The 144,179-nt window shown below is 45.7% G+C and overlaps 1 protein-coding gene across 1 annotated transcript; it reads right to left on the bottom strand.

Annotated features, from left to right (window-relative positions):
* Positions 1-48,127: 48,127 nt before the first annotated feature.
* Positions 48,128-110,808, bottom strand: LOC136573258 (vomeronasal type-2 receptor 26-like). The gene is made up of 5 exons (XM_066574556.1): positions 110,720-110,808; positions 72,325-72,430; positions 66,291-67,304; positions 66,029-66,152; positions 48,128-49,032 (listed from the first exon to the last, which is right to left on the bottom strand). Exons 1-5 carry the CDS (start codon positions 110,806-110,808, stop codon positions 48,128-48,130), a joined length of 2,238 nt encoding a protein of 745 aa, XP_066430653.1.
* Between the last annotated feature and the right edge of the window lie 33,371 nt (positions 110,809-144,179).

The following is a 144,179-nucleotide window of genomic DNA, read 5'->3' as shown; positions in this document are numbered from 1 at the left end:
TGCGGCCAGCTCCCCCCCCCTCCCCTTTTCGTTTTTTCCTCCCCCCGTTTAAAAAATCATAACTCTTTTATATATTTATTGACGTCGCTGCATGAGATCTTGTTTTTCGCGGAATGAGCCGTAATTTTCTGTGCTATTTAAAGTACCATATAATGTACTGAAAAATGTTTACAAAATTCTAAGTGGAGTAAAATGAAAACAAAAATAACATTCCACCATCTTTCAGTGCGTTTTGTTTCTACGGCACACAAACTACCAAAAAAATATAAGATAACTTTATTTTATGGGTCAATACAATTACTACGATACCAAACTTGTATAGTTTTTTCTTTTAGTGTAGTAGTTGTATTTTTTTAAAAAGACATTTAATTTTTATAAATTACTTTCTGTTGCATCTTCTGTGCGCAATAACTTTTTTTTATTTTTCCATTGACGTAGTTGAGCAAGGTCTAACTTTTTGTGGGATGACCTGTAGTTTACGCTAGTACTAATTCGGAATACATACGACTTTTTGATTGCTTTTTATTGCATTTTTTCTGGGAGACAGGGAGACTAAAAAAGTGCATTTCTGGCGTTCTTTTTTTTTTTTGGACTAAATTCACCCTGTGGTGTAAATAATGCACTACTTTGATAGAACAGACTTTTATGGACGCGGCAATACCAAAGATTTTTTTTTAAATTATAGATATGGCAAATGGAGGGTGATTTAAACTTTTATTACTTTTTTTGTGAAAACAAAACATTACAATTTGGTATTGGCATAATTGCACTGGCCTGTAGAATTACTTTAATATATGATTTATACTGCTCAGAGTATGTGAAAAATAAAAATAAAAAACATGCCAGAATTACAGATTTTGTTAATCTTGCTCCTAGAAAAAGTGGAATAAAAAGCGATTAAAATTTTATTTGATCCTAAAAATTAGATAAATGAAGACTAGAGTTCATCCTGCAAAAAACAAGGCCTTCTAGAGCTCTAGTAATTGGAAAAAAATGATTACGGCTCTTGCAATGTGGCGACATAAAAGCAAACCTTTAAGAAAAAAAATGTTTTAAATGTACAGAAATAGCAAAACATAAAAAAACTGTATAAACTTTTATTGTCGGATTCGTGTGTACCTAGAGAATAATGTTGTCACATTATTTATTTTGCACGTTGAACGTCGTAAAAATGAAATCCAGAAAACAAATGGCAGAATTTTATTTTTTTTACTCAATCTCACTACAATTTTTTTTTTAAAAAGTTATGCAATACATTATATATACCCAAAAATGATGCCATCAAAAAATACAACTTGTCTCGCAAAAACAAGCCCTCATAAGGCTGTGTCAGTGGAAAAATGAAAAGGTTAGGGCTCTTGGAACGCGACTGGAAAATTAGTTGAAATTAAATAATTGGCCCATTTAAAAAACCTTCCCTGGTAGGTCTGACAGGGCAGTGAGAAACCCGCCACTGAAGGGGTTAAACCTTCTCTGAGATCAGACCCATCTGGGTGTCAGCCAGAATTTTTTAGTTTATTCTGCTCAAAATGAACAAAAATCAGAAACCCTCAACTTTGTTATGGGCAAACTGATAAACCATAAAGAGAAGTAAAGAGTATAAGTAATATGTGTCTATGGCTCAGAATAGTGACATGAATACATCAGCAGCCTTTACTATGACCTCTAATATGACAATAATTGGAGATGAGCGAGCACCAAAATGCTCAGGTGCTCGTGTCGAACATTTCGTAATGCGCGAGAGCTCGTTTCGAGTAACGAACCACATTAAAATCAATGGGGGACTCGAGCATTTTTGTATGGGACCGATGCTCCGCATAGGTGATGACTTGACAAACACCAGAAAACATCAGAAAGTCATGGAAACACCACAGAAACGGATAGGGAAGGGCATGGGCAGCATGCATGGCTGCATCTGAGGCTCCCAGGTCCCACTTTTAAGCCAAAATGGGGGCAAGAGCCTTGTGGTCACCCCCCTAACAATTTACTTCAGACAAACCCTCATTAGCAAGGTACACGCACTGGCACATCTTAGCTAAGCACCACACTACCTATAACCAAGGACAATCACTGCCTATGGGTGACACCAGTGCCTCTTCTCCTGGATTACATGCTGGCATTGCTGTTCAACTCCCCACACGACCCTGCGTCCACAGCGCACCCAAAATTTTCCCTGCGCAGCGTTCAGCTGGCCTGATGCCACACACTCGCTTGATAGCCATACCACTCTCATGTCTATTTATAAGTGCGTACTGGATGAGAAAGAACCAGAGGCACACACTGCAGAGGGTTGCCAGGGCTAGGCAGCGACCCTCTTTCAAAGAGGGGGCGATAGCTCACAATGCTGTTGAGAATCGATGAGAAATTGACGTACGATCATCATTCCAATCCCGTGCCACCTCCGTCGCAAAATAGTCAGGAGCTGCAAACGTGGGTATAAAGGGGACGCAGGTGCCAGCACTTATACACATCTCCACAATGCAGCAATACTCTGTGTGGGAAGCACATGAGAGGGCCCAGGGTCCAGCTCGGTCCCAGCCTCCCCCTTGTGTGACCTAAGGTGCCGCGAGTTACAAAGCAATGGGAAATCCATGTGTCCCCACACAATTCATTCTGTGTAGATGTCAGGTAGCTCAACACCGCAATGGGAAGTTTTTGAGTTCCTTGGGCTCACCTATGCTGTCGGTGCACACAGATGGTATTACACAGGAAGAAATCAGAGTGTTCAAACATGGCTGAGCTTCACCGCGCCCAGGACTTCAGTCTCGGCCCACATTTCTTCCCTAGTCAGTCAGTGTATTTGTGCCAGACAGGTAAAACACTGCGAAGGGGAGTCTTTGTGCACCCACAGTATAAGCGAGCCCAAGGAACTCAAACATGGTATTACACATGAGGAAATCAGAGTTTCACCCTGCCAAGGGCCTCGTCCTCGGACCACATTTCTGACCTAGTCAGTCAGAGTATTTGTGCCAGACAGGTAAAAAAACGCAATGAAAAGTCTTTGTGCACCCACAGCATAGGTAAGTACCAGGAACCCAAGGAAAGTATTACACATAAAGAAATCAGAGAGCCCAAACAATGCAGTTTAACCCCACCAAGGACCTCAGCCTCGGCTCACACCCTCAGTAATCATGGGCATAATGCGGACTCGGATGCTAGTGCAGCTGTGAGCGTCTCATTAATGCAGTAATGCTGCTTTTGTTGGCCCAAACCACTGTCTCAGATAACTGTGGTAACAAGGGAGAAAATACATGTTGCCCAGCTCTGATCCCCAGACCCCAAGTAGGAGGAGGAGGTGGCATAATAAGGCCGAGAAACCATGGCCGAGGTAGGACCCGCAATACTCTGTGTGGGAAGTACGTGAGCGGGCCCTGGGTCAGGCTCTGTCCCAGCCTCCCCCTTGTGTGACCCAAAGTGCCGTGAGTTAGATAGCTATGGGAAATCCATGTGTCCCCAACACTTCATTCTGTGTGTCAGATAGCTCAACTCCGCAATGGGAAGTCTTTGAGTTCCTTGGGCTCGCCTATGCTGTGGGTGCACAGAGATGGTATTACACAGGAAGATATCAGAGTGCCCAAACATGGCAGAGTTTCACCCCGCCAAGGACCTCGGCCTTGGCCCACATTTCTGCCCTAGTCAGTCAGTGTATTTGTGCCATATAGATAAAACATCGCGATGGGAAGTCTTTGTGCACCGATAGCATAGGCATAGGCAGTAACATTTCTATAGCAAGAGTATAGGCGGACCCCAGTAACATTTCTATAGCAAGAGTACAGGCAGATCTCAGTAACATTTCAGTAGCAAAAGTATAAGCGAACCCCTGTAACACTTCTGTAGCAAGAGTATAGGCGAAACCCCCCCAAACCATTCAGTAAAAACTGTATAGGCAGACCCCAGTAACATTTCTGTAGCAAGAGTATAGGCGGATGCCAGTAACATTTCTGTGGCAAAATTATAGGCGAACCCCTCAAACCATTCAGTAGAAACTGTAGAGGCAGAACCTAGTAACATTTCTGTAGCAAGAGTGTAGTTGGACACCAGTAACATTTCTGTACCAAGAGTATAGGCGGACCCCAGTAATATTTCTGTAGGAAAAGTATAAGCGGACCCCAGTAACATTTCTGTAGCAAAAGTATAGCAAACCCCTGTAACATTTCTGTAGCAAGAGTATAGGCGAACCCCTCAAACCATTCAGTAGCAACTGCATAGGCGGACCCCAGTAACATTTCTGTAGCAAGAGTATAGGCGAACCCCTCAAACCATTCAGTAGCAACTGCATAGGCGGAACCCAGTAACATTTCTGTAGCCGAAGTATAGGCGGACCCCAGTAACATTTCTGCAGCAAGAGTATAGGCAGACCCCAGTAACATTTCTGTAGCAAAAGTATAGGCAGACCCCAGTAACATTTCTGTAGCAAGAGTATAGGCGAACCTCTCAAACTATTCAGTAGCAACTGCATAGGCGGAATCCAGTAAATTTCTGTAGCAAGAGTATAGGCGGACCCCCAGTAACATTTCTGTGGCCAAAGTATAGGCGAACCCCCTCAAACCATTCAGTAGAAACTGTATAGGCGGACTCCAGTAACATTTCTCTAGCAAAAGTATAGGCAAATCCCATTTACATTTCTGTAGCAAGAGTATAGGTGAACCCCACAAACCATTCAGTAGCAACTGCACAGGTGGACCACAGTAACATTTCTGCAGCAAGAGTATAGGCGAACCGCTGTAACATTTCTGTAACGAGAGTATAGGCAAACCCCTGTAACATTTCTGTAACAAGAGTATAGGCGAACCCCTCAAATCATTCAGTAGCAACCACATGGGCGGACTCCAGTAACATTTCTGTAGCAAGAGTATAGGCGAACCCCTCAAACCATTCAGTAGAAACTGTATAGGCAGACCCCAGTAACATTGCTATAGCAAAAGTATAGGTGGACCCCAGTAACATTTCTGTAGCCAAAGTATAGGCGAACCCCTTAAACCATTCAGTAGAAACTGTATAGGCGAATCCCAGTAACATTTCTGTAGCAAGAGTATAGATGAACCTCTCAAACCATTCAGTAGCAACTGCATAGGTAGACCTTTGTAACATTTCTGTAGCAAGAGTATAGGCAGACTCCAGTAACATTTCTGTAGCAAAAGTATAGGCAAACCCCTCAAGCTATTTAGTAGAAACTGTATAGGCAGACCACAGTAACATTTTTGTAGTAAGAGTATAGGCTGACCCCAGTAACATTGGTGTACCATAAGTATAGGCGAACACCTGTAAAAATTGCTTCACCAAGAGTATAGACGAAGCCTGGAAAAATTAGTTTGCTAACTGTATTTGCAATGGCCTGAAAAATTGGTGAACTAAGAGTACAAGTGTACCCGTGAAATTTTGCTGAACGCCGAGGGCAGGTGAAACGGACAAACATTTTTTGATGATACAGCTCGTTATTGGTTAATTTGTAACAGAGCCTGGAGGCAGCCCTCTCTAAAATTTGGTTTAAGTTTAACTTTTAAAACTTCAAAAACTGATAAAACTTTTAAACAGAGCATTTTGGGCTGCATATAAATTGGCAGTTCAGCGTGATGACATGCTGTTTTAGGAGGAGGAGGAATAATAATATTCGAGAGGGATACACAAAGCTAATTCTCCCTTTTTTGGGGGTGATAGAGGATACATTTTTCTCCTGTTGCAGGGAAAAGATTCTTTAGGATCCGCTGTTTTCCACCGGTGGAGAAGGGAAGTCTGGGGAAATCCAGCCTTTGTTCAGCTTTATGAGAGTAAGCATGTCGGCGCTGTCAGTTGACAGACGGGTACGCTTATCCGTGATGATTCCCACAGCATTAGACACCCTCTTTGACAAGACGCTAGCCACAGGCAAGCCAGCACCTCCAGGGCATACAGCGCAAGTTCGTGCCACGTGTCCAGCTTTTACACCCAATAGTTGTATGGAGCAGAGGCATCACGGAGGACAGTGGTACGGTCGGCTATGTACTCCCTCAACATCTTTTTACAGTGCCCCCTCCGACTCAGTCTTGACTGAGGAGTGGCGACACAGTCTTGCTGGGGAGCCATAAAACTGGCAAAGGTCTTGGAGAGTGTTCCCCTGCTTGTGCTTGACATGCTGCCAGATCCCTGCGCCTCCCCTGCTGGTTGGCCCTCTGAACTGTGTCTTCTACCGCTAGCGCTCTCAGATGGGAAGTTTAGCATCACTTTTTCCACCAGGGCCCTGTGGTATTGCATCACTCTCGTACCCCTTTCCTCTTTGGGAATGAGAGGGTAAAGGTTCTCCTTATACTGTGGGTCGAGAAGGGTGTACACCTAGTAATCCGTGTTGACAAGAATGGGTCTAACGCATGGGTCACGGGAAAGGCAGCCTAACATGAAGTCAGCCATGTGTGCCAGAATCCCAGTACGCAACACATCACTGTCCTCACTAGGAGGATGCTCCTCCTCCTCTTCAGCCCATACACGTTGAACAAACGACAGGCAAGCAGCATGGGTACCCTCTGCAGTGTGGCCAGCTGTCTCTTCCCCCTCCTCCTCTTCCTCCTCCTCTTCCTCCTCCTCCAAAACCCGCTGAGATATAGACGTGAGGGTGGTCTGGCTATCAAGCGACATGCTGTCATCCCCCATCTCCTCTTCTAACCGCAAAGCGTCGGCCTTTATGCTAAGCAGTGAACTTCTCAGCAAGCAAAGCAGTGGGATGGGAACGCTAATGATGGCCGCATCGCCGCTCACCATTTGGGTTGACTCCTCAAAGTTTCCGAGGACCTGGCAGATGTCGGCCATCCATGCCCACTAGTCTGTAAAAAACTGCGGAGGCTGACTACCATTCCACCGCCCATGTTGCAGCTGGTATTCCACAATTGCTCTGTGCTGCTCATACCGCCTGGACAGCATATGCAGCGTAGAATTCCAGCGCGTGGGACGTCGAACAGCAGTCGGTGCTCTGTCAGCTGAAACGACAGCGATGATGCAGGGTCCTGCGGGTGGCAGCATCCGTGGTGGACTCGCGGAAATGTGTGCACACGTGGTGCACCTTGCCGAGCAGGTCAGACGAGTGGGAGTAGTTTTTCAGAGACCGCTGAATCACCAGATTAAAGACGTGCGCCAGGCATGGCACGTGCATGAGACTGCCAAGCTGCAGAGCCGCCACCAGGTTACTGCCTTTGTCACACAAGACCATGCCAGGTTCGAGGCTCAGCGGCGAAAGCCAGAAGTCAGTTTGCTCCGTCAGACCCTGTAACAGCTCAGGGGCTGTGTGCCTCTTGTCACTTAAGCTCAGTAGTTTCAGCACAGCCTGCTGATGCTTTCCCACCGCTGTGCTGCCGCGCCGTGCGATACCGATTGCTGCCAACGTGCTTACACTTTGTAATTGAGAGTTGGAGGTAGCGGAGGAGGAGGAGGGGGGGCTTTGGAGGAGGTGGCATAATACGCCGCAGATACCAGCACCGAGGTACGACCTGCTATTCTTGGTGTGGGTAGCACGTGAGCGGTCCCAGGCTCTGACTTGGTCCCAGCCTCCAGCAAGTTCACCCAATGTGCTGTCAAGGAGACATAGTGGCCCTGCCCGCCAATACTTATCCACGTGTCCATCATTAAGTAGGCCTTCCCAGTAACTGCGTTGTTGAGGGCACGGGTAATGTTGTCGGGGACATGCTGGTGTAGCACACCAGGAAAAATAGTGGCGACTGGGGACCGAGAAGGGTGGGACCGCTGCCACATCATGTTTTTTTTTAAAAGCCTCCGTTTTCACAAGCTTGAAAAAGAGTGACTGCGTTAATTTGAAACATTGCTTTTGTATGCAAGGTCGTGGCAATAAAGAATGAATCTGGTGAGAAGAGTTTGCTTCCTTTTAGAATTCTTTGTACCCTTTATGCTGCTCCAATTTCATCTTATATTCCACAAGCTTGTACAGCAGCATCTCCAGGCTCATTAATTTGGCAATGTACACTTTTAAAACTTGTGCATGTGGGGGGGGGGGGGGGTGCGGCGTATTTGCACTTTCGCTCCAACGCTTGTGTTAGCGAAAGTTGAACGCTGCACTGGGAGACATTGCTAGATGCCGTGGAGGACCGTGGAGGACCGTGGAGGCGAGGATGTGGGTGCAGGCCGGGAGACGCTAGTGCCTGTGTCCTGGGAGGGGGATTGGATCTGTGGCATAGGTTGTGGTGCAGGGGAAGAGGCAGTGGTGTGACCTAGAGGTGGTTAATGGCCTTTGTCCCACCTTGTGGGGTGCTTGGCCATCATATGCCTGCGCATGCTGGTGGTGGTGTGGCTGGTAGTGGTGACTCCCCAGCTGATCTTAGAGCAGCACAGGTTGCACACCACTGTTCGTCGGTCGTCCGCACTCTCACTGAAAAACATCCACACCTTTGAACATCTAGCCCTCTGCACGGAGGCTTGCCGCGAGGGAGTGCTGTGGGAAACAGTTGGGGGATCCTTTGTTCTGGCCCTGCCTCTCCCCCTGGCCACCCCACTGCCTCTTACTACCTGTCCTGCTGCTCCCCCCTGTTCCTCCCCGCTCTCCCCTGCCACTCCCCGCCCCCCGCCGGCAGCCGAATCTTTAGAGATGAGCGGGCAGGTACTTGCTCGAGTAGTCTGCCTGATCGAGTATGCTCGCTCAACTAGTATTGTGCGAAGCTTTGCCCAGGGGCAGAAAGCTATATAGCCAGTAAACAGTGCTAACAACAGGGGCAACTTCACCGCACCCAAGGAAAGGGTATTGTGCAACTCTCTGCCCAGGGGCAGAAAGCTATACGGGCAGTGAACAGTGCTAATAACTGGGTCAACTTCACCACATCCAAGTAAAGGGTATTGTGCAACGCTCTGCCCAGGGGCAGAAAGCTATACGGGCAGTGAACAGTGCTAATAACTGTGGCAACTTCAGCACACCCAAGGAAAGGGTATTGTGCAACGCTCTGCCCTGGGGCAGAAAGCTATACAGCCAGTGGATAGTGCTGATAACTGTGGATACTTCACCCAACATATAGAATGGTATCTGTGAAATGCTGTTCTGGAGGGGGCCAGGAAATATTTGCCTACTATTTAGTGATGAGAGTGAGCCCTCTGTCTAAGGCACTGCACACATAGGACGGTATAGCTGCAATGATCTGGAGTGGCCCAGGAAATATTTGCGTACTATTTAGCGATGAGAGTGAGCTGCTCTAGCTGTAATGCTCTGCAGAGGAATAGATGTTAAAAAAAAAAACTGGTGCACTACTGCTCCCAGCCAGCCACAACTGTAATGCACACAATGAGGAGTAGCCCTAAGAAGGACCATTGGGGTTCTTGAAGACAGGATCCTACTCTAACACTTCCCCTATATAAGCAGCTCTTTCCCTCAACTCTGCCTACGACACTGCACACACAGAACAGTATAGGTGTAATGGCCTGCAAAGGCCTAGATGCTTAAAAAAAATGGTGCACTACTGCAGCCAGCCACAACAGTAATGCACACGATGAGAGGTAGCCGTAAGAAGGACTGTTGGGGTTCTTGAAGACAGGATCCTACTCTAACACTTTCCCTGTATAAGCCTCAGCACTTTCCCTAACTTCTGCCAGCATGTGTCTGAGGCGAGCTGCGGGCGGGACCAGTTTAAGTAATCGGCGGTCACCTGATCTCGCCAGCCACTCAGTACTGGGGGGGTGGGGGTGAGATAGGGCTGGCACGTCACAGTAGGAAGTGGTAATGCCTTCCCCGCATGTCTATTGGCTAGAAAATGGCGCTAAACATGCGGGGAAGGAAATGCAATTGACTCGAGTACCGCGTGGTGCTCGTCTTGATTAACGAGCATCTCGAGTACCCTAATGCTCGAACGAGCATCAAACTCGGACAAGTGTGCTCGCTCATCTCCAATAATAATCACAAGAACCAAGTTCCTCCAACTTCAAATATATCATAGATACATCACTCTTTATGGACACTGGAAAACTCCCCTATTTTCATGTATTTTTTCGGAATTTACGAATATTTGGCAGTTCTGCACCCCCATAACCCTTATCATTCGTTACTGGGCATAGCATACATAGAAGCTTGTACTGTATCAGTAGATCGGTGAAGTGACATCTGCAGCCGTCACACTATTCTCACCCCTTTTCTCATGTATAATATGTAGATGAAACTGTGACTTACGCTGTAGAGTATATATTCATGGAATTGTCCACTGGATCTTGTTCATGCTTTGCCGTTGTGGTTAGTGTCAACAAGCCACCAATGATGAGGTCTCCATCCCTGTATTGTTTTATGTTTGGGTCATTAAATACTCTTATCTTGAGATCACAGAATAATTGTGCTACAGGAAGCCATAGAAGAACCAATATAGTAATGAGACTAAACATCTCCTTGTAGGAATGGGATGATGATGATGATGAAGAAGAAGTATATAGTACTATAAGTCATTCATGATAAATGGAAGCAGCAAGAACAGCAGTGACAGAGAGCTGACAGGATCAGTGACATTATGCTGACTGCTATCATCTCCCCTCTTTTTATACAGTATGATGGGATATATTTTACATGGCCCGCTCTCATCACACATCATTCTGGATCCGCTCCCCGATGATTGTGGCCTGAACCAGCTTTACAACAGATAAATGCAGAAGAAGGTGAAGACACAGAAATAACCATTGTCAGCCGTCCTTGTGTTATACAGACCATTTCTTTCTAAGCATATTCCACAGCGCTGTACCAGGATTGTCATCACTCACATTAACCCCTATCACCGGCGATTTCACTGAGGTAGAAGAATCAACTGGATGGCCACTAATGTTTTTGACTGTCAGGATTCTTTTCAACTCTAAAACGTAACGTTTACTCAATTTCAATCTAAAAAGACTTCACACAAAGCCTGACATACCACACACAAACAAAGTTTTTTCACACAAGACTGCTCCTTCCCAGTGTTCCATCAGTAGATATGGAGCATGAGAAAAGGGGACTAAACAACTGACCCCCTAATTATAGCAGAGGGACCCTCTAGTGTCAATACTCCAGGAATATAATTTCTGGATAGATTGACAAGTCAGCTAAATTAAGAGCTGACACAGGTCCTTGATTTTATATCCTATAGTTCCTGTGATCCAACGTCTATAAGTGGGTGGGGTTACAGGTCTATAATTTAGGTAAATCGTCCCAGTGTAGAGTTTAGACCTCTTGAGTATAATTATAGCTCTGAGCCTGTTCTAAATTAATTAAAGTTGGTTCGGGAATCAAGTTTCTCTCAGTTTCTAGTTTTATCGAGTATAAAAGGTTCTTAAAGGTTCAAAGGTTCAACGCGTTTCTACTATGAATAGCTAGTTTCATCAGGAATAGAGATGAGCGAGCACCAAAATGCTCGGGTGCTCGTTACTCAGGACAAAATTATCGCGATGCTCGAGGGTTCGTTTCGAGTAACAAACCCCATTGAAGTCAATGGGCGACCCGAGCATTTTTGTATATTAGCTATGCTCCGCTAAGGTTTTCATTTGTGAAAATCTGGGCAATTCAAGAAAGTGATGGGAACGACACAGCAACGGATAGGGCAGGCGAGGGGCTACATGTTGGGCTGCATCTCAAGTTCCCAGGTCCCACTATTAAGCCACAATAGCGAGTGGGCCCACCCCCTCCCAACAACTTTTACTTCTGAAAAGCCCTCATTAGCAAGACATACCTTAGCTAAGCACCACACTACCTCCAACAAAGCACAATCACTGCCTGCATGACACTCCGCTGCCACTTCTCCTGGGTTACATGCTGCCCAACCCCCCCCCCCCCCCCCGCACGACCCAGTGTCCACAGCGCACACCAAAGTGTCCCTGCACAGCCTTCAGCTGCACTCATGCCACACCACCCTCATGTCTATTTATAAGTGCGTCTGCCATGAGGAGGAACCGCAGGCACACATTGCAGAGGGTTGGCACGGCTAGGCAGCGACACTCTTTAAAAGGGGCGGGGCGATAGCCCACAATGCTGTACAGAAGCAATGAGAAATATAATCAGGAGCTGCACACGTGGGCATAGCAATGGGGAACCTATGTGCCACACACTATTCATTCTGTCAAGGTGTCTGCATGCCCCAATCAGACCTCGTTTTTTTAAAAATAGTCACAGGCAGGTACAACTCCGCAATGGGAATTCCGTGTGCACCCACAGCATGGGTGGCTCCCTGGAGCCCACCGGCTGTACATAAATGTATCCCATTGCAGTGCCCATCACAGCTGAGGTAACATCCGATTAAATGCAGGTGGGCTTCAGCCCACACTGCATGCCCCAGTCAGACTGGGGTTCTTTAGAAGTGGACACATGCAGTTACAACTCCCTGTGGACCGACAGCATGGGTGGGTGCCAGGAAGCCACTGGCGGTACATAAATATATCCCATTGCATTGCCCATCACAGCTGAGGTAATGTCATGTTAAATGCAGGTGGGCTTCGGCCCACACTGCATGCCCCAGTCAGACTGGGGTTCTTTAGAAGTAGTCACATGCAGTTACAACTCCCTGTGGACCCACAGCATGGGTGGCTCCCTGGAACCCACCGGCGGTACATAAATATATCCCATTGCAGTGCCCAGCACAGCTGATGTAACGTGAGCTTTAATGCAGGTGGGCAAAAAATTAATTGGATTACACTGTAGGCGAGGGCCCCAAAAAATTGGTGTACCAACAGTACTAATGTACCTGAGAAAAATTGCCCATGCCCAACCAAGAGGGCAGGTGAAACCCATTAACCGCTTTGGTTAATGTGGCTTAATTTGCAACTAGGCCTGGAGGCAGCCCAGTTAAAATAAAAATTGGTTCAGGTAAAAGTTTCAACGCTTTAGTGAGCATTGAAACGTATAAAAATTGTTTACAAAAATTATATGACCGAGCCTTGTGGGCCTAAGAAAAATTGCCCGTTCGGCGTGATTACGTCAGGTTTCAGGAGGAGGAGCAGGAGGAGGAGGATGAATATTATACACAGATTGATGAAGCTAAAAGGTCCCCGTTTTTGATGGTGAGAGAGAACAATGCTTCCATCCGCGGGTGCAGCCTACGTATTGTTTAGGTATCGCTGCTGTCCGCTGGTGGAGAAGAGAAGTCTGGGGAAATCCAGGCTTTGTTCATCTTGATGAGTGTAAGCCTGTCGGCACTGTTGGTTGACAGGCGGGTACGCTTATCCGTGATGATTCCCCCAGCCGCACTAAACACCCTCTCTGACAAGACGCTAGCCGCAGGACAAGCAAGCACCTCCAGGGCATACAGCGCGAGTTCAGGCCACGTGTCCAGCTTCGACACCCAGTAGTTGTAGGGGGCAGAGGCGTCACGGAGGACGGTTGTGCGATCGGCTACGTACTCCCTCACCATCCTTTTACAGTGCTCCCGCCGACTCAGCCTTGACAGTGGAGCGGTGACACAGTCTTGCTGGGGAGCCAGAAAGCTGGCAAAGGCCTTAGAGAGTGTTCCCCTGCCTGTGCTGTACATGCTGCCTGATCTCTGCGCCTCCCCTGCTACCTGGCCCTCGGAACTGCGCCTTCGGCCACTAGCGCTGTCGGATGGGAATTTTACCATCAGCTTGTCCGCCAGGGTCCTGTGGTATAGCATCACTCTCGAACCCTTTTCCTCTTTGGGTATGAGAGTGGAAAGGTTCTTCTTATACCGTGGGTCGAGCAGTGTGTACACCCAGTAATCCGTAGTGGCCACAATGCGTGTAACGCGAGGGTCACGAGAAAGGCATCCTAACATGAAGTCAGCCATGTGTGCCAGGGTACCTGTACGCAACACATGGCTGTCCGCACTAGGAAGATCACTTTCAGGATCTTCCTCCTCCTCCTCCTCAGGCCATACACGCTGAAAGGATGACAGGCAAGCAGCATGGGTACCCTCAGCATTGGGCCAAGCTGTCTCTTCCCCCTCCTCCTCATCCTCCTCATGCTCCTCCTCCTCCTCCTCCTCAACGCGCTGAGATATAGACAGGAGGGTGCTCTGACTATCCAGCGACATACTGTCTTCCCCCGGCTCTGTTTCTGAGCGCAAAGCGCCTGCCTTTATGCTTTGCAGGGAACTTCTCAAGAGGCATAGCAGAGGAATGGTGACACTAATGATTGCAGCATCGAAACTCACCATCTGGGTAGACTCCTCAAAGTTTCCAAGGACCTGGCAGATGTCTGCCAACCAGGCCCACTCTTCTGTAAAGAATTGAGGAGGCTGACTCCCACTGCGCCACCCATGTTGGAGTTGGTATTCCACTATAGCTCTACGCTGCTCATAGAGCCTGGCCAACATGTGGAGCATAGAGTTCCACCGTGTGGGCATGTCGCACAGCAGTCGGTGCACTGGCAGATTAAACCGATGTTGCAGGGTCCGTAGGGTGGCAGCGTCCGTCTTGGACTTGTGGAAATGTGCGCTGAGCCGGCGCACCTTTCCGAGCAGGTCTGACAAGCGTGGGTAGCTTTTCAGAAAGCGCTGAACCACCAAATTAAAGACCTGGGCCAGGCATGGCACGTGCGTGAGGCTGCCGAGCTGCAGAGCCGCCACCAGGTTACGGCCATTGTCACACATGACCATGCCCGGTTGGAGGCTCAGCGGCGAAAGCGAGCGGTCGGTCTGCTCTGTCAGACCCTGCAGCAGTTCGTGGGCCGTGTGCTTCTTCTCTCCTAAGCTGAGTAGTTTCAGCACGGCCAGCACGATAGTAAAGAAGGTACAGGGGTGGGGGGGGGGCACTCGAGGGGGGGTGGGGTCTGGGAGTATTCTATTATATTTCCGCCAAAGTATCTGGTTTTGTTGGTGTTTTGGGCTGTGTTTCGTATGTTAATATAATAATGTGTGTGTGTTCTCAAAACATTAGTTCTCACGTCCCTTCTTAAAGTGTGGTTGTTTCCTCACGTCTCCTTTTCCCAGGGGGTGGGAGTAGAATATAAGGGGGACTTGTGGATTGTAGGGTCTTATCTCTGTGTATGTAGGTATCTGATGTTGTACTCCGGTTGTGGTCTATCCATGGGGTCCAAACTTCAAGGAATGGGATGTATGACAAGTTTGCCCAGCTGAGGATTTCTTCAAATTGATGAATTTGGTTTAATTTTCCTTTCCATGTCTTTATAGATGGGGTTCTTTTTCCAAGAATCCTCCTCTGGAAGTGGGGGGGCGGTTAGGTCATACTGTGTAGGCAACCAGGAGGGTATCTCAATAGGTTCAATGTCCAGATGTTTCCACACCAAGTCAGGATCTTCGGGTGTTCTAACTGTAATCCTTCTCTCTGACTTGTTTATTGCTAGGCCAAAAGGGAAAAGCCAGGAGTATTGGATATTCTTTGTTCTCAGGACTTCCAAAAGAGGTCTTAGTAACCGTATTTTCGCCAGAGTGGAAGGTGCTATGTCTTGGAAGAGTTGGATTTGAGAGTCGCTATACTTTAACGGTTGGTGTGATCTTGAGGCGATTAGAATTGCGTTAGTGTCAGTGTAAGAGAGTAGACCACAGATTACATCTCTAGGCGGGTCTTCTGTCTTAGGTTTGGGTCTGATCGCTCTATGAATACGTTCTATTTGGATTCGTGAGGCTCTCTCCTCACCCAGCAGATCCGTGAACAATTCGCTTGCGACTTTCTGTAGAGATTCCGCTGCCCAGGATTCAGGGAGGCCTTTGATCCGTATATTGCATCGCCGGCTTCTGTTCTCTTGATCTTCTATTAGAGTGAGAGCACGGTTTAAGTATGAGCGGTGGACTTCTATAACTTGGGAGGTGGTTTTTGCATGTTTAATGATAGCAGAGCACGATCCTTCAAGGTCTTCTACTCTGTGACCGATGTGTTGTAGTTCAGATTTTATGTCGGCTAATTCTGTCATTCTTGGTTGGGTGACCTTAAGAAGTGCTTTCTGAAGGAATGATTTAGAAATTTGGGCTCCCAGATCGCTCTCCTCCTCAATATCGCTCTCTAATTCTGAATCCTGGGGTGCATGTTCTGTTATGTTTTGTGATGATTGTGATTTTGACATGGAGCCTGGTGATTGCGTGCTCTTTTTTTTTAAAGAATTTTTGCATATCCACTTTTTTTTTGCCTTCTCGGTGTGTCTGGTGGGTCACTACTACGCTCTCTGATGCCCTTCACCATTTTGTTCTTCTAACAAATATGGGCAAGGTATGAATATAATGTTCGCTGGGTCTTAGTATGCAAGAGCCCAGGATCTTTATCCTGTTTTGTGCTGTGGGGTGCTCTCCTCCACACGGACTTTCCTCAGTCAGCCATCATTCAATTCGGCTCACCATCTTTGGGTGGGTGGTAGCGCCTATAAAAAATTGTGGTAAGGTCAGACTCTCAGTGTGTGAATCCTAAAAAATTGTTTTAAGCTAGAGCTGGGTAATTCAGTTCTGTAAAAATTAGAGCAGCGCTCTTTTAGTGTCCTCTGCACAGCTGTAGAGCTGACTGAGATGTTAATATATTCAAGTATCCTGATATACTGATAGTATAATTATAGCTGTGCTCTTCCAATCTCTTCCACTTAGTAATAGACTGGACTGATTGTACTTTACGTCAGGTCAGACACTCGGCAAGAGAGTCCTAAAAAATTGTTTTAAGTTAGAGCCTGGTAATCCAGTTCTGGGAGAATTAGGACAGTGCTCTTTTAATGTCCTCAGCACAACCATAGAACTGACTGGGGATATTAGACTGTTCAGGTATCTTGGTCTGGTATACTTTTGGCTGTGCTCTTGAAAACCCTTCCTCTCAGCAATAAGCTGGGCCGATTGGGCTGCACAGCAGGGAGTCCACTTTAATGAGCTTTTTCTCTGACTCTGTTCATCCAGGCAGGCAAACAGTATGGTGGTATGAGGGCATGAAGGTGAGGGCGCCTACCCACTTGCGATTTTTTTTCCTGCCATGTTTTGCGTTTTTTCTCAAGAGCAATTAGTATAGAATGTGTTCTTGTGCATCTGGGGTTTTTTTTCCGTTTCGTGGGGTTTTTTCACATAGGAACTGTCATTTGCATATGTGTCCTTATTTTTCTCTTAATGCACCCATGATTGTCAATGGAGGGCTGCAAAAAACGTGCAGAAAACGCCGCGAAAAACAGAGGGCTCTGCTGATATTTCCGAAAGCAGTATAGACCTCACCTCTGTCAGTCCTCACCGCCGCTCCGATCAATCTCCCACTTCAGAGCAGCTGCACTCAGTACCGGCTCTCCTCTGATTCCTCCTCCGTGCCGCCAAGCTCCCGCGGATTCACCTCTGGCCTCCCTGCGTTGCGGCCGCCGTCCGGGCGCTGTCCGAGGTAAGATCACTCCTATCTCTGGTCTTTAAATGTGTGATTGGGGCTCTTCTGCCCGGCGCCCCTCTCCCCCGCTCGTAAATCTAGTCTGCAGCTTTGCTTTGCCGTTAGGCCCGGGTCTCCAAGTGCGGCCAAATCGGTCTCGGGACCACTCGATCCACTCTTCAGCCTGCAGGTAAGGTGTACCATTTGCTGTACAGGACGTCTGAGGGTTAGAAAATGCCAAAAGATGCACGGAATCCTCTATGGCTCAGGAGTCCAAGTTCAGTGCGTCCGCACACTCTGCAGGCTAGGCCACGCCCCAAAATACCCTGTTTCGAGAGGACGCACCTCACGCTAGACGCCTGCTAGATGACCCTCCCTGCCTCACACAAGGCCAGAGGCAGATGAAATAGTGTTGCCTGTCTTCTTCTGAGCTCCCATGCAGGCTGCCTGCCTAGGGGCTCATGCCCACGGGCATATGCATGAAACGCTGTGGGTCTCCCATGGCATTTTACACATACACAGGCCATACGCTCTGCTGGCAGAGAACCAGCAGAGGTCATGTATGGGCTCAGTATGGCATTGTGGAATCATGGACATGCACAGTGTAAATTTTTTGTTGTAATTTACCACTCTGTTCAGTGCAGGAATGCGTATATAAATGTATCGTATGCAATGTATTGTATGGAGCATTCTCTTCCATATGGATAGGCTGTGTCCACATGCTGGTGTGCATGGAAGAATGAAAATCAATTGAGTTTCATGGCCTCCATTCACCACACATCACCCAGTGAAAAAAATGTACTTTTATCTGAGGACATTTTCTGCTACTTTTCTGTTTATGTGAACTTTACCAGGCAGTGTCCCAGACTGCACCGCATAGCTAGAATCTAGGCTGCCAGGCACTTATGGCTATTGTAGTGCTTCTGTGGGGTACAGCACCACCCCAGAGCATAAGGGCTCAAGCTCAACCCCCCATCCCCAACTGTATCAGTACTTGTACCCATATCTAAACGGCACTGCACACAGCTACAAAATAAATGTACATACAGGATATAGCCCCTTGACATAAGGTTTCCAAACGTGGCTCATTTCCTGGACTACATGACAATTTGTTTGTAGCCCCTTAAGCTGTGTTCATGGCTTTATGTTTGAACCACATTTAAAAATACATATTAAAAACTGCATGGGGCATTCAAAAACTACATACATTCTTAAAGGGGTTCACAGCCTGACCAATCAGAGGCAGCTCTCACTCACACCCATTCATGAATTCATGAATGGCTGTGAGTGAGAGCTGCCCCTGATTGGTCCCTGCGCTGAGCCAATGAGAGGCAGCAGTCACTCACCCATTCATGAATTCATGAATTGGTGTGTGAGTGAGATCTGCCTCAGATTGGTCAGGCTGTGACCAATTAGAGGCAGCTCATTCAGCAGGCGGGGATTTTAAATCCCCGCCTGCTGAATACTACTCACAGCTGTTCAGAGCAGTTCAGGAGGACTGCCCCCGGCCGCGCTGAACTCCGTCTGCCGGGACCAGGTGAGTATATATATTTTTTTTATTTTTACACATTTCTGGATGAATTGCAGGGAAGGGCTTATATATTTAACCCCTTCCCGACAATTCATCCCGCGATCGCCGGCAGCCCATTGCTTTTAATGGAGCCGGCTGTATTGCCGGCTCCATTGAATTCAATGGGCTAACATCGATCTTCTCTGCCACAGCTGTTACAGCTGTGGCAGAGGAGAACGATCTTTATGCTGACAGTGCGGGGGGGAGGGTCTCACTCTTGCCACTATTGTGGCTTAATAGTGGGACCTGGGAACTTGAGATGCAGCCCAACATGTAGCCCCTCACCTTCCCTATCCGTTTCTGTGTCATTCCCATCACTTTCTTGAATTTCCCAGGTTTTCACAAATGAAAACCTTAGCGAGCATCGGCGATATACAAAAATGCTCGAGTCGCCCATTGAGTTCAATGGGGTTCGTTACTCGAAACGAACTCTCGAGCATCACTGAAAGTTCGACTCGAGTAACGAGCACTCGAGCATTTTGGTGTTCGCTCATCTCTAATCAGTAGATAATACATTACAGATCAATTGATTCTATAAACAACAAAGAAAACACTGACAGCTCTGTTGAAAATACCCCGGGAACAACAAAAAGGAAAAAAAGATACCATGCATACAACACTTATGTATTGTGACCAGATAATAGAGGGCAAGCAATCCAATGACGAGGGGGGTCAACTTGTTTATGGTAGGGGGGCAGGAACTCCATGTAGGAAAGTAAACTAGGGTCCCAGAGATTTGTGAATTTCTCTAGGTCCCCTTCTCATCTGACCTTGACCTTCCCAAAGGAACCTATGATGTTCACTTCCTTATACCACTCTATTGTGGAGGGAATTGTGGTGTCTCTCCAGTATCTGAGAATGAAGATTTTAGCTGCATTTGGGAAAAATGGGACAATAGCTTTATATTTAATAGCGATAAGTGAGCATGCTCATCCGAACTTGATGCTCATTTGAGCATTAGCATACTCGAAAGTACTCATTACTCGAGCGAGCACCACGCAGTGTCCAAGAAAATGGCACCCTCTTTTCGCCACATATTTAGCCGATGAACATGCAGCGAAGGCTTTGGCACCTCCTGCTATGACGTGCCAACCCTGTGCATGTCTATAGCAGTGATTGGCTGGCCAGATCAGGTGACCTAGGATCATAAAAACTCAGGTCACTTGATGCTCGCCTCACACAGAGCCTGGATTATCTGAGAGACAGAGCTGCTGTGAATGAGGGAGAGCGGTAGTGTAGGTTAGAAGGAGCATTTAGGCAGGGATCCATCTTAAATATTCAACAGTCCTTTTTAGGACTACAAGTCCACTTTTGTGCATCATCAGTTTGGCTGCCTGGGACCAGTAGTGCGCACAAAGCATTCATAAGCATCCCGGCTGTATACTGCATACTGTTACCGGTTCTATACAGTATACTGCTACTGGTGTAAGCAGACTATATAGAAACTAACAAAACTTCTCTCATTCTTCCTTTTTTTATTTGTTTTTGGCAGAAAAAAAGCATTTGCATAATAGGCCCAAGTGTGTGTCCTATCGATCCACAATATATAACAAGACTGTACAAATTTTACACTGTCTATTTTTGGCTTAAAGCATAAGCAAAATACTCTTAGTCTGTGTCCTCTCGATCCGTACTATATAACAAGCCTGCACACATTTTGCACTGTCTATTTTTGGCTTAAGGCGTACGCAAAATACCCTTAGTGTGTGTCCTGTCGATCCACACAATAAAACAAGACTGTACGCATTTTACACTGTCTATTTTTGGCTTAAAGCGTACGTAAAAACCCCTTAGTCTGTGTCCTCTCGATCTGTACTATATAACAAGACTGTACAAATTTTACACTGTATATTTTTGGTCTTAAAGCGTAGAGCCATTGTTGAATACCAGCTGCAATATGCCCATAGGAGTGGTAGTCAGCCTCCTCACTTCTTCACAGAGGAGTGGGCATGTGTTGCAGCCGTTCTGAGGCCTGCACCTTGCTTGCAGGCCAGACCAGGTTTTGGCTGTGCCCTTGCTTCTCCTGGAGCTGAGGGGTGTGGTAGCTGCAGGAGTAATGTCAGTCAGCACCTGGTGCTGAGTAGCTTGGCTCCTACTTAAACAGTGCCAGCATTACCTCCTGTGCTGGTCAATACTTCAGTTGCCTTTGGACAGCGACGGAGGAACACATCTTGACTGAAGCTCTCCATGCAAGCTAAGTTCTTTTCTGTTTTGTTTGGTTTGCTGTTTCGCCATTCTTTTGTGCTAGGGCTCCCTGATAGGGACTTGTCAGTGGCCCAGGCACGCGTGCGGGCTCGCACTTGTCAGAGCGATCGGTCCGCCTAGTAGGCAGGGGCCCCCTCTCGGGTTAGGGGACTATGGAGAGAGAATTCCCCATAGTTTTATGTTTTTCTTTGCACAGTTGTGCCTTTTGTTTGTGTTTTTGTGGTTGCACGTCCAGAGGACGCAACAGCATGGATGTCTGACATCTGTCAGGTGTTAGGAAACTTTGAAGAGTGAACACAAATGGAGAGCAGTGATGCCGCCATTATCAGCATAGTCATCCCGCTGCTTTGCCTGCTGAGAAAGTCGCTGCTAAGCATAAAGACCGACGCTTTGCAGATAGAACTTGAGATGGGGGATGAAAATATGTCGCTTGATACCCAAACCACCATCAGGTCTGTTTCTCAGCGCGTATTGAAGGAGGAGGAGGAGGGGGAAGAGACTGCTGCCCACACTACAGAGGGTACCCATGCTACTTCCTTCTCATCTGTTCAGCGCGTATGGCTGAAGAGGAGGAGGAGGAGACCTAGGAGTCATCCTCCTAGTGAGGACAGTGATGTTTTGCGTACTGGGACTCTGGTACACATGGCTGACTTCATGTTCGGCTGCCTTTCCTGTGACCCATGCGTTAGACGCATTCTGGCCAACATGGATTACTGGGTGTTCACCCTTCTCGACCCACATTAAAAGGATAACCTTTCCACTCTTGTTCCCGAAGAGGAAAGGAGTAAAAGAGGGATGCAATACCACAAGGCCCTTGTGGAAAAGCTGATACTAAACTTTCCATCGGACAATGCTAGTGGTAGAGGACGTAGTTCAGTGGGCCAACTAGCAGGGGAGACAAGGGGAAGAGGCAGCATGTCCAGCACAGGCAGGGGAACACTTTCCAAGGCCTTTGCCAGTTTTATGGCACCCCAGCCAGACTGTGTCACCACTCCCCAGTCTAGGCTGAGTAGGAGGGAACAGTGTAATAAGATTGTGAGGGAGTACATAGCCAACCATACCAACATTCTCCTCGATCCCTCTTCTCCATACCACTATTGGGTGTCAAAGCTGGAGATGTGGCATGAACTTGTGCTGTACGCCTTGGAAGTGCTGGCCTGCCCTCCCGCTAGCGTGTTATCAGAGAGGGTGTTTACTGCTGGGGGGATTATCACGGATAAGCGTACCCACCTGTAAACTAACAGCACCAACAGGCTTACCCTCATAAAGATGAACAAAGCCTGGATTTGCCCAGACTTCTTTTCTCCACCGGTGGAAAGCAGCCTAACATAAAGTGTTTTTAAGCTGGAGCTGGAGAACCATACACCCTCTATAACCCAAAAAAAGGGTAGAAGTAGCTTGGTCTACTCTTTTCTGATCCTCCTCCACCTCCTCCTCCTCCTAAACCAGCATGTCAGCACGCTAAACAGCCAATTCTTCAGAGGGCCAAAAGGTTAAAATTTTGACTGCCTTCAGGCTCTGTCAAATCAATTTTTTCTGAGGGCCGCCTCCAGGTTCTTGCCCCCAATTTTGAAGAGTTTCACCACTAGAGTTCAGCAAAAGTGCTGGTTCCAGTTTCATAAGCCCACAGAGTCCACAAATGTATCCCAGCGCAGTGTCCAGCTATCTGACACAGACAGAATAAATTATCCTGCTTTAGCCACTTTAATTTCTTCATAGTGCATGCTGTCTTTCCCTGAGGCACTGGTTAAAAAGGCCCTCGGGGAGAGGCAGGGGCTGGGACAGGCGGTAGCTTGCCTGTCGGTGGACCGCCACCTGGATTAAGCAAGTACGAGCTCTATGTTAAAAAAAATATTTCAGGGGTTCACCTGCACTCTGGGTAAACAAATCTTTCAGGGGTACACCTATACTCTTGGTACACAAATCTTTCAGGGGTTCGCCTATAGTCTTGGTAAACAAATGTTTCAGGGCTTCGCCTATACTCTTGGCAAAAAACAATCTTTCAGGTTCTAACCTGCAATTTTGGTAACAAAAAATGTCTTCTTTTTAAAATGGGTTGTTTTCTTCATTAAAATTGTAGAAGTACTGGCCTCTGAGTCCCCCCTATGCTAGTGTTTGTGGCTAATGAAATGCTGCGACGGTGGTGGCATGGGATGGCACTTACAATCATAGATTATTTTGTCTGCGGTTTGTCAACTATGAAGCACAATTTTAAAAGAGTCACACGGCTTACAGAAACGTATCCCAGTAAGGTGTCCATCTTTGGCCACTAATTTCATTACAGTTCATGCTGTCTTTCCCTGGGGCACTGGTTAACAAGCCCCTCAGGGAGAGGCAGGGGCTGGGACAGGCGGTTGGTAGCTGTCGGTGGACCGCCACCTGAGTCCCATTAAGCAAGTACGAGCTGTCGCTCAAAAAATCTTTCAGGTTTTTACCTGCACTCTTGCTAAACAAATCTTTCAAGGGTGCACCTATACTCTTGGTAAACAAATCGGTACACTGTGGACGCAAGCTCATGCCTGCGTCCTGAAGGGATTGGACAGTAATGCCAGCATGTAACACAGGAGAAGAGACAGTGGTGTCACCCGCAGGCAGTGATTGGCCTTCATTCCACCTAGTGTGGTGCTTAGCTAAGATGTGCCAGCACGTGTGCCTTGCCGATTATGGTCTGGCCCAACTAAATTGTTGTGGGAGTGACCAATTTGGCTTAATAGTGTGATCTGGGAGCCCCAGATGCATCCATGCATGCTGCCCCTGCTGTTCCCTATCTATTCTGTGGTGTTTCCATCACTTTCTGATGTTTTAAGGTGAATTATACACCCTCCCCTATGCAGAGCATGGATCACCTTGAAAAATGTTTGACTTGAGAAGGTACAGGTCCATAAAATGGAAGAATCTGTCTCAAAATGGCCGCTAGATACAAAATGGAGCATTATAAGATGTAAATAAGCTTGTGTGTAGTGAAACAATAATTAAAGCAGAAATAACTTTACAGCAGGGTATTCGTTGCAATGTCTAATGATTTGTTTGTTTTCTCTCCTTTCTATTCATCCGAGAACATTTGCCTGGTACAGTCGCTATCAAAAGAGACTCCCCCAATGTCCTGAGCTTTGGGAAAGGAGCAAATCGTGCTGATAAGACGCTGCGATCATCCAAGCACCACAAGGGAGGATGGGATAACGTCCGGGAGGAGTAATCATTTGAAGGACATTTCACATATTTATTCTCACTGCGCTGATTGTTCAACAAAGCACAATTCTAATGTTTTTTCTAACCCAATGAGATTAACCCCCCGTGACTAATGATGTATTCATTTTCTGTATTAGAACTATACTCAGTCAATAAATGCTCAGAGTACGTACGCCTTAAGCAGAGCGAGCTATATACTTGCCGTGGCTCTCTCTCCGTATCTGAGGAGAACTGGAAACCGACTCTTGTGTGGTTCTTGGCCTCCGTGCTGCAGCGGATACGAATTGATTTGGAACCCAAGACTTGAAAGGTTAATGTGACCTAGCGGTCCTTAACAACTGGCGTAGTCGGCAGGATTATTGATTGACGCTGATGATAACCATTGGACTGCGACACAGACCTGGATTGATGATATCAGCCGTGCCAAAGTCAGGGGACTGATCAACCCCATACAGCGCGGTAAGTCACATATATACATATATATGATGTCTACCGTGGTCTGTTTTGGCACGTTTGATTGTAGTCTGTCCTGCGGTCAGTCGTTATTTCAATGTACAATTGTTAAGCTGTCATCAATAAATGTTGTTACCTCAGGTCTTGGGTACTCTTAAGTGACACCGAGGGACAGAATCTGTAATTTGACTATATGCATATATATGTGTTTTCATTGTGGGTCCAGTAGGACTGGCTGTTTAAATGTACAGGGCGTTTTGGCTGTTTAACTGTACATGGCATTTTGTGGGTCCATTAGGACTGGCTGTTTAACGGTGCAGGGCGTTTTGGCTGTTTAACTGTACCGGGCATTTTGGCTGTTTAACGATGCAGGGCGTTTTGGCTGTTTAACTGTATCGGGCATTTTGGCTGTTTAACTGTATCGAACGTAGAAGTCTGTGAACACTACGTCATCGAGGACAGGGCATTTGGCGTGGAAGTCTTTGAACACTACGTCTTGTTGTATTGTACGTAATAACATATTGAAGTTCTTTAAGAAGACTACTGATCAGGGTCTCCTGGATTCTGTCCACTTGGTGTCATGTAGAGGAGAGGAGTATGTGAAGAAGGTTAAGAAGTTATGTGAGATAGTGGGTATGCCGTCTGGTGGCAGGCTACAACCTGGATTGTGGTCAGAAATGTTGATTAAGTGTAGAGGGTCACTGAATGATGCTGGTTTATTGAAAGACGCTGAAATGTGGCATAAGGTTTCTGTACAGTTGAAAGCTGAAGGTTATGAGGAAGTTGAATGGATTGAAGAACATGTAAAGTCTTACAAGTACCGTAAGCCTGTCAGACCGCCTCCATACGAGGGCTCTGATAAGACTGATGATGTTCCACATTGGATGTGCACAAGGTGTGGAATTCAAAACCCAGCATATGTGTTTATCTATGAGTCTAAATGCAGGGAATAGTTCATATTCACAGAGAGCGGACAGCCGTTTTACAAAGGTGGGGGCTGTCGGAGAAGGCTTGGAAAGTGTGTTAGCTGATAATGAAGGGATTGTAGTTAATAGACTCATTGCTCAAGTTTGCAGAGAAAGATGTTTCAGTAAGTAACGTAAAGTTGAAGTAAGAAAGTTGCAGATTCAAGATGGCGATTATTCATATGCTTTGAGTTGAAGACAAAGAAAGGCAGTCCTTCTTTAACATCTGAGGGCACCGCCCCGGCCGTGTCATGGACAATGTTTTTCTCCCTTTTGTCCTGCCCCTAGATGGCCGTGTTGTTATTGGAGCCAATACCAGTCGATATATCTTGATACGTGTCTAGTATGTAGTATTCCTGGACCCTCCCGTCACCATCGCCCAGTCAGGCCACGCCTTCGGTGGCCATTTCAGTGCCAGCCATAGCCCTGCGGCCATTTTAGCTTCTGTTGTAACAATACCTTCAGCTGCCGCTCAGACGTCATCTTAGCTCCGCAGCAGAAATGAGCTGGCCTCTGACCTCCCATCTATGTTTTTACCCAGCATACCAATTCTTTGAACTGCAATGACAAGTGCCTTTTCTGAATTTTGCATAGAAACATTCAAGTCCCCTCATCGCGCCTGCAAACAGCCTCCTCCTGATTATCTGTTCTGCAGTCTGTGTTTAACACCCCCATCCCAAGTAGGTCTGTGCTTAAAATTTCTCATGAATGTAGTTGTTGCTGGAAAAATCTTTTCCACTTTGCAAGGAAAAAAAAAAAAAAAATGGAGGAGAAAGGGAATCCTCTAGTCTGTGTCCCCCTATGACATGAAGCAAGTTCATGCAGAGTCTGCAGACAATTATGTGACAATTTGTATGTCTTAAGGTCCCAACATTGTGTCATTGCTGTACGTGTTGCCCATTCCTCATAAGTCAGATACTGCTGAGAAGAGAGGTCACTATAGGTGCTAGGATCGCAGACGGCAGTAGGAAAGCTTACAGAACGAAGGAGAGGGTCAATATGTGATAATATATATAGATATATAAATATATAGGAGTACATAGAGGGTTAATGCTTGATCTATTAGAAGCCGCAGCTAGTCCGGAGCAGGTCCTCCCCCCTTCCCTTTGTTTTTCTCTTCGCTCTAATCTTTGGCCTTGAGAGTTAGAGCGGAGAACACTGGACAATTAATTAAGTTTGCTTGACTAGAATAGAACCCGTAATGAATCTTACTGTTTTTGCTGTTCTTTGTGTAAATGTCAGTTCTGTGATTGGTTGGGCGTGTGCATAATTGCCAAATGTGTGTTCCTTTTATGGGAAATATTAGTGATGAAGTGGTTGTTGTGGAATCTGTTGTACATCTCTAGTATTACAGACAGTTAAAGTTTGACTGTTTCCAGGGAGAGGTGGTAGTGATTGAATGCATTTGTTTGCAAGATGAGGACAGTTGCATCATACGCGTTACGTCCTGTGTGAACTCTTACTAACATTTGAATGAGAGAGACAGACTTGACCGCATGGATGGATGAGAGTTAATGACCCGTGTTCAGACTATGATAAATGTAAGATGTGTGATGCAGATATTGACTGGGGATACAAGTTTTTCTCCCCCCCTTCTGCATATGCAGACTGTAAATTTTCAATGTGGATAGATGTTTGTAGAATATTCATGTCTCTATTATTGGCACTGATATCTTACAGGCCTTATCTGCATCCATCAATTTCTCACCGGATGGATCGGTACGGGTTGAGACTTCAGGTGCCGGTTCAGAAGAGTTTTGTAAACTAACTGCTCCAACAAACACCCCTCTTTTTCCAGTCCAGAAAAGACGCTGAAGGGTCAGCCAGGCACCTACCGCATGTAGGCGCTGTGTGCTGTCGGCGCTGTGTGATGTAGGTGCTGTGTGCTGATGATCTGGAAGCCTGCCAACAGGCCACAATTTCACTGTTAATTTTTCTTGCAGAAATGACAAACTCCAGTCCTGCAAAATAAAGGTTGTTCTCCTGGGTCATTGTTTAGGCCAAGGAACTGGACATCTGACAGAGGAACAAAAGGCTGCTGTCCAGGCCATACCTGTACCTACATCTGTTGCCAAACCCCGCACCTTTCTGGGCCTTGTTTCATACTGCTGCCCATGAATCCCCTCAGTTTCCTCTCTCATGCAACCACTCTATGATTGTCTTTCAATTATTCTTTTCTCTCTCACCTCTGAAGCAGCTCTCTAGTCTTGGGTATTCCCAACTACTCTTTACCCTTTACTCTTTTCTGTACTGAACTTTCTAGCCATGTGACGGCAGTGTTGACACAAAAGCACGGAGGACAACCACGGCCACTTGGATACTACTCAATGAGGGTGGATCCAGTGGCTCGAGGAGCTCCTTCATGTGTTTGTGCGGTGGCAGCAGTACAGGCAATGGTTAACAAATCTTCGGAGTTGGTATTGAACTAACCCCCCCCCTCCCCCCCCATGACATCCGGAGCGTATACACGCAAGTGCAACCCAAGCACTTATTTCTGGCCCGTCAAATGCAGCTACAATGTGCTCTTGTCATTCTTCTCATTGTTGCTACTACCTTGAACTCGGTTACTCTCCCAATTAAGTACCCTAGTTCAAAGGGGGGGGGGGGGGGGGGGAGAAGATATAGGTGATCTAGGTATTGCAGGTCAGCTATTTTTAAATTTTTAATTTTTTCTTTTTCCTTTTTACAATAAGGTTATAATCTATTCGAAATAGAATACCAGCCTGATTGTCTAGCGGTAATCGGTGCAAGGGGTTTCAGAAGTGCCAATTCAGCTGGCAGAAACTGAACCGCTTGAGGTAATGTTTTAAGGGTCGCGATGCCTCACGCGCTTCCTTATGCTGGAAGGTCCTGAAAGCATATTGAGAATTGCGTGATGGGACCCTTGGGATGTTGTATCAAACTTCACCCGTCCGGTGAGGCTCGTATACACCCCAGGTCTGAAAGTCACCCGACCTTATGTCGGATGGCAGCAGACCAAGCGACACCTCTCCCCGTCCTCACTCTTACGTACGCAGAGGAGCAAGCTCTTAGCCCCCTTGGTCCGTCAGTAGCCCCTGACACATGTCCAGGAAGATGCAATTGCAGACACTGTCTCTTCTTTATGTTAACTGAAAGCCCTTGTTAATAATGCATATTCTGAGTTGTTTTTGCAGATGGTACCAGGGTAATTGATGACTCCACGCTGGATATGCAGTGGTCAAGCAACAAGATGTCCTAAAAGCAGAATGCCTCCGCATGTCCCAGGACAAGAAGCGGTACTGAAGGCCCTCACTGAGGCGTGTGGAGTGGGAGAAGGTAAGACGGCAAACATTTACACTGACTCCCGGTATGCATTTGGCATAGCTCATGACTACGGTCTAACATGGAAGGCCAGACAGCTTGTTAAGAATGGTGCAGTGGTGACAAAGTGGAAAGCTCACACCAATTCCTACACCGGAGAAACAAGAGGCAACGCCATCACAGACCACACAGCAAAGGCAGCGGCCCTCAAGCCGTGGAAGAAAAGAAGAAAAGAAGAATTTGACAATAACTTTGGACTTTGATATAAACCTTGGACTTTGACTACTTTGATATGAACTTGGACTTTGATACAAACTTGGACTTTGATATGCTAAAGACTTTACAGTTACAAGCCAGCAATGAAGAAAAAGACAAATGGACTAAATAGGGGAGCAGCAGAAATGGGACGGTGAATGGCGAACAGTCAACAGAACTTGCCCACCACGGTCCCTGTGCCCCATGATGGCCCAGCGAATGCATGGAAAGACACACCTACCGGGGGTCTAGATGTCCGCCTTGAGGTTGTGTCCTCTGGCCTGCTCCGTCGCCTCCGGTGCCGTCCGACATGGCGTGCCCACAAAGGTCTTTCTGACTTTATTCCTGGTGATGTCGCCTCCTGTGGCTAGAAACGCGCTGACGCCAAAATCTGCGATCTGCACTGAGCCATCTTCACCCAGGGGGATGTTTCCAGCCTTAACATCCCTGTGGATCTGGCCGTTCTTATGCAGGTACTCCAGGCCTTCCAGCACCTCCTTCAGCATGGTGGCGATGCTCGCCTCATCCAACACCCCGTTCAAAGCAGCAATGATGTCAACGCTTGAGCAAGGATGGGTGGCTCCTGGGTTTTCTGTAGCTGCTGTATCATTTGTCCAATTTTGCATGATCTTTGCCGTAAGCAACAGGGCAGAAGTAAATTTGCCACATAACGCTTGCCTAGACCACTCTACCCATTTCAGGGATTGCAAATGGGCTACACTCAGCTCCCACTTGTTGGGAAGCATGAATATGTGTTGTTGTTGATTTCTTTTCAGGTTGGAGACCTACTCTGTTACCAAAGTAAATAAGCAGGTAACCGTACAGAAGCTCATGAATGAGGTAATCCGCAGATATGGGGTACCGGAAGTGATTGAGTCTAACAAAGGTACAAATGTCACAGGTGAAATAATGCAATACATCATGTCTGCTTTGGGTATATTCCAGGCTTTTCACACGCCCTACCGTCCACGGAGTAGTGGGAAAGTAGATCCATGGGCAATGAAGGAAACGGGTAAATCTTGAATTGAGTGTCTTCATTAGTTTTTCTTTTTCTCCGGAGGATACATGCCACAGTAGCCAAGTTTGGGAAATGATTCTCTTGTTAATTTTGTCATAGGTCTCTCCAAGGAATTGTCAATAACGCATTCTGTGGTCTCTGCTTCTCTCTCAGGTCCTACAGACGAGCGTCACAATCTGAAACCAGGTGGCAGGTTTGATCCACATGTGTATATATATATAGATGCAATCGGAGTGCCAAGGGGGGTGCCGGATGGGTTTGAGGCCAGGGATCAAGTTAAGGCCGGATTTGAGTCCCTGTTTGGAATAGTAACCATCAATAAGAATGTTTGTATATATATTACAACCAGCAGGGGTTCGTGAGCTATACAAGAGATGCACTTTAGGGGCTTGCTGATCAGTTGGGCCCCACAGCCACCATGGCTTTCCGGAACCGAGTGGCTCTGGATATGATGCTAGCCGAGAAAGGTGGTGTTTGTAAAATGATTGTTGAAAACTTGCTGTACATATATTCCAGATAATACAGGCCCCACAGGTAAAGTGACTATCGCAATAAAGAAATTGGCCACATTGTCAGAAGAGCTGAAGCGTAATTCTGGGATAACTAACCCCTGGGATGAGTGGTTTGTATGGACCGGACAATGGAAACAATTCTTGGTGCAGATAGGTATAGGGATTCTGGTTACTCTTATCATACTCCTGCTACTTTCTGTCTGTATTGTGCCCTGCATAAAACGCTCCTGTGCTAAGCTTACAGATCAGATGGTACCTGTCGCCCCCGTATACGTAGATATAGAGACCCCAGGCGATGGCTATATGCCTATAATACAACAGAGCGATTTGTCCCCTTATGGATCTGTCTCAGCAGAAGCAGGGGTGACCACTCTAGTCTCCCAGCCATTAGACTAGAGTAGCATGTGTGTTGTAGATCCCTTCTGTGTCTACTAGGTCTTCGTGTTTAGTTAGTTAGGATTAGTTGTCGGGGAAGGGATTAGCCCTTGGACAGCTGACCAACAATGATAGGTAGGGCATAGATCATAAACTAGAGATAGGGAAAGCAAACCTTACCCCGCCCAGTAGAAGTTATAAGGTATTGTTTATTTTGAGACAGTTTCTAGGGGGATTTGAGAAAGTACAGGTTCATAAAAAATAAAGAATCTGTCTCAAAATGGCCGCTAGATACAAAATGGAGCATTATAAGACGTAAATAAGCTTGTGTGTAGTGAAACAATAATTCAAGCAGAAATAGCTTTAGAGCAGGAGATTCGTTGCAATGCGTAATGATGTGTCTCTCTGTTCTTTTTCATGAGAACCAAGTCTGGACACAGCTGTTATCAGGAAAAGTCCTCCCACACCTGCGGAGAAACTTGGACAAGGGAATTGACTGTACTACAGCGAGCTGAATAACAAAGTGAATACAAGGGAGGACCAGGGAGGACCAGGGAGGACGAGATAACGCTGAAAAGAAACAGACGCTTGAGAATATAACAGATATATTCTCACTAAACAATGCATGATTCTAATGTTTTTTCTAACCCAATGAGATTAACCCCTGTGACTAATGACGTATTCATTTTCTGTATTAGAATGATATCAAAGTGAATAAACTTTCAGTGTGTACGCGCCTTAAGCAGAGTGGGCTGTATATACTTGCCGCGGCACATCTCTACATATCTGTGAGAGCTAATTACTATAAATCATAGTTTTTGGCCTCTCTGATGCATCCAGGTATGAACTAATTTGGAACCCAAGACTTGAAAGGTTAATGTGACCGGTCATGTGTAACGGTCCTTAACACTACGCGATGACGTCATCGCGAAGCGCGTCTTCCTATTGGATGGAGACCCGGAGTTAGAGGTACCCTCATGCACGGTAGTGTGATGACGTCATCATGCGTGGCGTCACCCCGGAGGGAGGACCTCCCTGTCTGTGTTGTCAGTACCATCGAGCCACTCATGCGCTCCAGAGCGGACCGCATAGCGTCACCGCGCAGCGCGCCTCCCTATTGGACGGGATACAGATGGTGAGCTGACACCTCAAATTGGAGGTGTCCCGTCATCACTCGAAGCGTACCCCAGGGGGCGACACTAGAGACTTAGTGGTAGGAGGGGGCGTGGTCGAACGTCACTCAGCGACCCGAGAGGCCACACCCCCCATCGGGCTCAGTGCGAGATCATAATACTGTTTTCATCAGGTAAGTGAAGAAAAGAGGATCGAGAGATTGTGCAGTATTTATATTCTTTTTAGTTTTAGAGAATATATTATGTAGCGGCCGCTATAAATTCAATGTTATCAGTGTCAGAAAGGGTCAGATGTAAAGAAAAACTGACCCAAAGATGGTTCTGTCACTGTGCCTTAATTATTGCCCTTCTATACTCAGGTCAGACAAAGTTAACCCCTAATGGTTCTGTCATATCATTTTCACTCCATTCAAGGACATAGTGCCACATGTAAGTCCAGTAATATCAATAATGTTTAGATCATGAATGGAAGATGTGTCAGATAACGATTTTTAGGTGCCAAGTGGTTTCATTATGAATAGATAATACTATAGGATAATACCTCAAGTGGTCTGGTAAGTATATGAACCTTCAAGGGTCATAAAGTGTTCAAGAGGTGGATATCAGATAGAGAATTCTCAGAGTCTATAGAAAACAATTGAAATTTAGTGTTGCATTAAGGCCCTCTGGTTTCACTGTGTTCAGTCTAAAGATCCAGGTAGCCTCCTTTTGTAGAAGCTTTTTATCAATGTTTCCACGTCTCGCGTTAGTCCGTAATATTTCGATTCCTTGGAATTTCAAATCCTTTAGTTCACCATGATGAACGTTTCGGAAGTGATCAGCTAATGGGGTAGATTCCCCACGTCGGATATTGCCAACATGCCCCAGGATACGATGCCGGAATTCTTGAGTAGTCTTTCCGACGTAGTTCCTGGGGCAAGGACAGGAGGCCATGTACACAATGTTGCGTGTTTTGCAGTTGATGAAGCCACGATTGGAATAGGTTTTGTTTGTACTAGTGAATGTATTGCTTTTTAGAATGAATGTGCATGCTGCACAGTCGTGGCAAGGAAAAGTCCCAGATGGTTTACGGCTATTCAATAGTCTCTTTCCAGGAATCTTTGTTTCAGACCCACACTCTTTTGTTTGAAGTCATGATCGTCAGAACAATTTCGCCTAACCCTGAGGAATTGCCCTTTAGGGATATCTCGTTTTAGGGCAACGGGATGGTAGCTGTCCCATTTTAAAAGGCTGTTAGTGGCTGTCGTTTTTCGATGAAGTGTGGAGGATATTGTTCCATCATCTTTTTTAGATATCAATAGGTCAAGGAAAGCTACCGAGTTCTTATTGATTTCCGCTGTCAGTTTCAGGTTGAGATCGTTTGTATTCAGTGTATTAACGAAACTCTTAAAGGATGATTCGGTACCTCTCCAAAGAATCAGAATATCATTGATAAAACGCAGCCATAATGTTATCTTGTCTGACCATTCAGAGTTTGTGTATATGTACTTTTCCTCCCACCAGCCCAGGTAGAGATTGGCATATGATGGGGCACAAGATGTCCCCATCGCCGTCCCCCTGAGCTGGTGGAGGTACTGAGCATCGAACAAAAAGTAGTTATGGGTCAAAATAAATGATAAGAATTCGAGGACGCAGTGATTATGTTGAGCGAAGTGTGATCCCCTTTGTTCCAAGAAAAAGCGGGTAGCTCTGACACCTCCCTCATGTGGGATGGAGCTGTATAGAGACTCGACATCGAGAGTAGTGAGGAGGGTCTCCGAGTCAACCGTAATTCCTTCGATCATTTTGAGGACATCCATGGTATCTTGGACATGTGATCTTAGTGATGTCACGAAGGGTCTTAGAACTTTATCTGTATATATGCTCAGATTCTGTGTAAGGTTGTTGATGCCCGATACTGTTGGCCTCCCACGGAGGGGATTGGTCCCCTTATGTACCTTTGGGAGGACGTAGAATGTGGCCACAGCCGGATGTTTGGGGTTTGTGAACTCCCATTCTCTTTTGATCAATGCATTTTGTTTCAAGAGCAATTTGTAAGAGTTTATTTAGTGCTATCTGAAATTGTACCGTGGGGTCAGAGGTTAGTATTTTATACGTGGCACTGTCTCTTAATAGCTGGTGGCACATGGGTACATAGTTGTCTCGATTCATGATAACGACGTTTCCCCCCTTGTCAGCAGGTTTTATTACTAGCTGATTATTGGTTTTCAGTTTCTGTAATGCAGAACTCTCTGCTTGGGATAAATTGGGGTGTGTTTTCCGAGGTTTAATTGCTTTTGGATCTTCTGTCACTAACCGCTCGAAGATGTCCAATTCGGGGCAAGGACAGGCCGGGGGGGGGGGAGGGGTTTGTATTGGGTGACTTGAGGTCAGTAAATGGTCCAATCCCCACCGGTCTCTCATTTTCATCTTCAAGCTGTTGTAACATATCTAGTCCTGGAAGGTCAGCGACCTCCAGTCCTAGTTCCTTTGCGCGTTCGCGGTTTTTAGTCATGAAGAATTTGCGCCACCTTAATTTACGAGTGAAGAGGGAGATGTCCTTCGCCCCACACGAACGGATCAAATTTGGTCGTGGGGACGAAGGACAGCCCCCTCTCGAAAACTCCTTTCTCTTCCCCAGATAGATGGTAATCAGATAGATTAACGACTTGAACTTTGTCTGTGGATGCTTCCACATTAGTAGTTGTAGAATATAGATCAGATCCTAATTGTGAGTTAAGTTCTTGTTGGGGGCCCATAATGGGGCTTAGTACTCCCTCCTCCCTCGCAGGAAGTATTGCGAGATGGGCTGCTCTAAAAAACCCGTAGATTGTGTGGTTTTCCCGCGACCTCTTGGTTGTTAAATCCCCGGCTGCTGAATACTACAGAGAGCAGTTCAGAGAACTGCCGCCGGCCGCCGCTGAACTCCGTCTGCCGGGACCGGGTGACTATATATATATTTTTTATTTTTACACATTTCTGGATGAATTGCAGGGAAGGGCTTATATATTTAAGCCCTTCCCGAAAATTCATCCCGCGATCGCCCGCAGCGCATTGCTTTCAATGGAGCCGGCTGTATTGCCGGCTCCATTGAATTCAATGGGCTAACATCGTTCTTCTCTGCCACAGCTGTAACAGCTGTGGCAGAGGAGAACGATCTTTATGCTGACAATACGCGCGCGGGGGGGGGGGTGTGTCTCACTCTTGCCACTATTGTGGCTTAATAGTGGGACCTGGAAACTTGAGGTGCAGCCCAACATGTAGCCCCTCGCCTGCCCTATCCGTTTCTGTGTCGTTCCCATCACTTTTGTGAATTTCCCAGATTTTTACAAATGAAAACCTTAGCGAGCATTGGCGATATACAAAAATGCTCGAGTCGCCCATTGACTTTAATGGGGTTCGTTACTCAAAACGAACCCTCGAGCATCGCGGGAAGTTCGACTCGAGTAACGAGCACTCGAGCATTTTGGTGCTCGCTCATCTGCTGCATGTCCTTCATACAAGTGTAAAAAAAGTTATATGCCACTCACATCCTGTGGGGGCTTTTTAAGAATATGAGGGTTAAGGAATGCAGAAAAATGTTGCGTTGCCAGAAGCACCTGGCATATGTTTATTAACTGCAGGGAATAGTTAAACTATAGTAATTCAATTGTAATCACAACTGTGACCGTAAATTTACAACATAGTAGATATATATATTAGACATTAGAATCTCCCTGAATGTCAGTCAGAAGAAGAGAAGGGGGGCTGAAATGGCATCGGTACCCACGTATGCCAAAGACACCAGCGTTTAATCTAACAGTTTATTTGTATAACAGTTTCAGTAAAGAAGGAGATAGAATAATATCTCAGTCACTCAGCAAACTTTTTCACACAATGTCAAAAATAGCACTCTTCCATATTAGTTGGCATCTCAATATTATCTCATTAGAATCATGTATTTTATATTATAACACCCACCTCAATGTCTCTTAATTGATGTATGTCTGTTTATGACACGGTTACAGACATATATGTATATCCACAGGGGCAGACTGGACCCGTGTTCAGGCTGCGATGAATGTAAAATGTGTGATGCAGATATTGACTGCAATTTTCCCCCTCCCCTCTGCATAAGACTTTACTTGTTTGTGATGTGCATCCGAGGTCTGCACACTTTGAATGAACATATAAGGAAGTAGGTATACAGCCACACTCAGAGGGGTGGAGCTAGATGATGCAAAAGTACGTAATGGGTCATCCCTCATCCCCTCCCTCTCTGTCCACAAAGGAGGGGATGAGAATCATAGACAGACAGGAAAAGTTTTGTTTTTTGTTTTCCGGTCTCAAATTTGATGAGACATTGTAGGTAGGATTAGATTAATAATGAATTTGCTTAAAGAATATCACGTTTCAAATATGGATAGATGTTTGTGGATTATTCTGCCCTGATGTAACTAATGTCTCTGTTATTGGAGCTAACATTTTACAAGCCTTATCTGCTTCTATCAAATTCTCACCAGATGGATCAGTACAGGTGGAGACCTCAGGTGCCAGTTCAGAAATATTTTGTAAACTAACTGTTCTCTTGGTGGACCCGGCTCATGTATTTGCCCTGACAAATTGTTGGCCACCCCCAAGACAGACATAGGGAAATTGAATGTATCCCCTATGATGATGTGTTTGAAACCAGGGTACACACCCCTGGGTTGAACAGTATCCCTTTAGTTTTCCACAAGAAATGTTGGGGACAAGTGGGAGACTTGACTCCAATGGGGGTTTTGCTGTGAAATACATCCTCCAGCAAACACCCCTCTTTTTCAGTCAAGAAAAGATACAAAGAGATGTCTGTGTGGACACCTACTGCATGGTCGAGGATTTCTGCGAGGGGAACAAGGTTACGGTTCTGGACTACCCCCCCCCCTATTGGTCCTCACCCCTCATGACATCCAGAGCATGTGCACACAAGTGCAACCCATGCACTTAATCTCTGGCTTGTTGGATCCAGTCTCCTCCTTCCAATGTTGTACCACTTTGAACCCGGCTACTCTTCTTCCAATTGAGTATCCTGGTTCAAAGGGGGGAGGGGAAGGCATAGGTGACCTAGGTATTGCAGATCAGCTATTTGTAAATTTTTTACAACAAGATTCTGATCTATTTGAAATAGAATATCAGCATGATTGTCTAGCATTGATGCAACAAGAAAATTCAGACCAAAAAAAAAAAAAACTGTTATTGGAACCCACTGTTAACAATGCATATTTTGAGTTTTCTTTTGTAGATGGTATCAGGGTGAGGATTGATGACTCCAAACCGGATATGCAGTGGTCACACAACAAGATGTCCTAAACGCAGAAGCTCTGCCTCCGCATGTCTCAGTGCAAGAAGCGGAACTGAAGGCCCTCACTGAGGCGAATAGAGTGGTAGAAGGTAAGACGGCAAACGTTTACACTGATTCCCAGTATGCATTTGGCATAGCTCATGATAATGGCCCAATATGGAAGGCCAGACAGTTTCTTATCTCAGTAGGACAGCCAATTAGGAATGGTGCAGCGGTGCAGAGTCTCATGGAGGCCCTACTTCTACCTGACAAAGTAGAGAAGCAAGAGGCAACACCCTCGCAGACCACACAGCAAAGGCAGCGGCCCTCAAGCCGTGGAAGAAAAGAAGAATTTGACAAAAACTTTGGACATTGATACAACCTTTGGACATTGATAAAAACTTTGAACTTTGATATGCCAAGGACTTTACAGTTACAAGCCAACAAGGAAGGAAAGGACAAATGGACTAAATATGTGAGCAGCAGAAAACAGGACGGTGTATGGCGAACAGTCAACAGAACTTGCCTACAACAGTCCCTGTGCCCCATGATGGCCCAGCTGACGCATGGAAAGACGCACCTCTCAAAGCAGCAATGATGTCAACGCTTGAACAAGGACAGGTGGCTCCTGGGTTCGCTGTAGCTGCTGCATCATTTGTCCAATTTTGCATGATCTTTGCCATAAGCAACAGGGCAGAAGTAAAATTTGCCACATAACACTTGCCGGGGCCACTCTACCCATTTCAGGGATTGCAAATTGGCTACATTCAGCTCCCACCTGTTGGGAAGTATGAATATGTGCTTGTTGTTGTTGATGTCTTTCCAGGTTGGAGACCTACACTGGTACCAAGATAAATGAGCAGGTAACCACACAGAAGCTCATAAATGAGGTAATCTGCAGATACGGGGCACCGGAAGTGATTAAGTCAACAAATGTACACACTTCACAGGTGAAATAATGCAATACATCATGTCTGCTTTGGGTATATCCAAGGCCTTTCACACACTCTACCATCCACAGAGTAGTGGGAAAGTAGATCCAAAAGACAATGGAGGAAATGGGCAAATTTTGAATTGAGTGTCTTCCATTAGTTTTTCTTTTTCTCCAGAGGGTACATGCCACAGTGGCCGAGTTTGGGAAATGATTCTCTTGTTAATTTTGTCATAGGTCTCTCCAAGGAATTGTTAATAACGCATTCTGTAGTCTCTGCTTCTCTCTCAGGTCCTACAGACGAGTGTCACAATCTGAAACCAGGTGACAGGGTCTATGTGAAAAAGTTTGAGAGAAAAGCCCAGTTTAAAGGTCCCTACCAGATGTTGCTCACCACCCCAACTGCAGTCAAGCTCGAAGGAAAGCCCACTTGGATCCACACCTCGCACTGCAAAAAGGCCCTGGGTCCCGGAGCACAGAACTCTTTGTGAGGATATATATATATATTGCCAAATGTTTTTTTTAATGCTTTATACCTATATTCAAGTTATATTCAATTCCAAATGAAAAAAACTTATATGTCGCCTTAAATCAGATATTCCAAGAGGCCTTGCCAGGCTTGAACAAAATGTATTTTAAACACAGCAAAGAAGAATCGGACGAAGGCCGCGTGTACTTGGCCGTTTTCCCAGAAGCCCATATCAAGATTTTCTGAACTTTCACGGTCTCAGGCCAGAAATCCGGACTTCCCATATATGGAGAATGCATGCTTGGCCGTTTTCTTAGAATTGAGTGGGTGATTCTTTGCACTGGAGTTAATTGAATACGTGATTTTCTGTACGTAAGCCAGAGGCGCCAGTATCAAGATAATGACTGTTATATGATTTTCACTGTCTCAGTCCGCAAATCCGGACTTCCCATATATGGTTATGAGCCCATCACCCCATGCTGATGATGGGACAAAGGGTATAAGATCTCATGTAATCTGTAATAAAGCACGTCGGCACAGCCGAGAGCCATGTCCCGTGTGAGAAACTATACCAGACCTCTGTGTGGTGTCTCTTCTTGCGGCCGGCAGCGGGGCAAGTGCGGTGGGCCTGATTGGTGCTGTACTTAGAATTACCCTGACAAATGGCGCCCAACGTGGGGCGGTAAAACCAGAAGCTTACAGCGCAATTCACCCGGATCCACGCCGCAGAGAAGCCGTCCTGCTGCAAACCGAGCCTGATCAACTCATAAAACTCCAGGTAAGGCCAGCATATATTTATGTTGTGTTTTACTGCGAGTCTTGCAGCAGGAGGGACTATCTGTGGTTTGTGACCGGACGGGTTGGGTTAAAAGTTCTACACGGTAACTCGTGTGGGCTCCGGGTTTGCCGTCATGGACCACTGACCGTGATATGCGCACCAATCAGTCACCCAGAAACTAGTCTGTAGTTTATTTGTACTTTGAAGTCCGTAGTGTTTTAGCAATAGTGGAGATTGTTTGATTGTTTGTTGTATCTGCAGAATTTTTTTTTTTTCTCTTACTTTTCATTTGGTCTCACAGACGAAGGAACCCTCCGTTTGAGTTTATTTAGTCGTTAATGGTTTAGCTAAGGAGAGGGAAGCACTCTGTGAGATAGGTCCCATAGACGAAGGAACCCTCCGTTTTAGTTTAGTTTAGTTGTTGATGGTTTAGCTGAGAGGGATGTACTCTTTGGGACTGGTTCCATAAGAAGAAGATGCCTTCGGTTGTATTGCCATATATAAGGGGCTGACAATTCGGGTCAGAAGGATGCACTCTATGGAGCGTGTTATTATTATTATTGTTGTTGATGTTCTAATATGCGTAAGATCTTATAAAAGAAGATAGAGCCCCTCAAGGGCTGCCGCCGTGTGGATGAATTTGTAAACTGTAAGAAAACTTAAGAAAATGTGTGACACCGACCCGCACGGCAGATTACAAAATGGTGTCTGGGAGGGAGGTCTTTAGGACCGAGAGGTGCCTTGGAAGACCAATGTTTGCTAGAAGCAGAGAGACAGTCAGAGAAAGTTGTATGTACACATTATTTGTTTAAGAAAGTATCCGTAAGTGAAATGTTGAAAAGTACAGTAAGTGATCAAGAGGGCGTCAGGAGAGTGTCTATTAAAGGTTATATTGGCAGTTAGGTAAGGGAGAGAAGTATGGGGAAGAAGCAAGTCGATAAGAAAGTTACAATGCATGTGATTTTTTGGCAAAGAGAGATGAAAATGTGTATAATACAATATAGATAATAGATATGGATATATGTGTGTATATATGTATATACTGTATGTGCAAATAGTTAACTGAGCTTGCTTTTAGGGGAGAAGAGTTTGTTGACATGTAGCTGCGAGCTTGTGTTCAGTCTGTTTAGTCTTCAAGGTCAAGAGATAACGAAGCGAGAGAAGGAATGCAATAATAACCCTGGATAATATCTCTGCTTGCGTAAATGGAATGAAGGCTTGAAATGAATTTAATTAATTATACTGTCTTAGTAGGCAGGATAATATAGCAATTTCTAAGTTATATTCTTACTTATACAGGGGTTGAAAATGAAGAACATGTTGTGCTGTATTTATGAGTTCAAATGCAGGGCTGTTCAGTCAGTGAATGCATATTCAGAGATTTATTTTGAAAAGGTGGGGGCTTTCAGACTTCACTTTTTGTTCAGGGTCAAATACAGAGAAAGAGAGACAAGGGGGGTTGAAAAATAACCCACGTATTCTAAAATACTTCAGCGTTTAATACAGCATATAATAGCTTCAGTAGATAAGAAATATAGAATATTTCAGTCACTCAGCAAACTTTTTCACATAATTTGTCAAAGATAGCGCTCATTCACAATCTCATCTCAATAGAATCATGTACTATATAAACATTATAGCACTCACCTCGGTGTTTTTCAGCTGATGTATGTATGTTTGTCAAACTTTTTTTCTGTGCATCTGTATGTACTGGTACACCTTCAAAGGGGGGCGACGGAGCAGACTTGAGAGCATGGATGGATGAGAGTTAGTGACCCGTGTGTTAGGGGCTGTGTGGAATGTGTGATGCAGGTAATGACTGGGGATAAAAGTCCTCCCCATGCATGGGACTTTGCTTGGTTGAGATGTGGACGTGTAGACGGTTACGCTGAAATGAGCTATGAAGAAAGACGCAATGTGCCAATATCGAAGGGGTGGAGCTAGATGATGTAATAGTACGTAATGTTTCATCCCTCTTCTCGACAAGGGAGGGGGTGAGGAGCTTGAGCAGCTAGTAAAAGTTTGTTTTGTTTTTTTCTCCAGTCTGAAATGTGATAAGACATTGCATGCAGGAACAGACTAATAGTGAATTTACTTAAAGGGATATCACATTTCCAATATTAATACATGTTTGTAGGTTATTCTGCCCCGATGTAACTCATGTTACTGTTATAGGTGCTAACATTTTACAGGCCTTATCTGTATCCATCAAATCTTTTTACAATGTTGTAATAACTTAAACCCGGCTACTATTCTTCCAATTGAGTATCCTGGTTTAAAGGGGGGGGAGGAGAAGGCATAGGTGATCTAGGTATTGCAAGTCAGCCATTTTAGGTATTGCAAGTCAGCCATTTTTAAATTCAGCCATTTTTAAATTTTTTGCAAGCCATTTTTAAATTTTTTAAATTTTTTGCAACAAGATTCTGATCTTTTTGAAATAAAATACCAGCCTGATTGTTTAGCATTGATGCAACAAGAAAATGTAAGTTTTAAAGAGTTACTGAAAGCCCTTGTTAATAATGTATATTTTGAGTTGTTTTTTATAGATGGTACCCAGGGTGATTGACGACTCCACACTGGATATACAATGGTTACACAACAAGATGTCCTAAAAAGCAGAATGTCTCCGCATGTCGCAGTACAAGAAGCGGAGTTACAGGCCCTCACTGAGGCGTGTGGAGTGGAGGAAGGTAAGACGGCAAACATTTACACTGACTCCCGGTATGCGTTTGGCATAGCTCATGATTACGGCCCAACATGGAAGGCCAGACAGTTTTTTACCTCAGCAGGACAGCCAATTAAGAATGATGCAGCAGTCTCATGGAGGCCCTACTTCTACCTGAAGGTGGAAAGCTCACACCAATTCCTACACCGGAGAAGCAAAAGGCAACGCCATCGCAGACCACACAGCAAAGGCAGCGGCCCTCAAGCCGTGGAAGAAAGAAGAAAAGAAGAATTTGATAATAACTTTGGACTTTGATATGAACTTGGACTTTGATATGAACTTGGACTTTGATTTGACCTTGGACTTTGATTTGGACTTGGACTTTGATAAAAACTTGGACTTTGATAATAACTTTAAAAGGGACGGCGTATGGTGAACAGTCAACAGAACTTGCTTACCATAGTCCCTGTGCCCCATGATGGCCCAGCTGACGCACGGAAAGACGCACTTCTCAAAGCAGTAATGATGTCGACGCTTGAACAAGGACGAGTTGCTCCTTGGTTTTCTGTAGCTGCTGCATCATTTGTCCAGTTTTGCATGATCTTTGCCGTAAGCAACAGGGCAGAAGTAAATGTGCCACATAACACTTGCCGGGACCACTCTACCCATTTCAGGGATTGCAAATTGGCTACACTCAGCTCCTACTTGTTGGGAAGCATGAATATGTGCTTGTTGTTGATGATGTCTTTTCAGGTTGGAGACCTACTCTGTTACCAAAGTAAATAAGCAGGTAACCGCACAGAAGCTCATGAATGAGGTAATCCGCAGATACGAGGTACCGGAAGGTATTGAGTCAAACAAAGGTACACACTTCACAGGTGAAATAATGCAACACATCATGTCTGCTTTGGGTATATTCCAGGCTTTTCACACACCCTACCATCCGCGGAGTAGTGGGAAAGTAGATACAAAAGGCAATAGAAGAAAATGGTCAAATTTTGAATTGAGTGTCTTCTATTAGTTTTTCTTAGGAGGATACATGCCTCAGTATCAGAGTTTGGGGAATGATTTTCTTGTTAATTTTGTCATAGGCCTCTCCAAGGAATTGTTAGTAATGCATTCTGCAGTCTCTGCTTTTCTCCCAGGTCCTACAGATGAGTGTCACAATCTAAAACCAGGTGACAGGGTCTATGTGAAAAAGTTTGAGAGAGAAACCCTGTTTAAAGGTCCTTACCAGATGTTGTTCACCACCCCAACTGCAGTCAAGCTCGAAGGAAAGCCCACTTGGATCCACACTTCGCACTGAAAAAACTAATGATCCTGCATATCCTTTAAATGCTATAATTTGGTACAATTCGTCTAACACACACCTTTGACTACTGTACACTAGCCCCCTGTTTCAGAACAAATAAATACAATCAAATGTGCAATATGAAGAGTACACTGAGGATGAGAATCCAACACCGCATCATGCTAAGAGAGAAGTTGACGCTCCAGGTGGTAACTTTGATCCACATGTACACATAGATGTAATAGGAGTGCCAAGGGGGGTGCCAGATGAATTTAATTCTAGAGATCAGGTTAAAGCAGGTTTTGAGTCCTTATTTGCTATTGTCACTGTTAATAATAATGTAGATTGGATGAATTATATCTTTTACAATCAGCAGAGGTTTGTAAACTACACCAGAGATGCTTTACAAGGGTTAGCTGACCAGTTAGGGCCCACTGCATCCATGGCGTTCCAAAATAGAGTGGCCCTGGATATGATTTTAGCAGAAAGAGGTGGGGTATGTAATTTCCTGTTTGTGTATTATCCCTTTGATCAAAAAGAGTATGAGTAAGGGATTGGATAATGTGACACCAACATTTCCCTTGTTTAAAAAAAGATGAAGAGCCAGTTCCGATAATGCCAACCAGATACGTTACCAGAAGAATGGAGAAATGTATCAGTACTGCGCCTGCCCAGGTCTCATAAGATGGACTGTCAGTGGACTTCCCATTTGCCTAGGGACAGTGCAGAAGACCTTAGGTTCCGGCGAGGGCACACCCTGCGGGGTGTTAACTTGTACAGATAGAGGGTATGGATGCCCGGAAATAAGCCCAGGGAATCCATGGCCTCCTTCTGAGGTTAGGTAGGGATCCCTCCCTTTTAGGAGTAGGGACTTACGGGCAGTGGAGAAACCCTGACGCAAGGGAGAGACGACCGAGGAAGAGTGCAAGGTCTGATGCTTGATCTCCATATTAAGTTTTTTAGGGGGGTTTGTGAGGATATATATATATATATTGCCAAATGTTTTTTTTTTATGCTTTATACCTATATTCAAGTTATATTCAATTCCAAATGAAAAAAACTTATATGTCGCCTTAAATCAGATATTCCAAGAGGCCTTGCCAGGCTTGAACAAAATGTATTTTAAACACAGCAAAGAAGAATCGGACGAAGGCCGCGTGTACTTGGCCGTTTTCCCAGAAGCCCATATCAAGATTTTCTGAACTTTCACGGTCTCAGGCCAGAAACCCGGACTTCCCATATATGGAGAATGCATGCTTGGCTGTTTTCTTAGAATTGAGTGGGTGATTCTTTGCACTGGAGTTAATTGAATACGTGATTTTCTGTACGTAAGCCAGAGGCGCCAGTATCAAGATAATGACTGTTATATGATTTTCACTGTCTCAGTCCGCAAATCCGGACTTCCCATATATGGTTATGAGCCCATCACCCCATGCTGATGATGGGACAAAGGGTATAAGATCTCATGTAATCTGTAATAAAGCACGTCGGCACAGCCGAGAGCCATGTCCCGTGTGAGAAACTATACCAGACCTCTGTGTGGTGTCTCTTCTTGCGGCCGGCAGCGGGGCAAGTGGGGTGGGCCTGATTGGTGCTGTACTTAGAATTACCCTGACATCATGATCCTGCATATCCTTTACAGGCTATGGGCAGGGTTGGGGACCTGGGCGGAAGTGGATGTCACAGTGACATTGTGGTACAATTCCTCTAACACACACAAGTAGCCACATACACCTTTAACTACTGTACACTAGCCCCCTGTTTCAGGGACCAGGACAAACCAATACAATCAAGTGTGCAATGAGAATACACTGAGGGTGAGAATCCAACACCACATCGTGCTGAGAGAGAAATTGACGATCCAGGTGGCAGGTTTGATCCCCATGTGTACATAGATACAATAGGAGTGCCTAGGGGGGGTGCCAGACGAATTCAAGGTTAGAGATCAAGTGAAGGCAGGATTTGAATCTTTGTTCACTATCGTCACCGCTAACAAAAATGTAGTCTGGATAAATTACATCTATTACTATCAGCAAAGGTTTGTCAATTACACTAGAGATGCTCTGCAGGGATTAGCTGACCAACTAGGGCCTACTGCATCCATGACGTTCCAGAATAGAATGGCCCTGGATATGATTCTAGCAGAAAAAAGGTGGAGTATGTAAAATGATTGGTGAGACTTGTTGCACCTATATCCCTGATAACACTGGGCCTACAGGTAAAGTGACTGTTGGCATTAAGAAACTAACCGATTTGTCAGAGGAACTCTAGAGAAATTCCGGGGTCCCAGATCCCTGGGACCAGTACTTTCCGTGGTTGAAAGGATGGCAGAAAATGCTGGTACAAGTAGGTGTGGTCCTAGGTATTGTTCTGTTAGTCCTATTGATTTCCTGCACGTTTATTATCCCCCTGATAAAGAAAAGTATGAGTAAGGGACTAGACAATGTGACACCAACATTCCCCCTGGTTGAGAGAGAAGAAGAAGAGGAAGAACCGCTCCCATTGATGCCAACTACAGTACGTTATCAAAAAGATGGAGATGTGGTGGAGATGCCTGACATCTAAGACTGCATCTGTTCCGGTCTCCTGTTTTAAAAATGTCGGTGAATTTCCCATACGCCTAGGGATAGTGTAGAAGGTTCGAGCGAGGGCACACCATGCTGGGTGTTAACTTGTACAGATAGAGGACATGGATACCTGAAAACCATAGTCCGGGGGTCCATGTCCTCCTTCTGAGGTGAGGTAGGAATCACACCACCCTAGGAGTAGGGCTTTGTGGGCGGTGGGGAAGCCCTGACGCAGGAGGGATGACCAGGAACAGGTGTGGGACGTGATGCGGGATTTTCATATTAAGTTTTTTAGGGGGGTTTGTGAGGGCACGTGTATATATTGCTATATGTTTTCTTTTTTATATCTTTATACCTGCATGCAAATTTTATGCAATGCTTTGTGACAAAAAAACTTAATATTCAAAATACGTAATATGCATTCTTAAAAAATCATATCAGATATGAAAAAGAGCTTTTGCAAGGCGAAGAAGACTGTATCTTGGAAAATTACAAAGAGGAACAAGATACAACGGTGATTAGCTTGGCAGTTTAAGGAGATTGCAACATCTTGTCTGAAGGAAAAAAGAGAAGTGTCTGCTGCGAATAAGGAACATGTGATTGATACAGCTGCCTGTCTGATTAATTTTTGCTATGGACAGTATTATGGACATATATGATGATGCTATATATCTGGACCAATGAGATGCTATATGCTTTGTGTTGCAACAGGAGGGGATAAAACCCTGTGTAAGCCAGTAAAGTCACTCGCCATTACTCCCGTACAGGGAAGCATACCAGACCTGTGTGTGGTGTTTTTCCTTACCGTCGACCACGGGATTTTAGGGTGGGCTTTGATTGATGCTGTACTGATTTATTACCCTGACAACACAAGTATAGATAATTAATTTATCATACCATGTTCAGATTGTTTTTCTTGGGCCCACCAGGTCCTAGGGTTGCCCGTGTGTCCTCGTCCTTCCAAGATTTGGTCGCGTCCGGACCCAAATCGACTATGGCCACATGTTGGGCGCCAGTTGTCGTGGATTTATTTGGGATCCACAGCGTAATCAATAGGAATGTTTGCACCCTTCCTGAGATTCAGAGATTGTGTGCACGATGGAAGAAATCACACCGAGACAGACAGTCAGTATAGAAAGTCTTCCCTGACTCTATTTATTAGTAGGCGTGTAGCATCTTTTATAGCATTGTGAGTTAACTGTCCTTTTTGGGCATGCCGGAAAAAGGGTAAGCTATACGTCTAAGCAGGCGATTGGGTAGACCATTTAAGGTCTTCTTACATCCGGTCCTGCGTGTGCTTCTGTTGTCATCTACGTCCATCACCATGTAGTTTCAGGTAGAATGCAGGTGACATCTTGGGTGTTCGATGGAGGGGGCAGGGGCATGGTGAGCAGTGTCTCATCAAATGATCTGCTGGCTCAGATAGGGAAATAGGTATTTCACTTTATGTATTCATAGTGAAATAGACATTTCACCTTATAGAAATTCTCCATTACTATATATATAGTATATACACACACACACACACATATATATATATATATATATATATATATGTGAATATTATATGATGTTTGTCTACAAATTATAGCTGCTGTATTGCTCAAAAGAAAATGTCTTATTGTGCAAAGTTTCACACACTGTTGTATACTTGTGATTGTTCAATTAAACTTTGTAACAGTGTGATGTGTTAATTTTTATATGTGGCTATGATAATAACAATTAAGGATGGGGGAGAGAATAGAGAGGGCTTCAGCGATTCAAGAGAATCTTGGTAAGTCATAGCCTGGGGCCTTCACTACTCCAAGGATGGGATGGGTTATGAACTGTACTTAAGGGTATGGCCACTTACATTTCTACAACAAGAGGGGAGGAGATGGGTTTAAGAGATATGATAAGTCGGTGGGTCACCTGTCACTTTACCAGAAGTGGGTGGTTTGACAAGATATGTACAAGCTGTACTACACTTTATTATCAGGGGGTCATATGTTTTCAAGATTACTTCCTTTTCCCCAGCAGATCAGTTTTTCTATTAATTTCATATTTAAACATAATAATAAAACATTTTGGGAAAAACACACAACCTAAAAGTCCAGTGCTTGACGCCATCACTGCAAATATCTCCACTGCCACCATGTATTTCCCTCTGGTGCTCAGATAAGCGGGGACCATGGAGATCCAGACACTGCAGAACAGCAGCATGCTGAAGGTGATGTACTTGGCCTCATTAAAAATGTCCGGTAATGTCCTCACCATGAAAGCCAGAACAAAGCTCACCGCTGCCAGGAGCCCCATATAACCCAACATGGAGTAGAAGCAAACATCTGATCCTTCATTACACTGAATGATGATCTTTCCAGGATAAGACTGAGTGTCAAAGTCCTGGAATGGAGGAGAAATAGACAACCAGATAACACAGATGACAACTTGTATAGATGAACACAACAGCACTATGGTATAGGGCAGCTTTACATTCAGCCATTTTCTCCAGGGGCTTCCAGGTTTTGTAGACTTAAAAGCTACACAGACCATAACAGTCTTGGCGAGAAGTGAAGAGACGGCTACTGAGAAAAAAATCCCAAAACTGGTTTCCCGGAATCTACAAGTTATGTCAGTGGGTCGACCAAGAAAAAAGAAGATGGAGAGGAAGCTGAGGATGATGGAGACCAGGAGGAGATAACTCAGGTTCCGGTTATTAGCTTTAACAATAGGAGTGTCCCGGTGGGAAATAAATATTCTCAATATGAAGCCGGTCACAAGACATCCAAAGACCGAGACACCAGAAAATACAAAAGCGATTGTGTCATTCTGGTAGGAGATGAATTCCAGGACTTTGGGCAAGCATCGGTCTCTCTTCTCATTTGGCCATTCATCACTTTGGCATTTATTACAGTTCTCAGCATCTGTAGGAATATTTCATAATATATAAAATGTTATTTATGTTTATCTAACTATCATATTGATCAATCTAACAGGGCTAAAACTACCACTGAACAGGAGTCTAACCGTTTTGGGGTGTTGACTCTTTTGGTGAGGATGTGGACTCCATTAACACTCTCAGAACTGTCAGCTACCCATCCTTGAGTGGAAGCAGGCAGATGATCAGCAGTGACAAGCTGATTGAGCTCAGGGGCACCAGCATGTTCAGGATACATACCTAGCTAAAGGCTCAAGGGCCCGGGTTCAAAAGTTTAGCTCGGGTCACCCTCCTCCTGTACCCGTACGCATATCTAAACCGTGCTGCTTACAGCTGCAAAATGAACTTACATACATGAGCTAGACCACTTGGCATAACATGACTAATTTCCTGGACTATATGAAAATTAGTTTGCAGCCCTACGCTGTTTTCAGGGTGTTTGTTGCATTTTTGAAACACATCAAAAAAACAGTATGCACTATTCAAAAGTCACGTGTTTCTAAGAACCTGCATACACTATTAAAAAACAGTTGTGGGGGGCAGAGCCTAACCGCTGAGCGGGATGGAGTGCTGAGAGTGAAGCTCTGTCTCAGCTGCACCTATCGGGACCCCTAGCAGCGATACAGAAGCCTGAACATGGGGAAGACAAGCAAGGAGAGAGGCAGCGATCTCCAGGGCACCCCCCGATCAAGTAAGGGACAAGTAGATATGCAGCGCTACCTGAAAGAACGGAGCGCTCTGTCCCTGCATGATTCAGCCAAGATGGCGCCCGCCCAGGAGCAGAGCAGCCGGAGCAGACAGAGAGGAAGATGCAGGCTCGGAAGGAGAGGAGGGTGAGATCATTTCTAAAGCTTTCATGAGGGACCTCCTTACTTCCACTATGAAACCTGTGCTAGTAGAGCTGGGGGAAATTAAAGAAGAAATGAAACACCTAGGCTGAAGAGTTGAAGAATTAGAATCCTCTTCCGCATCCATTTCCTCTCATGCACTAGACATGGAGAAAGTGCTAGCTGACCACCATGCTTACCTCAATAGAGCCCTTATTATGCAGGAGGACATTGAGAATAGAAATAGGCGTAACAACATATGCATAAAGGGCCTCCCGGAATCCTGGGCCGCGGAGGCTCTCCCTTAGATCGCTAAAGAAATCTTTTCTCAGACATCATTTCTATAGAGCGCATCCATAGGGCCTTGAGGCCCCCTCCACCCCGCATCTGAACCACCAAGAGACATTGTGTGTAAATTGCTAAACTTCCCGGATGCAGTGGCGATTCTGACAGCTGCAAGAGACCACAAAGACCTCCTTTATGCGGATACCACTTTACAAATATTACAGGATCTTGCACCCTCCACGCTAGCGAAACGCCGCTTATTACGCCCCCTTCTGGACGCTCTAAGGGCAAAAAAATATTAAATATGCATGGCTCTTTCCGTTCGGCATTGGCATCTCATACAAAGGGCGTAAGCTGAACATCCGCTCCCCGGAGGAGATGCATAACTGCTGGCAGATCCTGGAAATGGAACCCATAGAATTACCCTGCTGGCTACTGATCCCAGACCTCCCACGTTTTCCTCGTCTAGACCCCCCGGAAAGATGGCAACCGGTGGCGAACGCGAAATTCCCTAGAGGGAAAAAGAAGAAGGTTCGGGAGGAGTCCACGGGATACTACACCTGAATCAGACTCTGTCCCACATGGTGTTGCCTACTCTGCTCCCACCTTCTCAGTTCTGAAGGACTTGTTGTCCCCATAAAGTTTTAAGGAGCTCTGTGGCTCACCCATATCTCACCACCATAATCAGCTCAGTAGCTATACTGCTGAAAGGAGACGACATAATGAGATGACGTCACTCCTAAATGGGCCACCACAGAGCCACTAGTTGAACCTCTTATTTTGTGGAGGTTCATTGGTTGCCTTTATGTTCAATATTCTCTTCTCTCCTTTAACATTTTTCCACTCTTCCATCTCCAAATGTATGCTAATACTCTTAACCATCTTGTCAACTATATCCCCCACCATATAGGTCCTAAATGGTGCCTACCAGATTGGGCCACGAACAAGGTTTATCGTCTGTGACTGCACCACTGTTGCAGCCGCTCTTCTTTGCTCGCCCACACACTTGGAGAGAGTCTCCCGGATCCCTCTCCAATCTTGGGAGGCCCACTCCAACTTCCTCTGCATGAGTTTTCTTTACTTTTCCAAAGTACTTACTTGTTTACCCTTTACCCTTGTGTCTGGGCTTAAGTGCCCACACCCTCCCCACCTTGTGTGTCTCCCAGCCCCTGCCCGCCCATACTCTCCCACCCCCTGCACCCCTCCCCCCCCACTAATCTACTTAAAGTGCTAAACGTCATCGCTGGTCATATATACTAGTCTTGGCACACTGTAATTCTATTCTTATATTTTAGCAGACTGACCTGACTTATGGATTCACCTTACTGAATTCGACCAGTCTTCCTCACGATGGACGACCTACGGATCACGTCCTTTAATTTAAGGGGCCTCAATTCCCCCATCATGAGGCACAACGTCACCCTGATGGCCAAAAGGTATGGGACAAATATTCTTCTTTTGCAGGAGATGCATTTTAAAAAAGCCAGATGTCTTTCCCTTCCGGGCAGACACTTTGAGCAAGTCTTCCACTGCGTACACCCCTCCTCGTCCTCCAAGGGGGTGTCAACCTACTTTCACAAATCCCTAAACTTCTCCTGCCTCTCCCAATACAGGGACGGGGAGGGCAGAGTCCTATTTCTAAAAGGGCTAGTCAATAATACGAAAATGACCATAGCAAATCTCTACGCCCCGAACGTAGACCAAATCCCTTGGTTAATCAAGCAATTGACAACTCTGAGTTATTTCGCAGAGGGCCACTTGATCCTAGGTGGAGACATTAATGCAGTCCTCCACCCATTGATCGACTCCTCAGCAGGACGTTCCCATATCTCCCAGTCAAAACTGAGAGGCTCTCCTGAGTCCTTCAAGATCTTAACTTGGTGGATGCATGGCGCCTCCTGAACCCCTCTACGAAGGACTACACCTTCTTTTCCCACGTACATAAGTCATACCAAAGGCTGGACTATCTCTTTGTCTCCTCTGACCTCCTGACGCACTTGGGGGGAGCCAAAATTGATACAATGACTATCTCTGACCACGCCCCGATCCACCTAGACCACGCTCATTACATCCTAAACCTAAAGAGTGGAGATGGCGTCTCAATGCCTCACTATTAGATTCAGGTGAGGAAAGAGAGCGCCTCACCAAACTCATTGAAGAATATTTTCAGCTGAACGTGGAGGGTGGATCGGAGATTCCGGTGATCTGGGAGGCCCATAAGGCCTTTACAAGAGGCTTACTGATAGCATTAGACTCCAAAACCAAAAAACTCCAACAAAAAGCTATAGACGACAAACTTAGCAAAATCTCCAAACTTGAGCTGAAGGCGAAATTGTCCCAAACCAAAACTATTATGGACAACTTGACCAAGCTGAGGAGGGACCTCAAACAAGACCTGGAATCAAGATTTAATAGAAAACACCTATACTTTAAACATGCAGTGTATGCCCAAGGCAACAGAGGGAGCAAATTTATGTTCACATTAATAAAGAAAGCACGTGCAAAAAGTTTTATTAAATCTATAAAGACTCCTACAGGCTCATTGGTGACCTCCTCGGCTGAGATAGCAAACGCCTTCCAGAATTTTTACTCCCGTTTGTGTAATATCAGACAGGACAATCCCTCCCCCAGCTGGCTCTGACCGAGTCCACTTTACATAAAACACAACTCCCGAAACTAAGCAACAGTCAAGCCAACTCCCTATTAGCCCCAGTAACGCAGTCAGAAGTAGAACTGCTCCTGGCCTCATGCCGCCATAACAAGAGCCCGGGGCTGGATGGCCTAAATCTCCCATATTATAACACCTTTAGCTCAATTCTAGTCCCTAGACTTACTGAACTTTTCAATGCATTGATGAGAGGGGCCACCCTGCCCAAACAAGCTTTAGAAGCCCATATACCTTTAATCCATAAACAAGATAAAGATCCGGAGATATGCAGCAACTATCGCCCAATCTCCCTCATCACTTTTGACATTAAATTATGGGCTGAACTTCTGGCCAAAAGAATGGAGAATTTTACTCCCCTTCTGGTCAATAAGGAACAAACGGGATTTGTGCGGGGGAGGGAGGGCAGAGACAACTGCCGCAGACTACTCCACGCAATACGTCTAGCCCAAAAACGTCATATCCCATTAGCTCTAGTGGGCACAGACGCGGAAAAGGCGTTTGATGGGGTTGACTGGGCTTATATGAAGGACGTCCTGGACTACCTCAACTTCCCCCCGGCCTTTGTCTCTGCCATCCTCTCCCTGTACACAGTTCCATACGCCAGACTCAAAATAAATGAAATCCTATCCACTCCCTTCGACATCAAAAATGGAACCCGTCAGGGCTGCCCGCTTTCCCCCACGTTATTCATCTTAGCACTGGAACCTCTCCTTCAGCTAGTAAGGCGAGTCTCAGAGATCAAGGGACTTTCCTGGGGAAATCACACCCTCAACACAGCCGCCTTTGCAGACGACATAGTCTTTCTGGTGACAAACCCTGAGAAGGGCCTACCCAAATTAGTAGAACTCCTTAACAGTTTTGGTCTAATATCCAATTTTAAAATTAATTACGCGAAGTCGACGGTCCTCAACGTCTCCATCCCAGCGAGTCGGAGCAGACAATTAAAGGAGAGTTCTCCCTTCTCCTGGGCGGACTCCTCGTTAGACTTCCTAGGAGTCAAAATAACTAGGGAGCTACATAACCTACCGTATATACCGGCGTATAAGACGACTTTTGAACCCCGAAAAATCTGCTCTGCAGTCGGGGGTCATCTTATGCGCCGGTAATACAAAAAAAAAAAGTGTAAAAAAAAAAAATCATTACTCACCTCCCCCGGCGTTCTGTCGCGCTCCGGCAGGATGTCGCTCGCTCCTCGTCCCCGGCGCAGCATTGCTTTTTGAATGCGGGGCTTGAAATCCCCGCTTCCAGAAAGCTAATACACACGCCGTCAGCCAGTTACAGCCATTCAATGACAGCATTGAATGGCTGTGATTGGCTAAAACACACGTGGCTTCAGCCAATCACACTATTCAATGACATCATTGAATGGCTGTGATTGGCTGAAGGCGCACGTGTGTTAGCAATCACACCCATTCAATGATGTCATTGAATAGTGTGATTGGCTGAAGCCACGTGTGTTTTAGCCAATCACAGCCATTCAATGATGTCATTGAATGGATGTAACTGGCTGACGGCGTGTGTAATTAGCTTTCTGGAGGCGGGGATTTCAAGCCCCGCATTCAGAAAGCAATGCTGCGCCGGGGACGAGGAGCGAGCGACATCCTGCCGGAGCGCGACAGAACGCCGGGGGAGGTGAGTAATGATTTTTTTTTCCTCCACTGTAATACCGGCGTATAAGGTGAAAGTTGGGGGGTCGTCTTATACGCCCCGTCGCCTTATACGCCGGTATATACGGTATATGCAGCCAACTTCCCTCCCTTATTAGGACAGATTAAAAACCTTCTGAGATCTTATGACATCCCCTGCATATCCTGGTTCGGGAGAAAAAACATTTTAAAAACCTATATCCTACCGATAGTGCTCTACAAAATAAGGATGCTCCGTATCCACCTCCCAATGAACTTCTTTGGGGCAATGCGCAGGGCTTTCACTGGGTTCGTTTGGAGGCAGAGGAGACCGAGACTAACCTACAGCTTAATGATTAAGAGGGGAGTGGAGGGCGGCATAGATCTTCCAAATATTCAGGATTTATATCGCGCTTCACATATAAGCTACTGGATGGACCTGGAACATCCAATAAAGGATCAACTCCTCGCCTCCTTGGCAGAGAGTGCGGGAGATAACTCGCTTGCAGAGGACCTATGGTTCCCATCAAAAATCAAATGCAGATCCAAGGACTTCAATCTACTAATTAGAGGCCCCTGCGAAACGTGGGCCGACCTCGGGGAGGAACTGGCCCCTGACCCCTCCCCTCTCACTTCACTTTGCTCCATACCGAAACTCCTAAACATCCCCTTCGATCTTGCCTCTAGGTTGGTGTGGAAGAGATTCAGCTTGCTTAACGTGGGAGACCTCCAAGCACTAATGCATAAAAATCCCACTGACATTCTCCTAACCTTATTACCACAACATAACCTTTCATTCTTACAGCAGGCCTCTGTCGAGAGGACACTCACTGAGTTCTTTAAAAGATTTTACTCCACCAGACCCTTGACGCATTTTGAGAAAACACTAAAGGAAACCAATAGAGATGAGCGAACGTACTCGTCCGAGCTTGATACTCGTTCGAGTATTAGCGTGTTCGAGATGCTCGTTACTCGAGACGAGTACCACGCGATGTTCGAGTTACTTTCACTTTCATCTCTGAGACGTTAGCGCGCTTTTCTGGCCAATAGAAAGACAGGGAAGGCATTACAACTTCCCCCTCCGACGTTCAAGCCCTATACCACCCCCCTGCAGTGAGTGGCTGGGGAGATCAGGTGTCATCCGAGTATAAAAATCGGCCCCTCCCGCGGCTCGCCACAGATGCATTCTGACAGAAATCAGGGACAGAGCTGCTATAGGGAGAGCGTTAGGAGTAATTTTAAGCTTCAAGAACCCCAACGGTCCTTCTTAGGGCCACATCTAACCGTGTGCAGTAGTGTGAAGGCTGCTTTTTGCAGTGTTGCACTTTTCTTTTTTTTTTTTTTGTATATCGGCCGTGCAGAGCATTGCGTCCTGCAGTAATTTTACATTGTCCAGGGCCAGTAGTGGTGAGGCAGGGACAGAAGACATATTTAGTGTATATGGGCAGTGGGCCTTACCAAAAACATTTGGGAAAAAAAATCTATTTGGGCTGCCTGTGACCGTCCTCAGTGTACTGGGTCTCTGCTGGGGGTAGTTGTCCTAATTCATACGCAGCCAGCTAAGTGTTACAGCAGGCTTGCGCAAAATTCTTTCCTGCCTCTGTGTTGCCTCTTACATCACCGCTGTATTCCTGTCCACAAGTGTACTGGGTCTCTGCTGGGGGTAGTTGTCCTAATTCATACGCAGCCAGGGGTAGGCCTAGAGGACATGGACGCGGGCGAGGACGCAGAGGCCCAAGTCAGGGTGTGGGCACAGGCCGAGCCAGTGCGGTGGCCAGGGGTAGAGGCAGGGCCAGACCGAATAATCCACCAACTGTTTCCCAAAGCGCCCCCTCGCGCCATGCCACCCTGCAGAGGCCAAGGTGCTCTAAGGTGTGGCAGTTTTTCACAGAGACGCCTGACGACCGACGAACAGTGGTGTGCAACCTTTGTCACGCCAAGATCAGCTGGGGAGCCACCACCACCAGCATGCGCAGGCATATGATGGCCAAGCACCCCACAAGGTGGGACGAAGGCCGTTCACCGCCTCCGGTTTGCACCACTGCCTCTCCCCCTGTGCCCCAACCTGGCACTGAGATCCAACCCCCCTCTCAGGACACAGGCACAAGTGCCTACCGGCCTGCACCCACACCCTCACCTCCGCTGTGCTCGGCCCCATCCAGCAATGTCTCTCAGCGCAGCGTCCAGACGTCGCTAGCGCAACTGTTTGAGCGCAAGCGCAAGTACGCCGCCACGCACCCGCACGCTTAAGTGTTAAACGTTAGCACATAGCCAAATTGATCAGCCTGGGGATGCTGCCGTATAGGCTTGTGGAAATGAAGGCATTCAAAAGCATGATGGCGGCGGCGGCCCCGCGCTACTCGGTTCCCAGTCGCCACTACTTTTCCTGATGTGCCGTCCCAGCCCTGCACGACCACGTCTCCCGCAACATTGTACGCGCCCTCACCAACGCGGTTAATGCCAAGGTCCACTTAACAACGGACACGTGGACAAGCACAGGCGGGCAGGGCCACTATATCTCCCTGATGGCACATTGGGTGAATTTAGTGGAGGCTGGGACAGAGTCAGAGCCTGGGACCGCTCACGTCCTACCCACCCCCAGAATTGCGGGCCCCAGCTCGGTGCTGGTATCTGCGGCGGTGTATGCTTCCTCCACTAAACCACCCTCCTCCTCCTCCTCCAACGCAACCTCTGTCTCGCAATCAAGATGTGTCAGCAGCAGCAGCACGTCGCCAGCAGTCAGTGTCGCGCGGCGTGGCAGCACAGCAGTGGGCAAGCGTCAGCAGGCCGTGCTGAAACTACTCAGCTTAGGAGAGAAGAGGCATACGGCCTACGAACTGCTGCAGGGTCTGACAGAGCAGACCAACCGCTGGCTTTTGCCGCTGAGCCTCCAACCGGGCATGGTCGTTTGTGACAATGCCCGTAACCTGGTGGCGGCTCGGCAGCTCGGCAGCCTCAAGCACGTGCCATGCCTGGCCCATGTTTTTAATTTGGTGGTTCAGCGCTTTCTGAAAAGCTACCCACACTTGTCATTACTGCTCGGAAAGGTCAGCGCACATTTCCGCAAGTCCAAGACGGACGCTGCCACCCTGCGGACCCTGCAACATCGGTTTAATCTGCCAGTGCACCGACTGCTGTGCGACGTGCCCACACGGTGGAAATCTACGCTCCACATGTTGGCCAGACTCTATGAGCAGCGTAGAGCTATAGTGGAATACCAACTCCAACATGGGCGGCGTAGTGGGAGTCAGCCTCCTCAATTCTTTACAGAAGAGTGGGCCTGGTTGGCAGCCATCTGCCAGGTCCTTGGAAACTTTGAAGAGTCTACCCAGATGGTGAGCCGGGATGCTGCAATCATTAGCGTCACCATTCCTCTGCTATGCCTCTTGAGAAGTTCCCTGCAAAGCATAAAGGCAGACGCTTTGCTCTTGGAAACGGATTCGGGGGAAGACAGTATGTCGCTGGATAGTCAGAGCACCCTCATGTCTATATCTCAGCACGTTGAGGAGGAGGGGGAGGAGCATGAGGAGGAGGGGGAAAAGACAGCTTGGCCCACTGCTGAGGGTACCCATGCTGCTTGCCTGTCATCCTTTCAGCGTGTATGGCCGGAGGAGGAGGAGGAGGATCCTGAAAGTGATCTTCCTAGTGAGGACAGCCATGTGTTGCGTACAGGTACCCTGGCACACATGGCTGACTTCATGTTAGGATGCCTTTCTCGAGACCCTCGCGTTACACGCATTCTGGCCACTACGGATTACTGGGTGTACACACTGCTCGATCCACGGTATAAGGGGTTCGAGAGTGATGCTATACCACAGGACCCTGGCGGACAAACTGATGGTAACATTCCCATCCGACAGCGCTAGTGGCAGAAGGTGCAGTTCCGAGGGCCAGGTAGCAGGGGAGGCGCAGAGATCAGGCAGCATGTACAGCGCAGGCAGGGGAACATTCTCCAAGGCCTTTGCCAGCTTTATGGCTCTCCAGCAAGACTGTGTCACCGCTCCCCAGTCAAGGCTGAGTTGGCGGGAGCACTGTAAAAGGATGGTAAGGGAGTACGTAGCCGATCGCACGACCGTCCTCGGTGACACCTCTGCCCCCTACAACTACTGGGTGTCGAAACTGGACACGTGGCCTGAACTCGCGCTGTATACCCTGGAGGTGCTTGCTTGTCCTGCGGCTAGCGTCTTGTCAGAGAGGGTGTTTAGTGCGGCTGGGGGAATCATCACAGATAAGCGTACCCGCCTGTCAACCGACAGTGCCGACAGGCTTACACTCATCAAGATGAACAAAGCCTGGATTTCCCCAGACTTCTCTTCTCCACCAGCGGACAGCAGCGATACCTAAGCAATACGTAGGCTGCACCCGCGGATGGAAGCATTGTTCTCTATCACCATCAAAAACGGGGACATTTTTGCTTCATCAATCTGTGTATTCTATTCATCCTCCTCCTCCTCCTGCTCCTCCTCCTGAAACCTCACATAATCACGCCGAACGGGCAATTTTTCTTAGGCCCACAAGGCTCAGTCATATAATCTTTGTAAACAATTTTTATACGTTTCAATGATCATTAAAGCGTTGAAACTTTCACCTGAACCAATTTTTATTTTAACTGGGCTGCCTCCAGGCCTAGTTACCAATTACGCCACATTAACCAAAGCGATTAATGGGTTTCACCTGCCCTCTTGGTTGGGCATGGGCAATTTTTCTGAAGTACATTAGTACTGTTGGTACACCAATTTTTTGGGGCCCTCGCCTACAGTGTAATCCAATTAATTTTTTGCCCACCTTCATTAAAGCTGACGTTACATCAGCTGTGATGGGCAATGCAATGGGATATATTTATGTACCGCCGGTGGCTTCCTGGCACCCACCCATGCTGTGGGTCCACAGGGAGTTGTAACTGCATGTGTCTACTTCTAAAGAACCCCAGTCTGACTGGGGCATGCAGTGTGGGCCGAAGCCCACCTGCATTAAACATGACATTACCTCAGCTGTGATGGGCAATGCAAAGGGATATATTTATGTACCGCCGGTGGGTTCCTGGCACCCACCCATGCTGTCGGTCCACACGGAGTTGTAACTCCATGTGTACACTTCTAAAGAACCCCAGTCTGACTGGGGCATGCAGTGTGGGCCGAAGACCACCTGCATTTAATCGCATGTTACCTCAGCTCTGATGGGCACTGCAATGGGATACATTTATGTACAGCCGGTGGGTTCCAGGGAGCCACCCATGCTGTGGGTGCACACGGAATTCCCATTGCGGAGTTGTACCTGCCTGTGACTATTTATAAAAAACCGCGGTCTGACTGGGGCATGCAGACACCTTGACAGAATGAATGGTGTGTGGCACATAGGTTCCCCATTGCTATGCCCACGTGTGCAGCTCCTGATGGCGGTGGCACAGGATTATATTTCTCATTGCCTCAGTACAGCAATGTGGGCTATCGCCCCGCCCCTTTTAAAGAGGGTCGCTGCCTAGCCGTGCCAACCCTCTGCAGTGTGTGCCTGCGGTTCCTCCTCATGGCAGACGCACTTATAAATAGACATGAGGGTGGCGTGGCATGAGTGCAGCTGAAGGCTGCGCAGGGACACTTTGGTGTGCGCTGTGGACACTGCGTCGTGCGGGAGGGGGGGGGGGGTGGGCAGCATGTAACCCAGGAGAAGTGGCAGCGGAGTGTCATGCAGGCAGTGATTGTGCTTTGTTGGAGGTAGTGTGGTGCTTTGCTAAGGTATGCATTGCTAATGAGGGCTTTTCAGAAGTAAAAGTTGTTGGGAGGGGGGGGCCCACTCTTGCCGCTATTGTGGCTTAATAGTGGGACCTGTGTACTTGAGATGCAGCCCAACATGTAGCCCCTCGCCTGCCCTATCCGTTGCTGTGTCGTTCCCATCACTTTCTTGAATTGCCCAGATTTTCACAAATGGAAACCTTAGCGAGCATCGGCGATATACAAAAATGCTCGGGTCGCCCATTGACTTCAATGGGGTTCTTTACTCGAAACGAACCCTCGAGCATCGCGAAAATTTCGTCCCGAGTAACGAGCACCCGAGTATTTTGGTGCTCGCTCATCTCTAATATTCACATTTAGTTATATTGTGCTTAACCCCTTAGTGACCAAGCCTGTTTACGCCTTAATGACCTGGCCAAATTTTGCAAATCTGACACGTGTCACTTTAGCATGGAAAAAGACCAGAAAGGTTTTGCATATCCAAGCGATTCTGACATTGTTTTTTCGCCACATGTTGTACTTCATTTAGGTGGAAAAAAAAGACCGATAGAATTTGTGTTTATTTATTAAAAGCGCCTAAATTGGGAAAATTTTGAAAAAATCGTCATTTTTTCACATTTCCAACTGCAATATCTCAAATATGTGCAAACATAATATAGAAATTTTTGCTAAGATTTATATTTCCATCTGTTTACTTTATTTTGGGCGCACATTGGAAAAACTTTTGTTTTTTTTTAACCATTTAGGAGACGTACAAATGTAACATTACTTTTCAGCATTTTGAGGAACACTTTGTTTTCCTACACCAATCCAAGATTGGAAAGGCTCATAGGAGTCAAAATGATAGATACCCCCACAAGTCACCCCATTTTAAAAACTACACCCTTTAACGTATTCACTGAGGGGTGTCATGAGTATTTTAACCCCACAGTTTTTTTTCAGGAGTCAATGCAATTTAGAAGAGAAAAACAAAAATTTCATATTTTTGCAAATATGTCATTTTAAAGACAGGACTTTTTCTATAGTACACATGAAAATTAGGATTTGCACCCCAGAATGGATACCACTGTTTGTCCCGTGCTCAGAAACATACCCATTGTGGCCCTAATCTTACGTTTGGATGCACAATGGGGCCCAAAATGAAAGGAGCAATCGGTGGCTTTCGGAACAGAAATTTTGCTTGAAGGAGATTTAGGCCCCATTGCCCACTTGTAGAGCCATTGAGTGACCAAAACTATGGAGAACCCCCACAAGTGACCCCATTTTAAAAAGTAGACCCCTTAACGAATTTATCTAGGGGTACGATGACTTTTTTGACTTCACAGTTTTTGAATGAATCTAAGCCAAGCCGAAGGAAAAAAATTACGATTTTCATTTTTTTGGTAATTCTGTCATTTTAAAAGCAGTTTTTTTGTACAGCACATATATGAATGAAGACTTGCACCCCAAAATGGATACCCCTGTTTCTCCGGTGCTCAGAAACATACCCATTGTGGCCCTAATCATATGTCTGGATGCACAATGGGGCCCAAAATGAAAGGAGCAAGCAGTGGCTTTCGGAACAGAAATTTTGCTTGAAGGAGATTTAGGCCCCATTGCCCACTTGTAGAGCCATTGAGTGACCAAAACTATGGAGAACCCCCACAAGTGACCCCATTTTGAAAAGTAGACCCCTTAACGAATTTATCTAGGGGTACGATGACTTTTTTGACTTCACAGTTTTTGAATGAATCTAAGCCAAGCCGAAGGGAAAAAAAATACGATTTTCATATTTTTGGTAATTCTGTCATTTCAAAAGCAGTTTTTTTTGTACCGCACATATATGAATGAAGACTTGCACCCCAAAATGGATACCCCTGTTTGTCCTGTGCTCAGAAACATACCCATTGTGGCCCTAGTATTACGTCTATATGCACAATGGGGCCCAAAATGAAAGGAGCAACCGGTGGCTTTCGGAACAGAAATTTTGCTTGAAGGAGATTTAGTCCCCATTGCCCACTTGTAGAGCCATTGAGTGACCAAAACGATGGAGAACCCCCACAAGTGACCCTATTTTGAAAAGTAGACCCCCTAACGAATTTATCTAGGGGTATGATGACTTTTTTGACTTCACAGTTTTTGAATGAATTTAAGCCAAGCAGAAGGAAAAAATTACGATTTTCATTTTTTTGGCAATTGTGTCAATTTAAAAACTGTTTTTTTTGGAAAGTGTACATAGGAATGAAGACTTTTGCCCCAAAATGGATACCCCCATTTGTCCCGTGTTCAGAGACATACCCATTGTGGCCCTAATCTCCTTAAAGGAAACATAGCTAGGCCTATAATGGAAGGAGCACTCGTTGGATTTCAGGGTACAACGGAATAAATTCCAGTCCCCATTGCCCACATGTAGAGCCATTGAGCGTCCAAAATGATAGAGAACCCCCACAAATGACCCCATTTTAAAAACTAGACCCCTTAACAAATTCATCTAGGGGTGTACGCAGGCCCAAAATGAAAGAGCCATTGTAGAGCCATTGAGTGACCAAAACGATGGAGAACCCCCACAAGTGACCCTATTTTGAAAAGTAGACCCCCTAACGAATTTATCTAGGGGTATGATGACTTTTTTGACCCCAAAGTATTTGAATGAATCTAAGCAAAGCAGAAGGAAAAAAATTACGATTTTCGTTTGGCAATTTTGTCAATTTAAAAACTGTTTTTTTTGTACAGTGTACATAGGAATAAAGACGTTCACCCCAAAATGGATACCCCTGTTTGTCCCGTGTTCAGAAACATACCCATTGTGGCCCTAATCTACTTACAGGACACATGGCTAGGCCCATAATGGAGGGAATGCCCGCTGGATTTCAGGGCAGAACTGAATAAATTCCAGGCCCCATTGCCCACTTATACGGAAAAAAATTTGACTTCCTAAAAATAATATCCCCCCATACCCCCGCCATCCCCATTTTTTGGCATTCCCTAAATATTAGATAAAGGTAATAATATAAACTGCGTTTTATGTCCGAAGACAGGGGTAATTACGGAGGCTGGTTGGGATGGGCACATGGGGCAAGAAAACCGTGTATCCCCCCTCCTCTCATGTATTTTGGGGGGTATTTCGTAACCTCAGCGGCGGGGATGGGGTGTAGAAATTGGCGCTGTGAGGCTTTGTAATCTTGCTGCGGTGCAGCGGTCTCACAGAGAAGGCGCTCAACAAGCTGCTCCTGGAACTGCAGGAAGGCGAACGTTCCCGGGGCTTCTTGTAAATTACGGATTACTGGTAGCGGTCTGAATAACGCCGGGCTCACGTAACCGTAGGCGGAATCCGCTTGCCGAGGCCTGCAGCGGATTCCAGCTGTGAGCCCGGCTGTGACCCTGTGTACAGCCACGTAATGTTCTGCGCATAACTGCCTACTTACACAGGCGGTTTTTTGTTTGCATTTCCCGTGCCGTCGCTTAGAGATGACCCGGGTACCCGCAGCCCGTACACAATGTGTTTGCATATGGGCTGCGGGTATATCCGCGGTCATAGAGCACAATGGGCTCTAGGTCGCAGATATCCGTGGTAAAATATAGCATGCTGTGTTCTGTTTCTGCGAGTGGATTACGTAATTCCGACCCGCTAATTGGGGGGAATTGTGTAATCCAATGCATGCGATTGATCCGTGGATTACCGCTGATCAAGCGCATGCAGAACCTGTAATTCCTCTCCGGTCATGTGTGACCGGCCTAATGTTAGATCGCTACTTTATCACGTGACCGGGGACCACTCAGCGAGGCCGCCGGTCACTGCTCCAAGCACTCAGCGACCGTTGGTCGCTGGGAGCAAGGAGATTTAAAATTTCCTGGGCTTCCCGGCTCCTGCGAATGTGTCCGGCATTTTGCCGGCGGGCGCATGCGCAGCAGCCGGAAGGGTCCATGGAGGATAATCGCATCTGGATTCAAATGCGGAAGCCTCCGAGAAGATGTTTCATCTCCCCCAACCGATCGCATCGGTGAGGGGAAATGAAACTGCCACTTTTTAAAGAACTTTTACGTGATCGCCATTATGCATTGGATAACGGCGATCACGTGACCAGTAACCGCATACCACGGCTCCCCGTGACATCTCCTGGCTCTTGGCTACCTTTTGTAGCCAGCAGCAGGGAGATTTTATATTTCTTGGGCAATCTTTCACTTTTGCGCATGCGTCTGCCATCATGCTGACGGGCGCATGCGCCGAAGCTGGGGTAAGATCCGCGTATCAACATCCCACCAGGGAACAAATCCGGGACCTTGGGTACGTAATTTCATCCCCCATTACGGATACGATCCATAAGGGGAGATGAAACTTTAACTTTTTAAACTTTTTTTTACTTTTTAACTTTATATGATCACCGTTATCTGATGGATGACGGTGATCATATGACTGGAAACCGCATACAGCGGTCCCCAGTCATATCTCCCTGCACTTGGCTATCTGTGACAGCCGGGTGCAGGGAGATTTTGAATTTACCGGGCTCGCCGGCTTCTGCGCATGCACATCGCAGAAGCCAGCGGGGGGTCCCGACACCGGCCGGAGGACATCGGCGGACCTGAGGTGAGTATTTTCACCTCCCCTCATGGATCCGATCCATGAGGGGAGGTGAAACTTTTCTTTTTTTACACTTTTTTTCACTTTTCCGCGATCGTCGTTATCCATTGGATAAAGACGATCGTGGTACCGGGGAGCGCTCACCATGGTCCCCGCTGACATCTCCTGCCTCCCGGCTACCTACAGGAGCCGGGAGCCAGGAGATTTTAAGTCTCCCGCGCCGCCGGGCCTTCTGCGCATGCGGCTGACGTAATGCCGCCTGGCGCGCATGCGCAGAAGGACGGCTACGGCGCCCGGAGCATCGGGACAGCGGGGAGTCTTCCGGCGGACCTCGGTGAGTAATTTCAGCTGCTCCGATGGATCCGATCCATCAGAGCAGCTGAATCTTTAACTTTTATTGCACTTTTATTTACTTTTTTTGCGATCGGCGCTATCCATTGCATAGCGCCGATCGCAATGCCGGGGGGGGGGCTCCGAACAGCCCGGAATGACAGCTCCATGCTGTCAGCCCCACAGCCCGAGGGGCATTATTCTCTGCAGGAAGCATGTTTTTACGTCCTCAGAGAATAAAGCCCACTTCGGGAGGACGTAAAAACACTATGGGCTGGTGGTTAAGGGGTTAAGAAAGGAGCCGTGAGAGCTCCGAAATGCATTGCACGTTTTTGTCGTGTTCAATAAAACTCCACTTTTTCAAGTCATTACCGACAAGTCTCTTCACCTGACCTCAGAAGTTACTGCATTTGACCATACCCATGTATGACCTTTTGACAAGGTGTTCCCTCCTGAGGTTACCCTGAGCACAGGAATCTTTTCTTTCTTTCCACTTCCACTGTTATTTGCTCTGGAGGCCCACTCGGCTCCCTGGCCTTTATTCCATGCATGCACGCATCTGATGTCCCTGCATCGGGATGGTGTTTATTCTTTCTACACCACTCTGACTGCTTCAACTATCACCATCTGTGAAGCATTTTAGGCCCACAAGTCAAGGCATATAGAGGCGATGTCCAGGCCACCCCACTTTTGCCTTATCTGATTGTTGGATGTGATCACACACTCCTGTCTCAGTTAACACAATGCCTTACTTTGCTACTCTATTGACAAAACAAGAATTATGTACACATAAATCTTATCCTTAGATGAAGGACAAAAGAAGATTTTCCATCCTGCACTGAGCAGATGACCCTGGAGGTCCCTTCCAGCTCTACCATTCTATCATATGTAAAGCATTTAGTGCATCATTGTCCTCATCACCACTGATAACTCAGTCCTACTGCTCATACTACCATATACCTGTTATATTGGATATCTCCCCTTCTGAACACGGGTCGCAGTCATAGCAGCAGGAATGGATTGTTTCTCTTGTCTTCTTCCTGCTTCCAGGTGAACATTGGTCCGAGCAGCGAGATACTGGGATCTGAAGCGAAAGACAAGAACCTCTACTGGGATGTCAAAGACAAAACACACATGTATGATGAGAGAATGTAAACTATATAATGATGTTAAAGGGCGGGCAAGATTTACTTAATCACCTACATACTATAACTCTTCTCACCTCCTGTGTGTGTTTCCATGTTATAGCCTGCGGATTTATGTAAAGCTTTTCACCACTGACGGCCCAGGGAGTAAAATTTCCTACTTCAACCTCATGTACGGCCTCTTCTATATGTAACCAGTTTATTATCTTATATGGGTGTACGGCTTCCCCCTGCTCATTAAAGTAATATGAAGGTCTCATGGGATCAGGTGAGGACGTCATCATTTGTATGCAGCGCTGTAACTTCCGTCTGTAGTGTATAAATCCAGTTATTGAGTTTTCTTCATATTCATCCTTTATAAATAAGAACATTTCATGTAGGGCTTTTGCCAGAACTTCTACTGCAGAATACAGTCTTGGGGCGACCCCAAATAAGAGGAGTTGTTTCAGATGTTGTGCAGTATACATTTGAGCGTACGTGTCCTCTTCATTGATGTCATCATCGAATATGAAGGAATCTATGGCACTAATATTGCCTATAACCTCTAATAAGAACCAGTATTTCTCATTGTAGCTTTTTTCATCAAGTTTCCTGTATATTTTTATAATATCCTCCAGACCTGGAAAAGGTGATGAAAATTGCACTACTAGAGTACCATTATATACTGAGTGATAGTACTGTTCAGAAGTCTCAGGGATCCAGGATGGTGAAAGAATGAGGGTTTTATCTAAAAACATAAATGTATAATGTTTTATTAATTTCTCTATATAAACAGAGTTGGTCCCGCACATTATAATGATGGTGATTTGTGGATTGTTTAGAGCATGTAAAATCCTGATATAATTTTCCCCTGTAAGTGTTATGGTGAAGGCGGCACAGATCCCGCGCTCTCTCATGTACTTTATTAGTATTTGCAGCTCAATCTCTCCAGTTTCATTATCCGATACTAAAATCCCAACCCAGGTCCAGCCAAAGTGCTCCAACAGTTCGCTGATCGCCATATTGTGGATGTGGTTATTCTGGACCATTCGGAAAACATGAGGATAGAGGATTCTATCAGATAATGAGGGGTCGGAGGCTCCATAGCTGATCTGAAAAACACAGAAGAAAACTAAAATCATTTTGTGCCGACTGTTCTCAGTCAGTTAGTTAACAGGTCATCCTCTGTAATCCAAAGCACCACATACAAAATGCATTCTGTAAGGCTTCCAACAGACGGGCAAGCATGATATTGGGCTAAGAAATCCAGCCGATATTGCACTCTTCAGCATACTTTGTACACAGGGGATGTAAGGTGTTTATACATGGGGGTGCAATCCCGGGGGCATGGCTTGGCTGATGGTAGAGTAGGACACATTTACACAGCACTCCTGCTAACCCCGGCAATCTAAAGCCTTAATAGGCAACATTATGGCACCAACTTGGCAAGATAGGCCGTCGGAAGCAACAACTAACACAGAGTGAAACAGAAGAGGAGGACTCTGGATCCATCCCTCACTTCTTTGGAGTTGGTTCCAGACAGAGCGGTCAGATGCCTGCACCTAGGATGGCTGCTAACAGCACTCCACATGCAGTACAGAAGGAAATCAATTCAACAGAGTCCCCAGAACAGAGAGAAGGGAGAGAGAACTCACCACTAGCAGGCTCCTCTAAACATCCCCCGTGGGAGCAGGCAGGCAGGAGTCACCGGGATCTCCACAAGTGAGGGGTTTATCACACTCAGCCCAGCAGGAGACCACTGGATACAATCGTTAATTTCTATTTTTTCTAATTAGGAACAGGATTCTTTTGGACCAGGGCTCTCAAGAGGTTGGATGATTTTGCAGAAGGATCTCATATTACCCTTGGGGGTGATTTTAATATGACGTTTAATCCAGATTTAGATCCTTCGACAGGCAGATGGTCTGACTCTAGATGTGCAACCCATAGACTGAAGAAAGCTTTGGTGAGTTAAAAACTAATTGATCTATGGTGCATTCTTCATCCCAACATTAAAGACTACAGCTTCCATTCCCTTGCATACAATTCATATATTAAACTAGACCACCTTTTTATCTCATATAGCTTATTAGACTATGACCCCAGGTGTTCTATGGACATTTTTTTTATGGTTTGACCATGCGCCTGTAAATGGAACACCAGGGTTTTGGACACAAAATATCAAGAGCCCCAATTGGCATCTCAATGATAATTTACAAAAGGATGCTCTATGTTTGTCAGATATTAAAAACACTAATTACAAACTTTTTAAATGATCACCAGTCAGGACCTGCCTCAGCTCCTTTCTAATGGGAAGCACTGAAGTGTGTCCTTAGGGGGATATTTATTTCCCTTGGCACAAGATTAAAAAACGCTAGATCCCTTAGACTCTCTAAACTTATACAAACTCAAAACACTAAAGATGAAGCCAATAAATCACTTCCCTCAGACATCATTATGGCAGAAAAATCGGGCATCAGAGATGAAATCTTATCAATTCTTAAACAGAAAATATTATGCTTTAGGGATAAGATGTTGGCGAAACATTACGAATATCAGAATAGATGTGGAAATTACTGGCAAAGGCCCCTTACCCTCTCTCATCTCATCCCATATCTTCTCCATTAACTCCTCTGTAGGTGGTAAAGTATCCTCTCCTCAGGGAATCTTAGAAGAGTTCCATCCCTATTATTAAAAATTATACAGTATACCTTCGCCGACTAATGCTCCCGAGAATCACCAAGAAAATGACACTGTCAAATTTCTAGAACTTAATTTCTCTCGATCTATTCCCATGAATGAGACACCAGCAGTTGATTGCGACTTTTACACAGATGAACTTAAACAGGACTGGAAAACCTTAGAGACTGGGAAAAGCCAGACCTGTTGGTTTCACCCTCAGATTCTATGAAGTGTTTGGGGAGCGGGTTTTTAAACCACTTACTAAAAGCATTTAATGCAGTCTCCTGGGGTGGCCTTTTCCCCCACAAGCATTGTGAGATCACGTAAATGTTATTCCTAAATTGGGGAAAGACTCATTTTTCCTGTATCAATAGACTGATCTCACTCATTAAGGCCTCGGTCACACGGGCGATTTTTCCCGCGATTTGCGCATGCGCATGCGATCTGCGATCTTTTAGAACCATTGCTTTGCAATGGTATCAGACACATGGGCGATTTTTATGCGCTTGTCCGATAAATTATAGGATACAAGAAATCGCAGATCGCGCCTATCTGCAATCTGCGATTCCTTGTGTTCTATTATATGCGCTCAATGGGGCCGGTGGAAGCAGCGCCGACCCCATTGAGAACATGTACTACAGAAATCATTCTCCTCTACCACAGCTGTAACAGCTGTGACAGAGAAGAATGATGTTCGCCCATTGAATTCAATGGAGCCGGCAATACAGCCGGCTCCATTGAAAACAATGGGCTGCGAGCGAGCGCGGGATGAATTTTCGGGAAGGGCTTAAAAATATAAGCCCTTCCCTGAAAAGCATCCAAAAATGTGTAAAAATAAAAAAAATATATATACTCACCTTGTCCGTGCAGCCGGAGTTCAGCCGCTGCCGGCCGGCAGTTCTCCTGAACTGCTCTGGGTAGTATTCAGTATTCAGCAGCCGGGGATTCATGAATGGGTGAGTGAGAGCTGCCTCTGATTGGTGAGGGCTGTGACCAATCAGAGGCAGCCCATTCAGCAGGCGGGGATTTTAAATCCCAGGCTGCTAAATACTACCCAGAGCAATTCAGGAGAACTGCCGGCCGGCCGCGGCTGAACTCCGGCTGCACGGACAAGGTGAGTATATATATATTTTTTATTTTTACTCATTTTTGGATGCTTTTCAGGGAAGGGCTTATATTTTTAAGCCCTTCCCGAAAATTCATCCCGCGCACGCCGGCAGCCCATTGCTTTCAATGGAGTCGGCTGTATTGCCGGCTCCATTGAATTGCAATGGGTTGGACAGCGCTCCTTTGATCGGGGCCTTCTCCCCGAAAACGCTGCTAGCAGCAGATTTTTCGGGCGATGTTTCGGCCCGGTCACGCGATTTGCGGATGCGCATCCGTCATGCGATCCGCAAATCACGGCAAAAAACGCCTGTCTGACCGAGGCCTAATAATGATATTAAGTGTTTTTTTTAAATGACAGCTCTAGCTCTATGACTGAGTCTAAATGTTCCCCACCTTATGCATGAGGAACAGGTTAGTTTTATCTTGGGTAGAGAGGCTCGAAACACCATTAAAATCCTACCCATAGATGCAGAAAAGGCTGTTGACAGGATCAAAGGAGATTTTATGGAAATGACCCTAACATAAATAGGGCTAGGCCCAAGAATACTAATAATAATATAATAATAATCTTTATTTGTATAGCGCCAACTTATTCCGCAGCGCTTCAGGCATGGATAAATGCAAAACAATACAAAAATTACAATGTGAGGTACATTTGGTTAGACAGAAATAGGTTGGGGGTGGTACAGGAGGTGCAAGGGGTGGGGAACACAGGCAGTAGAAAATTTCATGTGCAGATCAGATTTGGTATGCTTCCCTGAAGAGGTGCGTTTTTAAGGCACGTCTGAAATTTCATGCATCGGGAATTGTCTTGGGGTAGAGCGTTCCAGAGGATGGGTACTGCTCTGGTAAAGTCCTGTAGGCGAGCCTGTGAAGTTCGTATTACAGGGGTGTTTAGTCTAAGTGTGTTAGCCGATCGGAGTGAGCAGGCTGGGTGGTGTACTGACAGGAGGGAGGCGATGTATGCTGGCGCAGCGCCATGCAGAGCTTTGTGAGTGAGTTAGAGGAGTTTAAATTTAGTTCTGCAGTGGATGGGCAGCCAATGCAGCGACTGGCATAATGCAGAGGCGTCTGAGTAATGACTGGATAGAAAAATGAGCCTAGCTGCTGCATTTAGTATGGATTTGAGTGGAGCGAGTCTAGTACGGGGGAGACCGATGAGTAGCGAGTTGTAGTAGTCAAGCCAGGAGTGGATGAGGGCGACCACGAGTGTCTTTAGTGTGTCCGTGGTTAGGAACGGACGTATTTTAGCAATATTTCTGAGGTGCATGTGGCATGTTTGGGCCAGAGATTTGATATGGGGGGTAAAGGAAAGGTCAGAGTCCAGTGTGACCCCAAGGCATCGGGCATGCCGTCTGGGGGTTATAATGGTGCCAGACACTGGAATGGAGATGTTGAGGGGAGGTCGGTTAGAAGGTGGAAAGACAAGAAGGTCAGTTTTAGAGACGTTTAGTTTGAGAAAAAGAGAGGACATAGTGTTAAAGACAGCGGACAGACAGTCGGTGATATTTTGGAGGAATGGTCCAGAAATCTCATGAGAGGAGGTGTATAGTTGGATGTTGTCAGCGTAGAGATGGTATTGGAGGCCAAATTTGCGGATGGTTTGTCCAATTGGGGGAGTATAGATAGAGAAGAGAAGGGGACCAAGGACCGAGCCCTGGGGTACCCCAACAGCAAGAGGAAGTGGAGCGGAGATAGAACCAGCAAAGGAAACACTAAAAGAGCGGTCAGAGAGGTAGGAAGAGAACCAGGAGAGAGCAGTGTCCTTTAGACCAATAGAGCGGAGCAAAGTGAGAAGGAGGTCATGGTCGACAGTGTCAAATGCAGCAGACAGGTCAAGGAGGATTAGTAGGGAGTAGTCATCTCTCGACTTAGTAGTCATCAGGTCATTTGTTACTTTTGTAAGGGCAGTTTCGGTCGAGTGTAGAGAGCAGAAACCAGACTGGAGGGGGTCGAGGAGTGAGTTGTCAGACAGAAAGCGTGTAAGGCGGGAGTAGACCAGGCGTTCCAGTAATTTGAAGATGAAGGGGAGGTTTGAGACAGGTCGGTAGTTGGCAGCATCAGTTGGGTCCAGGGTTGTTTTTTTAAGCAGAGGGGATATGATGGAGTGTTTAAATGAGGAGGGGAAAGTGCCAGAGGTTAGAGAGAGGTTGCAGATTGTGGTAAGGTGAGTAATGAGAGCTGGGGAAAGGGACCGGAGGAGGTGAGAAGGGAGAGGGTCGCTAGCGCAGGTGGTGGGGCGGGCAGCAGAAAGGAGCCTGGAGACTTCTTCCTCTGTCAGTTCTAACGTAGATAGTGAGTAGGTGCTGGATGCAGTGCTGATGAAACTGGGTTGGGGCTAACCATGCAGTTATCAGAGATTTCTTTACGAATTTTGTCGATTTTTTCTTTGAAATAGGCAGCTAGTTCTCCAGCAGTCAAGTCTGTCGCGGGGGCCTGTTCTTTGGGGCTGAGGAGGGAGTGAAATGTCTCAAAGAGTTGTTTGGGGTTGCGGGATAGTGAGGAGACAAGGGTGGTGAAATAAACTTGTTTGGCATGGTGAAGGGCTAGGTTATAAGTTTTAAGCATGAATTTGAAGTGAAGTCTGCTGGCAGCTTTGACTTTCTCCACAACCGCTCGGCGCACCTAGAGCACCGACAGATGAAGCGTGTTTGGGACGTGAGCCAAGGTTGCCGTGGTCTGCGTTTGACGGCTCGAGTGACGGGCGGTGCCGCTTCATCCAGGGCATGGCTGAGGGTGGTGTGGTAGTATTTGGCTGCCAGGTTAGGGCAGGGGAGGAGAGAGATAGGGGATAGGGAGGACTGAATAGTTTCGGCAAACTGTTTAGTGCGGACGGACTGGAGGTTCCTAGAGGTGTGATAGATAGGAGGGTCAGGGGAGATGCTAGGGTGCCTGATGAAGAAAGAGAGAAGGTTGTGATCTGAGAGTGGAAGGGGGAGTTAGTAAAGTGAGAAGCAGAGCAGAGACGGAGGAAAACTAAATCGAGAGTGTTACCATCTCTATGAGTGGGGGAGTAAGAGATTAGTGATAAGCCAAGGGAGGAGGTAAGTGTTAACTGCCGGGAGGCAGATGAGGAACTGGGGTCGTTAGTAGGGATGTTGAAATCCCAAAGGGTGAGGGTTGGGATTTCATAGGATAGGAAGTGGGGGAGCCAGGCAGCGAAGTGGTCTAGGAACAGGCGGGTGGGACCTGGGGGGGCGGTAAACAACTGCGACTCGCAGGGACAGTGGACGGAAGAGTTACAGGGTGTGGACTTCGAAGGAGTGTAAGGTAAGCGAGGGAGCTGAGGGAATGACCTGGAAGGTACAATTTGGCGAGAAGATGATGCCTACTCCTCCGCCGCGTCTGTCATCCGATCTGGGGGTGTGGGAGAACTGCAAGCCATCATAGGACAATGCAGCGGGGGAGGTAGAATTGGACTGCTGTATCCAGGTTTCCGTGAAGAGGTCATGGATAGTTGGGAGTTTGTTACATGCAGATTGAGAGTTCCATAGGGTGCATTTGAATGGGGAAGAGGGGGCGTTTTGGTAGAGAGCAGTACGGGGTGGGCCTGGGTTGGGGGATATGTCCCCTGCAGCTAGGAGTAGCAGGGTAGCAAGGGTGAGCACATGGTTAGGGGATTTGTGTGGGTGGCTGAGGTGTTTCTTTGCAGTATTTGGGGGTTGGAGGCATCTTAGGAAGTTAAAAAGTGCATGGGAGCCATAGGTGGGTGAGGAGAGGTGGGAGGGGCTGATGTGGATGGAGTGTGTTGGGCCTGGGGGCGTTGGAAGAAAGCGTTAAGGCTTGAAAAGAGGATAGTGATGGAGATTAGTGCAAAGAGGAAAGTATTTTCCTCCAGGCTTTGGACAGTTGTGGATGTTACCTGTCTCCTGCTCTGTCGAACTGTGCTGTATAACTGCATCATTCGACAGCATAAGACACTTGTTTTTAGACACTTAGTGCTGGACACATCAGGTGAGGCAGCCTCTGGTGAGGCATTGAGGGTAGAACTGGCTTTAAAGTTCTGGCTACAGGACTTCAACTGGGAGTGGCTTGTTACATTTCACTAGTCAACCAGCTGACCCACCTTTAGATGGCTAATGAACAAGAGGGGGTGGGGGGGGGGGGGTGTTAATACCCTCTTACATAAACAAACTGTGTCCAGCAACACTAATATGAGACAGGGAGGAAGCTATTTGGGGAGGTGATGAGGAAAATACATATGATAACAAATAGAGTCAAATCAGTTTATATAAAGCAATGGGACATACCATTGCGCACAATATGACATAAATAAAAGAATTCACAGCAGATTCAGGAGAGGCAAGGCAGAGCAATCAAATTCAGATGGAGTAAAGCAATGGATGAGTTGGACATACGATTGCGCACAATATGACATAAATGAAATAATTCACAGCAGTGAATCATGTATCTCTGCCATAACGCATCAGCACAATTATGAGTCAATGGGCATCTATTACCCCCCACCTGGTCAGAAATGGAACAAGACTGTTAAGACTTGAACCTTCGAGTTCCTGTGTCGCAGGCAAGGACTTTTTCTGGGGAGCTATTCCTCTTGTGGACAGATTTTCTGCTGAACTTTGTCTTGGTTCCTTGCTCCAGCTTCTGTTCCTGAGGAGACTCCACCTAGTTTTCATTAACTAGTCTAGCTTTTTAAACCTGGTCCTGGCACACCTCCCTTGCATGATTATTGAGCCTTTAGCTAAGCTCCTGTATGTTTCTGCCTGCTGCTTTTCTGTACTTGCTGCTCTGTGACTGACCCTAATTTCCCATTGACTATGTATCTGCCTGCTGCCTTGCTGTACCTGCTGCTCTGTGTATGACTCGGGCTTCCCATTCACTACATTATTCCTGCTGAGTTGGCCACAACCTGAGGACTCTGATCCAGACCTTCTTCCTAACAGAGACAGTAGTGCCCCTTATCACTATATATATATAGATATATATATATATTAGTGATAGAATCTTTAGCCAACGTCCTCAGACATATATATTAGTGATAGAATCTTTAGCCAACGTCCTCAGACATGATATTTTGGTCAAAAGAGTAACTATAGGGAAACAGACGCAGAAACTATCCTTTTTTTGCAGATGATCTTCAAATATATGTCCCAAATCCTACAATATGCCTTCCTGTGATTTTACAGGAATTTGCTACATACAGCAGACTTAGTAATTTTAAAGTAAACACAAAAATCAGAAAGACTAAGTATATCTAGTCCCTCCAGATGAAGCCAAACACCTCCAAGAACTATTCCCCTTTCAGTGAAAGGGGTCCTCCCAAAGATATTTAGGAACTCAGATTTCAGCATGCCCAGATCAAATTTTTGATCTAAATTCTTATACTGAGTCAGAACTTAAAGTATAGCAAAAATGTCCGCTATCCTGGGTTGGAAAAATGAATGCACTCAAAATTGATATTCTGACCAAAATCCTTTATACTCACATAGTATTTTACAAAGCTCAAGAAAGTTAACATCAAATTTAGCTGGTGAGAATCACTAACATGCCGCAGTCATAACATACTAGCCGATATACCTCGCCCGAGTTAATTTTATACAGGTGTTTACATGTTTGCATGGAAAATTTTATGAAGACAAGGTTACCTTAGAGTATCCGAAGAATAAAATATGTATACACATACAGGAGCATAAGATTCTCCTCATGCTGCATGTATGGATGTCCCTATGCAGAATTTGCCACCCATCCCACCCTCCTCATTTAGGACCTGAAGAATGCTTGCGCCATATTTCATGCTTGTACGACACCAAGAAGTTACATTATATAGGGGTGCACTTACTTCTGCACTTAGCATTGAATAATTGAGTTGTGACCCCTTTACTTTTCCAATTTAGAACCTAAAGAATGGTTGTGCCAAATTTAATGTTTGCTCGACACCGGGAAGTTATAGGAGTGGCAGTTCTTTTGCACATAGCATTGAATAATCAAGTCATGACCCCTTTACTTTTCCAATCTAGGATCTAAAGAAGAAGGCTTGTGCTACATTTCATGTTTGTAGAACACCGGGAAGTTACATTACATAGGGGTGTAAATTCTTTTGCACTTAGCATTGAATAATCAAGTTGTGACCTCTTTACTTTTCTTATTTAGGACCTAAAGAATGATCATCCCAAATTTCATGTTTGTACGACATCAGAAAGTAAGAGAATTAGATTTGGTACATTGCACAGGGGCGCCAATACGTTTGCACTTAGCATTGAATTTTCAAGTTGTGACCCCTTACTTTTCCTACTTAGAGTCATCATCCTAAATTTCATGTTTGTACGACATCAGGAAGTTAGAGAATTAGATTTTGTACATTACACAGGGGCGCCAATCCTTTTGCACTTAGCATTAAATTTTTTAAGTTGTGACCCCTTTACTTTTCCTACTTAGGACCTAAAAAATTCTCCTGACAAATTTCATGTTTTTACAACATCGGGAAGTTAGGGAATTACATTTGGTCCATTGCACAGGGGCGTCAATACTTTTTCACTTAGCATTGAATTTTCGAATTGTGACCCCTTTACCTTTTCTATTTAGGACATAAAGAATGAGTATCCCAAATTTCATATTTGTACAACATGGGGAAGTAAGAGAATTAGTGGCGACTTAATCAGCGAGTCAGTGTGTGAGGGCATTCACCTTTATGCATATATAGACTAGCTGATATACCCGGCCTCGCCTGACTTAATTTGATACTGGTGTTTACGTGTTCTTTGCACTGAAAATTTTATGAGGTCAAGGTTACTTTAGAGTAACTGAGGAATAAAATTTGCATACACATAGAGGAGCATTAGATTCTCCGCAGGCTGCATGTACCGATGTCCCACTGCAGAATGTGCCACCCCTCCCACTCTCCTCATTTCGGACCAAAAGAATGCTTGCGCTAAATTTCACGATTTTACGACACCGGGAAGTTATATTATATATGGGTGCACTTACTTTTGCAATTAGCATTGAATAATTGAGTTGTGACCCCTTTACTTTTCCTATGTAGGACCTAAAGAATGCTCCAGTCAAATTTCATGCTTGTATGACATCAGCAAGTTAGAGAATTAGATTTGGTTCATTATACAGGGGTGCCAATACTTTCGCACTTAGCATTGGGTTTTTGAATTGTGACCCCTTTACTTTTCCTATTTAGGACCTAAAGAATGATCATCCCAAATTTCATGTTTGTATGACATCGGGATGTTAGAGAATTAGATTTGGTACATTACACATGGGTACCAATACTTTTTCACTGAGCATTGAATTTTCGAGTTGTGACCCATTTACTTCTACTTAGGTTCTAAAGAAAGCTCCTGTTAAATTTGATGTTTGTACGACACCGGGAAGTAAGATAATTATATTTGCTACATTACAAATACTTTTCACTAAGCATTGAATTTCAAGCTCTGACCCCTTTATTTTTCATATTTAGGACCTAAAGAATGATCATCCCAAATTTCATGTTTGTGCAACATCGGTAAGTTAGAGAATTCATGACGAGTCAGTCAGTGAGGGCTTTCACTATATATATATATATATATATATATATATATGTATATATATATATATATATATATATATATATATATATATATATATATATATATATATACATATATATATATATATATAACCAGACTTAAAAGGGCAAGAGGTGCAGACTAACTAATAATAAACTTTATCATAAGGTCAACATAGGTAAATTCATTCTAGATTTCTTTCACCACTCTGCAACTAAGCTATGGTAGTAGTTTTGAACAAGATCTAAATCATTTTCAGATAGAAGGGGCTTTCTGAATTCCTCAGGGACTGGATTGGGAGAGAATGGGAGCTTCATCTCTCTTAAAAACATTACTTAGTACATGGGGCTGAATTCTTAGACAGTGCCACGTGATTTCAGAACCTCCATTAGTGGGCTGTCCCCAGTTACCAACTTGACCTCTGGCATCTTTCCCTCTTCTTACAAACGCACCATCATATACCCAGTGCTAAAGAAATCGACTCTTGGCACGACTAAAGATGAGCGAACACCAAAATGCTCGGCTGCTCATTACTCAAGTTGAACTTTTCGTAATGCTCGAGAGCTCGTTTCAAGTAATGAACACCATTGAAGTCTATGGGAGACTCGAGCATTTTTCAAGCTGACCGATGCTCCGCATAGGGGAGGTTGTGTGAAACACCTAAAAACATCAAAAAAGTCATGAAAACAACACAGAATCGGATAGGGAACGGCAGGGGCAGCATGCATAGGTGCATTTGAGGCTCCCAGGTTGCTCTATTAAGCCAAATTGTCGGCAAGAGCCTGGCGGTCACCCTCCTAACAATTTGCGTGACAGACTGTAAGAAGCAACGCACATGCGCTGGCACATATTAGCTAAGCAACACACTAGGTGCAACGAAGGCCAATCCCCACCTGCGGGTGACACCATTGCCTCTTCTGCTGGGTTACATGCTGGCATTGCTGTTCAATCCCCTGCACGAGCCTGCGTCCACAGCGCACACAAAATTTTCCCTGCACAGCGCTCAGCTGCCCTCATGCCACATGCTCGCTTGATAGCCACACCGACCTCATGTCTATTTATAAGTGCATTTTGGATGAGGAGGAACTGGAGACACACACTGCAGAGGGTTGGCAGGGTCTGGCAGCAACCCTCTTTGAAATTGTGGGCGACACAATGCTGACGAGAATTGCTGATAAATTATTGTACAATCATAATTCCAATCCTGTGCCACCTCCGTCACAAAATTGTCAGGAGCTGCAGACGTGGCCATAAAGGGGACTCAGATGCCAGTACTTCTACACATCACAATGCAGCAGTGCATACTAAAACCAAAGATTGATTTGAAGCAGGTGGTGTCGCAAAAGTTGGCACCACAGGTATACAGGGACCCTGTGAAAGTCTCATTAAATCAGTCACGCTTCCTGTGAATGCTCCCATCCAGTATCTCGGATAACTGTGGTAAGTTGTAACATGAGAGATAATACATGCCGACCAGCACAGACCCCCGGGGATGCATGCGTTTATTACACCTAAACCAATCCGGCTGTTTACCACTCAGGGCATTATACATCAGTGGACATCTAAAAACAGGGAGTGTACAATGAGTTGACCTGTTATACAGCCGGAATGCTTGCAAAAGCCTAGTGCGCACTAGTAGGCACAACAAACGTGGGCATAAAGCAGACTAGGATGCTAGTACTGCTGTGAATGTCTCATTAAATCAGTTACACTTCTTTTGATTGGTCCACACCAGTGTCTCAGATAACTGTGGTAACATGAGAGCAAATACATGTCGACCAGCGCTGATCCCCAGACCCCAAGGAGGAGGAGGCATAATAAGCCTGAGAAACCGTGACTGAGGTAGGACCCGCAATCCTCTGTGTGGGAAGCACATGAGTGTGCCCAGGGTCAGACTCGGTCCCAGCCTCCACCTGGTTGACTCAATGTGCCGTCAGTTGCAGTTCCTTTCATCGCTCCAAAGACTGGATGAACCATAAAGAAATTCCACTGAACAAACCTGGCACAGTTGCACCCCGCCCAGGACCTCTGCCCACACTCTCAACAATTGTGGGCATAAAGCAGACTCAGATGCTACTACTGCTGTGAACGTCTCATTAAATCAGTTACGCTTCTTTTGATTGGTCCAAACCAGTGTCTCGGATAACTGTGATATCACGAGAGCAAATACATGTTGACCAGCACTGATCCCCAGACCCCAAGTAGGAGGAGGAGGAGGCATAATAAGCCAGAGAAACCGTGACCAAGGTGGGACTCGCAATCCTCTGTGTGGGAAGCACGTGAGTGGGCCCAGAGTCAGACTCGTCCCCAGCCTCCACCTGGTTGACCCAATGTGCTGTCAGTTACATTGCTATGGAAAACCCATGTGAACCCACACAATTCATTCTGTGTATGTGTCAGAAAGCTGAGCAACACAATGGGAAACCCTTCTGTACCCTACCCAAGTCATTCAGTGTATTTGTGCCAGATAGCTGAACACCGCTACGGGAAGCCTTTGTGCACCCACAGCATAGGCGAACCCATGAAACCCATAGACAGTATTAAACATGAAGAAACATTTCTATAGCATGCGTATAGGCAAACCCCTCAAACCTTTATGTAGCTAGCGTATAGGCGAATCCCTCAAACCTTTCTGTAGCAATAGTACAGGCGAGCCCGTGAAACATATTTGGAGCAAGAGTATAGGCAATCCCCTCAAACATTTGTGTACGGAGTATAGGCTAACCCCTGAGACATTGGTGTACCAAGAGTATACGCGTACCCCTGAAAAATTGGTTTACCAAGAGTATTGGCGAAACCCTGAAAAATTTGTGTACCAAGAGTATACGCGAACCCCTAAAACTTTGGTGTACAAAGAGTACAGGAGAACCCTGGAAAATTGGTGTAGCAGGAGTATAGGCGAACAACTGAAAACTTTGTTTACCAAGAGTATAGGCAAAGCCCGGAAAAATTAATTTGCTAAGAGTATAGGCGAAGGCCCGAAAAATTGGTGTACCAAGAGTAAAAGTGTACCTCTGAAAAATTGGTTTACCCCGAGGGCAGGTGAAACCCATAAACATTTTTTAAAGATAGAGCTTGTTGTTTCTTCATTTGTAACAGAGCATGGAGGCAGCCCTCCAAAAAAATTGGTTTTAACAGAGCCTTTTGGCCCACAGAAAAATTAGGCGAACCCCTGAAACATTGGTGTACCAAGAATATAGGCGAACCCCTGAAACATTTCTGTAGCAAGAGTATAGGCAAGCACCTGAAAAACTTTGTTTACCAAGAGTATAGGCGAAGCCCGTAAAAATTAGTTTGGTAAGAGTATAGGCAAAGGCCTGAAAAATTGGTGCACCAAAAGTAAAGGCGAACAAACACCTGAAAAAATGTGTTTAACAAGAGTAGAGGCAAAGCCCGGAAAAATCAGTTTGCTAAGAGTATAAGCAAACCACATAAAAATTGGTGTACCCACAGTGCAGGTGAAACCCAGAAAATTTTTTTCAAGATACAGCTGAAAGGGCCTGGAGGCAGCCTTCCAAAATAATAGTTTCAACAGAGCCTTTTGGCCCTCAAAAAAATTGTCTATTCAGTATGATGACATGCTGTTTTAGGAGGAGGAGTAAAATCCGAGAGGGATAGACCAAGCTATTTCTCCCCTTTTTTGGGGTGATAGAGGATGCATATTTCTCCGGTTGCAGCTAAAAGAATCTTTATGATCTGCTGCTTTCCACCGGTGGAGAAGAGAAATCTGGGGAAATCCTGCCTTTGTTCATCTTAATGAGTGTAAGCATGTCGGCACTGTCAGTTGACAGGCGGGTACGCATATCCGTGATTAGTCCCCCAGCAGTACTAAACACCCTCTCTGATAAGACGCTAGCGGCAGGGCAGGCCAGTACCTCCAGGGCATACAGCGCAAATTCGTGCCACATGTCCAGCTTTGACACCCAATAGTTGTATGGAGCAGAGGTTCTCCTTATACCATTGGTTGTGCACCCAGTAATCCGTGTTGGCCAGAAAGTGTCTAATGCGCCAGTCATGGGAAAGGCAGCTTAACATGAAGTCAGCCATATGTGCCAGGGTCCCAGAATGCAAGACATCACTGTCCTCACTAGGAGGATGACTTCCATGATCCTCCTCCTCTGTAGCCCATAGACGCTGAACAGATGAGAGGGAAGTAACATGGGTACACTCTGCAGTGTGGGCAGCAGTCTCTTCCCCCACCTTATCTTCCCCCTCCCCTCCTTCTCCTCCTCCAAAACGCGCTGAGAAACAGACGGGAGGGTGGTCTGGCTATCAAGCGACATACTGTCACCCCCAATCTCCTGTTCTAACCAAAAATCATCGGCCTTTATGCTTAGCAGCAAAATTCTCAGCAGGCAAAGCAGCGGGATGGTAACGTTAATAATGGCCGCATCGCCGGTCACCATTTGTGTAGACTCCTCAAAGTTTCTGAGGACCTGACAGATGTCTGCCATCCTTGCCCACTCCTCTGTGAAGAACTGTGGAGGCAGACTACCACTCTGCCGGCCATGTTGCAGCTGGTATTCTACAATTGCTCTACACTGCTTGCAAAGCCTGGCCAACATGTGCAGTGTAGAATTCCAGCGTGTGGGCATGTCGCACAGCAGTCAGTGCTCTGGCAGATGGAAGCAATGTTGCAGTGTCCTCAGGGTGGCAGCATCCGTGGTGGACTTGCAGAAATGTGCGCAGATGAGGCGCACCTTGCCGAGCAGGTCTGGCAATTGGTGGCAGTTTTTCAGAAAGCACTGAATCACCAGATGGAACACATGGGCCAGGCATGGCACGTGTGTGAGACTGCAAAGCTGCAGAGCCGCCACCAGGTTTCGGCCATTGTCACACACGACTATGCCCGGTTGGAGGCTTAGCAGCGAAAGCTAGAGATCGGTCTGCTACGTCAAACCCTGTAACAGCTCTGTGGTGGTGGGTCTCTTGTCACCTAAGCTGATTAGCTTCAGCATGGCTTGCTGACGCTTCCCCACCACCGCGCGCTACCGACTGCTGGCGACATGCTCACACTTCTTAATTGAGAGGTGGAGGTGTCGGAGGAGGGGAAGGTTTGGAGGAGGTGGCATAATACCACGTAGAAACCATCAATGAGGTAGGACCCACCATCCTCGGTGTGGGTAGCGTATGAGCGGTCCCAGGCTCTGACTCGGTCCCAGCCTCCACCAAAATCACCCAATGTGTCATCAGGGAGATGTAGTGTCCCTGCTATGAGGGTTAAAATTCTAAGTGCAACACCAATCGGGCCCACCCCACTTGCCCCGCTGCCGGCGGTAAGAAGAGACACCACACAGAGGTCTGGTATAGTTTCTCACACGGGAGAAAAAACTGCGCCCTTTATTACAGATTACATGAGATCTTATACCCTCTGCCCTCTCACCACTAGGGGGTGATGGGCTCATAATCATATATGGGCAGTCCGGATTTGCGGACTGAGACAGTGAAAATCATATAACAGTCATGTACATTTGAACATCTTGATATCTTGTTCCAGCGCTTCTGGGAAATCGGCCAAGTACATGCGGCCTTGTCTGGTTCCGTATCTTCTCTGAATTTCTTAGAACATCTCTCTCAGCCTTGGGATATCTGATGTAAGGCGAAGTATTAAAGTTTTTTCTCATTTGGAATTGAATAAAACTTGCATATAGGTATAAAAATATAAAGAACATATGGCAATATATATATATACCCTCACAAACCCCCCTAAAAAACTTAATATGGAGATCAAGCATCAGACCTTGCACTCTTCCTCGGTCGTCTCTCCCTTGCGTCAGGGTTTCTCCACTGCCCGTAAGTCCCTACTCCTAAAAGGGAGGGATCCCTACCTCACCTCAGAAGGAGGCCATGGATTCCCTGGGCTTATTTCCGGGCATCCATACCCTCTATCTGTACGAGTTAACACCCCACAGGGTGTGCCCTCGCCGGAACCTAAGGTCTTCTGCACTTTCCCTAGGCAAATGGGAAGTCCACTGACAGTCCATCTTATGAGACTGAGGCAGGCGCAGTACTAGTCCATCTCTCCATTCTTCTGGTAACGTACGTGGTTGGCATTATCGGAACTGGCTCTTCATCTTTTTTCAAACAAGGGAAATTTTGGTGTCACATTACTCATACTCATACTCTTTTTGATCAAAGGGAAAATACACATACAGGAAATTACATACCCCACCTCTTTCTGCTAAAATCATATCCAGGGCCACTCTATTTTGGAACGCCATGGATGCAGTGGGCCCTAACTGGTCAGCTAACCCTTGCAAAAGCATCTCTAGTGTAGTTTACAAACCTCTGCTGATTGTAATAGATATAATTCATCTAATCTACATTATTATCAACAGTGACAATAGCAAATAAGGACTCAAAACCTGCTTTAACCTGATCTCTAGAATTAAATTAATCTGGCACCCCCCTTGGCACTCCTATTGTATCTATGTGTACATGTGGATCAAAGTTACCACCTGGAGTGTCAATGTCTCTCCTAGCACGATGCGGTGTTGGATTCTCACCCTCAGTGTAGGCTTATTGCACATTTCATTATACTAATTTGTTCTGAAACAGGGGGCTAGTGTACAGTAGTCAAAGGTGTGTGTTAGAGGAATTGTACCAAATTATAGCATGTAAAGGATATACAGGATCATTAGTTTTTTCAGTGCAAAGTGTGGATCCAAGTGGGTTTTCCTTCGAGCTTGACTGCAGTTGGGTGAACAACATCTGGTAAGGACCTTTAAACAGGGTTTGTCTCTCAAACTTTTTTACATAGACCCTGTCACCTGGTTTCAGATTGTGACACTCATCTGTAGGACCTGAGAGAAAAGCAGACTACAGAATGCATTACTAACAATTCCTTAGAGAGGCCTAGGACAACATTAACAAGAAAATCATTTCCCAAACTCTGATACTGTGGCATGTATCCTCCTGGAAAAAAGAAAAACTAATGGAAAACACTCAATTCAAAATTTTACCATTTTCCTCCATTGTCTTTTGTATCTACTTTCCCCCTACTCCGCGGAAGGTAGGGTGTGTGAAAAGCCTGGAATATACCCAAAACAGACATGATGTATTGCATTATTTCACCTGTGAAGTGTGTACCTTTGTTTGACTCAATCACTTCCGGTACCCCATATCTGCGGATTACCTCATTCATGAGCTTCTGTGCGATTACCTGCTTATTTACTTTGGTAACAGGGTAGGTCTCCAACCTGAAAAGAAATCAACAACAAGCACATTTTCATGCTTCCCAACAAGTGGTAGCTGAGTGTAGCCAATTTGCAATCCCTGAAATGGGTAGAGTGGTCTAGGCAAGTGTGATGTGGCAAATTTTACTTCTGCCCTGTTGCTTTACGGCAAAGATCATGCAAAACTGGACAAATGATGCAGCAGCTACAGAAAACCAAGGAGCCACCCGTCCTTGTTCAAGCGTCGTCATCATTACTGCTTTAAGAGGTGCGTCTTTCCGTGCGTCAGCTGGGCCATCATTGGGCACAGGGACTATGGTAAGCAAGTTCTGTTGACTGTTCACCATACGCCGTCCCTTTTTAGTCCATTTGTCGTTTTAGTCAAAGTCCAAAGTTATAATCAAAGTCCAAGATTTTTATCAAAGTCCAAGTTTAGTCAAATTCTTCTTTTCTTCTGTCTTCCACGGCTTGAGGGCCGCTGCTTTTGCTGTGTGGTCTGTGATGGCGTTGCCTCTTGCTTCTCCGGTGTAGGAATTGGTGTGAGCTTTCCACTTTGTCAGGTAGAAGTAGGGCCTCCATGAGACTCTGCACCGCTGCAACATTCTTAATTGGCTGTCCTGCTGTGGTAAAAAACTGTCTGGCCTTCCATGTTGGGCCGTAATCATGAGCTATGCCAAATGCATACCGGGAGTCAGTGTAAATGTTTGCCGTCTTACCTTCCTCCACTCTACACGCCTCCGTGAGTGCTTTTAATTCCGCTTCTTGTACTGCGACATGCGGAGACATTCTGCTTTTTAGGACATCTTGTTGTGTAACCACCGTATATCCAGTGTGGAGTCGTCCATCACCCTGGGTACCATCTATAAAAAACAACTCAAAATATGCATTATTAACAAGGGCTTTGAGTAACTTTTTTTTTTTTTTTAAACTTAAATTTTCTTGTTGCATCACTGCTAGACAATCAGGCTGGTATTCTATTTGAAAAAGATTAGAACCTTGTTGCAAAAAATTTAAAAATGACTTGCAAAAAAATTTAAAAATGGCTGATTTGCAATACCTAGATCACCTATGCCTTCTCCTCCCCCCCTTTGAAACAGGGTACTCAATTGGAACAAGAGCACCCGGTTTCAAGGTATTACAACATTGTAAAAAGATTTGATGGATGCAGATAAGGCCTGTAAAATGTTAGCACCAATAACAGAAACATGAGTTACACCGGGGAAGAATAATCTACAAAACATCTATTAATATTGGAAATGTGAGATCCCTTTAAGTGAATTCATTATTAGTCTGTTCCTGCCTGCAGTCTTTATCAAATTTGAGACAGGAGAAAAAAAAACAAAACAAGAAAACTAGCTGCTCAAAATTCTCCCCCCTCCCTTGTGCAGGAGGGATGAAACATTACTACGTACTATTACATCATCTAGCTCCACCCCTTCGATATTGGCACATTGCGTCCGTCTTCTCAACTTAATTTCAGCTTAACCGTCCACACGTCCACATCTCAACCAAGCAAAGTCCCATGCATGGGGTAGGACTTTTACCCCCAGTCAATTTCCACATCACACATTCCACCACAGCCCGAACACGGGTCACCAACTCTCATCCATCCATGCGCTCAAGTTTGCTCCGTCACCCCCCTTGAAGGTGTACCAGTCCATACAGATGCACGGACAAAAAAAGTTTGGCAAACATACATACATCAGTTGAAAAACATTGAGGTGAGTGCTATAATTTTTATAAAGTACATAATTCTATTGAGATGAGATTGTGAATGAGCGCTATCTTTGACAAATTATGTGAAAAAGTTTGCTGAGTGACTGAAATATTCTATATTTCTTATCTACTGAAGCTATTATATGCTGTATTAAACGCTGAAGTATTTTAGTTTCTGTGACCCTGAATTTGGAGTGAGTTCTGAAAGCCCCCACTTTTTCAAAACAAATCTCTTATCTCTCCGCGACTATGAAACACAAACTGAAATAAGTTTTAGCTTAAACTGTTGAAAAAACATTTTGAAATCATAATTAACACATATGCTGGGACCTTGCAACATTCATTTTCAACCCCTGTATAAGTAAGAATATACATTAGAAATTACTATATTTCCCTGCCTACTAAGACAGTATAACTAATTAAATTCATTTCAATTCATTGCAAGCAAGCCAAGATATTAACCAAGGATGTTATTGTATTTTCTCTCTCGCTGTTATCTTCCTGACCTTGCAGCTACTTGTCAACAACCTCTTCTCCCCTAAGAGCAAGCTGTTAACTATTTGCACATACAGTATATATATATACACACACATATATCCACCTAGTATGGATTATACATATTATCTATTATCTATCTTGTATTATACACATTTTCATCTCTTTCTTTTTGCCAACAAATCACGTGCATTGTAACTTCCTTATCGACTTGCTTGCTCCCCTTATTTCTCTCCCCTACCTAACTGCCAATATAACCTTTAATAGACACTCTCCTGACGCCCTCTTGATCACTTACTGTACTTTTCAGCATTTCACTTACGGATACTTTCTTAAACAAATAATGTGTACATACGTAACTTACTCTGACTATCTCTCTCTCTCTCCTTCTAGCAAACCTTGGTCTTCCAAGGCACCTCTCGGTCCTAAAGACCTCCTCCCAGACACTATTTTGTAATCTGCCATGCGGGTCGGTGTCACACATTTTCATTAGAGTTTTCTTACATTTTACAGATTCATCCACACGGCGGCAGCCCTTGAGGGGCTCTGTCTTCTTTAATAAGATCTTACGCATATTACAACAACAACAATGATAATAACACGCTCCACAGAATGTATCCTTCTTAATTCCAAATTGTCAGGCCCTTATATACTGGCAAGGCAACCGAAGGTCTCTTCTCCTTATGGAACCAACTTCACAGAATGCATCCCTCTGAAATCAAATCGCTAGCCCCATATATAAGGCAAACCGACCAAGGGTCCCTTCTCCTATGAAAGTCTTATCTCACAAAATGCATCCCTCTCTGCTAAACCATTAACAACTAACTAAACTAACCTGAGGGTCCCTTCTCTTGTGAGATCAAATGAAAAGTAAGAGAAAAAAAATTCTGCAGATACAACAAACAATCTCCACTATCGTTAAAACACTACGGACTTCAACAACAAATAGACTACAGACTAGTTTCTGGGTGAGCCATTGGTGCGCATATCACGGTCAGTGGTCCATGACGGCAAACCCGGAGCCCACACGAGTTACCGTGTAGAACTCTTAACCCAACCCGTCCGGTCACAAACCACAGATAGTCAGTCCTGCTGCAAGACTTCGCAGTGTAAAACACAACATAAATATATGTTTGTCTTACCTGGAGTTCTAAGTGAGTTGATCAGGCTCGGTTTGCAGTAGGACGGTTTCTCAGTAGCGTGGATCCGGGTGAATTGCGCTGTAAGCTCCGATTTTACCGCCGCACGTTCGGGCGCCATTTATGAGGGTTAAAATTCTAAGTGCAACACCAATCGGGCCCACCCCACTTGCCCCGCTGCCGGCGGTAAGAAGAGACACCACACAGAGGTCTGGTATAGTTTCTCACACGGGAGAAAAAACTGCGCCCTTTATTACAGATTACATGAGATCTTATACCCTCTGCCCTCTCACCACTAGGGGGTGATGGGCTCATAATCATATATGGGCAGTCCGGATTTGCGGACTGAGACAGTGAAAATCATATAACAGTCATGTACATTTGAACATCTTGATATCTTGTTCCAGCGCTTCTGGGAAATCGGCCAAGTACATGCGGCCTTGTCTGGTTCCGTATCTTCTCTGAATTTCTTAGAACATCTCTCTCAGCCTTGGGATATCTGATGTAAGGCGAAGTATTAAAGTTTTTTCTCATTTGGAATTGAATAAAACTTGCATATAGGTATAAAAATATAAAGAACATATGGCAATATATATATATACCCTCACACTGCCAGCCAGCACTTGTCTACGTGTCTCAGTGGCTAAGTTGACCTTCCAAGTACGTAGTGGTGAGGGTACGGTTTATGTTGCGGGAGACGTGCTGGTGTAGGGCAGGGACAGCGCACCGGGAAAAATAGTGGCGACTGGGGACCGAGTACCGTGGGACCGCTGCCACCATCATGCTGCAGAAAGCCTCTGTTTCCACCAGCCTGTTTGGCAGCATATCCAGGCTGAGTAATTTTGCAATGTGCACCTTTAAAGATTGTGCATGTGGATGGGTGGTGGCATATTTGCGCTTTCGCTCCAACGCTTGTGTTAGCGACAGCTGAACACTGTGCTAAAAGACATTGCTGGAGGCAGTGGAGGAACATGAAGGTGAGGGAGTGGGTGCAGGCTGGGAGGCGCTCGTGCCTGCGTCCTGGGAGGGAGATTGGATCTGTGTGCCAGGTTGTGGCACAGGGGAAGAGGCAGTGGTGTGACCCGAAGGTGGTGAATGGCCTTCATTCCACCTTGTGGAGTGCTTGGCCATCATATGCCTGGGCATGCTAATGGTTGTGAGGCTGCTAGTAGTGGTTCTCCGGCTGATCTTGGTACGGCACAGATTGCACACCATTGTTCGTCGGTCGTCCGCGCTCTCACTAAAAATCATCCACACCTTTGAACATCTAGCCCTCTGCATGGAGGCTTGCCGTGAGGGGGTGCTGTGGAAACAGTTGGGGGATTACTGGCTCTGGCCCTGCCTCACTCCCTGGCCACCCCACTGCCTCTTCCAACCTGTCCTGCTGCTGCACTTGCCTCCCCCTCTGAAGCCATGTCTTCAGTAAGCTTAGCAATCCATGTGGAGTCAGTTACCTCATCGTCCAGCAGCTGCCCTAACAACAACCTCACTGAGACAACTGTGTCTTGTCATCCTCATCCACAAAAAGCTCTTGAGACAGTTCTTGGAAGTTCCCAGCCTCATCACCCTGACTCTTGGAAAGTTCCAAATGTTGGGCATCAGTCACCACAAAGTCCTCAGGTGGCTGATGAACGTTTTTTTTTACTCAGGGCAGGGACCCGAAAACAGTTTCTGGGAGTATGCCTGTTCAGAATCTCTCCTTTTCCTGGAGTCACCAGGCGGGGAGGAAGGAGGAGCAGCCAAAGGATTTAGAGGTGCAGTACCTTGGCCGGCATGAGAGGACTGCATGGAAGACTGGGTGTTGGATAAATAGCTGTACGCGATATCTGCAATCCACGTCTGCACCTGATCGCACTGTTGTGCTTGTAATAAAGGTCTACCACGCGGACCTGCAAAATGTGAGATGGAGCTGGGGAGCGGAGATCCGCGGCACTCTCCGAATCCCTCAGCAGCAGGCTCTGATTCACCCCGCCCTTGGCCTCTGCCCACACCCTCACTTGGACGCCCGCGTCCACGTCCTTGACCTCGACCCTTACCAATACTCTTCATCATGTTAGATAAAGGATAGAGCATGGCCCAAATAAATTAACGCACTGTATAGCGCTGAAAACTGGGGCTAATTCACCGCACACAGAGACTTGTAGATGCCAGAGGCTCTATGCTGTGACAAAATAAATTAAACCACTGTATTGCACTGATACCTATGGGAAATTTACTGCTCACAGAGACTTGTAAATAAGAGATTCTATATACAGTTTAAGAAAAAATTAACTGACTGTTTAGCAATGAGAACTCTGGCTAATTCACCACACATAGTGAATGGGAGATGTGAGATGCTATGCACTAGCCCAGAAAAAAATCAACCCACTGTTGAGCGATGAGATTTACGGCTAATTCACCATACACAGCAAATGGGAGACGTGAGGTGCTCTGCACTGGCCCAGCAAAAATTAACCCACTGTTTAGCGATGAGAACTCTGCCTAATTCACCACACACAGTGAATGGGATATGTGAGATGCACTGCAGAGCCCCAGAAAAAAATGAACCCACTGTTGAGCGATGAGAATCCAGCTAATTCACTGCACACAGCGAATGGGAGATGTGAGATGCTCTGCACCGCCCCAGAAAAAGATTTAAAAAGTTCAATGAGAAATTACAATGAGAAATTATAAATCCCACCTTGGCTGGTTTCTGCTCCCTGTTCCTCTCTGTAGGCGTATCTTGCAAGACTTGATTAGCACACTGGTTTATTTGGCTTCCTTGTGCAAGTAAAATTCAAAGTTGGGATGCTGCTTGCGTTTTAGATTTCCTGCTTTATTAAAGGGGTTGTCTCGCGCCGAAACAGGTTTTTTTTTTTGCATAGGCCCCCGGTTCGGCGCAGGACAAACGCAAGGGATGTGTTAAAATTAAAAAAAAAATATTACTTACCCGAATCCCCGCTCTGCGACTTCTTCCTTCTTTCTACTTCTTCCTTCTCCAAGATGGCCGCCGGGATCTTCACCCACGATGCACCGTGGGTCTTCTCCCATGGTGCACCGTGGGCTCTGTGCGGTCCATTACCGATTCCAGCCTCCTGATTGGCTGGAAAGGGCACACTGACGGGGCGGAGCTACGTGATGACGCTTAGAAGGGGGCGGAGCCAGAACACCGCTCGTGCCCGGACCGTCCAGAAGGGAGAAGACCCTTCTGCGCAAGCGCGTCTAAAAAAGCAAGAAGACCCCGAAATTAGACGGGGACGCCAGCAACGGAGCAGGTAAGTGAATAACTTCTGTATGGCTCATATTTAATGCACGATGTATATTACAAAGTGCATTAATATGGCCATACAGAAGTGTATAACCCCACTTGCTTTCGCGAGACAACCCCTTTAATAAAATGTGCATCTCACAAATATGGAGAACACGTTTAGGTTTTTGTAAAACCTTGTTCACCTCTACATCACATTCTAAGAAACTTCCTTAAAAACTAGATCTTTAATTAATCAATTAAAATCAAATGCGAGTTAACCTCTAATTAGTGTGTAACATTGAACGCCTTCCCACTCGTTGCTTCCCACAAGCTCCGATGTTCAAGGCATTACACATATGATATAGTTCAATATTTAATTAATCAAATTAATTTGCATACACAAATCAATTATTTGTATCTAACTCAATAAAGTTATCAAATAAACATTGATTCTGTTTGAAACTAATTAATTAAATGTCTAAATAGATTGTTGAAACAACTTGTCCTCAGATTTTACCTTAATAGTAACAGCCGATAATAACCAACTTGTGTCAAGTGTCAGTATCCAGTATGCTTCTCCCTTGAGCATTCGTTCCTGACTAATTCCACCTTTCTTTTTGCTGAACACTTTTTCTATGCCATAAAAAAAAAATTCTTTAAACTACCTGAGTGTTCTTCTAAAAAGTGTCTTACCGCACCTGAGCTATTAATGTTGCCATTTTTAATATGTCTCACATGCTCCGCAATCCTCGTCTTTACTTTACAGATTGTGCATCCAATGTAATTTTTATTGCATTCCGTACATGAGATAATATAAATGGCATTAGTTGTATCACAATTAGAGATGAGCGAACGTACTTGGTAAGGCCGATTTCGCAATCGAGCACCGCGATTTTCGAGTACTTCACTACTCGGGTGAAAAGTACTCGGGGGCGCTGTGGGGCGTGGCGTGGCATGGTGGAGCGGGGGGTAGCAGCGCGGAACAGGTGGGAGCTCTCTCTCCCTCCCCCCCCCCCACTCCCCTCTGCAACCCCCCGCTCACCCACAGCGCCCCCGAGTACTTTTCACCCGAGTAGTGAAGTACTCGAAAATCGCGGTGCTCGATTGCGAAATCGGCCTTACCGAGTACGTTCGCTCATCTCTAATCACAATTGATATAACTCTTTATTTTATGCTCTTTAGATTTTTCACTAATCTAAATCTAAAAATACATTTTTCTTAGTGGCCAGATGCCGGCGGAAAGCTGTGGCATGGCGGGAAGGAGGTCGGGCCACCGTTGGAGTTAAAAGCCCCTAATAGCCCCAACCCATTTGCTAAGCAGAGGAAACCAGGGCCTTTGAGATGCTGGGGATGCCAGGGGCTCGGGCATGTGTTGGCTCAGTGCCCTATAACCAATAAGCCTATGGAGTGTGACAGTGCTTGGCACCGATCCTTGTTCGCAAGGCCTCACAGAGACTAGAGAGTTTTAAAAAATGGAGTGCAGGAGATAGGACAGCGCCTCTTGTGTACCTGGGATGTAAGTCCTCAGGAATACATAAGAGAAAGAGACTTGTGGTGGTCACAGGTGGTGGGAGGGAGAACCCTGTCCCTGGTGGGGGGCATCAAAATAGAGCATGCATGGAGAAGGGTGTGGGGGTGGCACCTCCAGAATTAAGGAATATTAGAAATGAGAAAGAAGTATGTCGCGTGCTCAGAGTGACCCGTGGAATATCAACCGAGACTACCTATAAAGGTGGGCATGTAGGTGTATGTACCAAAAGTTCCATAAAGCAAGGGGGAAGCAATAGGAGCTCTTTTTAGTAGATTGAAAGATGTTTATTTAGACAGAGCTCCAGATGTAAAATGTAGTGCAATGTGTTTCGGAGCTGGCACGCTTCTTTCTCAAGCACAAAAAGACTAGTATAGAAACAATGTAATAAACATGCAACATACATACAGTAAAGATGTTTGAACTGGATTGGATTAATAAATTAATAATAGGGAAGAAATGCGATCATTAGCATAAACATAAAATACTAGTGCTGATTATATATAAACAGCGTTAGACTAAGAAATAGATTAAAAAGTGCAAGCGTAAACCAAAACGTTGACAAGCTGTAGAGCTGAATTGCACAGTGAAAGAGGAGGCGAATTGTCTGCTTATAATCAGGAAGAATATATATATATATATAGTACTAGACCAACTTTTTGCATGTTTTAAAAAGTTATAATAAAAGGATATGCAAGCTTAGCATAAACATAAATGCTGACATACTGTAGAAATCAATTGCGCAGTAAGGGACTAAAGACTGAGCCACAACTGTGTCGCATAAGTGTAAACCACCATACTGTGGAGCTCTACTGGACTCAGGTAGCCTGGTCACCTTAGTGCATGCTAGTCTGATAGCAGAAGGCGTCATACCGGGTAAGCACATGAGTGTGGTATGTATACACGGTGATACAATGGTGTATCCTAACGCAAATCCAGCTCACCTTACACCTCCGCAGGATAATGGGGTAAATGTGGACATTGAATCAGAGAATATAACTTTTCTAGAGATGAGCGAGCATACTTGGCCACGCCCCTTTTTCACCCGAGCGCCGCGATTTTCGAGTACTTCCGTACTCGGGCGAAAAGATTCGGGGGGCACCGTAGGTGAGTGGGGGGTTGCAGCGGGGAGTGGGGGGGAGAGGGAGAGAGAGAGGGCTCCCCCCTGTTCCCCGCTGCTACCCCCCGCTCCGCCATGCCTCCCCCCGCCCCCCGGCGCCCCCCGAATCTTTTCACCCGAGTACGGAAGTACTCGAAAATCGCGGTGCTCGATCGAGTAATCACTCGAAACGAGTAGGTTCGCTCATTTCTAAACTTTTCCTTTACGGGTCCTAGCTGGAAAGGGTGCTGAAGAGGAAGTCCACCCCTCGGTTCAGGATGTGTCCGATCTGGAGGCTGCGCCTAGGAACTTTGGGACAGCCCAGTTAAGGGACCCTACTCTTATCAATGCCAAAGAATATGTCATACTGATAAATAATGTGTTTCAGGAACCGGGTTCTGACCAACGGTTCCCTCATTTTGCCATGAATGATAACTACATCAGTATAGAATAACAAGAATAAGCAGGAAAGTGGTGGAGCAGTTGGTTGTGCCAAAGCCGTAGAGGAGCAAGGTGCTAGACTTAGCACATAATCATGTATTAGGAGGGCATTTAGGAACTGATAGAACGCAGGATAGAATTCTTCAAAGGTTCTTCTGGCCAGGGGTATATAAGGACATAAAAGAGTACTGTGAGTCATGCACCACCTGTCAGATCACCACTCCTGTGTCACACTTCTGCAGTCCCTTAGTGCCTCTCCCGATTATAGAGATTCCCTTTGAAAGAATTGGGATGGATTTAGTAGGTCCCATAGTCAAGTCGGCTAGAGGACATCAATACATTTTGGTCGTGTTAGATTATACCACTTGATACCCTGAGGCAATCCCTTTAAAAAGCCCTACTGCTAAAAACATTGCACGAGAGTTGTCCATCATGTCCTCCAGAATAGGTCTTCCCAAGGAAATCCTCACGGATCAAGGGACCCCCTTCATGTCCAAAGTAACGAAAGAATTGTGCCAACTTTTTAAAATTGATCACATATGAACCTTGGTATACCACCCTCAGACTGGTTGGTGGAGAGGTTCAATAAGACCCTGAAGCAAATGCTAAAGCGGGTAGTAGAGAAAGATGGTCGGGACTGGAACCGTCTGTTACCTTATCTCATGTTCTTCATACAGGAAGTACCACAGACTTCTCGCCATTTGAGTTGCTATATGGTCGGCACCCCAGAGGGTTGTTGGATATAGCCAGAGAAACCTGGGAGACCGAGTCTACTCCCTATAGGAGTGTCATAGAGCACGTGGCTCAGATGCAGGATCGCATTAATACTGTAATGCCCATTGTCAGGGAACACCTGCAGAGGGCTCAGAAAGCCCAAAGCAGAGTGTACAATCGTTTTGCCAGGGTGAGAACTTTTAGTTTCGGTGACCGAGTGATGAGCTCCTAGGACCCCCAATGGTTACATCGACAGCTATTATCCGGTTTTGACCAAACACTGGGACACACTCAGTGACACTTAGGTGTACCTGGCACTCGTCCAGTCCAACCTCCTGGGCCCCCATCGGCCAAATTGATAGATTTTCCCCAGTTTTGACTAAACACTGAGAGACACTTAGGGGCAACTCAGGGGGACTTGCTATCGCCCGGGCTGATCTCCTAGGACCCTCATCACCACATTGATGGCTACTACCCAGTCTTGACCAAACACTGGGAGACACTCAGGGGCAACTCAGGGGGACTTGGCTGTTGCCCAGACCAACCTTCTGGGTACCCAGTTGGCCACATTGATGGCTATTACCCAGTCTTGACCAAACACTGGGAGACACTCAGGGGCAACTCAGGGGGACTTGGCTGTCGCCCAGACCAACCTTCTGGGTACCCAGTCGGCCACATTGATGGCTATTACCCAGTTTTGACCAAACACTTGGAGACACTCAGAGGCAAATCAGGGGGACTTGTCTCTCACCCCGGCTGACATCCTAGGACCCCCAACCTTCACATCGACAGCTATTACACGGTTTTGACGAAACACTGGAGACACTCAGGGGGACCTGGCACTCGCCCAGGCCAATATACTGAGGACCCAGTTGTCCACATTGATGGTTGTAACCAGGTTTGGACCAAACACTGGGAAACACTCCGAGACACAGGGGGACTTGGTTCTCTCCACGGCCGACCTCTTGGGGACCCTGTTGGCCACATTGATGGCTATTATCTGGTTTGACCAAACACTGACAGGCACTCAGGGGGACTTGACTCTCAACTAGGCGGACTTCCTGTGGACCCAGTCGGCCACATTCACGGCTGTAGTCTGGTTTTGACCAAACACTTGCAGACACTCAGGTGCGCTCAGGCCGATCAATTGGGGACCCAGGCAGCCACATTAATGTATTTTACCTAGTTTTGACCAAACACTGGGAAACACTCAGCGGCGCTCAGGGGACTTAACTCTAGCTTAGGCTGACTTCCTTGGTACCCAGTTCACATGGACAGTTATAACTCAGCTTTGACCAAACACTGGGAGACACTCAGAGGCAACTCAGGAGGACTTGGCTCCCACCCAATCAGCCACATTGATGGCTATTACCCAGTTTTGACCAAACACTGGAAAACACTCAGGTGGACATGGCTCTCACCCAGGCCAACCTTCTGGGTACCCAGTAGGCCACATTGACGGCTATGGCCCAGTTTTGACCAAACAATGAGAGACACTCAGGGGCACCTAGGGGGAATTGGCTCTCGCCCAAGCCAACCTCCTGAGGACCAAGTCGGCCACAATGATGGCTATTACCCGTTTTTGACAAAACACTGGGAGACACTCAGGGGACTTGGCATCTGCCCAGGCGGATCTCCTAGGGACCCAGTCAGCCACATTGACGGATATTACTGGTTTTGACCAAACAGTGGGAGACATTCAGAGGCACTCAGGGTGAGTTGGCGCCTGCCAGTCTGACCTGCTGAGAAACCAGTTGGCCATATTGATGGCTGTAAACCAGCTTTGACCCAAAAACTGAGAGACACTCATGGGCGCTCAGGTTGACATGGTTCTCACCCCAGTCACAATGCAGAGGCTCCAGTCAGCCACATTGACGGCTTTTACCCAGTTTTAATTAAACACTGGGAGACACTCAGGTGGATTTGGCTCTCACCTAGGCTTTCCTCCTGGGTAAACAGTCGACCACATCAATGGCGGTAACCTGGGTTTGACCAAACACTGTCAGACACTAAGGGGCATTTGGCGCGTGCCCAAGCCCAACTCCTGTGCCCCTCATCGGCCACATTGACACCTATTACCTGGTTTTTACCTACCACTGGGAGGCACTTAGGGGCACTCTAGGGGACTGGGCTCTCACCCAGGCTGACCTACTGTGGACTCGGTTGGCCACAATGACGGGTATTACCCGGTTTTGACCAAACACTGGCAGACACTCAGGGGCACTCTACAGGGACTTGGCTCACACCCAGGTCAACACCATTGCATCCCAATCGGCAACGCTGACATATATTACCCTGTGAGGACCTAACACTGGGAGACACTCAGGGGCATTCTAGGGGACTTGGCTCTTGCCCAGGCCGATCTTCTGGGTACCCATTCAGCCAAATTAACGGCTATTACCGGGTTTTGACCAAACACTGGGAGACACTTAGGGGCAACTCAGGGTGACTTGGCTCTCGCCCAGGCCAACCTTCTGGGTACTCAGTCAGCCACATTCATTGCTATTACCCGGTTTTCATCAAACACTTGGAGACACTCAGAGGTAACTCAGGGAGACTTGGCTCTCGTCCAAGCTGACCTTCTAGGACACCCAACCTTCACATTGACAGCTATTACCCAGTTTTGACGAAACACTGGGAGACACTCAGGGGCACCCAGGGGGACTTGGCTATCACCCAGGCCATAGTCCCGAGGACCCAGTCGGCCAAATTGACGGCTATTACCTGGTTTTGACCAAACACTAGCAGGCACTCAGGGGCACTCAAGAGGACTTGACTCTCACCTAGGCTGACTTCCTGTGAACCCAGCCACCCCCTTGACAGCTGTAGTCTGTTTTTGACCAAACACTTGCAGACACTCAGGGGCGCTCTAGCGGACTTTGCGCTTGCCCAGGCCGATCTATTGGGGACCCAGACAGCCACATTAATGTCTACCACCTGGTTTTTACCAAACACTGAGAAACACTCAGCGGCACTCAGGGCTGACTTCCTTGGTACCCAGTTCGCATGAACAGTTATAACCTAGTTTTGACCAAACACTGGGAGATGCTCAAAGGCAACTCAGGAGGACTTGGCTCTCGCCCAGGCTTATCTCCTGCGGGCCCAAACAGCCACATTGATGGCTATTACCCAGTTTTGACCAAACAGGGGAAGACACTCAGGTGGACTTGGCTCTCACCCAGACCGATCTTCTGGGTAGCCACATTGACGGCTATGGCCCGGTTTTGACCAAACGATGAGAGACACTCAGGGGCACTTAAGGGGAATTGGCTCTCACCCAGGCCTACCTCCTGAGGATCAAGTCGGCCACAATGACGGCTATTACCTGGTTTTGACAAAACACTGGGAGACACTCAGGGGACTTGGCATCTGCCCAGAGGGATCTCCTAGGGACCCAGTCGACCACATTGACGGGTATTACCCGGTTTTGACAAAACAGTGGGAGACATTCAGGGGCACTCAGAGTGAGTTGGCGCTCGCCCAGGCCAACCTGCTGAGAACCCAGTTGGCCATATTGACGTCTGTAAACCAGCTTTGACCAAAAAACTGGGAGACACTCATGGGCGCTCAGGTTGACATGGTTCTCACCCCAGCCACACTGCTGAGGCTCCAGTCAGCTACATTGACGGGTATTACCCAGTTTTAATCAAACACTGGGAGACACTCAGGGGCACTCAGGGAAACTTGGCTCTCACCCAGGCTTTCCTCCTGGGTAAATAGTGGGCCACATCAACAGCGGTAACCTGATTTTGACTAAACACTGGGAGACGCTCAAGGGGATTTGGCTTTCTCTCAGGCCAACCTCCTGGGGACACAGTCGGTCAGGACTGTAACACGATTTTGATTAAACACTGAGAGATATTCAGGGGCGCTCAGGGGGACATGGCTCTTGCCCAAGCCAACTTTCTGAGGACCCATTAGGCCACATTGACAGATGTAACCTGGCTTTGACCAAATACTGGGAGACACCTGGGGCCACTCAGGAGGACTTGGATCTCTCCCAGACCAACTTCCTGGGGACGCAGTTAGCAACATTGACGGCTATCACCCGGTTTTGACCAAACACTATCAGACACTCAGGGGCACTCTAGGGGACTTGGCTCTCACCCAGGCTAACCTACTGTGGACTCAGTTGGCCACATTGTCAGGTATTACCCGGTTTTGACCAAACACTGGCAGACACTCAAGGGCACTCTAGGGGGATTTCGCTCTCACCCAGGTCGACACCATTGGGTTCCAATCGGCAACATTGACACCTATTACCCCCTGTTGACCTAACACTGGGAGATACTCAGGAGCATTCTATGGGACTTGGCTCTCATCCCGGCCAACCTTCTGGGTACCCATTCGGCCAAATTAATGGCTATCACCTGGTTTTAACCAAACACTGGGAGACAATCTGGGGCACTTGGCGCACGCACAGGCCCACCTCCTGGGGCCCCCATCAGCCACTTTGACGGCTATTACCTGTTTTTGACCATTCACTGGGAGACAATCAGGTGCACTCTCAGGGACTTGGCGCTTGTCCAGGCCGATCTCCTGGGGACCCAGTCAGCCACATTGACGTTAACTACTAGATTTTGACCAAAAACTGGGAAACACTTAGAGACACTCTGGGGGACTTGGTTCTCACCCGGGCTGACTTCCTGGGGCCCCCATCGGCCACATTGACGGCTATTACCCGGTTTTGACCAAACACTGGGAGACACTCAGGGGGACTTGGCGCTCACCTAGGTCGAACTCCTGTTTACATAGTCAGCGACATTGATGGCTATTACCTGGTTTTGACCAAACATTGAGAGACACTCAGGGCACTCAGGAGGCTTGGCTCTCACCCAAGCTGACTTCCTGGGGACCCAGTTGGCCACATGGACGGTTGTAACATGGTTTTGACTAAACAATAGGAGACTCTCAGGGGCAGTTGGCTCTCGCCCAGGCTGACCTCTGGCCCTCATCGATCACATTGACAGCTATTACCCAGTTTTGACCAAACACTAAGAGACACTCAGGGGTACTTGGCTCTCACTCAGGCCAACCTCCTAAGGACCCAGTCGGTCGCATTGACAGCTATTACCTGGTTTTGACCAAACACTGAGATACATTAAGGGGCACACAGGGGGACATGGCCCTTGTCCAGGCGGAAGTCCTGCGGACCTAGCTGGCAACATTGATGGCTATTACCCTGTTTTGACCAATCATTTGACGAAACTCAGGGGCACTCGAGGATACTTGGCTCTCACCCAGGCCGACCTCCTGGTGCCTTCATTGGTCACATTGATAGCTACTACTCGGTTTTGACCAAAGACTGGGAGACATTTAGGGGCAGTCAGGGTGAGTTGCCTCTCACCCAGGCCAACCTGCTGGGGACTCAGTTGGCCATATTGACGTCTGTAAACCAGCTTTGACCAAAAAACTGGGAGACACTCATGGGCGCTCAGGTTGACATGGTTCTCACCCCAGCCACACTGCTGAGGCTCCAGTCAGCTACATTGACGGGTATTACCCAGTTTTAATCAAACACTGGGAGACACTCAGGGGCACTCAGGGAAACTTGGCTCTCACCCAGGCTTTCCTCCTGGGTAAATAGTGGGCCACATCAACAGCGGTAACCTGATTTTGACTAAACACTTGGAGACGCTCAAGGGGATTTGGCTTTCTCTCAGGCCAACCTCCTGGGGACACAGTCGGTCAGGACTGTAACACGATTTTGATTAAACACTGAGAGATATTCAGGGGCGCTCAAGGGGACATGGCTCTTGCCCAAGCCAACTTTCTGAGGACCCATTAGGCCACATTGACAGATGTAACCTGGCTTTGACCAAATACTGGGAGACACCTGGGGCCACTCAGGAGGACTTGGATCTCTCCCAGACCAACTTCCTGGGGACGCAGTTAGCAACATTGACGGCTATCACCCGGTTTTGACCAAACACTATCAGACACTCAGGGGCACTCTAGGGGACTTGGCTCTCACCCAGGCTAACCTACTGTGGACTCAGTTGGCCACATTGTCAGGTATTACCCGGTTTTGACCAAACACTGGCAGACACTCAAGGGCACTCTAGGGGGATTTCGCTCTCACCCAGGTCGACACCATTGGGTTCCAATCGGCAACATTGACACCTATTACCCCCTGTTGACCTAACACTGGGAGATACTCAGGAGCATTCTATGGGACTTGGCTCTCATCCCGGCCAACCTTCTGGGTACCCATTCGGCCAAATTAATGGCTATCACCTGGTTTTAACCAAACACTGGGAGACAATCTGGGGCACTTGGCGCACGCACAGGCCCACCTCCTGGGGCCCCCATCAGCCACTTTGACGGCTATTACCTGTTTTTGACCATTCACTGGGAGACAATCAGGTGCACTCTCAGGGACTTGGCGCTTGTCCAGGCCGATCTCCTGGGGACCCAGTCAGCCACATTGACGTTAACTACTAGATTTTGACCAAAAACTGGGAAACACTTAGAGACACTCTGGGGGACTTGGTTCTCACCCGGGCTGACTTCCTGGGGCCCCCATCGGTCACATTGACGGCTATTACCCGGTTTTGACCAAACACTGGGAGACACTCAGGGGGACTTGGCGCTCACCTAGGTCGAACTCCTGTTTACATAGTCAGCGACATTGATGGCTATTACCTGGTTTTGACCAAACATTGAGAGACACTCAGGGCACTCAGGAGGCTTGGCTCTCACCCAAGCTGACTTCCTGGGGACCCAGTTGGCCACATGGACGGTTGTAACATGGTTTTGACTAAACAATAGGAGACTCTCAGGGGCAGTTGGCTCTCGCCCAGGCTGACCTCTGGCCCTCATCGATCACATTGACAGCTATTACCCAGTTTTGACCAAACACTAAGAGACACTCAGGGGTACTTGGCTCTCACTCAGGCCAACCTCCTAAGGACCCAGTCGGTCGCATTGACAGCTATTACCTGGTTTTGACCAAACACTGAGATACATTAAGGGGCACACAGGGGGACATGGCCCTTGTCCAGGCGGAAGTCCTGCGGACCTAGCTGGCAACATTGATGGCTATTACCCTGTTTTGACCAATCATTTGACGAAACTCAGGGGCACTCGAGGATACTTGGCTCTCACCCAGGCCGACCTCCTGGTGCCTTCATTGGTCACATTGATAGCTACTACTCGGTTTTGACCAAAGACTGGGAGACATTTAGGGGCAGTCAGGGTGAGTTGCCTCTCACCCAGGCCAACCTGCTGGGGACTCAGTTGGCTACATTGATGACTGTAAACTTGTTTTGACCAAAAAACTGGGAGACACTCATGGGCGCTCAGGTTGACATGGTTCTCACCCCAGCCACAATGCTGAGGCTCCAGTCAGCCACATTGACGGCTATTACCCAGTTTTTTTGGGTTTTTTTTTAAATCAAGTTTTTATTGAGTTTTTTATTTTACATTCCAATTTTCATTAACTGGTAAGATCAGATAAACATTACTTCAGCATATGATCACATAAACTTGCATTTTCCTTAACGCGTAGTAACAATTTCTTAACAACTACTATAGGGGGAGGGTCCCCTTACTCCGCCCGCGAACTATTCAGTAGTATAGAGTAAGCAGGTATTAATTAACAAATGGCAGCTTCCAGCCTGCCAGGTCCACTGCCGGAGCAGCCAGCTCCAAGACCACCCCGCTGAGGCCGTCTCCGTGGTGTGCTGGCAGAGGTAGCTCTGGGTTGAGTCAGAGCTGGGGGGGACCCGTAAACTCAGATCAACAAGTTAAGTATGATCTGAAGGGTAGTAAAGTGAGGATTAGGGATTAAGAGGTTGAGGAGTTGGGGGTATTGGGCAGGGGGGGAGTGGGAGGGAATCATATCGCCCAAATAGGCTAAACACAGTAAATATAAATAAGTAACTTGGCCTTTAAGCGAAATTGGTTAGGATAGGATACAGTGGCGTGAAATGTGGGAGCTGGGGGCATGTGCCTGGGTCCAGTAGTGGAAGGGGTAGAGTTAGGTGAGATGTGGCTCGCTAGAAGCATTGTGGTATCACTCTCTCTTCTACCTTGTACCTGGGCCTCTCGGAGCCTCAGTGCAGATTATGCGTCCATGATCCACGTCTGGTGTCAACCTCCGAGGTCTCGTCCACCTACTCAAACTTTCTCCCAATCCCCGGGGGAGGGCTTCCGTCTTGCCTCCTCAGCTCCTATCGGGCCAGGAGTGCTTACTAATCCCTCTCTCTCATTTCTCTCCATGGGTGCCAAGTGAGGATATAATCCTCCTGAGTGCCCCTTGACCAGCTTGTCAGCTCCTCTAGGTTACAGATCAGATCAACTTTTTCCCTCCATTGGTTTACAGAGGGTGGGGACTTCTGGAGCCATTTTAGTGGAATCAAGGCTTTAGCTGCATCTATTAGGTAGGCTATTAGTTTGCGTCTATAGGGATGAAAATTTGCGGATGGTTTCCATAGGAAAATCATATCTGGCGAGATTGACAGGTTTGGGGAGAAGGTTTTCAAGTCTCTCTCAACTTCTTTCCAAAACGGGGAGATTTTGGGACATTCCCACCATATGTGAAGATACGACCCTATCCCAGCGTCGCACCTCCAGCACCTCTCGTGAGGTGCTAGTTTATAGTTGTGTAACCATTGGGGGGTTTTGTACCACCTAACTAGTAATTTGTAATGGCTTTCCTGCATGAGGAAAGGCCATAGGCTGTTTTGAGAATTAGCTTGACCTCTGCCGTGGATAGGGACATTTTTAATTCCTTTTCCCAAGAGCTTAGGAAGGTGGGTTTGGTGAACAAAGGTGGCGCTATGTAATACCTGCGAATGTTAGAGATTTTCCTAGATTTTGGGTTGTCTCCCTCCAGCGTTTTTTCGAAAGTTGTTGTTGGCCTGGTAGATTTGAATTTGGCTATGAACTCGCCCAGAACCTTCTTGACATGTGCTAATTGTAAAAAAGACAGGGTAGTGTTTGGTGTCAGAGTGGACAAGATGTCCTCCGGTGGCTTATGTGCCTGTGTCCCTTGCCCTGCACCCTCTAAATTGCTTCCAAATGCTTAGAGAGCCGGGGTCATGTCTGGCTCCAAGCAGTCTGGGAATGCTCCGGATTGGTGTCAAGGGAGAGGGGTCTGGAGCTAGTGTTTCCCTATATCTGTCCCAGGTTTCGCAAGGTCCTCTTAGAAGGGGGTTAAAGTCCCTTCCTCTGTATCGATTCCTCACCGGAAACCACAGGTCTTCCAAGAGGGAGTCACCGTATGATGCCACTGCCAACTCCTGTAACAGCCGGTCTCTGGATGGGTGTGTCAAATCCATCCAGTAGCTAAGTTGGATGGAGTGGTAATAGTCCTGGACGTGTGGCAAGTCCAGCCCCCCCTCCGTTCTCCTTCAAGTCATCAGACTGTACTCGAGTCTGGGTCTCTTTTGTCTCCATACAAAGCTCATGAAGGTCATTCGCAGTGTTTTAAAGAAAGACACCGGTAGGTGGATTGGTATCATGCGCAATTTGTATAGGACTATGGGAAACACGTATAATTTTAAAATGTTTTTTCTCCCGAACCATGAGAGGGCTGGGAGGTCATAGGACCTCAATAACTTTTTAATTGAGCTGATCAATGGTTGGAAGTTGTGGTCATACAAGTCCTTGGTCTTTTTAGGTAATTTAACTCCCAGGTAGTCTACTGCTGTCTCAGACCAGGCGAAAGGTGAGTTAGATCTCAGCGAGGGGCACTGCATCTCTGGGATTGAGATGTTGAGAATCGTGGACTTGGAGAAGTTTACTTTGAAATTCGAGAAAATTCCAAACTCCCGTAAGATCGAGGTAAGTCTGGGGAGACTTCTCTCTGGATTAGTGATCGCAAACATTATATCATCCGCAAATGCGGCTGATGACAATATGAGCGATTGGACGCTTAGGCCCTTAATAGTCGGGTCTTGTCTAATCCATTGGAGTAGAGGCTCCATGGTAGGGATAAAGAGCGTGGGGCAGAGAGGGCAGCCCTGACGTGTCCCATTACGTATGTCAAACGGGGGGAGGGGGGAGTGATTCATTTATATTTAGTCTGGCGTGGGACTTCGAGTAGAGGGAGAGGATAGCCGAGATAAGTGCTGGCAGGAAGTTGAAACGGAGGAGTACCCTCTCCATGAAGACCCAGCTCACTCTATCAAAGGCCTTCTCAGCATCTGTGCTTACAAAGGCTATTGGTATTTTGCGGACCTGAGCGTATTTGGCAGCATGGAGAAGTCTAAGACAATTTTCTCTGCCCTCTCTCTCCCTCACAAATCCTGTTTGTTCTGGGTCTATCAAGGTTGGGATGATTTCTCCTATTCTCCTAGCTAGGAGTTTGGCCCAGATTTTTATGTCCAAGTTGATAAGCGATATAGGTCTGTAGCTACTACACTGCTCAGGAACCTTACCATCTTTTTGAATGAGGGTAATGTGTGCTTCTTGGGCCTGTTTGGTGATCTCAGCACTGGAGATGAGCGAGCACCAAAATGCTCGAGTGCTCGTTACTCGAGTCGAACTTCCCGTGATGCTCGAGGGTTCGTTTTGAGTAACGAACCCCATTAAAGTCAATGGGCGACTCGAGCATTTTTGTATATCGCCGATGCTCGCTAAGGTTTTCATTTGTGAAAATCTAGGAAATTCACGAAAGTGATGGGAACGACACAGAAACGGATAGGGCAGGCGAGGGGCTACATGTTGGGCTGCATCTCAAGTTCCCAGGTCCCACTATTAAGCCACAATAGCGGCAAGAGTGCCCCCCCCCCCCGCACTGTCAGCATACATAGGTATTGCCACAGCCTCAACAAAAAAAATATTTAGTTATTTAACAATTTAAAATATAATTAAAACATAAATTTCATAACTGGTATTTTTCATATGTTTGCCTTTCAAAAATGCTATTAAAAGTGATCAAAAAGTTGCATATACCCTACAAATGGTATAAAAAAACTAACATTTTTGAGCAAAAATAAAGACCTAATATAGCTCTGTTAGTGAAAGAGACATGGGTCTTGGAATTCAGCAATGAAAATTAAATTTTTCTTTCTTTATGGAAATTGTCTTGTCAGTGCGGCACGGATTCAGAGTGGCGTTGGCAAAGAATGCAAAAAGCATACACAATACAATGCTGGACAATGAACACCACTCCAGGCACAATAGGATGAAAAAAGACCTGTTCCTGCACGCCATTAAAAAATCAAACATAATTCTGGATTAAATTATTGTTTTTTCCTACTCCTACCTGCCAAAAAAATACAACTAAAGCAGGCTAAAAAGCAATAAAGTCATCTGTAGACCAATGCAGTACCATTAAAACTGACAGGATGTCCTGCATAAATTAAGTTCTTACATATCTCTGTTGAACAAAAAAATAAAACTGTAAGGCGCCTTATAATACGGTGACAGAGAAATTATTTAAGTGTTGCTAGTGTGCAAAAGTAATGGCATAAAAAAGACATAAAATCTGTTTCATCGTAATTTTGCTGATACAAGGAATAGCTGTTGCAGCTTATCGGTTGCGACAACGCTGTGGCATGGTAGCTTCAACACAGGCAAAGACTTGTTTCCTTGTTAAGCAGGTCAAGGTTAATGCAGCATGTGCAGAGTCTGCTGGTGCTGTCTGCCTTTGCTGCATTGATGCATGCTGGATTAGCCCTGCCTGGAAGTAAGGTGGAGGTGTGGTTTTCTATTTACTCTGCCAGTAGCTATATATTCTCACCCCTCCTGGTGAGCAGTGCTGCTTATTCCATTCCATAGTGAAGAAATTGGAGTTTGGAGCTCTGGTGTGTTGGGTGTTTATCTACTTGCAGATAAATAGCTGCAGGTTCCTTTCCAGTTTTTTTTGTTGCTTTTCATTTCTGTTTTTGCTTTGCGTGTCGGTTCATCTCTCAAGGAGTTCCTATATGGACAGTCAGGGCCCAGAAAGAAGACAGGGGGACCGCCTTTTATCGAGGCAATGCCCCAGCTTAGGCAGGAATCTGTCACATTCCTGCTAGGTTAGGGCCAGGCTTCTTTTCCCTTCGCTGGAGTAGTGCTACCATTCCACATAGTGTGGTGTGCGGTTTTTTTTACATTCCCTGTTCCCTGTACATTCCCTGTTGCCGTGCTGAGTGTAGTACTATTGTGACGCATGGGCTTTACATCTCGGCTACGGTTTTTAGTAGTGCTGTGCACTGCTCTTCTGTGCATTGTCTATCTACTACATAGTAGTGAACATCACCCTGCATCCATGCTGTGCATGGTGCTTGTGAGCCGCACGGACTTGACATAATAGGCAGCCATGTGTTTTGTTTCAATTAACACTAAATGCCAATAACACAAAAGAAAAACAAAAAGCAGTGGTGGAGTTTTTTGTTTTTTTTTACAAATCCTCCCAAAAAAATAATAAATGCTTTACACAATATTATACCTACCGTAAAGTAGTGCCATTAAAAAAAAGCTTGCCCCACAAAAAACAAGAATTTATCTGGCAATGTCAACCAAAAAATAAAGAGGATATGGATCTATCAATAAAACAATGAAAAAAATAAAGAAATATATTGGTCATTAACCCCTTCCTGCTCCAGGAGGTACATTTACACCCTGCAGTATCGAGTTATGTATGAATAGAGATCGCGGCGCAACCTCTCTTCATACAGCACAGATGTCAGCTGTTTATTACACCTGACACCTGCGGCCAATAGCTGCAATTGGCCGCATGGCCAATTGCAGCTATTAACCCTTTAAATGCCCCGATTGATGTTCAGGGGCCCCGTACGCCCCCCGTGTAGGATCGCAGGGAGCCATACAGATGTCATGGCAGCCGAACTCCTTCTGAAAGTCCGCAGGTCTGCCCTAGCAGACTGCCTATCAAGCCATCCCCGTGGGGTGGCTTGATAGATTGCCTGTCAAATTGCAGTATCATATAAGGCTATAGCATTATGTCATACTACAGGAGCGATCAAAGCATCGCTAGTTGTGGTCCCCCAGGGGGGGGGGGGGGGTAAAAAAAAAGTAAAGATAAGATCAATAACGTTTTATTAATTGTAAAAAAAAGTATTAAAAGTTTAAATCACCCCATTTTACCATATTTATAATAAAAACATTTTAATAATAAAAGAAAAAGACATATTTGGTATCACCATGTCCATAAAAGTCTGATATATCAAAGTAGCTCATTATTTACCCCGCAGTGGGAACATTGTCTGAAAAAAAAAAATAAAGAACACCAGAAATGCACTTTTTCAGCCACCCTGTCTGCCAGAAAAAAATGCAACACAAAGCGATCAAAAAGTCATATGTATTCTGAATTGGTACTAACATAAACTACAGGATATCACCCAAAAAATGAGCCCTTGCGAAACTACGTTGGCAGAAAAATAGGAAAGTTATTGTGTGTAAAAGATGGTGGCAGAGAATAATTTAAAACAATTATATGTTTTTGAAAAAAAAATAAAATAAAATAGTACAGCAAAAAAAAATATATAAACAAGTTTGGTATTGTAGTAATCGTATTGACCCATAGAATAAAATTATCATGTCATTTTTGTTGCAATCTGTGTGCCGAAAAAACAAGATGTACTGAAAGATGGCGGGATGTCATTTTTTTTTCATTTTGTTCCACTTAGAATTTTTAAAAGTTTTTCAGTGCATTATATGGTACATTAAATAGCACCATTGAAAAATACCGCAAAAAGCAAGAACTCATACAGCGATGTCATAGGATAAATAAAGAAGTCATAATTTTTAAAAGGGGGGAAGGAAAAAACGAAAAAGGGGGGAAAAAAGCGGGCCAAGTCATTAAAGGGTTAAGGTGCAAAAGAGGCTAGTCACTAAGGGGTTAATAAACAAAGATCTTACAAATACACATTACGTTTCAGAGATCTCCACGGCTAATTCCACATGGGCGATCGTGATTTTGCTACGAGAAAATCCCTGCAAAATCCCGTCTTTGTTCCCGCATTTTTTGAGCATCAGTGATGCTTTTTTTGGAGAATAGTCTCGCTTCGTGCCGCCCGTGATACAACCACGCAACATTTTACGCAAAAGTCAATGGGACTTTCAAATATTAACCCCTTCCTGCTCTTGGACGTACATTTACGTCCTGGTGCGTCGGGGTATGTATGAAGAGAAGTCGCGGGGCAAGGTATCACTCAGCAACATCATGTGATGTCCTCTGATGTCATTAGTGGGGAGGGGCTCCATTCTGTCTACCGTGGAAAATCACATGACCTTGTTTTGACCGCAAACTTGTGTCCAAATTATTTAACCAACTGTATCACTACTCTCCAGTCGGACAAAGAGAAACATACATTTTACTATCGTTTTTTATGAATGGATATATATCATTCATCAATCATATGTATAACTTATTCATAAAGTGTTCTCCACATATACAACCAATTGTATGAAGGACCCCAGCTGTATTTCTATATGGCTCTTCCCCTACCGCCCCACAGGCTGTGTTCACATGTGTGTCAAATCCCAGAAGTGATGGAATCTGAGACCTACGGCATCGATGAACTGCCATATAGTCCAGCTAGAATTCCCACCATCTTCTTGCTTGGTGTAATAATTATGACGACCTCTAGCGCTAAGCCCTGCCCACTTTAGGAAAAATCTACCTGTAAACATAAATAAGAATTATTGGCACTAAAGTGCAACTTATTGACACCACAATTCTACACAATCCAGATGATAAATGTGTCCCAATGCCTAGAGGATAACAGCCGCTGTTGGATAGAAAAATTACAACCAATTGTATATGTGGGGAACACTTTATGAATAAGTTATACATATGATTGATGAATGATCTATATTAGAGATGAGCGAGCGTACTCGGATAAGCACTACTCGCTCGAGTAATTTGCTTTATCCGAGTATCGCTGTGCTCGTCCCTGAAGATTCGGGTGCCGCTGCGGCTGACAGGTGAGTCGCAGCGGGGAGCAGGGGAGAGTGGGCGGGAGAGAGGGAGAGCGAGATCTCCCCTCCGTTCCTCCCCGCTCTCCCCTGCAGCTCCCTGCTCCGTGCCGGCACCCGAATCTTCAGGGACGAGCACAGCGATACTCGGATAAAGCAAATTACTCGAGCGAGTAGTGCTTTTCCGAGTACGCTCGCTCATCTCTAGTGTTTTTCTTTGTCCGTCTGGAGAGTAGTGATACAGTTAGTTAAATAATTGGAACACACGTTTGTGGTCCAAACAAGGTCATGTGATTTCCCACGCTATAGGGGATGGAGCCCCTCCCCACTAATTACGTCACAGGACATCACATGATGTCGCTGAGTGATCCCTCGTTGTGAGTAACGTATGTATATAAGTTTGTTTGTTTTCCTTGTATTTTAAGCTTGAACAAAGCACGCTTGTGTGCTGAAACGCATAGCTGCAATAAACCTGGATTCTTTTATGTACTGAAGAATCTGCTCACTCGTAGTCCTCTGTAGCGTGGGGTAATTTTTCTATCAGACATTGGCTGTTATTTCAAGACGAGCTCTTGGTTACCCAGAGAAGCTAGTATACTCTGGATGTCTCTCCTCCAACAGGCGGATTTAGCATAAAAGAGTGATTTCTACACACTAACCTGGATAAAAGGTGCTGAAGGGTTGTCCATAGGCAGGGTTAACCCTTCGAGCACCAGGTGAGTTATCATTCACCTTCCATACTTCATTCTACGTATTGAAGACTTAATTGTTTCATACAATTTCATAGATTTTCTTTCATGCCTAGAGGATATAATACCTGAGGATATCCATAGAGGCCAAAGACTTGGGCTGCTGGAATAGTGGTAGATGAGTATCGATCTCCGATGATCCCGGCCAGCTGGCCATGGCCGGTACACGAATAATTAGGTATCATCTTATCAGGGCCGGACAGAAGATGTAAAACATAGAGTATTGCCAATTTTTCATACATGAATGTGTCATAAAAATAGTATCCCAGTGTAAAATTGGGTAAGATGTCAGGATTCTGGTTAATATTATAAATGGCAAAGAGAAAAATGATTTCTTGTAAGTCTACTTCCAAAATGTTACTGTAAATAGATAAAATGTAAAGATGAGTAAGGCTGGTATTATACACAATCTTAGGTAATAATAATAATCTTTATTGACATAGCGCCAACATATTCTGCAGCGCTTTCAATACAGGGGAAATAAAACAAGACCACAGTTACATGAAGTAATCAATTGATGGAAACAGTAGGGGTGAGGGTCCTGCTCCAACGAGCTTACATGCTACAAATAGTGGGGTGATACTGAAGGTAAAGGGGCTGGAGATATGCATGGTATGGTGGGGTGGAGATGTGCAAGGTATGGCGGGGTGGAGAGTGAGGGATGCTATACACACAGACAATAGTCAGGACGTATAGTGCCGGATTACAGCTAGCAGGAACTGCAGTCGGTAGGACAGGGAGCGTGTTATCAGGCAGAGTACAGAGGGGTTTGGTTTAGGGGATATGGTATGCCTCCCTGAAGAGGGGTGTTTTTAGAGCACGCTGAAGTTTAGTGTGTCAGTGATTGCCTGGATATTTTTGGTAGCATGTTCCAGAGGACAGGTGCTGCTCTGGACAAGTCTTGGAGGTGGCAATGAGAGGTTCGAATTAGAGGGGCACTTAGTTCGATTTCATTAGCAAAGGAGAGGGTGCAGGCTGGGTGGTGGATTTAGATGAGGGAAGCAATGTAGGACGATGCGGTGCTATGGAGGGCTTTGTGGATGAGAGTAGTGAGCTTAAATTGTAGTCTGTATTTGACGGGCAGCCAGTGCAGTGACTGGCACAAGGCAGAGGTGTCCGAGTAACTGCTGTACAGGAAGATGAGCCTGGCTGCCACATTCAGGATGGATTGGGGGGGGGGATAGAGTCTGGAGCAGGTGAGGCTGACCAGCAACGAGTTGCAATAATCGAGCCGAGAGTGGATGAGGTATAATAGGTATAATCATTCCTAGAGTAATAAGTGACATCATAGAGTGACTCATTGACCTGCTGGAGTGTAGAGCACTGATGCTCCAGAAGATGCAATGATGAACATATCAAGCACCAGCATCATGTGACCCAGAAGTTTCAAGCTGATGTAACCTAGTTTGTGAAAATTATTCATCCATTAATAGTAACAAGCTGAACATTAATCTTTACTTGTTAATTAGAGATGAGCGAACGTGCTCGGCCCCGCCCCTTTTTCGCCCGAGTACCGCGATTTTCGAGTACTTCCGTACTCGGGCGAAAAAATTCGGGGGGCGCCGTGGCGGCGCGGGGGGTTGCGGCGGGGAGTGGGGGGGAGAGGGAGAGAGAGAGGGCTCCCCCTGTTCCCCGCTGCTACCCCCCGCACCGCCGCGCCTCTCCCCGCCCCCCGGCGCCCCCCGAATCTTTACACGCGAGTACTGAAGTACTCGAAAATGGCGGTACTCGGGTGCGTAAGTACTCATTACGAGTACGTTCGCTCATCTCTATTGTTAATGTAAAAAATATCTCACTTTCTACAGGCTTCTACCATCAGTCCATACAAGCTTCTAAATAATCATTGGATGGTGAAGTGGCTTCTGACGGCTACATCTGTGCTGCTTCTCCATCCATTTTAATGTAGCACAACTATCTGTCCAGGATAACCTGGCTCAGAGCTGTTGCACGGGGCTGTCATTTTGACGCTTTGCTTTAAAAACTGCTTTTGGTTCGAGCACAACTGAGATGATCCGAGTATGCTCCATGGAGTGTGCTCCAGTAATGTTGAACAGTCAGAGCGTGTGCTGCAGAGATATTCCTGGCATGGAGTGCAATGATGAATATGCCTCTGCGGATAAAAGATGAGCCAACTATGTGAGGAGAAGAATGGCTCTGTATGGCTGAAGATCATCAGGTGTGTGGGGGAGGTAACTAAAGAATCCTAAAAGTGACATGTGGCCTGTCAGTCAGGGCTTGTTTGGACAAGCACTGTTTTTGCACTGTTGGCAGCACACAGAACGCTCTTCTAATAGGAACCAGTAGGTTCCTAAAGAAATGATCACATGACAGAATGTTAGGTGGACTGAACCAGCACACCTAACGAAGGATAGGACACGCGAGTGCAAACACGCATGTCGGCCCTGTGGTGTACACAGAGGTAAAACATGTCCTGTCTTTGCTACGTTCTTTCCATACACTCCTATGGGAGCCTTGAAAGCACGCAGTACGCATCTCCGATCGTGTGAATGGGCTACTTCAAGTAGCCTAAAGTAGCCATTCACATAATCTTTATGGCACGACAGGCACAATCTTTTCTCGTGGCTTTAGTGCACAAAAACAGCGCTAGTCTGAATGAGCCCTAAATGTCAGTGCAGATCTCATTTTAAGTTTCAAGTTGTCAAAATTCCAAGATGCATAGCGTTCTAATTTCTCCATCAGTGTAGCTGAACGAGATCTTGTATTTTGTGGGCCGAGTTCTAATTTTTATAGGAACCAATTTTGGGTACATATAATGTAATGAATAAATGTTATTATTTTATGCTGCAGCGTAACGGGAAAGAAAGCTATTGATGTATAGATTTGGGGAATCATTTTACATTCTATTTTATTCAGCTGGTCATTACGACTATGACAACACAAATCTTTATAGGGTTTAGCCTCAGGTTTTGAAGCAGCGTGGCTGCACGCATTTCTGCTGTGGCCAGTGCTCCCATAGAGGAGAGCGTGGTCGCAGTGAAAAAAAGAAAGAATGGACATGCTGCGGCCGGTGAATCTGCACCCCAACGCCGGCTTCTGCAGGCTTTGCTGCAATGGATTCACCGTCCTGTGTGCACAAGATTTCTGAGAAATCTCATCCACATGGCTGGCTAAACCCAGGATTAGCAGCCGCAGGTGGATTTGCCACGGCGTAATTCCGGACGGAAATTCCACGGCAAATCCGCCCTGTGTGAACCCATTCTAAAAAGACTTTTTGTGTCAACACATTCCAAGACCAGAACCGTTTTATTTCTCAGTTAGTAGAGCTGCATGAGGACTTGTTCTTGGCAGGATGATTTGCAGGTTTTAGGTATAAACAATTTTTTTTTTAAATTTCTGTTTTGAAAAGCAAAATGTACAGAAAATGGCTATTTAGGTATCTTCTTTATTAGTGCTGGTAAATAATGTAATTCAGGTTCGACCACAGAAAAGTACCCCATCTCCAATTCCAGCACCACACTCTTAGGGCTCAGTCAGACGGGTGTTTGTTTGCTGCGCGTGTTTTCTGCGTTTGCAATTTGCATCTATTAGAACCAATGCTTTTCAATGGCAGCGGTCACATGTCCGAATTTTACATGTGCAAAAAAGTCTGCAAAGCAAACTATAGGACACCAGAGTTTAGAATGTGGCTATCTGCGTTCTGCATTTGCAAATAATTTTCTCAAAAATGCTGGAATTCCCATTGCCTGCTATTGTGTTCTTTAGAACTCGCTGCACTGTACTCTGATCATGTGAACGGGTGCATAGGCTTCTATGTGAAAGTGAAATCAATTGCAAATGCTAATGATGTGTTCCTGTTATGGGGCTACTGTGTAACTTCCTGGCAAAGGGGTCATGTAAATGGAGGCATTTAAAGAAGCTTTGCATTGCCCGTGCCCCTCCTAGCGAAGGCTCATAGACGCATGCATTTTTGCAGCGGTTTTGTTTGTTACCAAACCGTATTTAATTTAAGTCAGCTGCTCTCGTGTAAAATCTAGTCGGCCTCTGTTTATGACAAAAATATAATATTACACATTTTACATACTTGATAGAATTTCCATTTTCTGCACCTGAATGTTGCAATCGTCTGTAATTATGTTGGACCTAGATTCATGTAATTCCACACCTGCTGAGTACGCTCCCCTTTGTTAAAGCATATGTAAATCTGGCCACTTCCATTCGCCAAAAGCTCTGCTGTTCGAATTGTTCACAACTGTTATCGATTAATTATGGGTGTATGTTACTCGCCTCTAAGTGCGTCCACTATAAAAAGTTTCCTTGTAGCGTAGTTTAAGTATGGCAGACATTTACAAAAACAAACATGGATAAGAGAGAGAGATGCTCCGTGCTGTCGAGAGTCGCCCCATGTTGTGGGATATGCACACCAGTGTGAGGGGTTAATTCTGGTTTTTAGGATAGTCAAGGGCTAAATAGAGAAAAATAAGTTGTATTTCACTGAATCATTATGTTTTGCGCTCCGCGCCCTGCTCTGGGGAGACAGTCAAGGTCCTGCTCTTAGTGTCGTTCCTTCGGGCCTTTAGGCTAACAGTAAGATGGACCTCGGCAGACTGTCAGTCCCACCGGTAATGGTTTACCTAAAAGAAGGGGTAAAAGTCCCCATGGTCCGTCAGTACCCCCTGGCACATGCTTTATGTCAACTTAAAGCCCTCAAGGAATGTGTCTCCCCAGCCAATACCCCTTTGTTCCCCGTTAAGAAAAAGGGTATAAAGGGCCAGCCAGACACATATAGAATGGTTCATGACCTACGAGAGATTAACAAGGTCACAGTACTAGAAACTCCGATCGTGCCCAATCCCCATACTTTGTTGTCTACGATCCCCTCGGACACCAAATGCTATACAGTGATAGATCTTGCAAACGCATTCTTTTCAGTCCCTCTGCACCCAGACTGTCAGTATTTGTTTGCATTTACTTTCAAAGGAAAGCAGTACTGCTGGACAGTGCTGCCACAAGGGGCACAGAATAGCCCAAACCAGTTCACCAGATGCTAAAGCTGGTATTGGATGCCTGGCCAACAGGGCACTACCCTGTTGCAGTATGTTGATGACTTACTTTTGTGTGCTCCTGACCCAAATAGTTGCCTCAATGCATCACTAAGCCTTTTGTGCTTCCTCCATCAGAGTGGCTGCAAAGCCAGCAAAGAGAAACTTCAGTTCTGCAAGTCCCACGTAGTGTTCCTGGGCCACTGCCTAGGTCCAGGTACCAAACACCTGATGCCGGAATGCACGAAGGTGGTAAGTGACATGCAACTTCCCACCTCCCATGCCCAGTTGCTTACCTTCTTGGGACTGGTCTCATACTGTCAGACATGGATACGCTCTGCCTCCATGACCATGCAGCCTCTGTACGACTGTTTGGGTTCACGGCCATTTGCCCTGATCCCACAGGCCGAATCAGCCTTCCATCAGCTGAAAATACAGATAACCAGTGCACCCGCACTGGGGCTGCCAGACTATGACAAACCCTTCCAGCTGTACGTAACTGAGATGGCGGGACACGCCACCGCTTTACTGACACAAATGCATGGTGACAAAAAGCGCCCTGTAGAATACTACAGTGCCCATTTGGACGCGATGGCCAGAGGATCCCCATCATGCGTCCTAGCGGTTCTGGCAGTTCAGGCACTACTGGACAAAAGTTCTGACGTTGTACTAGATCACACTATGGTGGTCTATACCCCACATGACATACATGGTATCCTGACTCAGGTAAGCCGTCGTCATCTGTCCCTTGCAAGACAGATAAAAATGGAACTAGCAGTCCATTCCTCCTTGAACATCTCATTCCAAAGGTGCACTACCTTGAATCCAGCCACCTTACTTCCATTAGGTGACTAAGATTCAAATGGGGGAGTAAGTACAGGAGATCAGTTGTTTTACAACTCTCTGACTGACGAGCAGGAGGCATTTGACGCCGAACACCAGCATGACTGTGTGGCCCTTATGGCCCAGGAAACAGCTGGGTTCGCGCATGTCACAGATAAGCCCCTGCAGAACCCCCAGTTTGAGCTGTTTGTGGACGGATCTAGATACCTGAATGATGAAGGAAAATTTGTAACAGGATTTGCAGTAGTCACACTGAATGAGATACTGGTACAACAACCACTGCCGCCACACATGTCAGCTCAGGAGGCTGAGCTCTGTGCTCTGACTGAGGCCTGTATGATTGCAAAAGGTACCACTGCCAACATCTACACTGATTTTAGGTACGCGTTCGGCATTGCACATGATTATGGACCCATCTGGCGGTCCAGGAGCTTCCTCCCGGCACAAGGTAAACCTATTAAGAATGGTGTTGCGGTAGGTAGACTAATGCAGGCCATACTGTTGCCAGAACAGGTGGCCATCATAAAGGTAAAAGCACACACGCAGGGGCAGTCGCCAGAGAACAAGGGCAATGACAGAGCAGACAAGGCAGCCAAGGCTGCTGCCCTCCTGGCAAGAACACAAGACCCCGTGTGCTACAAGGTAGATTCTGGTCTCACCGTTCCCTTAGAACTGGGGCTCACAGCCACGGGAAGTGAGGTAGAGCAGTGGACCAAGGCAGGTGCTAAGTATGTTGATTATGTGGAGAATGGGAAATAGAATGTGTTTGTCTGCAGTCGCCTTCCAGCAGGTGGCAGACTTAGCTCATGGTAAGGTGCATGCCTCCAGGAATGCTATGGTTTCGTTGATAGACAAGGTATGGTATGCTCCAGGGTTCGGCAGGATGTCGAAGGCATATGTGAAGGCATGTGAAGTGTGCGCCCTGCACAACCCAGGTCAAGTGGTGAAGACCCCTCGGAAGAGCACCCCCAGACCACTGTATCCTTTTCAGAGATTGCAGATCGATTACATTCAACTTCCCAAATCAGGCAGGTATGAGTACGTCCTTGTGTGCTTGGACCTGTTCTCCGGGTGGCCTGAGGCCTACCCTGTGGTCAAAGCCATCGCACAATGCACGGCAAAGAAGCTCCTGTCAGAACTTGTATGTAGATTTGGGGTGCCAGAGACAATCGAGAGTGACAGAAGTACACATTTTACAGGTGAAGTGATGCAAGAGGTGATGTCAGCCCTTGGGGTGGAACAAGCGTTTCACACTCCATACCACCCGCAGAGTTCAGGCAAATTGGAAAGACTAAATGGTACACTCAAGTTAAAAATCCAGAAAGCCATGGCTGAGACAAAGAAACCATGGCCAGAGTGCTTGCCCATAGCACTGTCTCTAGTCCGTACCACACCCAACAGAAAGACAGGTCTGTCCCCTTATGAAGTTTTGTTTGGCTCTGTGCCAAGATTGGGGCTGTATCATCCACAGGCCCTACAGCAGGGCTATGACACAGTAGCCGTATACGTAAAGCACCAGTGTGACCAACTGAAAGTAACACACAATCTAGTATTTTCTTCCATTCCAGATCCAGACAACCTAGAGGGATCACACTCTCTGCAACCTGGAGACTGGGTGGTCGTAAAGAGGCATGTCCGGAAATCCCTAGAGCCCAGATTCGAGGGGCCCTATCAAGTCCTGCTGACCACACCTACCTTGGTGAAAGTAGAAGGAAAAGGCACCTGGATCCACACTTCACACTGCAAGAAGGTCCAGACACCTGAGGAGACAAAATGAAGGAACTGTTGCTTGTTTGGGACTAATGGGGCTTTTCACGCCCTGCTTCGCCCCCTATGAGAGGGTGCAAAAAGACAATGCCCAGAACCACTTTATTAGACATCACCAAATACTGGAAGATGGACTGAACACTTCACAGGTGAAGGACTGTTGGATTTGCACACACGCACCAGTAACTGCCACTAGTCTTCCTTTCCTGGCTGTTCCTGTTCCACCGGAAGAATTGCTTGCATGGACAAATGAAACAAAGGGCGTCTCTACCGCCAAGGAGACCAGGGAGTGGTGGAACACCACAGTTAGACTACCTATCGCGGGCTGGGCTAATCTGCCATGGTGGCAAGCAAATCTTACTGGTAATAACCCGCTGGTAAGGGATCTGATTTATAGGGAAAACACATGGCACATCCAGAATAGAACTAAGAGTATAGTTTTAGGAAAACTACTCGACGAAGGATTAAAGGTTAGCTTTAACGAAACACAAACCTCTAATTCTACATATATGCTCAAGGCCCAGGTACACGACCCTTTGTGGGCCCACGCTCCACTATTTGGTAAAAGCCCAAATGTGTCATGTTCACTGGTTACAAACAAGACCACTTGTAACAAGACTGGAGCGGCATTTGTATCCTTCGCACATCGATTAATAGCCGAATTCTCAGTTTATTATGAGTTACCTACTGGAATGTATTGGGCTTGTGGTGAAGGAGCATACAAATGGCTCCCCAGTGGAATCAATGCTACCTGCACTCTAGTAAGACTAACACCAGCCACCTTCATCTTGGACAGGTTTGGCATGAGAGCTATCCCAAAACACACTATGTACTGGAGGAAGGCGGACAACACACTAAGGAAAAGCGGTAGACCCCATGTAGTACAAATGGGAAAAATGAATGCTTTCTTTAGTGTTCTGTTTGTGTACCCGATGTTAATGCAAACCTACGGCAAGCTAGTGGAGACTACAGACTACTTGGATGACCAAATATGGGACATCCTGGGAGTCTTGAACACCACAGTAGCAGTTCAAAACCAGTTAATAATAGTGACTAACCAACACACTGTGTGTTAGACTATCTGACTGCCTCCCAGGGGGGCATGTGTCAAATAGTCGGCCCTACCTGTTGTCATTATATAGACGACCAAGGGGTGATGCAGATTAGAAAGAAGTTAGAAGATATTCATAAGATGAGAGCACAATACGACAAACAAAACTCAGAAACCAGGGATAGCTGGTGGGGTAACACATTTAGTTTTTTGAACCCTGCCAGTTGGTTCTCCGGTCTGGGAGGATGGTTCATGGGGATCCTGCAAAGTATACTTCAAGTGTTAATGATTTTACTCGTCATATACGTTGCCTTAAAGGTAATCATGTCTTGTGTTACACGCTGTAGCGAAGGAGCTTTTGCTAAACTTTAACCCGTATGGACTTCGGGACTACCATATGGCACCGGGAATCTGGCAGGAGCCGGCACCAGTCGGGTGAAGTACCTAGCATGATGGTGGACCCTATGTCCAAATGGGGGAAATGTGAGGGGTTAATTCTGTTTTTTTGGATAGTCAAGGGCTAAATAGAGAAAAATAAGTTGTATTTCCTTGAATCATTATGTTTTGCGCTCCACGCCCTGCTCTGAGAAGACAGTCAAGGTCCTGTTCCCAGATAAGCTTAACAACAATACGTGGGAGCATGTCTTTGTAACTTGTCGAAGCACACATTGTTTAATAATAAGTTGTTTTTCTTAAAATGTTCTGTTGACCTCGGCAATGTGCTGAAACATTGTTTTGTTTAAGGAAATGTTACTTCTCGTACCCTGCGTGAGCGAGTTCCTATTTAATCTCTGAGCTTGTTTAATAAACTAGGCATTCACTTGGTTTACTACATACGGTGTGGTTGTCCATTGAATCCTACGAGAGCTCGCATCCAGACTAATTGGGAAGCAGACAGCATCAGCTGAAGGGTCCCCTTGAGACACCCAACACAATCACATATAAGAATCGAGGCAAGAAGAGCCAGTTGTGGGAGGAGGTAGCACAAGCGACGTTTAGATGACAATGGCGCTCTTTCAACGTCAATACCCGGCAACAAAAGCGTGAATACAATTTAATCTTAACTTTTTCACCCTGCTCACACTATGCTATTGCTTTTGCAAAACCACGTTATCTTCAAATGATTGCTCTCTCAGCCCCCAATTGTTCATAAATATCTGTAATGCGTCTGTGTTTGTCACCCTGTGTCTGTGAACTATGGTCGCTGTGTATGTGCCTTTAAGTTATCTTTATGTAAATGCTGGCCTTAAACACTTGAATGCCATTTCCTTATGCGTTGCCCCATTTGGTACGACTTTATTTAGTGTCCTGATATTGTACACGTTCTTGGATGTATGTTTTTTTTTTCCTTTCTTATGTTTGTGCTGCGTTGACATTTGTTAGATTACTGTGTTTTCTGTTGTATTATCTGTTTTTAGTCACAAAAGTCATGACATCGTGGTCCTCCATCCGTGATGCGTTTCACAAATCTATCCATCAAGGTTGAGAGCATGGCTCTTCATGACGGCATGCTTCAAATTTTCGGAACAAATGTATTTTCTGCGGCCCATTATGGAGCTTCCCCCTTAAGTATAAATGCATATTGCAGTAGGGGCCACCAGTAGGTGGGTGATGTTTGTATGCTGTAAAAGCCACTATCATTGTATAAACCACTCCTGTAAAGACACTTAAAAGCAACTCACATTGTTTGCGTACCCATTTAAATGCATGGTTTGTCTTCCCACAGTGTCTGCAGTCACAGACTAGACTTTCCACCCTGATGGGCTTTCGTGGGCCTTAAAAATTGTTCACACCAATAGTTACTTTAGTGGCAGTCTGCTTTAAGTCCTTCAGAAAGGATAATCATTTAGTGTTTCAGCCACATGGCTGTATACTCTCCCCCCATATTTAAGGGTCATGCACTGTCTGGTTAATAGCACTTTTGATAAAGTTATCTCATTCAGCAGCATATGTTAGCATTTTATTAAGAATTGGCTTGTTTTGGGAAGCATAAGACCACATGACCCACATAGGCAAAATACACCTGCCTCTAGCAATGCTTCTTTTTGTCTAATGCACAATGGAGGCTACAAATGAGACTGGGTTAAATAGTGTCACTAGTTAAGGCCTGTTTATTAATTGATCTTTCAAAATTTTGAGGCTATGTTCATACTAATTTGTTTTCTCCCACCTTCATGTCCTCGGTAGATACAGCAATGTGGGTCAAGAGGAATCGTGGCAGGAGGATCTAAGCTAATTATCCAAAAAGATGGATTTACCCACATTTTGTTCTAAACCGGAAGAAGCGACTAGCATAATGTCTTCCTGTATACGCATATTATAGGCCACGTCTGCAGTCTTGTCTAGGCGTCCTAGAACCCAGGAGAAAAACCCTATGTCTGATGATCTAGGTCACTGAATATAAATAATGGTGTCCAAGAAGGACTTTCTGATATTTCAGTTGTAGTTTTCAAACAAGTGGACTTTGCCAACCCCCAAGTACAAGCCCAATTTATGTTCTACGGACTTGTGTGATTTTTCCCACCCCCTATGTACAAGCCCTATTTCATGCTTTACGAGCTTGTTGCTCTGATTTGTTCTAAATGTCTATGATTCTTTGGAAAGAATCTAAGGCTGTATTTACAGTAATGTTTGCCTTATCTGGTATTAGAAGACATCCGACCAATTCCACATTATCTTATAGCATTATTCCGCACAGATAAGATTTCTGAACAAAACTATTAAGAAACTGCGGAGGCATGAAAAAGGCAGATTAATAATTTGTGGAGATATTAATCTCCTTCCGGATAGAGCTATGGATTCTTCATGTCATCTCCCTGGGAACTGTAGAACTGGCTCCGGAAAGAAGCATTTTATGATATATTCCGATGCTTAAATGCTTCATCTAGAGAATATACTTTCTACTCCCCTCAACATAAAACCTTCTATCAAATAGACCTAGTATTGGTGGATAGATGGTCATTACCTTGTGTTACAGAGGCGAAAATTGGTACTGCCACCTGGTCTGATTATGCACTGATATTAACTACCTTCTTGTGGGGACACAATGGAGGAGGGGCCAAGACCTGGAGGAGCAACCTCTGCTTGATGGGGCTCCCACAATATCTTAAAAATATTTCTGAGGCTTTAACAGAATATTTTACTATTAACACCACTCCGGGGGTTTCAGCTCTTATGGTCTGGAATGCACATGAAGCCTTTATCAGAGGAGTCCTCATTAAGATGAGTGCCAAATTTAAAAAAGAAAAGGAATTACGGGTATCTGAAGTGCTCCTTCAAATATCAAACACGGAACGAATTCTTCAATCCTCCCCCTCAGAAGCAGAACATAATAATTTTTTTAAGCTACGCCAGAAACTGCGCAATCTCTTACTAGAAAATGTTGACAAGTCCAAGAAATTTTCTAGAGCAAATTATTACATATCAAACAACACTCCTCCCGGATGATGGCAGGATTAATTAAAAAGAAGAATCTAAAAGCAAACGTACCTTATATTTTATTTCCAGACACTCCAGGGAAAAAAATATTCCATCCAAAACAAATAGCTGACTGCTTCAGTAAATTTTGTTTAAAAAATTATACAATTTAAAAGAGGATACCTCCATTCCCCAGCCGACATAACAAGAGATCTTATCATTTCTATCTAATGTTAACCTCCCGTCCGTCAGAGTAGTTTTCTGAACCAACCCATCTCACATAAGGAAATTTTAAAAATTCTACCAGACATTATTCATTCAGATCAAGTAGGTTTTACAAAAGGGAGATAGGCACCTGACGGAACGAGAAGAATTTTGAATCTTATGTCAAAGCTAGATTCCTCACGTACGTTTGCCATTTTTCTTGCTCTAGATGCTGAAAAGGCCTTTGACAGGCTACATTGGGGCTATGCCTTCTTAGTTCTGGAAAAATTTGGCTTTGATGGAAATATTCAGTATTTCAATGGCAAACAAAAAATATACCCTATCTAGGTATTAACCTATGCTTTCCTCTATCAAAGTTGGTATCTGATGACTTTCTCCCTCTATTAGAAGAGATCCAAGAAGAACTGGATGCTTTCAAGAGACAATATACTACTTGGATTGGACGTATGGTACTTTATAAGATGCTAAATCTCCCCCAAATAATATACTATTTTCGCAATCTACCAATACCAATCCCACAAACAATTATGTCAAATTTCCAAAAACAATTGGCAAATTATGTCTGGCTGGGGAAACCACCTAGAGTATCCCTCTCTATTTTATCTCTTCATAGAACCCAGGGTGGAATTGATTTGCCAAATTTAGAAGTGTATAACAATGCCCTGCTTCTAAAACAGTCTGTCCCCTGGTTAACACAATCCTCAACGATCAGCTGGCCTAATATGGAGGCGGAAATGGCGGGCTCAATACCTTTATCTTCATTGGCATATGTGAAACTCATAAAAGCTACATCTCCTTCTCTCATATTAAACGTACAGATGCCCCCCTTTCTCTTCCTACGAAGGCGACTTTAGAAGCCTGGGATAAATTTCTAAAAATCCTGAATACCACGTTTACCTGCCAATTAAAACAGATCCCTATAAGAACTCTGGAAATTTTTATTCAAGATCTACAATTAAGCTCTTGGATCAAGAAAGGGGTAACATTTATGGCAATTGGAAATTGATGGGCATGACCAGAGGTATAAAGAGGTTTATATGATATTAAATAAATTAACAGAAAGTCCGGTCCCAAAGAACCCAGCTGTGGCCTTGCTTTTTTTAGACTTAGAGGAAATTAGCCCAAAAAATAGACGTTTGATCAGTCATTTATTGTTAGGAGCAAAATCATTACTAGCTAGGAAATAGAGAACGAGTGAACCCCCTTCAGTGAAAGACCTTATACAAATTATGTCTGAACATGGCATGTGTGAAATAATCTTTGACCTTATAAATAATGCTATAACTAAATATGAAGCTATGTGGAAACAAATTGTTCCCGTCGTGATGTCTAAAATTTTGTTTGATCTCTGTTGGCGAATTTTCTATGCCTTTCCATCACCTCACCCGCCCCCTCTTCTCTCTTTCCACTTCCCGGTATTTCTTTATTATCCCTTACTCAACCCAATCCATCCCCCATGCCCCCCTTTTTCTTATGGAAAACATATCTCATTGAAATACATTTGTCTAAAATTCTAGACTTGATGATCACATTTTAATTTTGTTTGTGCAGCACTTACAACTGCTATTTGCCTCGACTTTTTGATATTTGATACAATAAAAATGTATTAATGAAAAAAAACTTCCTAATCACCTCATGTAAGCAATTCATACCCTTTAACCCCTTAAGGACCAGGTTGTTTTGTACCTTAAGGACCAGACACTTTTTAGGGATTTTACCCATGTGGCGGTTTTACTGCTCCATTTTTTTTCCTTTAGCTACCAAAATTATTTTTGCTGCGTTTTTTTTCCCGTGACATATTGGACTATTTTTTTAATATCTTTTTCACTGACTTTTTTTTCCGTTTTTTAGTTTTATTGGGTGTAAAATGCTAAAAAAAATGATTTTTTTAACATTTATAGTTTTTTTAAAAATTATTTTTATATTTACACTAAAATAAAGTATGGAAATGGGTTCCTCTATTTATTTCGGACGTTTTGATATATAGTATGTATGGTTTTGGTTTACAGGGCGCATACGGCGACGGTTTTTGTTGGCGTCTGCTTTGTGTTATTCTCTTTTTTTTGTATGTATTGTTGTTTTATTCTGTTATTTTGTCTTACTGATGTATGTAATTGTGTTTTTTACTATCTGTGTCCCCCATGACGTCATATAAGACCTCTGGGGGACACTCACTTTTTTTTTTTTTTTTACTTTATTAGACATTTTCCCACTGTAGCTGGGCAGTCCATAGGACCCTCAGTTACAGGGGAAAGCAACCCCTGTGGGGACATTAGTCACCTGCAGAGCTGCCAGGGTCTAAGTCTGACCCTCCAGCTCTGCAGTAGCAGGGAATCCCGGGAGGTCACATGACCCCCCGAGGCTCCCGTAGTGAAAGAACTTCTTACTTTCACTTTGCCCCGACAGTGCTCATTGAGCCCTGTATATCGGGGAAGCAGGAGGCAGGAAGGGTTAAAAACCCCTCCTGCCTTCTGCTCCAGGTTATCAGCTGTCACAAACAGCTGATAACCCATACCTACCTCTGACTGATTGCAGAGGCAGGAGGCTTAGAGCACCGCCGTATTTTTACGATGGGTGGTCCTCAAAGCCCAGCACCAGCCGCCGTATATATACAGTGGCTGGTCTTTAATGGGTTAAAAAAAATAAAAACGCAAGTAGAAGGAAACCAATGTGACTTGACAAGACTGTAGGGGAAGGCAATAAACCAAAAAAAAGAAAGTGCTTAGACTATTAAAACAAGAAGGGAGTGAAGAAGCGCTAAAATCATACAAGATAAAAAACTAAATATGTAAAGAAAAGATTCAAATTGCTAAGGTGGGGGATGAAAGATTGATCGCCAAAGAGAGCAAAAATAACCCTGAACTATTCTTCAACTATATTACCAGTAAACGAATTTGCACTGAGAGCACTGTCCCTTTAACAAATAATGCAGGAAAAATAATAGAAGATGATGGGGAAGGCAAATCTATTAAATGGTTTCTTTTCAAGGGTATTAACAAACAAAAAGGAAATGTCACATGAGATGCAGGGGAATAAAATGAACCCCCCACTACATATTGCATACCTAACACGAGAGGAAGTGCAGAGCCGGTTACAGAGGATTAAAATCGATAAATCTCCGGGTCCAGATGGAATACACCCAAGGGTTCTAAGGTAACTAAGTGATGTGATAGTTGGACCATTATTTCTTATATTTTTAAACGCTATCAAGACTGGGGTTGTATCATTTGATTGGTGCATTGCCAATGTGGTTCCAATTTACAAAAGGGGGCCAAAAGAGAGCCTGGTAACTACAGACCAGTAAGTCTCACTTCAGTAACTGGAAAAATATTTGAGGGGTCTTTGAGAGATGCTATTCTAGAATACCTCAAGGAGAACAACGGAATAACTCCCCATCAGCACGGTTTCATGAGGGGTCGATCATGTCAGACCAATCTGATCAGCTTCTACGAAGAAGTAATTCTAGGCTGGACCTAGAAGAGTCTATTGCTCTCATATATATGAATTTCTCTAAAGCATTTGACACCGTGCCGCATAATAGGTTGATATATAAAATTATAAGCTCAGTCTGGGCGAAAACCTGTGTATCTGGGTAAAGAACTGGTTCAGAGATGGAAATCAGAGGATGGTAATAAATGGTTCGTACTCTGATTGGGCCACCGTTACTAGTGGGGGGCCACAGGGCTTAGTACTAGGCCCCATTCTGTGTAATATATTTATCAAAGACCTGATAGAGGGACTGCACAGTAAAATATCAATATTTGCAGATGATACAAAATTAATACAATGGAGGACAATGTACAGCTACAAAAGGACTTATATAAGCTGGTGGCTTGGGCAGAAAAATGACAAATGAAGTTCAATGTGGATAAATGTAAAGTTATGTATATGGGCTAGAAAAGCGGATGTCACCAATATACATTAAATGGGTACTGCTAGGGAAAAGTGAGATGGGAAAAGACCTGGGGGTACTAGTGGATTGTAGATTTAACTGGAGCAACCAATGCCAGTCAGTTGCTGCAAAAGCTAATAGAGTCTTGGGGTGCATTAACCCCTTCCAGCTCCGAGACATACATTTACATCCTGGAGTGTTAGGGTATGTATAAAGAGAGGTCGTGGGGTGACGACTCTTCATACAGCACGGGCGTCAGCTGTTTACTACAGCTGACACCCGCGGGCAATAGCTCCAATCGGCCGTTCAGTCGATCATGGTTATTAACCCTTTAAATACCACTGTCAATTCTGATAGCACCATTTAAATCCCCCTATTGATGTTCACGGAAGCCGTGCAGGTGTGATGGCAGCCAGGGGCCTCCTGAAAGGCCCCAGGGCTGCCTTGCGAGACTGCCTATCATGCCATCCCTGTGGGGAGGCTTGATAGGCTGCCTGTCAGAATGCAGTATGACGTAATGCTATAGCATTACGTCATACTGCAGAAGCGATCAAAGCATCGCATGTTGTAGTCCCCCAGGGGGACTTAACAGTAAAGGAAAAAAAGATCAATAAACTTTTTTTAATTGTAAAAAAAAGTAATAACAGTTTAAATCACCCCCCATATGCCATATCTGTAATTAAAAAATCTAAATCATAAAAGAAAAATACATATTTGGTATGACCACGTTCGTAAAAGTCCTATCTATCAAAGTAGCACTTTATTTAGCCCACACGGTGAACCTTGTCAGAAATTTTTTTTTTAAAAAGGCCGGAAATGCGCTTTTTCAGTCACCCTGTCTCACATAAAAAACGCAATAAAAAGCGATCAAAAAGTCATATGTATTCCAAATTGGTACTAGCGGAAACTACAGGACATCCTGCAAAAAATGAGCCCTTGCTCAACTATGTCGATGGAAAAATCAAAAACAAGACGACCATATAAAATAATTGAAAAAAATTAAATGTCTTTGAAAATAAAGAGTAGTATAGGAAAAAAAAAACTATACAGGTTTGGTATCATCGGAATCATACTGACCCAAAGAATCAAGTTATGTCGGGTTTTTTTTTGCAGTTGGTGCACCATAGAAACAAGATGCACAGAAAGATGGCGAAATGTAGTTTCTTTTTTCATTGTACTCCACTTAGAATTTTTTAAAAGTTTTTCAGTACATTATATAGTACTTTAAATAGCACTAGAGATGAGCGAGCACACTCGTCCGAGCTTGATCGGGTATTAGACTATTCAAGATGCTCGCTACTCGAGTCAAGCACCACCCGGTACTCGAGTAAAATTCATTTCCCTTCCCCGCATGTTTAGTGCCATTTTTTAGCCAATAAACATGCAGGGGAGGCATTACCACTTCCTGCTGTGACGTGCCAACCCTCTGCACATCTACAGCAGTGAGTGGCTGGTGGGATCAGGTGACCGCCGAGTGCTTAAACTCGGGCCACCCGCGGCTTGCCTCAGACACATGCTGGCAGAGGTCAGGGAAAGAGTTGCTCAGATAGGGAATGTGTTAGTGTAGGGATCCTGACTTCAAGAACCCAACAGTACTTCTTAGGGCTACTCCTCATTGTGTGCATTACTGTTGTGGCTGGCTGGGAGTAGTAGTGCACCAATGTTTTTTTTTTTTTTTTCAAGCATCCCGGCTATATTCTATTTACCATTGGTAATTTTTTCTGTGCCTGGGCAGAGTATCTCACATCTACCATTCTCTGTGTGGGGTGAATTAGCTGCAGTTATCAGCACTATCCACTGGGTTAATTTTTTCTGCCCCTGTGCAGAGTATTTCCCATCTACTATTCTTTGTGTGGGGTGAATTAGCCGCAGTTATCAGCACTATCCACTGGGTTAATTTTTTCTGCCTCTGTGCAGAGTATCTCACATCTACCATTCTCTGTGTGCGTTGAATTAGCCCCAGTTCACAGCACTATACAGTCGATTAATTTTTTCTGCCCCTGTGCAGAGTCTATAAAAGCTACCAGTATCTGTGTGCGGTGAATTAGGCCTACTTCTCAGCACTATACAGTGGGTTAATTTTTTCTGGCCCTGCTCTTGCCCTTATCAAAAGTGATGAAGACTAGGGGTAAGGGTCGAGGTCGAGAACGTGGACGCGGGCGTCCCAATGATGGTGTGGGCAGAGGCCGTGGTCCTGGGCGGGGTGAAACTGTGCCTGCTGCTGAGGGATTAGTAGAGCGCCGCGTATCTCCCCTCCACAGCTTCATCTCACATTTTGAAGGTCCACATGGCAGACCATTATTACAATCACAACAGTGCGATCAGGTGCTGATGTGGATAGGGGATAATGCCTCAAGTGCTTTATTCAACACCCACCCTTCCACGCAGTCCACTCACGCTAGCCCAGGCACTGCACATCTGAATCCTCAGGCTGCTCCTCCTTCCTCCCAGCCTCCTCACTCCAGGAAAAAGAGAGATTCTGAACAGGCATTCACCCAAGAACTCTTCTTGGGTCCCTGCCCTGAGTCTGAAAAACAGGTTCCACAGCAACATGAACAGTTTGTCGTGACCGATGCCAAAACATTGGAACTTTCACAGACTCAGGGTGATAAGGGTGGGGACTTCGAATTACTGTCTCAGGAGCTATTTGTGGATGATGAGGAGGAGACACTGTTGTCTGTCAGTGAGGTTGTTGTTAGGGCAGTAATTCAGAGGGAGGAGCAGACTGAGGAGTCAGAGGAAGAGTTAGTGGATGATGAGGTGACAGACCCCACGTGACTTGCAAAGCCTACTGAAGACAGGGCTTTAGAGGGGGTGGCAACACACACCCACAGCAGAACAGGTTGGAAGAGGCAGTGGGGTGGCCAGGGGGAGAAGCAGAACAAAAAATACACCAACTGTTCCACACAGCACCCCCTCGAGGCAAGCCTCTGTGAAGAAGGCTAGGTGTTTGAAGGTGTGGAGTTTTTTTATTGAGAGCGCGGCCGACCGACAGACAGTGGTGTGCAACCTGTACTGCACCAAGATCAGCCGGGGAGCCACCACTACCAGCCTGACTACCACCAGCATGCACAGGCATATGATGGCTAAGCACCCAAGGTGGAACGAAGGCCATTCACCACCTGCGGGTCACACTACTGCCTCTTCCCCAGTGTCACAACCTGGCACAGAAATGCCATCCCCCCCTCAGGATGCGGGCACGAGTGCCTCCTGGCCTGCAGCCACACCCTCACCTCCATGGTCCTCCACTGCCTCCATCAATGTGTCCCAGTGCATTGTTCTCTTGCTACCGAAAGGTTTCAGGGGTTCGCCTATACTCATAGCGGTGTTCAGCTATCTAACACATACACAGAATGAATTGTGTGGGTACACAAAGGTTTCCTATAGCGATGTAACTCACGGCACATTGGGTCACACAAAGTAACATAGTAACATAGTTCGTAAGGCTGAATGAAGACAATGTTCATCTAGTCCAGCCTGTCTAGCCTCCTGTTTTGTTGATCCAGAGGAAGGCAAAAAACCCCAAGAGCAGAAACCAATTAACCTTTTGGGGAAAAAATTCCATCCCGACTCCCTAATGGCAATCAGACTGTTCCCTGGATCAACCCCTAATAGTTCCTACCTGCCTGTATACCCAGATTAACAAATAATCTTAGATTTATAGCCTATAATATCCTTCCTCTCCAGAAAGACATCAAGTCCCCTTTTAAACCCCTCTAAGGATTTTGCCATCACTACATCCTCAGGCAGAGAGTTCCACAGTCTAGCTGCTCTAACAGTAAAGAATCCCTTTCTATGTTGGTGATGAAACTTGCTTTCCTCTAAACGTAGCGGATGCCCTCTTGTTACCGTTGCAGTCCTGGGTATAAACAGATCCTGGGAGAGATCCTTGTATTGCCCCCTCATGTACTTATACATGGTTATTTGGTCGCCTCTTAACCTTTTTTCTAGAGTAAATAGTCCCAATTTGGATGCCTCTCTGGGTATTCCAGTCCCTTCATTCCATGTATTAGTTTAGCTGCCCTTCTTTGAACCCCCTCCAATACCGTAACCTTTTTCCTGAGCACCGGTGACCAGAACTGTACGCAGTATTCCATGTGAGGCCTGACAAGTGCCTTATATAAGTGAAGGAAAATGTTCTCGTCCTTCGCCCCTATACCTCTTTTAATGCATCCCAAAACTTTATTTGCCTTTGCAGCAGCTGATTGGCATTGGTTACTCCAGTTTAGTCTATAGTCCACTAGTACCCCCAGGTCATTTTCCCATATCACTTTTCCCTAGTAGTACCCCATTAAGCGAATATTGGTAACATCCATTCTTGCTGCCCATGTGCATAACCTTACATTTATCAACATTGAACTTCATTTGCCATTTTTCAGCCCAAGCCCCTAGCTTATCTAGGTCAGTTTGTAGCTGCACATTGTCCTCCATTGCATTAATTATATTGTATAATTTTGTGTCATCTGCAAATATTGAAATTTTTGCAGGTCGTTGATAAATATATTGAACAGAATGGGGCCCAATACTGAACCTTGTGGCACCCCACTAGTGTCTGTGGCCCAATCGGAGTATGAGCCATTTATTACCACCCTCTGCTTTCTATCATTGAGCCAATTTTTAACGCAATTACACACGTTTTCACCCAATCCAAGCTGTCTCATTTTGTATATTAGCCTATTATGTGGCACAGTGTCAAATGCTTTAAAGAAGTCCAGAAATACGAGATCAATAGACTCTCCCAGGTCCAGCTTAGAGCTTACTTCATCGTAGAAACTGATCAGATTTGTCTGACATGAGTGACCCTTTATGAATCCATGCTGGTGAGGAGTTATTCCCTTGTTCTCCTTGAGGTGCTCATCGATGGCGTCTCTCAGAATCCCCTCGAAAAATTTTCCCGTTACTGAAGTGAGACTTACCGGCCTGTAGTTACCAGGCTCTCTTTTGGTCCCTTTTTATAAATTGGAACCACGTTGGCAATGCGCCAATCCAATGGTACAACATCGGTCTTGATAGTGTCTAGAAATATTAGGTATAGCGGCCTAGCTAACTCATCCCTTAGTTCCCTTAGTATCCTTGGGTGTATTCCATCTGGGCCTGGCGATTTATCGATTTTAATCTTCTTTAACCTGTTCCGCACTTCCTCCTGCGTTAGGTATGACATATTTTGCGAGGGGTTTATTTTATTCCCCTGTATCTCGTGTGGCATTTCCTTTTCGTTTGTGAATACGCTTGAAAAGAAACTATTTATTAGATTTGCCTTCCCTCCATCATCTTCAATGATTTCCCCTGCATTATTTGTTAAAGGGCCAGTGCTCTCCCTGCAAATCCTTTTGCTGTTAATACAGTTGAAAAATAGTTTTGGGTTATTTTTGCTCTCTTTGGCGATCAGTCTTTCCGCCTCCTCCTTGGCAATTTTGATCGTATCTTTGCATATTTTGTTTTTTCCCTGTACGATTTTAGCGCTTCTTCGCTGCCTTGTTGCTTTAGTAGTTTGAACGCTTTCTTTTTTTCATTTATTGACCCCCTTACCGTCTTGTCGAGCCACATTGGTTTCCTTTTAGTTGAGATTCTTTTATTTTTAAAGGGAATGAACTGTTCACATGAAGTGATTAGGAGGATCCTTTTGAACTTTTCCCATTTGTGCTCCGTACTGGCATTTTTGAGGATGTTGTCCCATTTAATGTTACCGATAGTAGTTCTAAGCTGATCAAATTTTGCTTTACTAAAGTTTAGTTTGTTTGTCGCTCCCTGATAAGGCTTCTTATTGAATGACAGCTGGAAGTTATTCACTTACCTTCCCTGCGCTGGCGTCCCCGTCTCCATGGCTCCGTCTAACTTCAGCGTCTAATCGCCCGATTAGACGCGCTTGCGCAGAAGGGTCTTCTGCCTTCGGCTCGCTCCGGCAGCAGCGGCGTTCTGGCTCCGCCCCCTTTGACACGTCATCGCGTAGCTCCGCCCCATCACGTGTGCCGATTCCAGCCAATCAGGAGGCTGGAATCGGCACACATGATGGGGCGGAGCTACGCGATGACGCGTAGAAGGGGACGGAGCCAGAACGCCACAGCTGCCGGACAGACCCGAAGGCAGAAGACCCTTCTGCGCAAGCGCGTCTAATCGGGCGATTAGGCGCTGAAGTTAGACGGAGCCATGGAGACGGGGATGCCAGCACAGGGAAGGTAAGTGAATAACTTCTGTATGGCACATATTTAGTGCACGATGTATATTACAAAGTGCATTAATATGGCCATACAGAAGTGCTTTACCCCACTTGCTTTCGCGAGACAACCCCTTTAAGTATAATTCCTTTTAAGTGTTAAGATATAAGCAAATTAATTTATATATATATATATATATATATATATATATATATATATATATATATATATATATATATATATAAAATTTAGCTGTCCGCCGCTGCTGTGTCCCTCACGGGGATGAAGAATACATCTGCCACATGTGGCTTATGTTTTATTCATCCCCATGGGGAATAAATAACTCCATGCAGCATGACAGCTGCGGTAGAGGATCCAGCTGCCAACACCCCTTAATTGTTTTTCAAGGAAGGGCTTTAAATATATAAAAAAAATACCTTTCTTCTGTTGCCGGGGCTCATCTGCATCCTGTCTGAGCTGTCACTGGCTCTGTAATGAAGTTCTTTGAGCAGGCGTGAAATTAAAATCCCCGCCTACTGAAAGGGCTGCTTCTGATTGGCTGAGGCGCTCAGCCAATCACAGGCAGCTCTCGCCGGTCATTCATTCAAACTAACATTACTAAAACGTCACTGAGACGTATGTAGTATATCTAGCAACATGCCCCTGTCAAAAATTACTCCAAAAACCTTAATCTGTTGGTTCCAATGATGCTCTCCAATACATGCATCATCTAGACATCCCAGGCAAATATAAATATGCCTTGATAAACTAATTATCCTAATTGAATCACGCACTGCAACGTTTAGCGATTCATCATCTGTAAAATGGTCCCACTGACAACCATGTGCTACATTGGGTCGTTCCTTTTGTTTCCAGCTGTATTTTTACCACAAACGATTCATACAGTATATCACGGAGGATCAATTGTTCTGTGCTAATATTCTTTATTTCTGCAACACAATAAGCATCTCTTCTATCATATAGTTGCATCATTATCGTTGATGCTAAAATAGAGATTAACTAATTCCGTGTCCTATTTAATTCTATTCTTTAGTCTAATATGTACCAATGTGCATACTGGAACGGGAGTGTTGCGCATGCTCTAATTTGATGGTGTACCCGCCCCTCCTCCCTCTAGTAAGAGGGTTAATCGGGGCGGGCCCCACATAGCCCAAGGTAATGGTGTCAGGTGACCCTTACGTCATCTAAGTGCGTTTGAGGGCACACGGTGCCGCTCACGTGACCGTGTGTCTCACAATGTGACGTATTGCTCGTTCCTAGAGGGTTTACCGAGCGGCCCTTCATTTAGCCCTATGCGATGGGTATAGACAACTTCCACATTAATTACAAACGTCAGACGTCATGCGGTGTCAGCCGGTCACGTGACCGTACGTCACACAACGTGATGCATCACGTGACTACACGGCGCAGTGACGTGGATCCCTGGGATTTCCTATTTGCATCCTCCTATTGGTGTAACAAGTCAATCTCCGCCCTGAGAGGCGGCGCTACCCCTATGAAAACGGACCCTCTGCAGACAGTTACCAGGTCTGTCAGATAGAAGTGCTGTCCGTTTGAGCTCTGTTGTATTTGCTATTTGGCGGCTGTTTCAGTAATAATGCATCAATCCAGCCGTCCAATTGCCTTTATACACAACTAGTATCAGCTCTCCCGGAACTTTTCCTTGTTGAGAAACATTAAAGGGGTTGTCTCATGCCGAAACGTTTTTTTTTTTTATTCAATAGGCCCCCCGTTCGGCGCGAGACAAACCCAAGGGATGGGTTAAAAAAAAAAAAAGTTTATTACTTACCCGAATCCCCATGCTGCGGTAACTTCTTTCTTCCTTTACCAAGATGGCCGCCGGGATCTTCACCCACGATGCACCACGGGTCTTCTCCCATGGTGCACCGTGGGCTCTGTGCGGTCCATTGCCGATTCCAGCCTCCTGATTGGCTGGAATCGGCACACGTGACGGGGCGCAGCTACGAGGACCAGCTCTCCGGCACGAGCGGCCCCATTCACCAGGGAGAAGACCGGACTGCGCAAGCGCGTCTAAAAACGCCAGAAGACAGCGAATTTAGACGGATCCATGGCGACGGGGACGCTAGCAACGGAGCAGGTAAGTGTATAACTTCTGTATGGCTCATAATTAATGCACGATGTATATTACAAAGTGCATTAATATGGCCATACAGAAGTGCTGAACCCCACTTGATTTCACGAGACAACCCCTTTAAGGCAGACGCAGCTATCTTACGAACTGTAACAATCTGCGTTCTGATGTATCTCTCTTCAGTCTACTGAATAACTAACATTATACTTACTATCCCGTCCTGATGAAGCAGTGGTTAACATCGTCCTACACTGCGGAAACGCGTCGACGACACCTTTAACTGATGTCAGACCACAGTTCTGACTGATGTTTCAGTATAGCTCTGCGACCATAGCAGACCTATAATTATAGGGTATTTTTCAAATTACCTTTTTGTCCAGTCACGGCAAATCTCCCATGATTGGCCTGTGAATTCAGGTGACCAATAGCTCAGTGTAGTCACAGCGTAATTGTATGTTGTTAGGTTACTCTCTGACCTGTATTACATAATCCAGTAAATTATGGATCTGGATAGACCATTACCATCCTTTTAGTGGGCGGCAATACGTACAACACGTGGGCTTATTAACGTGGTACTATAGGGCTCCTATTAAATGAATATTTGAAACAACGAAATCAGGGGACAAATTAGTTGTTGATTATTTTTCACATCTACTTTCTATATCAATTTTTATATCATCATATATGATTCCAAATTGTCCTTACATATAGCGCTATCCATCTATCGCTACAATTTGTTATTGCAATTCTGCAACATCTTGGGGCACCTATACCCCGTTAATTTCCTCTGAACTTGCCAACCCTCACATTCATCTTATTGATAGATGAATGTTTATTGTGTGTTCTTGTTTGTAGCTGTGTGTCTGTTTAATTTAACCACCCCAGAGGTTAGGAAGTGTTTTTTTTTATCCTTATCAATTAATAAAAGTTTTCTTGCAGAGCACAATGCCATAAGCTGTGACACTGTGCTCTGCCTGCACAGACCCACACAGAGCAGTGCAGGACTTTGAAAAAAGAAGCAGAAAGATATTAGCGATCCACCAGCAACTTCCCGCTTCTATTTTCAAACTCCTGCACTGCTTTATTTACACGTTGCCACAAAGACAATCGGCTTGTCAGAAGCCAGACAATAGTCTCTATGGCAGGGAGAGCTGGTGCTTGGCTGTCAGAGGATAGCCGGGCGCCAATGGAGAAAACCTCTGATCTCTGCTGTGTTAATCCTTTACATGCCACGGTCTATGCGACTGCAACATGTAAAGGGCTGTCACCATCGGACCGCTGGAATGTGATCTGGTGGTCCTGATGGGTCTCTGAGGAAATCCTCTAAAGGAACAAAAATTTTAAAAATGTTAAAAAAAGTTAAAAAAAATAAAATATTTTTTTATAAAAACACCTTTCCCCCTTCACTTTGTAAAAAATTAAATACAAAATTACACATGTGGTATCCCTGCATCGTAATGACCCAGAGAAGGAAGATAGTACATTATTTAACCCCTTAATGATGCGGCCAGCTCCCCCCCCTCCCCTTTTCGTTTTTTCCTCCCCCCGTTTAAAAAATCATAACTCTTTTATATATTTATTGACGTCGCTGCATGAGATCTTGTTTTTCGCGGAATGAGCCGTAATTTTCTGTGCTATTTAAAGTACCATATAATGTACTGAAAAATGTTTACAAAATTCTAAGTGGAGTAAAATGAAAACAAAAATAACATTCCACCATCTTTCAGTGCGTTTTGTTTCTACGGCACACAAACTACCAAAAAAATATAAGATAACTTTATTTTATGGGTCAATACAATTACTACGATACCAAACTTGTATAGTTTTTTCTTTTAGTGTAGTAGTTGTATTTTTTTAAAAAGACATTTAATTTTTATAAATTACTTTCTGTTGCATCTTCTGTGCGCAATAACTTTTTTTTATTTTTCCATTGACGTAGTTGAGCAAGGTCTAACTTTTTGTGGGATGACCTGTAGTTTACGCTAGTACTAATTCGGAATACATACGACTTTTTGATTGCTTTTTATTGCATTTTTTCTGGGAGACAGGGAGACTAAAAAAGTGCATTTCTGGCGTTCTTTTTTTTTTTTTGGACTAAATTCACCCTGTGGTGTAAATAATGCACTACTTTGATAGAACAGACTTTTATGGACGCGGCAATACCAAAGATTTTTTTTTAAATTATAGATATGGCAAATGGAGGGTGATTTAAACTTTTATTACTTTTTTTGTGAAAACAAAACATTACAATTTGGTATTGGCATAATTGCACTGGCCTGTAGAATTACTTTAATATATGATTTATACTGCTCAGAGTATGTGAAAAATAAAAATAAAAAACATGCCAGAATTACAGATTTTGTTAATCTTGCTCCTAGAAAAAGTGGAATAAAAAGCGATTAAAATTTTATTTGATCCTAAAAATTAGATAAATGAAGACTAGAGTTCATCCTGCAAAAAACAAGGCCTTCTAGAGCTCTAGTAATTGGAAAAAAATGATTACGGCTCTTGCAATGTGGCGACATAAAAGCAAACCTTTAAGAAAAAAAATGTTTTAAATGTACAGAAATAGCAAAACATAAAAAAACTGTATAAACTTTTATTGTCGGAATCGTGTGTACCTAGAGAATAATGTTGTCACATTATTTATTTTGCACGTTGAACGTCGTAAAAATGAAATCCAGAAAACAAATGGCAGAATTTTATTTTTTTTACTCAATCTCACTACAATTTTTTTTAAAAAAAGTTATGCAATACATTATATATACCCAAAAATGAAGCCATCAAAAAATACAACTTGTCTCGCAAAAACAAGCCCTCATAAGGCTGTGTCAGTGGAAAAATGAAAAGGTTAGGGCTCTTGGAACGCGACTGGAAAATTAGTTGAAATTAAATAATTGGCCCATTTAAAAAACCTTCCCTGGTAGGTCTGACAGGGCAGTGAGAAACCCGCCACTGAAGGGGTTAAACCTTCTCTGAGATCAGACCCATCTGGGTGTCAGCCAGAATTTTTTAGTTTATTCTGCTCAAAATGAACAAAAATCAGAAACCCTCAACTTTGTTATGGGCAAACTGATAAACCATAAAGAGAAGTAAAGAGTATAAGTAATATGTGTCTATGGCTCAGAATAGTGACATGAATACATCAGCAGCCTTTACTATGACCTCTAATATGACAATAATTGGAGATGAGCGAGCACCAAAATGCTCAGGTGCTCGTGTCGAACATTTCGTAATGCGCGAGAGCTCGTTTCGAGTAACGAACCACATTAAAATCAATGGGGGACTCGAGCATTTTTGTATGGGACCGATGCTCCGCATAGGTGATGACTTGACAAACACCAGAAAACATCAGAAAGTCATGGAAACACCACAGAAACGGATAGGGAAGGGCATGGGCAGCATGCATGGCTGCATCTGAGGCTCCCAGGTCCCACTTTTAAGCCAAAATGGGGGCAAGAGCCTTGTGGTCACCCCCCTAACAATTTACTTCAGACAAACCCTCATTAGCAAGGTACACGCACTGGCACATCTTAGCTAAGCACCACACTACCTATAACCAAGGACAATCACTGCCTATGGGTGACACCAGTGCCTCTTCTCCTGGATTACATGCTGGCATTGCTGTTCAACTCCCCACACGACCCTGCGTCCACAGCGCACCCAAAATTTTCCCTGCGCAGCGTTCAGCTGGCCTGATGCCACACACTCGCTTGATAGCCATACCACTCTCATGTCTATTTATAAGTGCGTACTGGATGAGAAAGAACCAGAGGCACACACTGCAGAGGGTTGCCAGGGCTAGGCAGCGACCCTCTTTCAAAGAGGGGGCGATAGCTCACAATGCTGTTGAGAATCGATGAGAAATTGACGTACGATCATCATTCCAATCCCGTGCCACCTCCGTCGCAAAATAGTCAGGAGCTGCAAACGTGGGTATAAAGGGGACGCAGGTGCCAGCACTTATACACATCTCCACAATGCAGCAATACTCTGTGTGGGAAGCACATGAGAGGGCCCAGGGTCCAGCTCGGTCCCAGCCTCCCCCTTGTGTGACCTAAGGTGCCGCGAGTTACAAAGCAATGGGAAATCCATGTGTCCCCACACAATTCATTCTGTGTAGATGTCAGGTAGCTCAACACCGCAATGGGAAGTTTTTGAGTTCCTTGGGCTCACCTATGCTGTCGGTGCACACAGATGGTATTACACAGGAAGAAATCAGAGTGTTCAAACATGGCTGAGCTTCACCGCGCCCAGGACTTCAGTCTCGGCCCACATTTCTTCCCTAGTCAGTCAGTGTATTTGTGCCAGACAGGTAAAACACTGCGAAGGGGAGTCTTTGTGCACCCACAGTATAAGCGAGCCCAAGGAACTCAAACATGGTATTACACATGAGGAAATCAGAGTTTCACCCTGCCAAGGGCCTCGTCCTCGGACCACATTTCTGACCTAGTCAGTCAGAGTATTTGTGCCAGACAGGTAAAAAAACGCAATGAAAAGTCTTTGTGCACCCACAGCATAGGTAAGTACCAGGAACCCAAGGAAAGTATTACACATAAAGAAATCAGAGAGCCCAAACAATGCAGTTTAACCCCACCAAGGACCTCAGCCTCGGCTCACACCCTCAGTAATCATGGGCATAATGCGGACTCGGATGCTAGTGCAGCTGTGAGCGTCTCATTAATGCAGTAATGCTGCTTTTGTTGGCCCAAACCACTGTCTCAGATAACTGTGGTAACAAGGGAGAAAATACATGTTGCCCAGCGCTGATCCCCAGACCCCAAGTAGGAGGAGGAGGTGGCATAATAAGGCCGAGAAACCATGGCCGAGGTAGGACCCGCAATACTCTGTGTGGGAAGTACGTGAGCGGGCCCTGGGTCAGGCTCTGTCCCAGCCTCCCCCTTGTGTGACCCAAAGTGCCGTGAGTTAGATAGCTATGGGAAATCCATGTGTCCCCAACACTTCATTCTGTGTGTCAGATAGCTCAACTCCGCAATGGGAAGTCTTTGAGTTCCTTGGGCTCGCCTATGCTGTGGGTGCACAGAGATGGTATTACACAGGAAGATATCAGAGTGCCCAAACATGGCAGAGTTTCACCCCGCCAAGGACCTCGGCCTTGGCCCACATTTCTGCCCTAGTCAGTCAGTGTATTTGTGCCATATAGATAAAACATCGCGATGGGAAGTCTTTGTGCACCGATAGCATAGGCATAGGCAGTAACATTTCTATAGCAAGAGTATAGGCGGACCCCAGTAACATTTCTATAGCAAGAGTACAGGCAGATCTCAGTAACATTTCAGTAGCAAAAGTATAAGCGAACCCCTGTAACACTTCTGTAGCAAGAGTATAGGCGAAACCCCCCCAAACCATTCAGTAAAAACTGTATAGGCAGACCCCAGTAACATTTCTGTAGCAAGAGTATAGGCGGATGCCAGTAACATTTCTGTGGCAAAATTATAGGCGAACCCCTCAAACCATTCAGTAGAAACTGTAGAGGCAGAACCTAGTAACATTTCTGTAGCAAGAGTGTAGTTGGACACCAGTAACATTTCTGTACCAAGAGTATAGGCGGACCCCAGTAATATTTCTGTAGGAAAAGTATAAGCGGACCCCAGTAACATTTCTGTAGCAAAAGTATAGCAAACCCCTGTAACATTTCTGTAGCAAGAGTATAGGCGAACCCCTCAAACCATTCAGTAGCAACTGCATAGGCGGACCCCAGTAACATTTCTGTAGCAAGAGTATAGGCGAACCCCTCAAACCATTCAGTAGCAACTGCATAGGCGGAACCCAGTAACATTTCTGTAGCCGAAGTATAGGCGGACCCCAGTAACATTTCTGCAGCAAGAGTATAGGCAGACCCCAGTAACATTTCTGTAGCAAAAGTATAGGCAGACCCCAGTAACATTTCTGTAGCAAGAGTATAGGCGAACCTCTCAAACTATTCAGTAGCAACTGCATAGGCGGAATCCAGTAAATTTCTGTAGCAAGAGTATAGGCGGACCCCCAGTAACATTTCTGTGGCCAAAGTATAGGCGAACCCCCTCAAACCATTCAGTAGAAACTGTATAGGCGGACTCCAGTAACATTTCTCTAGCAAAAGTATAGGCAAATCCCATTTACATTTCTGTAGCAAGAGTATAGGTGAACCCCACAAACCATTCAGTAGCAACTGCACAGGTGGACCACAGTAACATTTCTGCAGCAAGAGTATAGGCGAACCGCTGTAACATTTCTGTAACGAGAGTATAGGCAAACCCCTGTAACATTTCTGTAACAAGAGTATAGGCGAACCCCTCAAATCATTCAGTAGCAACCACATGGGCGGACTCCAGTAACATTTCTGTAGCAAGAGTATAGGCGAACCCCTCAAACCATTCAGTAGAAACTGTATAGGCAGACCCCAGTAACATTGCTATAGCAAAAGTATAGGTGGACCCCAGTAACATTTCTGTAGCCAAAGTATAGGCGAACCCCTTAAACCATTCAGTAGAAACTGTATAGGCGAATCCCAGTAACATTTCTGTAGCAAGAGTATAGATGAACCTCTCAAACCATTCAGTAGCAACTGCATAGGTAGACCTTTGTAACATTTCTGTAGCAAGAGTATAGGCAGACTCCAGTAACATTTCTGTAGCAAAAGTATAGGCAAACCCCTCAAGCTATTTAGTAGAAACTGTATAGGCAGACCACAGTAACATTTCTGTAGTAAGAGTATAGGCTGACCCCAGTAACATTGGTGTACCATAAGTATAGGCGAACACCTGTAAAAATTGCTTCACCAAGAGTATAGACGAAGCCTGGAAAAATTAGTTTGCTAACTGTATTTGCAATGGCCTGAAAAATTGGTGAACTAAGAGTACAAGTGTACCCGTGAAATTTTGCTGAACGCCAAGGGCAGGTGAAACCCACAAACATTTTTTGATGATACAGCTCGTTATTGGTTAATTTGTAACAGAGCCTGGAGGCAGCCCTCTCTAAAATTTGGTTTAAGTTTAACTTTTAAAACTTCCAAAACTGATAAAACTTTTAAACAGAGCATTTTGGGCTGCATATAAATTGGCAGTTCAGCGTGATGACATGCTGTTTTAGGAGGAGGAGGAATAATAATATTCGAGAGGGATACACAAAGCTAATTCTCCCTTTTTTGGGGGTGATAGAGGATACATTTTTCTCCTGTTGCAGGGAAAAGATTCTTTAGGATCCGCTGTTTTCCACCGGTGGAGAAGGGAAGTCTGGGGAAATCCAGCCTTTGTTCAGCTTTATGAGAGTAAGCATGTCGGCGCTGTCAGTTGACAGACGGGTACGCTTATCCATGATGATTCCCACAGCATTAGACACCCTCTTTGACAAGACGCTAGCCACAGGCAAGCCAGCACCTCCAGGGCATACAGCGCAAGTTCGTGCCACGTGTCCAGCTTTTACACCCAATAGTTGTATGGAGCAGAGGCATCACGGAGGACAGTGGTACGGTCGGCTATGTACTCCCTCAACATCTTTTTACAGTGCCCCCTCCGACTCAGTCTTGACTGAGGAGTGGCGACACAGTCTTGCTGGGGAGCCATAAAACTGGCAAAGGTCTTGGAGAGTGTTCCCCTGCTTGTGCTTGACATGCTGCCAGATCCCTGCGCCTCCCCTGCTGGTTGGCCCTCTGAACTGTGTCTTCTACCGCTAGCGCTCTCAGATGGGAAGTTTAGCATCACTTTTTCCACCAGGGCCCTGTGGTATTGCATCACTCTCGTACCCCTTTCCTCTTTGGGAATGAGAGGGTAAAGGTTCTCCTTATACTGTGGGTCGAGAAGGGTGTACACCTAGTAATCCGTGTTGACAAGAATGGGTCTAACGCATGGGTCACGGGAAAGGCAGCCTAACATGAAGTCAGCCATGTGTGCCAGAATCCCAGTACGCAACACATCACTGTCCTCACTAGGAGGATGCTCCTCCTCCTCTTCAGCCCATACACGTTGAACAAACGACAGGCAAGCAGCATGGGTACCCTCTGCAGTGTGGCCAGCTGTCTCTTCCCCCTCCTCCTCTTCCTCCTCCTCTTCCTCCTCCTCCAAAACCCGCTGAGATATAGACGTGAGGGTGGTCTGGCTATCAAGCGACATGCTGTCATCCCCCATCTCCTCTTCTAACCGCAAAGCGTCGGCCTTTATGCTAAGCAGTGAACTTCTCAGCAAGCAAAGCAGTGGGATGGGAACGCTAATGATGGCCGCATCGCCGCTCACCATTTGGGTTGACTCCTCAAAGTTTCCGAGGACCTGGCAGATGTCGGCCATCCATGCCCACTAGTCTGTAAAAAACTGCGGAGGCTGACTACCATTCCACCGCCCATGTTGCAGCTGGTATTCCACAATTGCTCTGTGCTGCTCATACCGCCTGGACAGCATATGCAGCGTAGAATTCCAGCGCGTGGGACGTCGAACAGCAGTCGGTGCTCTGTCAGCTGAAACGACAGCGATGATGCAGGGTCCTGCGGGTGGCAGCATCCGTGGTGGACTCGCGGAAATGTGTGCACACGTGGTGCACCTTGCCGAGCAGGTCAGACGAGTGGGAGTAGTTTTTCAGAGACCGCTGAATCACCAGATTAAAGACGTGCGCCAGGCATGGCACGTGCATGAGACTGCCAAGCTGCAGAGCCGCCACCAGGTTACTGCCTTTGTCACACAAGACCATGCCAGGTTCGAGGCTCAGCGGCGAAAGCCAGAAGTCAGTTTGCTCCGTCAGACCCTGTAACAGCTCAGGGGCTGTGTGCCTCTTGTCACTTAAGCTCAGTAGTTTCAGCACAGCCTGCTGATGCTTTCCCACCGCTGTGCTGCCGCGCCGTGCGATACCGATTGCTGCCAACGTGCTTACACTTTGTAATTGAGAGTTGGAGGTAGCGGAGGAGGAGGAGGGGGGGCTTTGGAGGAGGTGGCATAATACGCCGCAGATACCAGCACCGAGGTACGACCTGCTATTCTTGGTGTGGGTAGCACGTGAGCGGTCCCAGGCTCTGACTTGGTCCCAGCCTCCAGCAAGTTCACCCAATGTGCTGTCAAGGAGACATAGTGGCCCTGCCC

Source organism: Eleutherodactylus coqui, chromosome 7 (assembly GCF_035609145.1).
Source record: "Eleutherodactylus coqui strain aEleCoq1 chromosome 7, aEleCoq1.hap1, whole genome shotgun sequence".
Taxonomy (NCBI): Eukaryota; Metazoa; Chordata; class Amphibia; order Anura; family Eleutherodactylidae; genus Eleutherodactylus; species Eleutherodactylus coqui.
Note: the sequence above shows the minus strand (reverse complement) of the source record. Positions and strands in the feature narration are given on the sequence as shown.

Excerpts from the sequence above, each read along its gene's own strand:
- LOC136573258 (XM_066574556.1), bottom strand. The coding sequence starts at position 110,808 with ATGGCCAGCTGGCCGGGATCATCGGAGATCGATACTCATCTACCACTA. Across the intron at positions 72,431-110,719 it reads GCCTCTATGGATATCCTCAG|CCCCAAAGAACAGGCCCCCG; the intron begins GTATTATATCCT and ends CTCCCTCCTCAG. Across the intron at positions 49,033-66,028 it reads GGAGATATCCAATATAACAG|ATGCTGAGAACTGTAATAAA; the intron begins GTATATGGTAGT and ends ATATTCCTACAG.